Source organism: Drosophila busckii, chromosome 3R, assembly GCF_011750605.1.
Source record: "Drosophila busckii strain San Diego stock center, stock number 13000-0081.31 chromosome 3R, ASM1175060v1, whole genome shotgun sequence".
Taxonomy (NCBI): Eukaryota; Metazoa; Arthropoda; class Insecta; order Diptera; family Drosophilidae; genus Drosophila; species Drosophila busckii.
In genome coordinates, this window is record NC_046607.1 from 11,326,844 (window position 1) to 11,471,022 (window position 144,179).

Below are 144,179 nucleotides of genomic sequence, written 5' to 3' on the forward strand. Positions count from 1 at the left end.
GTTGACACAAAGCGCTGCAGCGACTGTTTATTGCCTGCTCGCTCTAACCCACACATGGGGGGCATACATTGAACTGAACGTTCAGCTTGTGTGTGTGTCGGCACAATTTAAGTTTCAATGAGCGACTATTTGTTGCAATTTAAACTGAACGCGTTTATAAATTGACGTCGGAAACTGACATTGCCCCAAACCCGCCCTGCACACTAAACCCATTTAGACATGCCGCATTGGCTATTGGAAAATAGGGGGGACACGCGAGCAAAGCCAGAATGCAGACAGAGAGGCAAAGCTTGAGAGCGAGCGAGAGAGCGCGCAATTGGCAGTGGGCAGCAACAGTGACAGCGACAGCAATAGACTTGTTGTTGTTGTTGTTTATTTGGCTGTGTCTATAGCTTAAATACACGCTGCTCGCTTTAAATAACATAAATTAATTTCGACTAGTTATAATGGTTATATATAGTACGAGTTGGTTGGCTTTTATGGTCAGCTAATTTGTGTGGTCGGCCTTTTAAATTTAAGTTTATTCACTGTTACAATGAACTTTAACATTAAATCTGCTGCCATAAACTGTTTAATAATTTGAACAGTCTATAGTTAAGCTATACATAAAGCTACAATACAACATCATCAGCATCAATCTCTGCGTATTAATTTAATATTTGTTACATGTGCACAAAGAGCATCAATCAAATGGAATATACTTTTTGAAATAGATTAGTTAATCCAAATGAACTTAATTACAAAAATAAGTTTTTTCTTTTCCTACAAATATTGAATGGTAATTTTTTAATCTTGGTAATTTTTAATGCACATCGAAATTTTGTATACAAATTGGAAAATGGTATCTAAAATATCATACAGCCACGATATATGTATGCCTGTCTATTCTTGCTGAGCAAACTGAGGCTGTTTGACTGTATGAGCGACAATATCTTACAGAATATAAGGGCAAGAAACACCAAATTTAATACAAGTTACTCTTAAACCTGAAGCAGATCGTATTTGTTTTGGAGTTTTGAAATACCTGCGCACTGTTCCGACATTTGAAATTAAAAACCGATCTTTGTCGACAATATTCAAAGTAACGATATTCAACGTACCGTGAGAGTGTATTTATACTCAAAGTGCATTATTTTATAATAATAAAACAAATGAATTAAAGCTAAACGAATAAAAGTCTAATGCATATAGATCTATCATTATTATGAAATAAAGTTTATCATTCCTTTTATTCACTTTGACGTTTGATAAAATTGAAAGAGTATTTTAAAGTTACTTATGGGCTGTTACTCAATCTCTCTATGTGTATCTGTCCGTTGTGTAAGTTGATTGGCTGCGTCCAACTTTAGCTGCATGCTTGTTTGTCAAACTGACTGCAGTTTCATTAAAATTGTTTTCGCTGTGTAGAATAATATAGACAGTGATACTCTTTGCGAGCGTCTCAAACTAATTTTGCGCTGTATTTATCTTGTTAGCAAATGTCTAGATGGTAGAGTATTTTTCAACTTACTCGTGGCTGCTTGGGCCTGAAGCACTTTGCCTGTTAGTGCTGCCCACTCGAAACAAAAAGACAACATACGTTATAACACTATTTGTATTTTGCCCACTGCAAAAATTCATGTCATTGGGCAGCGAGCATAATTTAGACAATTCCCAACATTTATTATGAAAAATGCACTCAATTTATATGACTTGATTATAAACGCCTTGACCAATGCGCAGCAGTATAGTATTTGCTCAAGCATTGACATTGCCGCCGCCAGACAGAGTCCACAATGTTGGATACAGCGATACGCTACGATTCCCAGTTACCCACTGTTGATGCCCATTGGCTGCAGGCGCACCCCACGCCAATTAAAGAGCCAAACACCCAGAGTTGCATGCAACGTGGCAAGGTTGCAAGGCTGATGTGCGATGCGCGATGCTATGAATAATGGCAGCAAGCTGCAGAGTCGCATATGCAAAATGCATAATTCATTTAACATTTTGTAAATCATTTGTTTGAATAGCACGATGATGACGATGATGTCTGCTTAGGCTAGGATTGCCTTTTTGCATACGTATATATATATACATATATATATATATGTATGCATATGTATTTGTGTGGAGCGAAGAGTCTAAAACAACCTGTGAACCTTTTGGCCAGTTAAACTATACGTCTGCACTGACAAATCGGTCTCCAGATACGTTTGGCCTAAGCATCGTCGCATTCGCAAATCCTTTTGCCTTCCGCTCGAGCCACTTTTCAACACAATGGTGCTGCATGACGCTGCGCAAATATAATTTTGCAACTGTCTGCACATGCAGCAAGAGCAAGAGCAAGAGCAAAAGCAAAGGCGAACAAGAGAACCAAAAACAGTACGAGACACACGAAGCTCAAGCTGCAGACACACTGGCTTAGACTGGCGGCTCCACAGTCTGCCCGAGCTGGAGTCCAGTCATAAGTCACACGGCGGCTGCAACGACTTTTGGGCTTGGCTAAAACCCTTTATTTTTTTTTGCTTCTTTTTCATATATATTTTTTTTATTATTTATTTTTGATTCCTGTGAAATTTGCATGCGCTCGCTGCTCGCAGCTAAGGCTAATTTAGTTCTACAGCCTTTTATTGAAAAATATTAAAATAAAAAAAACAACATGCTTGGTTTTAATTTTGTTTTGGTCCAGCTGTTGGTATGCACACAATAGGATCTTGGGAAACTCTGTAATTTTTAATGATCTTTGTAACTCAATGTATCGGCAATCTTCGCAGACTGCTTGGAAGCAGCCGATGATCGGCCACAACATCATTAATTTATCATTTTGTTTTTATTTTTTGTGTATTGTGCATTGCACTTTTGAAAAGTAATTAAGTTTTGATTGCGTGTGGCCAGCGAGAAAAGGTGTGTATGAGTCTATTGTAATTTAGTTTTGGCGTTAAATTTTTTATCAAATAACTATTAGCCAAGTGTAAAATTCATCATTAAGAGATTGTTGATGGTGTGCGGTGCCAATGCGTCTGCCTCGATCGTCGATCGCTGATCGGCGCAACGCACAAATTGTCTTGAGTTGTTGTTTATTGGGCGCGGTTTACGGTTATTGTTTTCAACATTTTTACAAATGAAAACTTAATTTGCGTAGCTTTTTAATTTACCTCAAGTCTTTTGTTTGGTTCTTCCAAGGATAACTTCACTGGCGGCCCTATAGATCATGTTTAGATCACAGCTATGTGGGATTAAGTCAATGCGTAGTTTCTTTTACATATTATTAGAAAGGAGTGGTAAAAACTATGGATTAAACAAAAAAATACAATTTAAAAATATCTGTTAAAAAGCATATTTTAAATTAATTTATTATAATTTAGTATTTATAAGACGAGATAGAAATTCATAGCTGAATTAAGTCTTTATCTTTAATTATAAAAAGAATAACTTATCTTTATGCCTCGAATAGTTAAATTAATTGAAAATGTTATACAAATGATATTGGCAACATATGTATCTAATAAGTATAATATATACAAAATATTCGTTTTCACCAAGAGCTAAAAGAAATCCTAGAAGCCACAGATATTTCAAGTGTATTTCAACTACTTCATGTGAAAATAGAAAATACACGCAGACTAAGTATATCGTAAATTATAAACATATCGAACGGCACATCATTATAAAATCTAGGGAATGAATACAAATGTGATTTTCACTCAATGTCCATGGTATATAGCAGAGCATATAGTATATGTTTGTATGTATGGGTGGCTGTCTGCTCATTAGGCTAGTTGAAATATGTTGATGTGCCTTAAAACAATATTTGCGTACTTTCTTTTGGGGTGTTTGGTAAGCAATTAAACGCGGGCAACGTGGGCAACGCGGTGCAACACGTTGCAACAAATTATTGAAGAAATGTATGTGCAGGCAACATAATGTCTATGCTGACTGTCGGCCTGATGTTGTAAACAAGATACGCTGCATATTTAGTATGTGTGAACTAAATGAATGTGCCACAGAGTGGAGTGGCGGGGGCAGTGGCAGTGCCAGAACTAACAGTAGCCTAACCATGCATCTAATTATGCTAGCACTCTCTTTCGCTCACGCTTGTGGCATGCTGCGCATAGGCACTTGAGAGCACAACGCTCACTAAGACAGCGCAGACTTCAGCAAGACACTTGGATCTCAACTGATTTATGCGCTGCGCTGGGCCAGACTTGAAGGCGGCGTTCCAGCATAGCCACAACGGCTGACTGCTGAAAGTTTCAAGTGTATGCATACACATACATTGGTGTGTGTGTGTGTGAGTGTGTGTGTTGCATTGTCTGTCCAGCGGAGCTTGTTAGCCACATAAAATTGCAACAATTGCTGAAGTTTTCATTTCATATTTCTTGCTGCTGCAGTTGTTGTTATTGTTGCCCATTGTTCTGTATTTCGTGCCTTAAAACAAATTATGCATTATTTACGTTTGATGTTTTATAAGTGTCATTCCATACAAAATATATATATAACATAGCCCCAAGTGTATTATTCACTGCAGTTTCGGGGCGATTAGCTTCAGCTCACGTTGCAGCATCTTATTGAATTGTTGCAAGAGCTCGTCATTTTGCTGCTGACGTTGGGACGTCTGAAAGCACATTTCGGCATCATAAAGCTGTTTTATTTTCTTATCAATTTGATCTTCTAACTTGGGAGGCAGTTTGTAGTTCAAGAGTGGCAAGTCCACATCCTCCTCGGCTTGGGTGCGCCGATAGAATCTCTCGCTGGGCTCATAGCTGCTTATGCTTAGGTTGCTGCGTGTGCTTTGATTTAAACTGGACATGGAGCTATTCAGGAGCTTGCAGTGACTCGAATTATCGCTTAGACTGTTCTCTAGGATCTCATTCTCATTGCTTCCGCACGTGGAGGACTCGTCTGCTCGTGGAGTTAGTTTTTGCTGAAATTCCTGCTCACTCGGGTACTGTATGCCAATGTCTTGATTCTCTTGGTAACTGTTGTGTGACTTGCTAGTTTGTGGCATTTCGCTCAGTCTAAAATCATCGCTATCCAAATCTTCAACATTCATTTCTTTGCTCAACATTTCTTGTGGTAGTTGCGGCAGCAGTGGCACATTAATAGGACTACATGCACGATCTTGATATGACTTTGGTGTTATACGCACTGTTGGTCTATTGGTTAGCTCAGCTGTCTGCATGCTTAAGTTAACATAAACTTGTTCCAACTCTTCCTCTTCACTCGGTTCAGAAAGCACTCCAGAGCTGCTACTCGATATATAACTGGGGTCATCCTCGGATTTATGCGTCTCATTGGAAACCTCTTGAATCTTAATACTTGGTTGCTTGAGCTCTCTGTCTTCTTTCGTGTGTGTATTGGTAAACTTGGCACTTGTATTTTCGAAAAAGTTCTTTCTAGAATTCCTAAAGTTGCGCGACTTTCGTCTTTTGATTTTTTTCACCAATTCCAAGTTAAATGTTGAATCAGTTGAGCAGCCATGAAAGATTCTAGAAGCAATTTCCACTTTTTTTTTGAGTTCAGCAGAATTCTCACTTTTAATCTCGGTGTGCGTACGTCCAGGCAGATAAACATCGCAGTGCTCCAGACGTAGTATATTGACTCTCTCATTTCTGCTCGTTAGCTCCATTTCACTTTCAACATTTAGTTGCTTAACCTCGCGGATGGTTCTTAAGGTCAGTTCATTTGAGCCTGTTCCACTATGCTGAGAAGTTCGTGGATTTCTTTCTGTTTTTCTGCCTCGCTCTAGTAAAATACCTTTAATATCGCTTATATATTCCTCAATACAGCCTTGTATATCAGCGAGCTGATCAATTTCATATTGTGCTATAACATTGAACTCGTCCTGTACTAACTCATCTAACTCACTTTCAGTCTCTTCATTGCGCTTGCTGTTTTGAGAAGAACCACACTCATCCTTTTGGATATCACCCAAAGTCTCAACCCAATATGCGGTTCGTTCAGCGGTCTTTGCTTGGAATTCGCGACAAATTTGCGCTGCTTTTTCCTGTCGCGCTCTCGACTCTTCATAGATCTCGCTGTAGACTTGACTATATGTTTTGGATACATCAGAGGAAAATTGTGATAGTTGACTTCTTGCTGTGACACTTTGTGGCTCTTCGTCCGAGGTGGTCTCATTATGCCGCAAGTAAGATAGATGGCTGCTAGTACTTGGGCTTAAGGCATCGTCCCTATCAACATCCGTATCCGTATATGCATCCGTTTCGCTTGTATTCAGATGCTGCGGTGACACTTTGACCAGTCGACGATTCATGAGACTTGCATATGGCGTTGGATCGTGTGAAGAGTACGAGCATTTGAATTGAAAAGTTGCCTAGCGTGCTTTACAACCAATTGGCAATTAGTTTGTTCAGTGAATTGAAATATTACATTATGTGTGTTGTGAGTATGACATAAATAACACTGAGAGTATGTTATCACACAGCTTTCTATACAAGCACATAAATATCATCACTGTAATGACCTTTGCTTTCAGCAGCGCCATCAATTCACGCGATGCCACACACAACAGCTAAAGCCAAAGTCGAGCCACACAACAATTTTGGCAGCCAAAAGGGAGCCAGGCCAAACCAAAATTGTTGGGCCATGTGCTAGACAACAACAACAACAACAATAACACAATTCAATTAGATGCGGTTAAAATAGGTGCCTTGAAAAGGAACGAATATTACATGCCCTCAAAATGTAGTCACAAATTCATTTTAATTGATCAACTACTATGTTAAAATGTAAACGCTTACCTATAATAAAGTTTGGATTTTTGTAGACCTAATTAAAATTAGAGCTGATAAGTTAAGCAGATATGATACACTATACAGAGCTAAAGAACATGTTAAGTGGCCTAAATGCATTGCCCACACAACGCGCCCAAAAGTGAAGCCACAAGAGAGGAAGGAGCGGGAGAGCGTGTTTGCCTCTTGAGTGGCTGCTACTGTAAACTGTTGGACGCACTGTAACCTCCCAGGGCCATTAGTGTCATTTAACAGCTAATTATGCTGCGCTTGTGAATTACTTTTTAATTTGTTGCTGCGCTCGTACTAAAAATAAATAAAAAGCAGCAGCCACAGAACCACTACAACAAATACTAACTCAAGTGGCAATGCTTACGAGACGAAAAGTTTTGGTGCATACCCAGCCAGCTTGGCTGCTCTTGCCTCTTGCCACTTGCCACTTTTGCTGGCTGGCTGCTACTGCCACTTGGACTTGGTGTGCGCCTTCTGTGCTTTTGGCGCGTGCTGCTGCTGCTGTTGCTGCGGCTAGTGGGCGTTGACTTTAATTTTTAGTTGCCTACCAAAATGACCTGAGGGCCTCACCAGCACGGAGCTTGTGCAAAGGTACAGCAACAACGGGCTTAGTAGTTTGGAGCACAGATCTCAACTTGGTGGCAAAATGGGCGTGGGTTTGTTGTCTGCTGGTAGCGCATTTTTGCAGAAATTATGTTGTTGCCAGCAAAGCGAATTCGCAAAGAGAATGGTATGAATGTTATTTTCAAATTAAAAAGCGCTCCGTTTTCTTTGTCGTTGGGCTTATAAAAATAATAAAATTAATGAAGGAATATTTGCTATTTATTTTTCTCGCTACTTTTTTCTTCTTCTTAGAAGCTCTTGCATCTTCGCACCTCCACTTGGCACGCTTCTTAACGCATTCTACAGTCGTATTCCAGCATCAAGTGTTAATTAGACAAAGCTAATTAAAAATTTTACGCACACACTTGCATGCTGGTTCAGCGCCAGCTCCAAACAAACTGTCCTCAAGTCCGGGCCGCCTCAACTCCACAACATCAACTTGTGAGTAAAAAGAGGACTGCTGCAACTGCAGCGCTGAAAAAAAAGTCCGAAAGCGGCAAGATACATTTATTAAAGTCGTTCAGTCGGCACGATTGGAGCCAGAGCATAGCATAAATCGTTGAATGACATGCGACAAAACCGTGCAGGTTACATTTGTGCGGTGCGATTGATACGATTGGACTTGGAAGACGACGACGACGACGACGACGATCGATGGCTGATGGGTAATTAAAAATTGATCACGTTTAACAAAATGCTACCGAAACAATATATCACAGTACTGCAAGCAGGACAGGTGAAGGCACAGGTAGAGGAAGAGCGCGACAGATGGACGGACAGACAGACATAATGTTGACAAAGTCACTAAAGACGATTGCTGATTGAAGATCGGACGTATCGATCGGTTCGCCTGCCACATTAAGTCAAAGCTTTCAGCTTGTGGTCTCTTTCTTACTGCTTCTATCTCTCTCTCCCTCTCGTTCTCTCTGTATATATACCCCTGTCAATCCATCAATAATTCATTGCAACTGAGTGATCTATTCAGGCAACAGGATCGCCTTATGTCTCAACGTTAAATCGCGAGAAAAAAGATATTCCGCTTGTCAGCCACGGCAAGGTAAGACAAAATTGTGCCATAAATATAATAATGATAAGTGTGTAAGCACAAAGAGGGGGCAAACAATGGGGCAATCGTTTGCTGTTCCGCTCATTATTAGCAACACGATGGCCACGATGCCCATGAAGTTGAAGAACCCTTCAGTACGGGTGTTGCTTTTTCACAATGCGTTGCCTGCAGCCTGCGCTGCTGTAGCTGACAAAAGGAATGCCAATGTTGGAGTATGTTTCTTTGATTGAAAATTGCCGCAGTAATTTTTGACAGCATAGCGAAGAGAAAAAACCACAACAACAACTTGTACAGCCAATAATACAAAGGCTATTAAGGATTGGCAATGCGGTAGGCCAAACAGCAGTTGGTCGTTCTGATTGCCACAAGTGAACGATGAACGAAATTGCAAGTGTTCGGAGCCACTAGGTTATATGCTAATTTGTAAACGATTTAAGAACAAAGTGAATCGCCTACATAACAAGGATCTAAATACTGCTCTTGAATTTTCAAATTTATTCCCAATGGAGTCGAGAGTACATAGAGGTCGTTAGGGTTTATATTTAAAAACAGTGTGGAGTGCATTTATGGGTTCTCTGGTCGCTGTGGCTAAGTACGATCGCGAGATTACCCAGTGGGTCCCAGAAAGTGCGCCAACTGCCAAATCCCAATTCACTATTCTGCTGGGTTTAGGTTTGTTAAAAATTCTTTTGAATTTATTTAACTACTGTAATGCACAATTACAGTTCTAGTTCTAATACGCAAACTTGAAACGTACGCGCGTCTTCTCTACTTGACTTATTCAGCAGCCGAAGGCCTTTTGAATTCTCGGGCAGACTTGGCACCAAGCGCCCAAAAACATTGCTAGGTGTTTACAAACATAAAGTTCGTGTGAATGCCAACACGTTGTGACAATTGTTTGACAACAGGCACAACTATGAAAAGGTCGTCGTTGGCCGACAACGCTGCTCCTCCTGCTGGCATGACTCCAGCAATATAAAATTGAGCCTGAGTGCCTCGCGCAATCAACGATAACAATTTTCTTACCGCTCTGGTTGTTTCTGTGGTTGTTGTTGTTGCTGCTGCTGCTGCTGCTGCTGCTGCTGTTGTAAAACGTGCAGCGCGCGCGCGCAAAGTCAAAATATGCAAATGCCACAAATGCGCTAAAAACTAAAGGTTTTGACTAAAGATATGCCGGAGCTGAGATACTCTAACATAGCTTAGAGCTGACATATAGCCTTTGCTCTGTATATCCTGCAAAAAGCCACCAATAGAGTCCAATCCCACAATCGTCGTCGTATTTTAAAATGCGACTTAAAAATTCTGCGAATTTCAGCTTTGCCATAAGCTTAAAATTTGCAAATCATATTGACAAGCGCGACAAATCTGAGCCAGCTGACAAACATTGTTTTAATTTTATTTATGTTTTTTGTAGCAGCTTGTTAAGCAATTAGTCATCATTTCAGTTGCATGGATTTTGGTGCTGTAGTTTCAAATAAGTTTAAATGGAATTTAGGCATTGAGCTCTTATTTAATCCTTTAAGTTTTTCTATGCTAACAAAATTTGTATATGTTTGCTTTGTCTTGGCCTCCCCCGCTTTGTGTTCTGCTTGCTTCGGCAGCAGGAGCAGCAGCAACACCAACAACAAGAGCCCCAACAGCATATTGATATCGTGCATATTGATCTTGTTTGGCGATAAGTCTCAAGCCAATGCTCGCATATACAAATATTTGCTGTCTTTTGGCTTAAGCCAGCACCTTCCATGGAAGTTGCTCGCATAAAACTGCAAAAAAAAAAAAAAAAAAAATGAAGAAAAACAAACAAAACAAAGCCAAAGGCTTGCGTTTAGCTCTCTGGCATTAGACTGCAGTAGTTTGAGCCAAAAAGCAAAACACAAAATATATATAAATAAAAGAAAATACTTTTTGGCGCGGGCATCGCAGTTGAACTCGGGGTTCAGCCAATGGCCAGCCGGCAGTCTGAGTTTTTGGCGCACATGTGGCCAACACTAGCCACAATATTGTTGCCTCTGCAGCTCACACGACCCAAAACATTGGTCAACACTACCCTACCCCACCTTGCTGCAGCGACTACGACTACGACTGCGGTCTAGGCTGCACCACAACCATAAATTTTTGAAATGGCAAAAGGGGTAAATCGTTCAGCTGCTTAACTTTGGCTACACTTGAATTCAGCTTGAAGCTTTCAGTTCTCAGCTCACAGCTCGCCTGAAGGTCTTTGCATTTCTGCGAATTAATATTCGTGTGATTTTTTATCGTTATTTGATTTCTGCTAAATATATTAGATCCACAATGTGCGCATATGAGCACCAGAGAAGTCAAAGTTGCAAATGTAATTGTTCTTATTGAGTGCACGTTGTAGTTCACGATTGTGAGGCATAAGCATGCTCAAAGTTCAACTTTGAGGTTCTCTCTGCGATTCTCAAGAGTTTAGTTACACTGCGGAAAGTAATAAACGGCAATAAATTAGCCTGGATAAGCCAACAAATTCGAACACACAGTGTGACACTCTGTACAGGACTTAATATAAGCAATCTCAATACAGTGAGTTTCGACTCTCATAAACACACACATGTAAATATTTTGGAAGTTTTTCATCCGAGTTAAGTCAAATAAAAATCATACTAATGAATTAGATTGGCTAAGATTGGAGCAGATATTCTTTTTGTGATTTGCATGGCAGGAATTCCAAGATATTATTTTGGTTCGTTTGACTGATTTGCGTATTTTAAACCCGTTGATAAGTAAACATTTTCAATACTAAAACTACAAGAACTCATGTGTTCATGGTATTAAAATAAGGAAACTCTACAACGTATACTCGCACAATAATTGTGAACTTAAAATTCCTTTCTATGTAAGTATCTGATTTTTAATCAGGAGATAATCTCTTAACATCAAGAGCATTTATCAACACTTAAACCATACAGCATGTGCATGCAATTAGTGTGCATGTAATTTCATAAAGCTGGTCCATAATGGCTGTCAGCTCAAGCATCTACGGTTCATAGGCCATTAAAACGCTCTCAACTTTAACCTTTTTAATGAGCAGCTTATTGTGGACCAGTGCGAAGCTCTCGCAAATATATACACACACACACACACATAAACAGGCAGTGCTGTTGAGTGTGTAGGGCACATAAAATCGGCTCATACGAAATTAGCAATGGCCATAAAAAGGCCAAAAGCATAAAATACCAAACAAGAGCGCCATGTAATTAATGCTAAGCAAACATTTCAATATTCAACGGATGGGCCCATAACAGCAAAACAGAATTAACTTATTAATTTTATCAGTATGAAATTTCAATTTGAAGCAAATGAATTTCACAATGCTCGAGATTTTTATGAGTGCTAAAGCGACAACCAGGTAAATGTTAATGTTATTAATTTCAAAATTGACAGCACACATGGCGTATGTGGAATGTCTCCAATATACTTAGAGTTATCGCAACAGCATGCAAAAAGGAGAGAAAGAGAGATAGCGAGTGAGAGAGAGAGAGAGTGATAACTCAGCGCACTGACCACAAAACAGCAGCGCGTAATTTAATATTTCGTGGCGCCAGCATAGCTATAAAAAAAAATACAAATAAAAAAAAGGAACTCAGCCCCAGTCGAGGTCCCAGTTTTATCCACAGCTCCCCAAATGAAATGACTTAAGCTGCACCATTCATTATGAAAACACGACGTTGGTTGGTTCGTTTAGGGGCCCAGACCTTCAGCGGGATTGGGGCTTGGGGCTAGGGGGCGACTATGAGCATATAAAGAATATTGGACGCATTGCTTGCAGAATTGCTGCTCCTTCATCTTCATCATCTTTTGGTAGCAACAGCAGCAGCAGCTCCAACCAACTTTAGCTGTGGACCGCAAGCGCAGTAAAAATGTCTGCGCCAAACACAAAATTTGTGTTGAGATTGCGATCATTTCACTGATATCGTCGCGTCGCATTCAGGCGTGTGCGCAGGCGCAAGCAATTCTCAGCAGCAGCAGCAGCAGCAGCAGCAACACAACAACAGCAACTCCAGCAACAAGTTGAACAACGCGTGACGCAAAAATACCAAACACAACATTTGACTGTCTTTTTTGTTGTAGTTGTTTCTGCTGCTGTTGTTACTGGCATGTGACCCTTTCATGTCACACATGTGCACTGTAAGAAATGATTCCTTAAAACCAAAATATTCCTTTGAAAGAGATTCTACAATTGTAGAACTTTACTTATCTTTAAATGCTTACTAAGCTAGCACTCCCTTTAGTTAAGAATACAATACAAATTTTTAAAAATACAAGACCCGCTTGCTCTACGGGCTTTTGTCAGTGACCAAAATTTGCACATTAAACTTCCAGAGTTCTTTGCATTATGTTCAATGAATGATATTTTATGCCTTAGTTGCAAATCTGTGGGTTTTGCTTTTAGTTGTTTTTTGTTTTGGATTTTTTCTGTTTTGTGTTTAACTTCGTTGCCCGTTTTCATAATGTGTACGAAAAATTGTGAACATGTGGGAACTTTTTTGATTTTGCGCTGGTTTATTTTCATTTTGCTGTTGATACCCATATGCTGGTCGCTGCACTGGACAGCATCGACTGCGGACCGCGGACTGGGCTGAGGAGTGGGACAGCAAGTTGGAACTCGGACTTGCCATTGGTGTTGTTATGTCGTACTCATTTCATTTTTGATTTATGCAGCGAACCCTTTCTAAATAATAAATAAAATATGAAATATGTCGACTTTTTGTTGTGTTTGTTGCTGTTGTTATATGCAGCAGCAGCAGCAGCAGCCACAGCCAGCTCGTTCTCAATCAGTATTTGGCCTCCAGTTCGGTTAGCATTGCTCACCTGAGCTCACCGAACAGAGGACCCAGACTTCAAATCTGGTGTCGTTTTGCTAAATGTCCATCAAAATCATTTTTGTGTCTCAACAATGCTTCAAATGTATACATCAAATGTTGTATGCTCATAAATTATATTTAGCAAACATGCAAGCCAGTGATCTTCTCGAGAAATTGAAAGTTCTCTGCTGCCAGACTGACAAGTGAGTTTTTGAGGCTCTGGCTCTGGATCTGCAACTTGTGTCTTTTACTTTTTTGTAGCCACACAGGCTGTGTGTGTGGTGCACCCATGGGTTCGTCCTTTAGCCTGTTTTTTTTTAGCTTGAAGCTGGCGCTAGTTGCCTGTCAAATTAGTGAGCATCTTCACGGTGCTCGCTTGGAACTTGTGTCATGCTGAGCAGGCATCTCAGATGGTATTTGTCGATAGCTATAGCTTACAATCGCCGGACTTGTCGTGATAACACAAGTTTTTGCCAAAACTGAATAAGGATTATCTATTGGGTGGGAATATTGGGTGTATACATTTACTTGTCTGCCTATAATAAGAACAGGAAAATTTCCAACATTTAGTTTAACTTAATATTGCTGTGGTTATAACTTTGGGGCCGTACTAGGTACCTATCGGTAAAAGGTTATCAAGGAGTTTTGATCACTTAAGGACGCAGTTGAAAAACTAAACAGAGCAAATACCGAAGGACTATCTACCCACCTTATGAGTAACAATATTTAATTTTCGCTGCTCATGCTTCGTTTCTTAATTGTGTGATTTACTATAGATTAAAATTCATTAAAAGTCCAAATTACAATACACAAATTGTTCATAAATAACATTTCCCCTTCATATATCCTTATGGTTATTTGAGTATTATTTTATTTAAGTAACTGCGTTTGCTTGCGAGTTATTTAGCACTACCGAGTCAAGCTACCCAAATCTCTTGCCGTAACATTTTTATAGCGCTGCAATTACCATAACATAAATCAAAAGTATTTCTAGGCGTAAAAAATGTGTGTAAAGTGAGTAAAGTAAATGTTAAAGCAACCGGATAAGCATAAAAATAGGCATTCAAATAAATAGACTAAACCGGATTTGCAGCGAACGCGCAACGCAACGCGCGCACACCCACAACCCAACGGTGCTTTCAACCCCAACACACACACACACACACACACACACACACACACCTCGATATCCGTTTTATATGACGCACTTCCTAGAAGGACCAGTACCAACTGCAAGTGAAGTCTGCGCAGCGCTGCGGCGTTTTGTTGAAGACCTCGCATTATCCTTTCACACGCAGCCTCCCCTTTGCTGTTGCCTTGTTTGTGTGTGTGTGTGTGTGTGTGTATGCCTGTATGTATGTGTGAGTGTGTTGTCGGCTGCTTGCTCGGAAAAAGTCAATTAAAAAAGTTAAATAAATCATAAACTTGGCAGATGATTTGATTGCGGCATGCGCAGCAATGCCTTGACTTAGCTACAATGTCTCTTCTACAGCTTTTGGCCACGTGGGTGGGAGTTTGGCTGGCAGCTTGGGTGGGTCGGTGGCTGGCTGGCTGAACGTACGGTCAGGCGTTTTGAGGTTTGTTTGTTTGCTTGAGGCTTTTAGAGTTGCGCCCGTTCGCACCCGTGCAAATCTTTCCGTATTTACTTTTGGCTTATTGCTGCTGCGGTTGTTGCTGCCAAGGCTTTGCTTCCTGTTTTAGAGGCTGCAAGCCTCTGCTAGGGGAGACGTGTCTGCCGGCTTGGGTGGGGGCGGATATCCGTCTCGTTGTTCGTTGCTTTTGGTTGCCGGTTTGTCGGTTTTGTCGTTGACTTTGGCAATCATAACTGTAACTGTTAGAAAGCTGCCGAAATTTATGAAGTGTGCCGTCGACGATGACTTTGCCACGTGTCCTTGTGCTGCGTCCTGCCCCAGACAGGCAGACAGTAAACATAGCTGCATTTGAAGTTTTTCTTGTTGCTTTTGGGGATTTTCATTATTAAACATTATTATACATTTGCGACTTGGCGCGACTGCAAGTGATTTGCTTTTGATTTTGATAACTCTCAAGGACATTTATTATAATGCGGCAGCAAACAAAAAATAATGAAAAACTACTTTGCATACATAATTTACGATGCCAGCAATATTTGTCGCAGGCGCCTTGACATTTGCGTTTGATTATAAAAAAATATTCATATGCATATATTTTTTTTTCTTGCTGGCACACAACTTAAAGTTGTACGCACCCACATCCGTTTCCGGCTAAAATAATGCGGCAAGGCCAAGGCAAAGCCGCACATCTGCCGTCTCTTTCTGCCCAGCGTCCATTGCGGCAAGAACTTCCTTACTGCGCCAATACGTTTCCGTTTTCCTGTCTGCACTGACAGTTGCAGCATGTTGCTTGTCATTATGTATGCTGCTGCTAAGTTCTTTCTTTTCTTTTCTTTTCTTTTCTTTCTGCCATCAAAATGATTTAATGACACTGAATGTGAAAATTTATTGTGCGTAAACTTTTCAAGGGTCGTTCGCTGCTAAAATTGGCAAATACATTTTCCCGTTTCATGATTAGCTTGCGAGCTCAATTTTGTATTGGCAGCCGTGTCAGCCCAACCCAAAAAGAAGAAGAAAAAACAAAAAAGGTTGACTGCTGTCAGTGTCACTGTCATAACTGTGTGGGCGTTGCTCTCGTCCTTTGTCCCATGTTGGCTGTCATTCGCTGCTTGGCTTGGCAGCCCATAATCATGTTGTCATTAGCACGTATCCTTCAATTTGCGAACCCAACAAGTTTGCCAGCTAATGCGGGTGCTTGCTTAATGCCTCTGCTCAATTTACACACACACACACACAGTTGCAAGTTACAAGTTGCATGTTGCATCGCTTTGTGCTTTTCATTTAATCAGTGTTCAAAGCAACCGAAGCTAAAAATATATGGAACGAGTTGGGCTATGACACAATTCAATGTCTCCAAAAGGGGTATCCTTAAAAGGGTGAACCTCATAATTTTGTTAAGGTAGGCAGGGAAGGTCGCATCTTGCTGATCCGCCTGATAACGCTGATTGAGTACGCTTTAAAATTTGGATTGGTGAAAAGATTTACGCCCACAATATTCAGAATATAGCAACGAACTGTTACTTAATAACTGCTAAGTGTGTTGTTTATGGTTAAAATGTTTTTTAATTTACGATCAATAGGCTTCAATTTGATGATGGGCGTATCAAATTCGAGTTCAAATAATTATTATGCGTCTGAGATCGTTGTAACTTAATTTTTACTATATTCATTTTGATAAATTTTTCTTTTATAAACACTGTATTAAAGGTTAGACAAAACTCTATTTTGTTTGGCAAAGCTAAAGCGTCAGCAAATAGTTTGTAAGCTTGGCCTTCAGCTTTAGCAATGTTCTTGAGCTTTATTCATGAAAACAGATTTAAATTTCAACGAATTATCCAAAATTAATGACCCCTCCGCTAGGCTATAAGGCACAATGCAGTTCTGAAAGCATGTGTCCACAGCAGCAGCGCCACCATTTCAAAAGAACTGTGCTCCACCCGCACTCCATTACCAATCGCCTCTTGCTTGTCTTGTCAATATTGAACAATTCATGCGCATTGCGTAAACATCCGTTAAAACTTTATTTTATGGCCGCCATTTTACGAACGCTTTTGGGTGTAAATACATTTCCGCCAAGCGTCGTCCAGCGGACACTCGACCCGGAGCCACAAGCGCCCGGACAATGTGGCATAAGACAGCCGGAGCGCGAGGCACAGGAAACGCAAAAAATGGCGACGCTGCCGCAGAGCGAGATGACAAAAGAGGCAACCATACGATATGAAAAAGAAGAAGAACAAGTAGAAGCAGTTCAAAAGGAATCCAGGCATAAATTATGAACTGCAAAAATAAACATCAAGGAACATAATAAAAATCGGCAAAAAATTGTGTACGCAATCAGAAGCATGAAATGGCAAAACTAAGATAAACCGAGAAGAGTGTAAAATTAACTCAAAAGCGACGCTTCAATGCTCTAAGCGCGACTTTTAGTACAGAGTGTACTACGATTTAGTGTATCCCACATTGTATGCTGATTTTTATAGAGTACAAACAGTAAGTGAAGTGAAATAAATGACAAAAGTTTTTGCTGCTGTTGTCGAGCAATAAGAAAGCAAAGAAAAAAAGCAATTTGAAGAAACGATGAATGGGAGAAAGACCAGTGCAGTGTGTGCTTATGTGTGTGTGTGTGTGTGTGAGCGAGACAGAGCAAGGGAAAACTGAAAAGCTGACAGTTTTAATGAAAAATCTGTGCTTTTTTTTCGCGCATGCAAAAATAAAAGAAAGAAAAGAAAACCATACCATAGCATACTGCATAAGAGAGTGCGTGATAGAGCTGAAACTGAAGCACATTTTGCTGACAAGCATGTGACCCAATTATGTGCAATCAGCAGTGAGAAGAACAGCAGTAACTGTATGTAGCTCATAAGAATCAAAGCACAAATAGTAACTTATGAATCTAATGCGAACGTCAGTTACACCAAGCTCAAGTCTCGAGGCAATTTAGGTAGCCATGGTGAGAGTGAGTGCGCGGCACAAAAACAATTTCCAATCTTAATGCGCCTGACAGCGCCAGTCCATCTCGACAAACTATCTGTAAGATACAAATCAACGCGATGAGAGTGAGAGAGCGAGAGAGAGATTGCGATTAGGACAACGGTGATGAGGACAATCAGCGCCCAAAACAAATGAGTTAATGTGCTGGCCCCGAAAATTTGCTGGCCCATTGTGCTCGTCCTGGCCAGGGGTCTTTGTCTCTAACAAGTGGCCACAATTGAATAAATGAATGCACAGCAAGTGGATAGCAGCAGCTGTGGGGTGATTTTGATGCTGATGCTCAGGTGGCCGGAATGGCGGCGGCGGCCCTCTGGCCCTGTTTGCGCCATCTTTTTGTTAGAGCATTCAAGGATGCTGTTTTGCAATTTGTGCTCTTTGTCTGCCACACCAGTATGCAAATAATTGCTTTATGGCTCTTGTTAGCCCCAAACCAAGAACGACACTTGACATGCTGCAATTGCCACTTAATGAGCTTGCCACAATATTTGCGCACATTGTTAGTCGCACATTGTTCATTTAGCCCAAAACATAATTGAACGCAAATTGAGATTTTGGCAAATTGCGAAAGCTTCTAATAATGAGCTCATGTTAGATAAAGTGGCGATTTCTGACTTATAACAAAATTGAAATTTATTGCTATACTATGTCACTCTTTATTATAATCCTCTACAATTCAATTAACTTGGCCCTTTACTGTCTCGACGGTCTCTGGCCGCCAAAAGTTGAAAGCCGATAATACCAAACCTCTAGACAGTTATCTCTTTTGAATTGAATTAAAGTTAAGGCTCCCACGTTCTACTAAATGTCGAAAGTCAAATCAACAATTACACGGCGAATTAAATTGTTTGCCCCTCGGGCCACTTGACATCTGGCAAAGGAAAAACACTTCGACTTCGGCTACGTTTCTTTACTCATTAAGCATTCAGGGCGCATAGACGAAACAAAAGCCCGTAGATAATGTTATACCAAACCCCTTACCCCCAAACTCCAACTTCAACTTTAAGCGTGGCAAGACAGTTTCTAAACAAAAACAATTTACGTATAAATTAATTTACTTTCATTAATTAGTTAGGGTATTAGGTTGCCACAGCCCCATCGGAGTGACAGTGTGGAAAATTGTAATGTAAAAGTTGGTTTTCGAAGAAATTTGCATAACATTTCAATGACTGAGAAATTGCAAGAGCATTTAAAACAAAGAAATTCGCGCTTTGATGGCAAACAAGTAAAAGTGAATTAGTAAGCCAATATTAAACATAATACTATCTTATTTTCTAATTGTCTAAAACAAATCTATACTTTAATACTTTAAGAATTGAATAATAGTTGGTTGTTGTTGCATATATAAAATTGTATATTTTATAATTGTCTAATTCTAAAACAAATATAAATACTTTAAGAATCAAATAATTCTAAGTACTGTCTATATAAAATATTAACTTTCTTCATATTCTGAAGAATGTTGAGCAATTAAATTAAAATTGAAAATCACAAATTGATTAGTTTTAAATAAATTATTCGATACTAAATACCCCTTAAAACATACGAACATTTAATTCACACAGAAATAAACTTCATCTTAAAAAAAGTTTTTTAAAATTATTAATTATTCGAAATTTAAGCATATTTAAAAGACATCGAAAAATATATTTAGTGTACATAAAAAATTCACATAACCATTTTGAAGAATTTGATGCACATGCAGCCATAAAAAGTTATTTGGCTCTTTCACAGTTTCGTTGCTTTATGGACAACCTATGAAATTTGATTGTCTTATTGTTGTATTGAGCACCAAGAAAATTTGTAGCGCATGCGCCACAGTAAGAAAACCATTTGAAATGCGCATAATTTAAACATAAACGTTAACTAAAGATGAAACCCATGAGAAACTGTAGGTGTTGGCAACATCAAAGTAAAATTGGAAAAGAACAGTTTTTGTATGAAATTCGTAAAAATATGGTTTACCTAATAAAAATCTCATTATAAAAATAGGAATATTAAGCAAAAATTGCACCTATTTGTTGTTAGTTGATAATAAATGGCAATTTTGAGTCATAAACTAAAGGAAATCACCAATTGTGTGCAAATTGAATTTTTATGACAACAAAATATTTAATGTCTGCTCCATAACTTGTCCGGCAATCAATTTAATAGAAGCCATCAAAATATTTTTATATGCCTAGTAATTTTTATGCTTAACAAAGTTTGCAATCTTTTAATACAATTAGTGTTATTATGTATAAATCGAAATGAAACCAACCTTGGGTGCAGCGCAAAACTCAGAACTCAACACTCATATCCTCCACACAGATATACACTTAAGTTTATCTTTCAGTTAATGCTACTATTTCATAATTTTAAATTGGAGTCCATGCCACAGAGACCATGCCACAGCTACAACAAAGAAAACAAAATTTATATGCCAACGACAACAAACAAGCAACAACAACAACTGAGACAACGACAGAGACACAGAAAAGCGTGTAAGAGAAATGAAAAGCTTAAAACCTATAAAATTTTAAATTGATTGTTCAATTAATCTTAAGAAACGTGACAACGCAACGTTTGGGACCCAAACGCAGTTCCATGCCGAATGAAGTTGCAGACCAAGAAGCTGCTCACATCGATATGGAAGTTGTCTTAGAACCTTTACATTTTGGTTGAACTTGCGGTCGAAAGCTTGAGTGCATGTGTTAATTGAGTATAATTTTCTTTTAGCTAATTAAATCTGTTAATTGATCAATGGCAAATAAAAATTTATCTGACCCTTAACCAATATACTTATGTATATTTTGAATATGCCAAGTTATCAATTCAAAACTTTATCACACGACTACAAAGCCCAAACTGCAGTTACATAAAACAAGTTACACAAAAGAACAACAACGCAGAGGAGAATACAGAAAAGAAAAAGAAACATAACAACGCAGCATACAACAACAGACAATGCAATAATATTTTTCAAAATTTTTTTCCATAATTTTTTTTAAATATTTTTCTTTTTGGGTTAAACTACAGCCAATTAATGTCTCATAATTTAAAGCGGCATAAATGCATTCAACGGTACTAGAACCAAGACAGTGAGACAGAGAGAGAGAAAGAGCAAGCGAGAGAGCGCAAAACTGTGCCTCAAGTTGTCATAAGCCTTTTAATTGCTAATGGGTATTTTGATAGTCGTTGCCGTCGCGAGACCTAATCAAGCGACCGAAATCGAAACGATATAAAAAAAGAAGTCAAGTTGCGCCGCTTGCCGCCGTCGCCTTGGCCTCCTGGTCGCATCAAGCGCGTCAAATGAAAACCGATACGTTGCCCCACCATTCCGAGTGAGGATGGGAGATCCTGCCTGGCCTGTGCACTGGCGTCACCATCACCCAAAAATTGCTGCTCATTTAACGAGCTCGGCAGCGCATCAACTAATTTCCATGTCTCTGATGCTCTTGCTCGCTCCCTCGCTCTATTTATCTCGCTCTCTCTCTCCTCTGCACTAACTTGGCTGGCCATTTGTCGTGCATGTGTCTGCCTTTTTTTCAGTTGGTTCTCAGTTGGCTTGTTGTTGTTGTTTTTACTGCTGCGTCGTCGGCATCATTAACATTTTCGAGATTTAATCATCAAACATGGCGCTTGGCTAAGCCCCTTGGTGGTAATGATGCCATGTTCTGTGCCTTGTTTAGTTGCTTGTCTTACATGCGCTTTTATCGGCATTAAAAAATATATACAGCTGTGTGTATGTATTCACTTCTATAAATTTATAGTAAAAAATAAAACAGTTGCTGCATAGTTTTCGTCAATTTGACGCGCATGGATTCAAACTGCAAGCGGCAAGAAAATTATGCCAATGCCTAAAAGGGTCAACAACAAGATGCATTAGTTGCCACACAGAAGTTGCAGTTTTCCCACAAAACGCACAATTAATAATAAATGCAATTTATAATTTTTTTCTTTGCTTTTCCCCAGCATGTTCAACAGTTCATAAAACAAATAATTGCGTTGTCTATGCAATAAAAAGAAGGTTAAACGGTGGGCAGGACAAGTGGTGGACAGGTGAATACAAAACAACTGGGCGGCCATTGAGAAAGCGACAACCCCCTTTACACCCCGCACTCCCCTGCACCAAGACAGAGATGGAAAGAACAACGTAGACTAATCATCGCTGGAGTGCGCTGACGACAACGTCGCGCCAATTGGAATTGCAAATACGCTTCGAGCAGCAGCAGCAGACCCCAGCTCAGATACGCAAACGTCTTAGACAAAATGGTGGAGCAGACCAACAGCAACAGCAACAGCAACAATAACAACAAAAGACAACAGCACAGGTTCATTCTCCCATAAATACGCACAGCGGGTGTTAAATATTTTGTACGACTTCTGCAGAGTCCTCCAAGCTACATAGGGCTCCTTGCAGCTCAGACATGCTCGTAACTCTCGCCAAAGCGAAACTTGTGCAGCAAAACGCCTTTGTTCATCAATTAAGCTGTCCTGTATGTCTGTTGAACTGTCGTTACTCCCTTGACCGCCCGCCACCCTTTGACAATGCCCAAGGTCCATACTGTCTGCTGCAGCATACGATACTACTACATGCTTGGCAGAGTAGTCCAATAGGCATCATTGGAGACACATGCTATGGCTTGTAAATTGTGCGACGTTCAGAAATTGAAATATGGCGTCCCAACGAAAGCAAATTGAAATCAATGAATGCGAGCAACTTGAGCTCCACCATGAAATTCGTAACTGAGGGCGGAGTCTTTGTGCTTAAAGTCAAAGTTAAAGTAACAATGTTTTTTTATTTTATAATGAATTTACTCATTCTTTCGCAGCACGCTAATAACAGGAAATTCAAATTTATCACTTGCTTAAACTTACGTAATTAACATAAAAACTAATAAAATGCTAAACAAGCCAACAATGCGAACTAAGAGCCCATTATTAATCAGTTAAATAAACATAATAAAAGGCTAAGCGTAAGTTTGCGACATTTTGATAAATATCAAATCAAAATAATGCGTCAAAACAATTAATCACGATTAAAGTGCAGAGTGTGAGGGGTTGATCGATAAGCGCTATGAACTAAGAACAGCGAGGGGGAGTGGGTCACAAAGGGGGGTAGCGCTAAATAAGAACAACTGTTTGCAATCACACGCCATTTTCAAATTAGTGCCAAGCAAAACACAGACCCAAATGTCATGATACAACAACAATCTTGGCAACACTTCTGGCCCGAAAATCAATGTCACGTAATCTAATGCAAAATGTAATAAATCCGTGTAAATGCGATTTGAATGGCAACACCCCCCCGAAAGTCTGAATAAAGTCAACGTTCTGTTTGCTTTTTGACTTTTGTGCATAATTTATAGGCTATTAAATGCGTTGCGGCTGATTCGTTGTTGCAAGTTCATTTAAATTCATGTGCGTGTGTGTGTGTGTGTGTGGGAACTTTGACATGTGGCTATTGGCCAACGCTAACCCCTTTTTGGGTTAGTGTCTGCCTGTTTTGCCACAAAAAGTCGCATTTTTTTTTTTTGGATTATTGTGTGTTGCATGCTTCAACGCGCTCCCCTTTTGTGGTTTTATCAATGATTGCGCAATTGCATTGTGTTAAGTTGACAACTTGTTGCGCATTTTACAGCAAATAAAGCATGCCAAACACTGTTCTCCTTAGGGCTTACTTTATAAAATTTAATCAAAATCAGTGCTAAATAACGATCATACTCATGCAGCTCCCAAGGGCAACATTTCATGTGTTTGTTGTTAGTGTTCGCACGTGCAACAGGCCACAAGCCACACAGAAGCGGTTCACGTGCACTCGCTGGCCTGGGTGGGTGGCAATGATTCTGACGCGCAGGCCACATCCCTTAATTGCGCGTGTAATCAACAAGCAAACAATGTGACAACTGTTTGCAACTGGGGGGAAGTAAATTTCTAATGCCTTGTAAATGCAACTAAACAGCTTGTGCGGCCAAATATGCAAGTGTAATGAGAATGCGGCGAGGGTAGTGTGTCAAGCGTGGTTGATGTGATGTGATTTGATTTGATTTGATTAGCAAGCATTAGAGCAAGATTGATGGAGCATATGCCAAATAGCATGCCAAAAAGTGTGTAGAATTAAGCTGTTTGTTATAACAAATTGACTCTTGGCGACACTCAATTTAAATTTAAAATTGTCCAAAGAGTTGCCGTGCTGACAGTACCAACTACAATGAGGAATCGTGTTTTTAATGCCGATTAAAATGTAATTAATTTAATATAACCGTTTCACCGATCCAAGTGGCCAACTGGCTCAATTGAGTCCGTTATTAATATAATGTTGGCTCGCTGTTACTATTAAGCCGGCATTTGATCCTGACTTTTTGATACAAGAAGAATTTTGACTTTTCTTGGAGATTGTCCCTTCGCCAGTTTGTAATAACTGATGGTCAACAGTTTGAATAGGCAGGGTTTGCCAAATCCTTGTGGAAGATCATGCCTCCGATATAAGCTACAGTCTCTTTTGGGTGTGGATGCTTTCAACATTCAACTGAGCATGGATAAGTAATTAAACTTCACTTTATTAGCATAATCTTATTTATATTTTGGATTTCTATACGGAGAGCGACAGCGGTAGTCTGATCTAAGACAGTTCACTCTTCCAGCGAGCTCAATAATATAGAGCATAGCATCTTAGCATCTGGAGCTTAGAAGTTTATAAATAAGCTGCAGCCATATTTTCGCAAAAAGCTATCGAATGGCTTAAGTGTTTTCTAAGTGTAAAATGAATTAGGTAACAAACTTAACAAGACCAGCAAGTTCGATGTCTAAGTCACACGGGCTGGGATGCAAATTTGAATTTTCCAAAAAAAAAAAACGTTTTTATTTGTTTTGGCTAGTGTGAAATCTGCCGTACAACTCCACTACTCGCAGAATTTTTAAAGAGTATTCAATAATATGTATAGGGCCACTTAACGTCTCTTTGCTTTTCATACTGTATCCTAAAAAAAAACGCCTGTGCAAAACCGTGGCGTTACTCGTTTTTTTAACTTCTGATATAGGTGTGCTAGCACATAGTATGGAGAAAATTCCTGGAAGAATTAGCAAATAAAATAAAGCATTTGCACTTAACGAAAAATTTCGAATGTAGCAAACACACACAAAAATTTTCAGAATGATATATTCGATAGCTTCGGCATATCCCAAACAAACCGCAAAATAGTATATTTTCAAGAATGCAGCACAATCTGAAATAATAATAATTAATATTAAGTGTTTGCTCAATTTAATTAATACATGCATTTGCAATTTTAATTTAAAAAAGGTAATGTAATGTTGTTATTTTCTTATTAATTTACATAAATGTTAATGTTATGTTAATGTTAAAGCAGCGGGAAAAAGTGACATTGACAACAGTGACAGCGAGCAAACATAACATAACATAAAAAACCTGTTAGTTGGCAACAATTTCACAGCTAACAGAAATTAACTCTGTTATAACATTTTACTTTGCCTCGAAAATAAAAAGCGCGAAATGCAGCGAGTAAGTTGAATTGATTTATAACAAAAGAAAAAGTTTGTAATTAAAGCACTGCATTTGCTTAACAGGGCATAGACTCGTTCTTCAAAAGACTGCCCAACAAGAAAAACAGCGACGAAGATGCGACGCCGTCACCGCCGGCGCGAAAAAAGCGCAAAGCGCTTGTCATTTCCAGCGACGAAGACGAAATTGCCGAAAGTCCGCAAGTAAGCAAGCATGGGAAGACGCTTAAGAAAACACGTACGGCCCTTGAAACTAAGTCGCCACGCAATGAGAATGGACAAGCTAAGAAGCCATCGCTGTCCAAGCTGAAAGACGTGGCGGCAGCTAAGAAGCCGCTGCCCAAGGTTAATCCCGTCGAATTGTTTGGTGGTGAAACCAAGCGCGTGGAAAAACCAAAACCCAAAGACCGCAGCATATTAGAACTAGAGGATGAGGATATCGATCGTAGCCTCATGGAAATTGATGAGGATTTGGATGAGAGCGTCAAGACAGTGAAGCAGGAAAAGATCAGTACATCAGAGTCAAGTCGCAAGCGTAGCAAGGCTGCCAGTCCTGCACCGACAACTAAACCCAAGACTGCGAAGACCACCAGCCCAGCACCAACAAATAAAGCCAAGATTGCGACAGCCACAACGCCCAAGGCAACAACACCACGAGTAAAGAAGGAGAAACAAGCGGATTTGGAGACTAGTGTACTGTCCGACGAGGAGCGTCATGAACGTAAGCGCATGGCAGCTGCGCTCTATCAGAAGTACAAGAATCGCAGCAGTTGCCTGAATCCGGGCAGCAAGGAGATACCCAAGGGCGCACCCGATTGCTTGAAAGGCTTGACTTTTCTGGTCACGGGCATACTCGAGTCCATGGAGCGTGACGAGGCGGCTTCAGTAATCAAAGGATTTGGTGGCCGTGTCATGACTGTGGTGGGCAAAAAGCTTAATTACTTAGTGGTGGGCGAAGAGGCGGGGCCCAAGAAACTAGTGCAAGCGGAGGAGCATGGCGTCAATATACTCAGCGAAGATGGTTTATTTGATTTGATACGCGAAAGATCAGGCGAGAAAACAACAGAGAAAAATAATACTGTTAAGGTAGAGCCCAAGGCAGAGGTTAAAGTTAAGGAGGAACGCAAGAGTGCCATCAAGCAGGAGGAGAAAATACACAGCTTAAAGGTCAAGCAAGAGCACAATGAAAAAGAGACAAAAGTGAGTCCAAAAGTAAAGAAGGAGCGCTTGGAGTCTAAGCCTGTGGTTAAAGTGGAAATGCCTGAGAAAACCAAGACAGATGCCAACAACAACAACAACGAGCAGCAAGCCTGGGTGGACAAGTATAAACCAAGCTCCATTAAAGAGATTGTTGGCCAATCCGGTGCTGCAAGCAATGTCACCAAGTAAGCAGAAAGTACTTTTACTAAAATCCTAACTAATATTCTAATTTTAGGCTGATGAACTGGTTGTCTAAGTGGTACATTAACCACGACGGCAAAAAGAAACCACAGCGGCCAAATCCCTGGGCGAAAAATGATGATGGCAGCTTTTACAAGGCAGCACTGTTGTCCGGCCCACCAGGCATTGGCAAAACTACAACTGCCACGTTGGTTGTCAAGGAGCTGGGATTTGATGCTGTGGAATTTAATGCATCAGACACGCGCAGCAAGAAGCTACTCAAGGAGGAGGTAGCAAGTCTGCTAGGGAACAAGTCCCTCTATGGCTTTGCCAATGGCCTATCGCAGGCGGTGTCCAAGAAGCACGTGCTTATTATGGACGAGGTGGATGGCATGGCAGGCAATGAGGATCGCGGTGGCATGCAGGAGCTCATTGCTCTGATCAAAGACAGCTCTGTGCCCATTATATGCATGTGTAACGATCGTAATCATCCCAAGATACGCTCACTGGTCAACTATTGCTATGATCTGCGCTTTCAGCGTCCGCGCCTGGAACAGATAAAGGGGCGCATAATGAGCATTTGTTTTAAAGAGAAGCTTAAGATTTCGCCTGTCCAAGTGGAGCAGCTAATTGCTGCCACCAATAATGACATAAGACAGAGCATCAATCATATAGCACTGCTTAGTGCGAATGAGCAACTGCCTGAGAGAGCAGACGCAGCACAGCATGTGGCCGCCAAGGATCTCAAACTTGGCCCCTGGGAGGTGGTACGCAAAGTCTTTACTGCCGAGGATCATAAACAGATGAGCATCTATGACAAGTGTGATCTGTTCTTTCATGACTACAGCATGGCGCCGCTTTTTGTGCAACAAAATTATCTACAGGTGACGCCCATAGGCAATAGGTAATGTTGGCTTTACTATGTGGAGCAGTACTTTGTCTAATCGCTTTGCCATTTCAGAAATGAAGTCATGTCTAAGGTGGCAGCCACTGCTGATGCGCTTAGCCTGGGCGATATGGTTGACAAGAAAATACGCAGCAACATGGCCTGGAGTCTGTTGCCAACACAAGCTGTCTTCAGCTCACTGCTGCCTGGTGAGCACATGGCTGGCCATTTCACCGGTCAAATAAATTTCCCTGGTTGGCTGGGAAAGAATTCACGTAGCAACAAACGAGCTCGCTTGGCACAGGAGCTGCATGATCATACTCGCGTTTGCACCTCTGGTTCTAGATTGTCTGTGCGTCTGGATTACGCGCCTTATTTGCTTGCCAACATTGTTCGTCCGCTGGCTGAAGTAGGCGCAGAAGGTGTGCCTGCTGCTTTGGAAGTTATGAAAGATTACCACTTGCTGCGCGAGGACTTAGAGTCTCTGCTTGAGCTCACCACCTGGCCGGGCAAAAAATCCCCAATGGATGCGGTTGATGGGCGCGTTAAGGCAGCTCTAACACGTGCCTACAACAAAGAGGTGATGGCCTACTCCTACTCAGCACAGGCTAATGTTAAGAAGAAGCGCGCCGAAGCTGCTGATGATGATATGGGCATTCTCGGCGAGGAGGATGAAGAGAATGTCAATGTGGCGGAGTCTGAAGATGAAGATAAGGATGAGTTGGAGCTAGATGGTCTTATTAAAGCCAAAAAGAAGTCTGCAACAAGTATCACTGCCAAGGCGAGCACTTCTAAGACAGCTACTGCTGCTAAGAAGGCCAGTTCCAGTTCAACTGCATCGAAAGCAAAACCTAAGAGTAAGAAGTAAATTGTAGTTCCTGAATCTAATTTTTTGTAATCAGCTTTAGCTGTAATCCGATATATTTATACTTACTCTAATTATGTGCTTGCATTATTGTTTACATTTTTTTTGCATCAAAATTTTACGTTACTAAAAAAGAGCAGAACTCTTAACATTTAAATATTGAAAAATAAAAATGTTTTATTAGAATTTTGAAGCATTTAAAAAATACGATATGTGTCTATCGAGCAATACTCGAACATGTGTGATAGCATCGAGCATCGAACCTGTTGGTCGCAAATTCTGTTGCTGTGCTGCTCGCAACTATTGCAGCCAAATGGTTTCCAGATGTTAGTATTAATTTATTCTCGGTTATTTGTTGCCTTAGTGCAATAGCTGCAGCTCGCTCGCACAATTTTATGTTATATTGTGGATAATATGTGCTGACATACGAAGCTTGAGTTCGACTCAAAAGCCAGATATACGATAACGATAGCAATTGCGATACAAATAACGATAATAATATAGGAAACCCACACCCACACATAAGGTTGTTTTGCGGCGCGTTTTATTGTTAACATGTAAAAATGGCGTTGTCTTGAAAGGTCGTGCAAGTGTCCGCTCCGCAAAAATATTGTTGGAAAAATGCAAATAGCACATGAAACGGTTTAATTTGATCAAAACTTCGACAACAAAATGTGCGCGCTGGTCTGACAAACGTGTATGTCGTGAATGTGCAATATTTTAGTGTTTATTTATTAGTTACTGTTTTATTGTGTTTCTCAACCATTTTTGCACCAGCACAACTGAGAAAAAATAAATCTGAGACTGTGTCGCCCTTGTGCCTGGTTGTGTGTACGTGTAAATGTAAATGTGTGTGTACGCGTTAAGGGCGCAGCAGCAGAAATATAAATTAAAAAACGAAAACCAACACCCAAGCGTAGTTATTGGCATGTCACACAAATAAAGAACAAATATTAGTACAAGCAAATTACATTAAATCGCGTACTTACTTGAAGTATCACAATTCCATTAATCTTTACTTTAATTTACTTACCTGCGCCACCACACTGAAATTTGCGCAACTCGTTCGTGACTTTTTCTATTGCCTATTCGCGTCAAGCGCGCGACAATCTGCATATAGAATGGGTATTGCACGGCATTTCCGACTATATGAAGCACGCAACGCAAAGATTCCAGAACACATACACACGCACACGCACATACAGCTACAGTTACCCTGGCGGACAGCAGCATCAGTGTAAGTGTAGACTTTGACAACAGTAAACTGGGTGGCGCTGGCCTACCAAACCACACCCCCGCCTAACCAACGGTACAAGGACGTTGCGTATACACACACAAAAATACGCACATATACAAATACATGCGCAGTTACATACACATGCATGTAGTGAGTATATAGAAAGGCTAACAGTGTTGGTGTTGGCAGTGGGTGTTTACTGTATATCGTAACATATTTACTTCATATAGTCGGAAATTCCGTGCAATACCCTTTCTATATGCAGAGTCGCGCGCTTGTCGCGAATAGGCAATAGAAAAAGGATTAACAATTTTGTATGTGTTGCTGTTTTTGTTTTAATTTGCGACGCGCGTTGCTTTGTCTGAAAAATGTTCTCATTTGATTTTTGTGTGTCATAATGTAAACACTTGTCGCCCTGATTTATTTTGATGTTTGCCAGCACCTCTCGATTTTCTGTAGTCTCTCGTGTACGTATTCCGATCCCTGTGGATTTCCTATAGAAAAATCCCCCTGGATTCATCGTGGAATTGTTGTGGATTTGTATAGAAAAATCCCCCAGGATGCATCGAGGAAACAGTGCGGATTCGTATTACCCCCAGGATGCATCGAGGAAACACTGCGGAAAATATCCCTGAGGAGGGCCCTAGGAAATGGCTGTGCAAAAATCCTCGGGGATACTGTTACACAGACATAGACGGTGCTTATCGCTCTTTACATTTCCTTGCACAAATGTTTTAAAATTCAGGTCATTGCATTTGCTCCCACGCTCCCTGTGTGCGCTCTCAGACTAAAGCTCTCGTAGCTCGCTCGCTCTCTTTTAATGCCATCCCCCTCACCCAGCCCACCCATCGAAGCTGATGAATGTTTATTTTTCTCAATATACAGTTTTCGCTTTCATTTTCGTTTGAAGCTTTTGTTGCGGAAATGAAATTAAACGCCCTCATAAATTGAACAGAAAGCGCAACTAAGCTGCTTGCAGCTTCGAAATACCTTTCAGCAGCTTTGCTAACATTGATTTTATTTGAGAGGATTAGGTCAGCGGTTTTGCATATGCAACAGCAGCAGCAGCAGCAGCAGCAGCAGCAGCAACAAACTTATTTAAGCTGTGCACAACTAAAAACTTGTCGATAAGCTTGATAACACCCTAACATACAGTTGCGTAGTGCTGTATACGTTTGATTGTGTTAATGTTTGTATAACGGCTTGTACTTTTTTTTTTTTTTTATCAATATGGGGTGCAGATAACAACAAAAACAACAATGTAGCATATTGAACTAGATAAATATTCGAACTCTTCTTTCTTTTATTTTTGCTGCTTTCATACTAGCTGTCTATTTATACACGTTATTACAGCACCCAAAGCGTATTTTTCTTATCAGTTTCAATATGTGTGAGTGTGTGAGTGTTGCTGTATTTGTAGCGGAGAGATAAGCAGGCGACAACAGCTCTCTCGACTCTCGACAGCAGTATTGAAAAATAACAGTTGTTTATATTGCCAAGGTATGCGTTTTGCCGTTTTTCACTTTTTTATTTTTTAGCTTTTGTATATATTTTAGCAATACACACACATTCTTCACCCTTTTTAAGCAAGTGCTGACATCATCATTATCTTCTTTCTTTTGAGTGCTTGAATTTAAAAACAAATCTATATATAACAGATAATTTTATTAGAGCTTCTTGCAAAGACGATTTAAAGTTCTGTAAACTTGTTGAACACTCATAATTATGCAGTTTAATCTGGACTCGCCGAGTAAAAATTGTTTTTTATTGCAATTGCAATTTAATATTAAAGCAAAGCCGTTAACACATACAAATGCATTTATGTGCATGTGTGCACTAACTTGGCTCGAGTCTAGTTGACTTGACTTGTGGGCCAACATAGAACAAGTTAATCGTTCAAATGAAATGGGTCAACAGTGGATGCTTTGTCTGACAATAGCAAATTGAATTGCTTGCCAAGTTGTCTACCACATATCACAAAACGTTGCCATGTTTATACATAAGTAGATATGGATGTGTATATGGATTTAATGGCAAACTCAATTTGCTGGGGGAGTCGACTTACATAAAGCACACGCGACACTGGAACAGGTTTTGTTTTAATGATTATTCATTCACAAAAATTATTATTTGTTTTGGTGTGTGTTCTGCTTGTCTGTTTGTTGTTGTGCCTGATCGATTAAAGTTTTCCATATCCGTTGCAAATAAACAACAATTCAATAACTACTTTGAGCCCTCGGCCTGCATACAAATTGGGCACAACTTAAGTGGCGTTGGCCACTGCCAGTGGCACTTGTCGTTGCAGCTTGCAACCCTTTGGCTAGCTTGTTGAAATGTCTGTCAAGTTGCATGCGGCAAGGTTGTCCACTCACTTAAGTGTTACACACACACACACACACACTCTCTCTCTCATTTGCTTTGTCTCTCTCTCTCTATTGTATTAAACTAAGTGCGATGTTTCATTAGGTTCAGCAACAAATTGTAGCAATTACTATGAAATTGCCAACCCAGACCTCAAAACTGATTACGCTGCTAATGTTTAATATCTAAGCAATTCAAAGCCCCTAACTCGTTGGCCATTGGACTCGTCTAGATTGTGTCTGTATATATGTGTGTGTGTGTGTATCTGCAACTGTTTGCTGTTCACATGTATCTATGACTTGCCTACTAAACTGCTTTGACATCACTAATTGATTTCCACAGTCTGTCCACAGAACACACACACACACACACACACATTCAAAAGTGCATGAGTATTTATATTTGTGTGTGTGTGTGTGTCAATTGTGGTTTGTTGACGGAACATTTCAAATGCGGCTTTTTCTTCGTTTGTTATGACTGATTCGCTGATTTTTTCCATATTTTTTCTTCTTGGTTTCGTGTTATGTTTGCATATTAGCAATCATTTGTATTTGTATTTATGTGTGTGTGCAACGTTCAATAACTTTGACGAACGTGAACGTTACGTCTGGAATTTATTGTGAGCGCTTAAATAATTTAGGTATGATTAAATAGTCAACGACGAAACGAAATTGCCACTGAGAAAAAATGTATATCAACTTATAGTTAATTTGATAATAATATGAAATATATAAATTTATGTTAAGACGTGCATTGAGCATAGAAATTTATACGGCAGATGACTTGCCATATAGTTTCTTCTCCCCTTCGATCTTGGATCAGCCTTTTGCAATTTGTTTATTATATTGCAAATTTCAGACAATGTTAGCAGTAAATTATGAAGCATTGATATGAGTCTAGCATTCAAATGTATCTCGGTTTCTCTCTCTATCTGTAGAGTTTGGCAGCTGCCAGATGATGAATCACTATGCTCTTTTTTTTTTTTTTGGTATGTGTACCTCTAAAAGTATCTCGAGATTCAAGTGAAGCGAAGACAACAACTCACTACAGCCATGGCTGATGGATGTTTGCGTAGGCAGAGGCCAAACACAACATGCAGCAAAGACAGGCAACGATATTATTATGTACTTGCAGTAGTCTTACACATACATATGTAATATATACATTGCCACATGGCAACGGTCGCTGCTCTTTGTTCGCAGCGCGTTTTTTACATAGGTTTAAAAATAAAATGCAAAGCAAAACAAATTATGTAGTTTGCCGTATATAAAAGGATGCACTCCGCCTGTCTGTCAGTTGGGTCGTTGATGTTTATATTGTTGCTGTTGTTGTTGTTGTTGTAGTTCTCTCCTTTATGCAGTTCATTAAAAATATGTATTCAAAATGCGGCCCCACAGACGCTGGGGCCAAATAATCCAAACAGTTGCTCTTTTATATATGAACTATACGCGCCTTTGTTTATCGTTTTATTTCATTGCATTACATGCGTCTGTATGTGTGAAACTCTTGTACTCTATGTACATTACAAGAGAAATCGTTGCTTGACACACAAGCACATGGGGCAAGAATATTCCTGACAAACGCCTTGTCTATGCGACCGACCGCCTGCCTTTCTGCTATTTTAATTGCAGTGGATTTTTACGCCTCTAGCGCTAACGGTATATATCGAAGGCGGCTTTAAGAGCTAATAAATTCTTCCTGAATTTTATGCACCGTAGCAATTGTTGTAAAGCTGGTCTGAAGATTCTCAAAAAGTTGATTTTAAATATGAAATTCAATTAAATAATTTAAATATTATATATGTACATACCTTATCAGGTATTAACCGCACAGCAGCTGTGAGCGCATCCGTTTGCAAATCCTGTGTGTCAGAAAAAATAAAATGCCACATTTTTTATATATATATATATTTTTCTTTTGGTTCAAACCGCACAATGTTAATGACGCTCCAGTTGACGTTTGCAGTTTATGGAACTTGTCACCGAGCGCATCACCAAAACTGAGCGAGAAAAACGGGTTAAAGTACCGCTACCGCTGGAACTGCCACTGCCAAGAGAAAAACTAACCAACTTTGGTCAGGCAACTGGCAAAGCCAACTGTGTCAACGCCAGCAGTTGCCATATATGTGAAGGAGAAGCTATGAAAGCTCACATACCTATTATGCGTGCCGACCCATTCTCAGGCTTAAATAGGCAACTATGATCTTCCCCAGGCTGCACTCAATCACACACACACACATATGCATGCCAAAAAGTCATGGCAACTTGCTTTGGAGTTGTCATTGCCGCTTTTTAGTTTTGAGCTTAAAAGTTTCCTTAGTTTTCTTTGTGTGCCCGTGCCCTCCCTTATTTCTTTTTTCTTTGCACTTCTTGTGTTTTGTGGGTGTAAAAGTTTACACTCGTTGGCCATCAAAGTTTTATTGCTGTGACAAGCTGGCAAGCAACGTTAATTTACGGTTACTTAGGCTAATTAAGTTTATGGCTGCTGATAAGAACAGGACTTGAAGAAGAAGTGGGCACTTAGGCTCAGGGGCTCAACATAAAATTCAACATTTTTTTAAGACCAAGCTTGCAATATTGTAAAAACGTTTTAATGCGCACACATAATAATTTTTTTGTATTGTTAGGAGTGGGTTTTACTATAAATTTTTATATAATTTTAGGTCTACACAATCCAAATAACATAAGTGGGCGATATTACAGATTGTTGTTTCCTCTGTTATTTTGGGCCACAAACTGACAGAAAATAATTAAAAGTACAAATGACCCAATAAAATGGCTTTTGTCACAAATAATTTTCAACAAACGAAAAAACAACACGCGAAGAAAATTGATTGAATAGCGTGCTGAAGAAACTGACGGAAAATTAGTAAAAGCACCTGTGAAAATAAATGAGCTTATCGCCGGCGACCCAGAAAATAAAAAACAAATATAAATTGTTTGAAAAACAGCGGCAAACGAAAGTAAATAAATGATAAATAGCTAGCGCTTAAAATAAAAAAATTACAATAATTGAAAAGCAGCGTTAAGCGCTAGCTGCGCTTAGAGCGAAGCTTAGTGAGGAACAGAGAGGCAGACGAAGTGGTTGGACAACCCACGTGGTGGTGCGCCCACGCAAAAACATATACTGAAATCGAAGTTGAGGTTGAGGTTGATGTTGGGCAAGACGCCAACCTACAAAGAAGTTTGGCGCCAATTATATGGTGGGCTGCACACAAGCTTATGGACGAGTGTATATGTATACATAAGAAAAATTATGATAAAGTTGAAGTGAGGCGATGCCCAAACTCAGAGAGAGAGAGAGAGAGAGAGAGACAGAGAGAGCGGGAGAGACCAATAAGCAAAGTTGCTTATTTATGACCGGCACATAAATTTGAATGCGGACGTGGCCGGCTGTCAATTTTGCAGATACTGAAAGCCAAAGGGGGTATCTTTTTTGAATGGGGCGTGAAATGTGTGAATTTATGATGCGATATGAGCATGCAGTAGTCGGTTTGATCAGCTCGTTGGTGATAGCACTTAAAACAAAAGTTGACAACGTTCATTGACCCAATGAAGTCAGTCCATCAGTGCGTCAGTCAGCGAGCTGCTCATCAATGTCTATTTAGTTTGCTGGCCGAGATAACGCAACGCAACATCAAGTTAAAGTCGCTCTCGTGCATGTCAGGCTTTCCATAATAAAATACAAAGCAAGTAATTTGGCGGCAACCAACTTTTATATACACTTTGACTAGGGCAAACCCGCACGACATCGATCCAGAACAAAAGAGCATTGAGTTAGTTCAGACTTACGATTTGATCGTAAATCATTTATGCATTTGAAGGGAAAGGGGAACAAGAAAATATTTTTTCAAAAATATAATATATAGAATTGCTTCGGAAAATGAAGAGCTTACATACCAAATTTAATTGCTCTAGCTTTTATGGTCTCTAAGTTCTGGCTGCTCATACAGACGGACGGACAGACAGATATGGTTATGTTGACTCAGTTTCATCCGGGTATATATATTTTGTGGGGTCTGCCACGCCTCCTTCTCTCTGTTACATACGTTTGCACAACTTTATAACACCTTATTCCATTTTTTATAAAAATGTCAAAGTGTATGAAAAGTAGAGACTCACAAATTACTTGGGCTTGACTGCTCGTGGTTGGAGTTGGAGTTGCCAAGCCACATAAGTCACGTTTTGGCATAAAGTACAACATTCATAGCAGAGCTTGCGAGAGAAAGAGGCAGCGAGATAAAGGGCGCTGTTGCAAATGAAAATTCTTTACTTTACTACTGCCTAGAGTCAACACAGTTGATGCCTTGTCTATGCGCTGTATGTGCTAATTGCTCGATGATTGATGCGCCCATGGCAGAAAGCCAGACAGTTTTTGTTTATGAGCCTCGTGCATAATTATGTTGATGCTGCTTTCACAAGACGCAGCAGCTATAATTTGTTGCTGTTGGTCAAGCTTCTGAAATGGGCTCTAATTAATTTATGCGTAAGAAAATTTCTTGCCAGAATTTGTAGAGTTTAGTTTTACAGCTTGAGACGCAACTAAATTTTAATAAAGTCGGGTGCAACCGTTAGTGCGAGACCCTGTACAGGGATATAATAGATACAAAAAATTAAATTACTCGAAATCCACTAACACTTATATAAACAAATTTTTTTAGACAATCGATATTTGACATGTTGAATGAATTTTATCAACCTCCACTATCACTTAACTTAAGTTCTTTTAAGCCTCTCTTAATCAACTTCATCTATGTTTATATCTTTATAGTAAAATGTTGCGAACCTTGGCTGAGCGATGAAGAAATCGAATCCACATGCGCGTTATAAATATTTATGAAGCAAACAACAAAATCGACGCAACATAAATTCAATTGAGCAACATCAGGCAAAAAATTATGCCAAGCAAGAAGAACAAACGCAACTGAGAATCCACTTAAAGCATTAGCTGAATTGAGTTAAATGTGAAGCAGATGTCTGCATGAGAAGTTAGAGCAGCCACGTCGTGTTCTCCTTTCGATGCTTCAATTTAGCTGCAAACTCAGCTAATTGAATTAACTGTGCCACAGCCGAGCAACAGAAACGAATTAAAAGCTTTACAACCAACCAAGTCGAACCAAAACGAATCGAATCGAATCGAAACGAAACTCTAACAAACCCAGTACCATTCCAAGTTGTAGCATTTAGACAACAAGCAACAAACAAACAAAATAAAAGACACAGATAAAAATACAACCACGAAAGAGAGCAAATTGCATTCTATGTATAAGAAATACGCAGACTTTGGAGTTTGGAGTAAGTGCAGCAGCCAAGAGACGCTGCAGGTGTAGCACACAAATATTCAGCGTCCCATCAATTGCGTTAGAACAAAATTCTCGTTAACAAAATGTCACTGGCCGACATGGGGACAGCGACGCGCTCCACTGGCGGCGGCGGCGGCGGCGGCGGTGGCTCACGTCACTACGATCTGAACAATGCGGGTGTGGGTGGCGCTAGTAGCGGCGGCGGTGGCTTACCTGGCGGTCGCATGACCCACTCATTGAGCACACCCAGCGGTGTGGATGGCACACCATCAACTCCGAGACATCGCGGTGGCAAAAAGCTGACAGTCCGCATTCAAATGCTGGACGATTCAGTAACCATGTTCCAAGTGCAGGTGAGTTGACTTTCCAGCGTGTGCTTTAGTCATGAACGAGTTTATTAAAATATTCTAAGCTAAACTTGAATTTTGCGGCAAGCTTTATGAACAAATTTATGCCTACAACTTGTTTGTTATCAGCAAACAGTCGCAGCAGCGACTAATAATACACCTTTGCTATAGGTATTATAAAGCAGACCTAATTGTCATTTATGTCCTTGTATAAATTCCAGTTGATACGCTTTTAAGCTCTGACTTGTTCTATTTTATGTAATCTCTGCATGTGCGCAACAACTTTTGCAATTTCTTGCTGCACTATCAGCAAAACATTATTGACTTTTGGCTGTTATACATCCGTGCCTAACACTCAACGCTCCCCCTTGAAAGATAAGCCCTTTATGAAATGTTTTTGCTAACTTATACACTAAAAATTCAACTACACAGAGATAAACAATGTGGAAGTAAGGAGAACAACAAATCGCAGAACGGAAACTAAACGAATACTAAAAGCGCTTAGAATAGTCGATAGTCAAGTTTGCCTCACTCTTTTGTTAAAACTCTTGTGGCTTTAAGCATTTAATGTGCGGTTGACATTGTGCTGACCAAGCATGTACATTTTAAAAGCATTTATTAATAATGTAGTCCAACCACAAAATAACATGGATCAGCACAGATTGTGGTTAGTTTCGGTCACAGCAGTTGAGGGGGATTGAGCAAGGGATTTGCTGTTTTGTAGTGCAGGTCATTGTCTATTTATGGGCTTGCAGTTTATGTCAATATATTGCACAAGAACTATATATTACGTATACGCAGTGTATAGCCAAGGCTAAAGAAACGTACAACAAATTTGTTACGTGATTCAATTTTTAATAATGCCGGACAACAGCAATGCAAATGGGCGGGCCAAAGCTGCATAAAGGGTTAGGTGGTGCGAGCACCACTGCAATGCAAACTACAACAAGCAGCAGATGCCATAAAATAGTTTTGATGGTGGGCACTTTAAAAAGCGCTCGATGTTTGCAGCAGCAGCGCCACAAGTGCAACTCGTTCAAAAGGGCTTTCTAGCGCACTTACAAGCCACCCACTCACACACACACACGCACACACACACACAAATAATGCCGCTGGCAACCACAACAATTGCTTTGGATTTTCTGTCAAGTCTAAGCATACGCTATAATGTAATAGAAACAAAGAAGCCAATTGAACAAAAAATAAAATAAATATGAGTGTTAAACAACTCAGATAAAATATATATAAATTTGTTTTTAAATATAACTGAATTGTATAATAGCTTTTATTTTAAATATAGTTTTGTTGCTTTAGCTATATAATCCAGTTTTGTAAAAAGTCAGGGTATAGCAACAGCAGCCATTTTGTGACGACAACAATTTAACTTTTACTCAGTTGCCGGCTGCAGCTGAAGCCTTGCAAAAAGTGTGTGGCAAAGGTTGGAGGTCTTAAAACAGGGCGTGGCCACTTTAACTAAAAACCTCGAGTAAGCCTTTGGCCCGACGGGGCTAATGGAGCCAGGAAGTGGCATACATACAACCACGAAAACAAAAACCCATTAACAAACTGCAACTGGCAGAAAGGAAAAAAGAGAAGGAAATAGACAGACATAGTAGATGAAATGAAAACAAGCAACTCAGGCTCAGGCTCAGGCTCAGGATGCGGGCCATTTGCAGACGGTTGCATTTGTGCTGACATTAATGCGATTTCTAGTCAATTTGCAGTTAAATAATAATAGTAAAAGATCCGTTAAAAGAAGAAGCAGAACGAGCAGTAGTTCGTAGACCTCGATTGAACCGCAAACTGCAGCCAACAAGCAAACAAACAGCACAGCAGAGCACACAAACTACAGAAGTTTGCATTTGGTATGAACTATGCCAAAGTTGTCGAGTATGCTTTATTTTCGGGGCCCGCTTCATCGACCAGCATCTGCCACAGCCAAACACCAGCAGAGAACATTTTTCGACTTGTCGGCCGACTGCTGTTGCTGTTGCTGTGCGCTTGTTAGCCCCGAACTTATTTTGGCTGTCTGCCAAAGTACTGTGAATGCCCTCTGCCAATAGCCACGCCCCAGTCCCAGTCCCAGTCCCAGTCGCAGCTCGACTCTCAGTCACTTCAGTACTCGTTACTTTGCATTTGGCAACACTTGCAGTTTATATATAAAAAACTGTTTTATATTTATGGAATTTGATTAAATGCCAGCCGCAGCCTTGCACTGGCTCTATATGCACATATAATATTTCAGAAGCAATAAAAGCAACCATCCAGTTGGCTTGCTCCCTTACTTCCCAAGCACATCAATATCAATTACAATACAGTTTGAGATATGCTCTAAAAAACTTTTCCATTAGCTGTAGCTACCCGCATGGCCCGAGATTTATAAAGTTTCAATAGGCGAACAAAAGCAGTGCACAAAATATATGAATAAACAAACTTTTGTTTGTAAACTAAGCTTTAAACAAAAGGCGAATGGCATGCAACACCTGCAGCATCTTTTTGCAAAGTTTGACGACAAATTGAACGAGTGCCAATTGTGTCATTTATTTATGTATATGTATGTGTGTGTTGTGCTTTAGCCATTTCCGTTTTCCGCTTTAGTTGCTTAGCTGCCGCACCCAAAGTTAATTGGCTGTGTGTGTGCTCAACTAGACACTAGAGCAGAGCATCCAAATTGGTTTGGCGAATTGGCCTCCGCATGCAATGATAAAAGCTTCCAACCAGTAGCACACAGCTCCATAAAAAAGTACACGTTAAATGTCAAAGTTCGCTCGTAGTTGCTGCTGTTGCTGCTGCTGCTGTCCCTATCGTCCTTTTGTTGCCGCGTTTGTGCTAGGCCAACAATGAGACTGCAGTTTCTGTAGATCCAACCAGCAGCAGCTCAGGCAAGCTACTTTTCCCTCAAGGGAAAAACCCACACATTCATCTTTCGACGAGAGCTTGTGTCTATGCTTGGTATTATTTAATTTTCTGTTTGCTTGTTTGCCAAAAATTAAATTAAATCTGCTCCAGCGGTTGTGTAAAAAGTACAAAACTTGTGTAAATCTTATTATAGTTTGCAATTATTTTGAATATTTTTTGGTCTTGTGGGAGCTCTGGCAAATTGCAAATTGCAGTTACACAACTTACTTAAATGACAATCAAATTATAGTAGAAGTGCTCAAAGTCACAAGCAGAGATTTGCAGTTGCAGTTAAACGCTCTTAAATGGCGAGGCGTTGATACGAAATATAATTATAATTTATATCATTTTATTGAGTCTGATTGCAGATAATAACAACTAGAAGTATCTATTCTTATTTTAGATTATCAGCTTTGCCTCCATTACATATATATATATTTTTAAATTTATTTTCTTTTCTGCTTTACTGCTACGGCTCATATTTTATTGTGGAAAATTGTGTCCGGTCTGTATAATAAATATATCAGTTATCAGAGTAACCTTTTCATTTCATTCGCTCATTTATTCCCAATGGTCCTAACTCAACACTGAACAAGTTGTGAAACTTTTTTTTTGTTTGTTTTCATTCTTTTTTTGGCTGAGCTGTTGGTTTATACAAAATGCAGCTGCCATTTTAATTACAAGCGGTTAAGCTAGGATACTGGATTGACACATACACATGTTAACACATAAATTATAGTTGCTACTTGGCATTCATATATTCGTACACATATGCATAAAGCATTCGGTAGTGTTGACCACACCCAGATTTATTTGCAAACACCGCAAATCCATTTATGTTGTGGTGGCCATTTGTGGGCTTTAATGGCCAAATGAAAAGCTGTGAAAGGAGTATTATGGCACTAAAATTATGGAAATGTGTTGCATGCTTTTGAGCGACATGGGACTGGCCAAAAGCAATTTGCATGATTGGCATACATACAAAGAGGTTAATACCATTTGGCCTTCATTTGGCTAATGGAGCAGCGCTGTTGAACTGATTTGAAGTTGATATTAGGATATTGAGCTTGTTAATTTGTTAACCGCTTAATGCTAAGAATCGTGCAAATAAATTAATTTTGCTCTAGCTGTGAGCTAAGAGCTGACCTTTTGCCTTTTGCCAAGGTCACATCAAATTGCAGTAAAAAGTTTTAACCTAAATAATTGATGAGCTAAATGTTGTTCAATGAATTTCATGCACAATTTGCGCATAGACCTTAACTTGCTCATGGTGGCGTGCTGTCTAACTCGTTAAGCTCGTTAAAATCTAATCTAACTTGCGTTGCCACACGCTACAGCATCAGCATCAGCATCAGTGCCTTGTGGGCGTTGCCTGCTCGTCTGATTACATTTAAATAAATTTCAATTGAGTTGTCGCCTCGCCCTGACTACTAACTGGGCCACTTGGCTGGCCAACGATTGGACCAGAACCAGAGACATCTCTTCAGCCTGCAATTAAGTTACATAAAATGTGGGTCGCTATACGCTGCTCGCATTTGATGCCAAATTGAGCGAGCATGCAACAATGGGGCAAGTGGTGGGCCGGGCACTGTGCAAGTTACAGCAGTTGCTGCATTTAATGGGATTTTTAATCAAATCTAATGGCGTATGATGCAAACACACATGTCTAAATAGGCTTCTTGACTTATAGGATTTTTCACATAACTATTTCGTTATACTTTTACTATGTGCTCATGCTCATTAATAATTCATTGTGTTTTATTTCAGGCCAAGGCTTTGGGTCGTGTGCTCTTTGAACAAGTTTGCCGTCAGTTAAATTTACTGGAAGCGGATTATTTTGGACTAGAATATGACGAAAATTCAACACATACCAAATACTGGTTGGATTTGGAGAAGCCCATGAATCGTCAAGTGGGCCTCTCGCTCATTGATCCAGTACTACGATTTTGCATTAAATTCTATACACCAGATCCAGCTCAGCTGGAGGAGGAGTACACACGGTAATGCATAGCTACAGCTATACATTTGGATGGATTAATTGAGAAATACAAGTATTAATACAAACAAATTGCTTCTTCTAGTTATCTATTCTGTTTGCAAATCAAACGAGATTTGGCCAAGGGCACGTTGCAGTGCAATGATAATACCGCGGCGCTAATGGCCAGCTACATTGTGCAGGCATCCTGCGGCGACTACGTGCCCGAGGATTATCCGGATCACACGTATCTGTCATCGTATCGCTTTGTGCCGACCCAGGACGCTCCCATGCAGCGCAAGATAATGGAGAATCACAAAAAGCACTTGTATGTGGCAATTAAAACACTCAATCAAATCTTTGTGCTAATCCCCATCTCCCTTCTATCTGTGCTCTCTTTTGTTTGCAGCGGTCAATCGCCCGCGGAGGCTGACCTCAATCTACTCGAGACAGCGCGTCGTTGTGAGCTTTACGGCATGAAAATGCATCCAGCCAAGGATGTTGAAGGTGTGCCACTGAATTTGGCCGTAGCGCACATGGGCATTACGGTATTCCAAACCATAACACGCATCAATACATTCTCCTGGGCAAAAATACGTAAAATTTCATTCAAGCGCAAGCGCTTTCTGGTCAAACTGCATCCCGAGGGCTATGTAAGTACAACTGCTGTACGGTTGATGGCTATAAATAAAATTTGTTTTGTTTTTCTTGCCGCAGGGCTACTACAAGGATACCGTTGAGTTCTTCTTTGACAACCGCAATGAATGCAAAAACTTTTGGAAGAAATGTGTAGAGAACCATGGATTTTTCCGCTGCACCACTGTGCAGAGCACCCCGAGGCGTAAAACTCGTGTGCTCTCCCGTGGCAGCTCTTTTCGGTATGTCCAACATTCATAAAATATTGTTGTAAATATTTTGCTAATTTGGTTTCTCTTTAAACTTGCAGCTACAGCGGCAAAACACAGAAACAGATTATTGAATTTGTGCGTGAGAATTATGTAAAGCGTCAGAATTTCCAAAGGTAAATACAAAGTCAATTCAAAGAATCCACACCAAGATACAGCTGCGCAGCACTGAAGATCCAAACAAGCTGAAAAAGTTTTGTGAATTATAATTTACGTTTTGTTTTTGCTACTCTCACTTTCATGTGAGTATGTTTTTTGGGTTTTACTTTGAGTTTCTAGCTTCGACAATAATACGAATATAAAATACGTATAGCAATTGAGTTTATATTTTTCTAAGCTTTGCTTACTTATTGCTTTTCAAAAAACTTTAAGCTTATACTTATGCAGCGAAATCTCTGAAAACTAAACTATATATGTACAACTTATACTTATATACATATAATTAAAACTTTTATGCAAAACTTTTTATCAGAACTTAATCAGCTCACATTTACAATCATCAGCGTGCTCATCTAAACTTAACGTTTTTTTTTTATTTCTTACTGTTACTATATTATAATTGCGTATCGACATACAACTGTTTAGTTTCAAAATCAATATTTCAACTTATTTTTCAAAATCCAAAGTCCTTTCCAACTCCCTTCAATCACCCAAAAAAAAATGTTTAATGATAACCCACATGACTTGCCATATCAAGTAAATGCGCCCTAGAAAAGAGAAGAGGATTTAAATACCAATTGGTCTAAAGTACATAATATGCAAAAAAGCACAAATCAAAACTAATTCTTAAAAAAAAAAACTAGTGTACTGAGAATGTACTTAAAAGCAATTTAAAAAAATGTACAGCAAAAAAATTATAAATTATACAAAATTTCTTTAGTTTCTCAAACTTTTCTGATTTTTTTTTATAAACATCTAATGTAGCTTTGAAAAATTTATAATTTGTATTCTAAAATTGGCAATTGGCAGTTATTTATGTATGATTAACTTTCAGCATACTAATTTATTTTTGTTTTTGTATAAAAAAAAAGCTTTGAATCTTGTACTAACCATTCAAATTCATTTTATCTTTAGCTAAGCACAATTTTAATTTATCATATTTGACCCTTCCATCTATATAAACAAGCTTCATACTCATTGTTCGTATTTTGTGTTGTATTTAGATGTGGGCAATTGACATAACGGTTTTCACTATTACAATGATAAACAATATTTTAATTTCAATTGCTGTCATATCATTGTGGGTATTTTGTACACAATCACAGCTTATCTCGTTTAAACCTTTGGCCTTTCTTCCCATTAATGTGTAGTAGTTGGTTGTGTGTGTGTCTGTATGTAAATTAAATCTACTAATCTAAATTATCTACTTATATGTATGTGTAAGTAGTTTGGTCTTAATCAATATAACTATAGTAAGTGTTAGTTTTATATGTTTTCAATGAGGCTGACGCGTTTCAGATACTTTTACTTTTTTAATTCTCAACCCTTAATAAACTTGCCCCAAGTATGTTCTTTATATATGTGAAGTGAAGTAGTATCTTTAGAGCAAATTCTGTTGATAAAGTTTGTTATTTGTTTTATTTTTTATTAAATCCCATCTGTACATACATTTATTAAATTGATGCTACTGCCTCCAAGCCAATAAGCTAACTCTTCTGAGCTTTCAAAGCTTAACCAAAAAACCAAACTCAATCAAAACGTGCTTAAAATACTTTAAATGCATAGACATTAAAATAACCCTAAAGCAAACAAAACCTAAATCATAAATGACAAAAACAAAATTTAAATAAAAATAAAAAACTAAATGCGAAATTAAACTGAATGCAAATCTGAGCATGTAAAAATAAAATCGTGGTATCCTCTTGTCTTTTCTTTTGCTGCAGGTCTCAGTCATTCCGGCAAGGGCCACTGAATGCTAGTAGCCGAAGTCAGTCGCATACGTATGTGAATTCCAGCATTTCAGCCAATCCCCTTCTCCCAATTGACACTGGTTTGTATTTATTTTTTGTTAAATTGTTGAATTGTATTTGTTAATTTATCAAATTACATGTATATTTTTTAATTTATCGCTTGGTTCGATGAGATTATTTAAAAAATATTTGCGTTCTGCTAGCGGAATGTGTAGTCATGGCAGCAATTTGTTATTTGTAATCATGTCATGCGTAATTTGATTCATTTGTGAACATTTTTATTTTTGCACGTAACAGCGGCTTGGGATTATCGCAATCAATGCAGCGACTCGATGACCCCTTCTCTGACGAAGAAGGCAGCGGTTACATTGGATCGCCGACGCGACAATCCTACCGACCCCATGCGTTCTCAAGTAAGTGCAAAATAGTTGGTATCGTTTATGCAATACTAAAATCCTATTTGAAATCCTATCCTTAGGTCACAGCAGCCCAGGTGGAGATCTATCAGACGAAGAATTATGCAACGGAATCGCCAACCTCGGCGGAGGAAGCGGCATGCTCGGTGGAACGTCAACACCACTCGGCAGCGGCTATGGACCAAATGAATTTGAACCGCTCGCTTTCACCACAGGGTCCGCAATCGTGGACTTCGCCCAGTCACAGCAGCCAACAGCAGCGCGCTCACGATCCGGCTCGTGCGCATCCAGGCGATCACAGTTTAGGCAAGTTAATCCAATGCATACGTTTTTATTTGTTATCTAAGATTAATTACACACTTTACCTTAGCAGCATATAATCAATATAATTTAAGTCCATTTATGTTTAACTGAATAATTTAAGTTTAAACAGCTTAGTCCCTAAATAATTAATTTGTTATTAGTGACAAGCCATTTCATTTATTTCTAGTTACAGATATTATTTACAGCTTTTTTTAAACCCAAGTGAATTCAGTTATAAGATTCGTCTTATGAATCCAAAATACTCTTTTTATATTATTGTTTTCAGTGCTTGCTTTGACATGATGTTCATAATTTGATTTAGATACCTTTATTGGTTTCTTTTGGTTCAAATCGCTCTTGGCCATCTCTTGTGCTAATATAATATACTCATTTATTTATGCGCGCATTGTACAGGTCGGAGCCACTTGTCCCACTTGTACAGCAGCAGCACGCCTCGTCGAGTCTCAGTGGGCTCCCAGGCGTATGTCCCTGTGTCGCCGCAGCTCATCAGCATCAACACCCACAGCAACAGTCACACGCACAACAACACTATCAACAGCAGCTCAGTGGGTCTTTCGGTGGATCTCAACAGCTCCATGGAATTGGAGGAGGAGCTTCTGGAGCCTGCGGATTTGGAGGAGCCTATGGGGGAGGAGGAGGAGGAGGAGGAATTAGTAGAGGAGGAAGCGGATTCGGACTTGACAGCATCTACCATCAATCGGGAGACTATGGCGGAAGCCTTACCGGCCTCAGCCATGGCCATGGTCAATGCCCATCGTCAGCCGCTTCGCTCACAGGAGTCCCAATCTCAAACTGTCACCCCAGTCCATTATAGCAGTACGAATTATTCGATGTCTAAACAGTGCATGCTTAACAACGCAAATGCCAACTCAACCGAAACTGAAACCGACAACATCATCTACACTGACATCAATGATATGGGACACTATAAATATCCTGATTTTCATAGCGCTCACATGGAGCACAAAATATCAAATAGTGAACATCTCAATTTGAATGATCGCAATGATATCTACGCCACTGTCAATCGCAAGGCGAAATCAAAAACACGCGAAAAGCATTTCAGTGATGAATTTATTGATCAGTCTATACTTCAATACACCCGTGCCAAACAGTTGGGAATGCAGCCAATAGCTATACCGCCGTTGCTAGAACAGCCCAGTACTTCGGCATATGCTGCTGCGCAGGAACGAAATTATAATAGCTTAAATTACCAATATCACAATGATCTCAATCACCCCTCAGAGTCGTCTTCATCTTCATATTTCGGTACAGGCTTTGGGACAAAGCGCTATGCTCAGCAAGAGCGTGTAAAGCTTGCGCTGTCTGAGAATTATCTAACGCCTTCGATGGACTCGCAAAGCTCCAGGCAGACGCATTCATTGCCGCGAAATTCTGAACTCTCTGGAGTAGACTCGGTCGACTCCTATGATAGTCATTATACAACGCATCATCCACGACGCAGCTCGTCGGAAAAGCTCGAGTATCAAATGTCGTCTGGCAACCTTTACTCCACAGCGCAGTTTGTGAAGCCTGAACAGGCAGCTGTACATTATATGGCCGATGAGGAAGAACCTGATGAGGACGATGCAGAGGGCGAAAACATATACGATCAGGTTGAGCGTGAGTCTTGGCTTAAAAGCAGCTCGTGCAAAGATCTCTTTGAAAGATACAGCAGTAGTTATTACTCTCGTGACCATCCTAAGCCTATGACATCATTCGACAAGGAGTTTTTATCATCAAATCGGATTGATTCACCAGTGACACGCTATGATGACTCAAGGCATTCGTTATACTTTGCCAAAAATCACTCAATTGATGCGCATCAAGAATTCTCGCCACTGCCAAATAGTAAGGTTTATTCCTCCAGTTATCCAGGCAGCACATATAATACACAGGAGCATAAGCGCAACCATGCCCAGCACTTGGACTTCACTGGCTCGCAGGACGATATATCGCAGGACAGCTATGAGTTGCTAGAAAAGTATGATATTGATTTCTTTAGTGGTCGTCGTCGTTCTGAGGATCATATGCGATCCTGTTCGCTAGATTCTGGCAACTACATACCCAGTGACGATGAATCTGTGTCCGAGCAGCCCAAGTATCGGTCCGCCATTGATGTAAAATCCAAGTCAGCAGCTGATATTATGAATGAAATATGGGATGCTGAAGATCCGCGCTACTTGCCGCGCGAAAAATTGTCAGTAAAATCGGATGGTAATTTCTACAAGAAAATTCAAGAAGCTCTAACACGCACTTCCAGTCAGGAGAGTCAAAGTGAAATGTTTGAAACAAAAATTTCTCGCAGTCCAGACTCGAGTAAAAAGTCTAGAGATAGCTTATACCACACCGACAGCAAAAAGTCTAGGGAAACAACTAAAAGCAAAACATCAGTAGCTTCAAGCCAGGACTCTAAGGAATCACTGGTTGGTGACTGCTTTGGACGCAACTATGAAATGCCCACAACCACTTGTAAGAAAGTCAAACAGTTCAACAAAAAGGAGTTATATGAAAAGTTTGCGCAGTCAAGTCAGGAGTCAAAGAGTGACTATTACGATGCTGTCGAGCCTGTGGTAGACAACGAAGGGTTTTATGTACGACCTAAGGTCAAAAGCCACGACTGCTTGCTATCCGACACTCACAGCTCAACAGCTAATAGCTCTTTTTATGACAGTCGCGACACATATTCAACTTTCCCTAGTAATAAAAATCATAAGACCTCCAAGGTACACTCCATAAGTCTACAAAATGTCGAAATTGAGCGCAATGCAAAATCATTCGGCAATAAGTCACCGGAGTCTGTTTCTACACCCGCTTCAGGTGTGCGCTGTAAAGAGATAGATATACAAACTACTGACTCTATTGATAAAACTGCGCCCTTCAAGAAGAGTAATTCGCAGTCGTGTAAAATTTCTGCTTTCCGTCGGCGTTCGGATAGCGAAAATATTTTCAGCTTCGATCAGGACAGAATTGAGTGCATACAAAAGTATTCCAAGCAATGGGAGGGTCAACCAAAAGATGACAAGTCCAAACAGCCTGGAGAATATCCCCTGACTCCAGAGCTTATATCAGAATTTGAGAAGCAACAGGCACGTGCAGCTCACCAGAAAATTACCCGCAAAGAAGAATTAATGGCCAAGACACACTTTGAGGAATATAACCCCATACTGGTACCGCTTAATTATACACATGCTACAGTCGAGCGGACCAAAAGCGATCCCAACTCCTTAGCAAATCGCGCTCGCCTGGGCAGCAACTCAAGACGCCATGTGCTAATGCATCAGAAATCAATAGATCTGACGCCGGCCGATTCAAGTGATGAGGACTACATTTATAAACAAATACCCAGTGCGCCACCTTTGTGCAAAGCTCATGGCAACTTTGAGCTACCCAAATGCTATGATGGGCAACCAGTGCCACAAGTAGATCTTCCCAAGGCGGGTTTTGAGTTGCCAAAGAGCTTTTTCCGTGACTACGAACGTCGTTTTACTAAAGTTTTAAAAGAAGATATCCCCTATGTGCTGCATAAGCGACACATTATGAATGGCACTGCACCATCGCCAGGGGACAAAAAGAAACCGAAATCACCCAAGTCACCAAAGTCCCCTAAGTCACCCAAAGCAAGTCAACAAAGCCAGCAAACCGTGCCAGGCCCTGCTGACTTTCTGCCTGATATACTGGATAGTTTGCTTCCAGCTGAAACCAAAGAGTTTCTCTTTACGCAAAATATAGATTTATCTAAAGTTGATCCAATTACTCTTGAAATTGACAAGAGCATACCGATAATACAGCTATCATCACCGAAACGGGATATAACAATGCAAATGGATGCATCTACACTGGAAAAGCTTAATAAAAAGCTAAGTCAAATTGAGAGTGATTCAGCCACTAGTTCGAGAACAGAGAGCATGCATCAACAGAAACTGGAGCAGAAGCAAATGGAGCTTATACAAAGTCTGCGCAAGGAACTCCAGGCGAATGCGCGCAAGGCAAACAAGCCGAGGGTTATTCCCAAGACAAAGCCATCGGGCAAGTCCAAGAAGGGCAAAACACGCATCACTTCATTTTCATCAGATGACGAAAGCCTGGACTCGGACGATGTCTTTGGTTCGGCAGAAGCCATACCGGATCGCTTGGAGTTCTCACCGCCGCAGTCACGCAAAGAAATCGAGCCCATTTTGCGCATTGAGCAAAGCCGTCTCATCTCAGCTGCTTGGGGCAGAGGACAGACTATGAGCTCTACTGAGATTGAAGGCTCGCCGCCACAGTGTCGTCGGCTGGCTGATTTAGAGAATCGGTATCACACACAAAAGTTAGACCCACAATATGCCAATGCGACAGAGCTGCGACGTATTTCAGAACGCTCAATATCCATACCATCTTCGGAAGATGAGCCGCATTTACCCTTGCGACGCATGGATGAATGCACAAATGACTATCAGCGCAATGAAAATATTCCCTCACCCATATTTGAGCATGCAGAATTCTTTCGCAGCAACGATGATATTTATGAAACGTGTCATGAGGAAAAGATAAGCACTTCAGATATTGATTATACCTTAAAGAAGCAAACAGCCAAGTCAAAGGTGAAACTGATTGAAGAAATAATTGATTCGTCGATTGTCATGCGGTCCAAGGGGCATGCACCCATACTTTTTGCGCATGCACGACTAAATTTATCAGAGGGCTCTTCAGTGTCGCTGCAACGCCAGCAGGCCACACAGCAATCGCCCACGACAGAGCGACGCACCAAGAGTTTGGATACGCCAGTTATATCGCTGCATCGCTTACCGCCCATGAATGCATTTTCATCAAAAGATGATACAGTTGGGTTTGAAGAAGAAGGCGAGATCTTGGAGGAGAAAACACTTGAGCGAGCCAATCAACCAACTCAACAGGAAGATGACGCAGCGGATAGCGTGCATAGCTGTGCAGGCTCTATACCCACACAAAGTAGTTATAACGCCAATGGCAGGGACTCACTACTTAGTGCTGTTACCATTGATGTCGAAGAGATGGATTTGCTTAATCAACTAAAGTACATCGAGAGAATTGCTTTGCAGGGCGTTAAAATTAAAAATAAACGAAAATCAAAAATGAAGCTTAAGAGTGGTGATCACTTAATACTGAATATACCAAGATACAGATTTACCGACTGGTCACCTTATAGTTCAGCCAACAGTTCACGCAAAACTTCTCCTGGAGTTTCAAGGGCCAGCAGTATTGACAGCACTGGCAAAGGCAAGCTCAAGACTTCAGAGCCATATAAAGGTAAAGCTGTATCGCGCAGCCGTCCAGAGTCACGACGCACCAGCGCTGATGACCTTAAAGGCAGAGATGGCAAAGGTAGCAAGAAATCGAGTCCAAAAGACCGTCCACGTTCAATTGAAATGCGTCGTTTAAGCAAGGATAAAAGCAAGTCGCAAGAGGAAACAGAGGCAGACATTGCCAAACGTAAGGAAAGGCAACAAAAACTATACGAATCGGCAATGAAACAGACTATTACCATGTTGAGTCCAGTTAAGGATACGCTGCCTGCGTTCCCCGCGCCGGAAGATAAAATACTTGTTAAAACCGATGGCGATAAGATCATTATTGAAACTGAATTCAAATCCAAAGCAGAGGATCATGTGCTAATAGCCAAGGCTCCACGCAAGCTTGACACCTCTCTAGTTAAGTTTAGTCGCAGTTTTGATGAGCGAAGCAGCCCTGATAAGCTAGATAAAGCCAATCGCAGCTTTGAAGATCGCAATAAATCATTTGAGGACTCTGAGAAATCTGATGTGCCCGAAGATATTTTAATAAAATCACCGAAGAAAATAGCTAAAGCGCAGGAAATTAAACAGAAAATCGAAGGAAACGTCGTACACAAGAAAATTGACGGCAAGTCCAATAGCTTGGAGAAACCAGCTGAGCATCATTATCTGGGTACAGATGTAAAAGCGCGTAGCTTGGATGACAAGAAACAGGCAACCACAGAATCTAAGAAGGCAGAAGAGAAGCCTGCTGCAGTTACACGTAGTGCTATTGGAGATCGTCGCATGTTTGCGCATCAATATAATGTCGTTGAAGATATAGACATGCAAGCGGTCATATCGGAGCGCCGTTCGTTGGAAATATTGAAACGGTCACTACCCTCAGAGGACACGCGCGATAGTGAATGCACACACAGTCGCAAAGCATCGACGGCAGACAGTCTGGATTCGTTTGTCTCCGTCGACGATAGTCACTCTCCGGCAAGCAAGTCGCCTATACCAGCACCGGAAGGTTATCCGCACCGTGTGCCAACCATAGAGTGTGAGGAGCCCTCAATTGAAGAGGATGACAACTCATCGGAACGTAGGCATTTAAAAGTAGGCCGCCAGGATGTGAATCGCCTAAGCTTGGATCGCAGTCGTAGCGATGAAACCGGCTCTTGGATAACCGTTGAATGCGATGAGTTTATTGGCTCTGATACTTCAGACAATGAACCGCGCACATTGGAGCCCGATCGCAATGTGTTAGAAACACAAGCCACCTTAGAGGATGCCATACCGCTGGAGTACTCCAACTGTGCCACGCCCACATCAGATTTGAACATACTGGTAACACCACCAAATGCTAGTCCCATGATAGAAAAGTCAGTGCTGGAAACTTTTGAAAAATATACAAGTGACAAGAAGAAGTATAGTCTGGAGAAGCAAAGCGACAGGTCAAAAAGTTCTGACTCTTGGACCAGTGGCGAAAAGGATAGCAGTCCACAACGACAACACGATTGGAGTTTGTCAGTTGGCAAAGAAAAAAGCTCAGTGGAAGAAGAGTCTAGCCACAGCTGCTCTATAGCGCGTCCATTGGGCATATCACAAGATTTTGGCAATGATGAGGCCAAGAAATGCTTGGAGCTGAAACAGCGTATGCTCCAACTGGATGTTGCAACGAAAGATGCCGACGTCACGCCCACAGACTCCAACGAGCAAACGCCCACAAACGAGACCAAAATAATAGTGAAAAAGCCCACAACACCCACGTTGGAAAAGCAAAGCCCCATTGATTTGGGTAACAGCACAGAGTCTTATCTAGATCCCATAGAAGAGCGCATAGCCAAAATCCTGCAAAGAACTGAAGACAGCGAGTCCAGCTCAGGTGGCTCGCGTAAGCCACCACGCATAGAAAAACCCGCCCGTGTTAATGGTGGCAAGAAGTTGGCGGTCAAGGAGCCGGGTAAGTCTGGCAGCAGCTCACAGGAATCCAAATCTAGCTTTGATTCGAAAGGTTCGCTAAGCGTGGAGTCACGCGGCTCCTTCGAAACCGAAAGCAGTTCGGGTTCATTGGGCGCTGCGCAGCGACGTGGCGATCTTGCGCAGAAAGAGCAACAAAATACGTGGAAAGCTTTTCCGATTGAGAGCAGCAATAGCTCGAGCACAGATGATCCCTGGCATCATGTGGAAACTGATGGCGGCTATGAACGCTATGATGCACAGCATCCTTTGCGCGATTCCTCGGACAGTGACGTGAAGGAAGCTTCTCCGGATGAGCAGGGCAAGGAGAGCGACACCAGCTATCAAGATGACTTAAATGACTTTCCCACCACCTTTGGCTATCCAGCCATGACTAGCACTTTAGGTGGCATTGGTGTTAACCCCACGGATATTATAGGGTATACTACGGGGTTCACGCTAGGGCGCACGCTATCACGCATCTCGGAGCGCAGCACAGCCTCTGAGAAATCCAGCATGGAGGATGATGTAAGCAAAGCCTCCACACACTCAGTCAGCATGCGAGATGAGTCCGTGGGCTCCACTGATCACCAGCCCAGTCTTAGCTCCGATTCGCGCAGCAATACAAATCTAGCCTATATATCGGATGCTGATCGCCGCACCTCAGCTGAGATGCCCGAAATACCCTGCGACTCGGCCACAGCCGATCGTTTGTCTAGCATTGGCAGCATATATGAACCCAAATCACCCACTTTGGTCACGGGACGCTTCTCGGTCACACATGTGGACGAGTTGCAGGCAGACGATCAGGAACGTCATACGCTCATGTGCCTATCGAATGCGGGCAGTCAGGACTCAGAGGATTGGCCGCTGCCCGAAATACCTTTTGACCATGTGCCCGTGAAGCAGCCAGACATAGGCTATGGCATGCCCGACTTAGACAAGCCTGTGCCCAAGTCCTTTTGCTGGAAGGCCAGTATGTCCTTCCAGCAATCGCAGGACTCTGTGGACTGGCCCTCACCGCCCTCAAGCACCATCGATGCGCCAATTATAGTCGAAAGCATTGAAACCTATTACACCAGAGAGGTTCAAAGCCCAGATAAAGTTGTGCTGGAAGATGACGGTCACATGGCGTCTGCCGCAGCTGCGATAGATGTGGCCAAGGTGTTGCCTTATGAGGACACGGCGTATCTCATGTCCGCAGCATTTGAGGACAAGGACTTTGGCAGCGAGCAAATACCTTCGGATACAGTGAGCTGTCTAAGCTCCACTTTAAGTGCTGCCTCCTGTCTTTCCTCCTCCTTGAACGTCAGCTGCAGCACTTCGTCAACTCAGCCCACTGCGCGCTCCTTGCGTAAGACTTCCAGCCCGGAGGTAATTGTAGCGCAGCCCACACGCTCGCCGGCGCCACGCAGTCCACTCTCCGAGGACGAACTGTTCTCCAATGACGATGTTTTCATGCCTGGCACTATTAAGGTGCAGCTTTCACCCGATGGACAGTTGCGTAAAATGTCGCGTGGCTCCAACAACTCGGACACCTCCATCGATGATATCTTATCGGGTAGCACTTACATGGACGATCAAACGACAGTGCGTCGCAACTATGAGGCACGCCTGAGCAGCGGTGGCGGCAGCTGCAAGAAGTGCAGCCATTCCAGTCACTCCGAGGAGGAAACTAGCTCCATAGGCACTGATCTGGATGGCACGGTGCGCATGGGATTGCAGCAAAAGAAATGCACACACAGCTCACACTCCGAGGACACATCCATTGGCTTAAGCATCTCTGAGTGGTCCACAGGCACCAATACGGTGCGTCAATATGCCAATCTCTCCGGATCCGACAGTTTGTCTGCCGTCTCTACGCAGTCATGCGCCAAAAGCGAGAAATCCAATCAAACCAAGTCGAGCATAAGCTCCATTAACAAATCCGCCGAGAGCCTAAACGAGCAAAGCGGCAGCTACAAGTTCAGTGGCGACAATGGCTCCTCCGATGGTCTGCGCTATGACATGCTGTCCAATTCGGAGACGGACAAGCTCAGCGAGCCCACCTCGGCCACGCGCAGCGACGACACGACGCTCACACTCACTGAAATGGCCCACACCATCAGCGAGTGGTCCACCTCCAGCAGTCGCACCTTAGTGGGCGTGGCACCTGGCGATTACTTGCCACTGAAGCAGCAGGCCCGCGTCCCCAAGCAGGTTGTCTCGCCCAGCGAGGAGAAACGCTGCTCGTTGCCACAGATCCACAGACGCAGCGGCAGCAATGGCAATCAGGCTCGTACTGGTCAAGAGCACTTGGAAAGTGTGCAGCCAGAGACAAGTGCAGCTGCTCGCAAGCGCCGCTCGCTCGAAATGATGTCCAAGCTGTATCAGAGCCAGGAGATCTGCTCGGAGTCAGAGTCGCCGTTTGTGGAGCGCTTGTATGCACACACAGAAAAGTTGACGGAACGCTATCAAAGCCAAGAGTTTGTGCCCCTACATTCCACGGGCGGCGGTGGCAGCAGCACCTCTAGCACCACCACCACCCCCACCACCAATCAAATACAAACACAACAATCGCAGCAGACGCGACAAAAGCCGCGTGCACCACAACCGCCCACGAAGCCTAAGCCGGCGGTAACCAGACCCATTATGCAGGCGCTGCTCAACAAAATGAAGCAACCTGGTCTGGCCGAACAGGCAGCCGCTGCAGCTGAAGCGCAAGAAGCAGCTCAAGTAAAAGCCGTTAAGCAAGCGCCACCACCCGTGCCCAGCACACCGCCCATTCTGACGCCAAGCGACTTGCCCGGCAATGTGTGCCCCCCACCCGCCAAGCCGCTGGCAAAGCATCACAGCTACGACGATAAGACGCTGTCCAGAACCCAAATACGCGACTACAAAACCAGCAGCAAGCAGCTGCGTCAGTCAAGCTCCTTCCATGAGCATTTGCTAAGCAAGTCACAGCAATCCTCGCAGGAGTTGCCTATGCGTATTGACGAGGAGCGTGACCTACACTCCACATCTTCAGCCACTAACACCACCACGACAACCAATACGCTCAACAGTGAAAGCACGGACAACAATTCGCCGCAATTGCCACAGCGTGCGGACAAACTTGTGCGTTGTTCGCCGTACTATTCCAGCAGCCTCAGCTCGGAGTCGCCGCCCAATCAGTTGGTGCAAAAGCCGCCACGCAAGAGCAACAATAGTCAGCTGGCGGCAGCTGCTGTGGCTACCGCCTTGAAGAGTCCACCTAGTGGCAATGATACGGACAGTTCGTTGGATGTGCGCTCCCAGGACGCCAAACAGTTGCGCAGTCGTGGCTACCGCAAGAAGCGACAGCTGCCGGTCAAGCGCATGCGAGCTAATCTCAATGCTGCAGCGCTGATGGAGCAGGCAGAGAGCTCAGAGTGTTCAGAGGGTTATATGCCCGAAATGGACTCGGGCAGTTCCGAGTACTCTTATCAGCGAGATGAGCATTTTCTGGAGTTCGACGAGGAGTTGGAGCGTGAGCAAACTGATGAGTATGAGGATTACCCGCAGTACAGCGGTGCTGCCAGCAAGTTTGAGAGCCTTGACATGAGCGACAACGTAGATGAAATGGGTTTCCCACGCTACGACCGTTTGGGCCACATTACCAAGCCAATGTATCAGCCTGGACCGAGCAATCATCCCATGCCGCCTTCAACTGGGCAGCCCGTAAAGCCTGCGCGCACCAAGAAGCGGCAGTTAAAGCGCGAGGACTCCCAGGCAGCCAGCACTTCCACTGGCGCTGCACCACAGCAGCAGCAGCCCTATCATGGACGCAGCTATTGCAATCCCGAGGAGAGCGAGTATGAGACACGGGGCGGTGCGCTCTCTGACGATTTGGCCAATTCTAGTGAGGACAGTGGTGCTGGCACCAGTGGCATGGCCACCATTCGACGTGGCACCAGTGTCCGCACTGCTTTCAACAATGAGCCAGTTCAACGTCAGCAACTGCCGTATCCGGACTTTTTGTCGGACTGCGATACTGAGCCCATTGAGTATGAGCGTTATGCCTGCGGCTTGGATATTCGTGTGGATCCGCCGCCTAAATTCCACGACTCGGATGAGCTGAGCGATCAGTAAACAATGGGAACAGCGTTAGCAACAGCAACAGCAGCAGCAGCAGCAGCATTTTCCAAATTTTCAGTTGCCTTGTGACAAATGTTTGAGACTCTACGACTTTTTTACACACTCACACTCACACTCTCTCACACACACTCCAACCAACCAAGTATAACCAACTTATTTATAATTGAGACTGATTTTACGACAAACCGAAAACAATCCAAGCAAACCAAGCTCTAAAATGAAAACACCAGGCGTAAAAAGCGAACGCAATTCTAAATGCTGCTTAAAGAGATTCCTTTAAATACACAAAAGTATTAAAATACGTTAAAAACAAAATCAAATTAAAAAACATTTTAATCAAATTATATACATGGATAATTATTAACAACAAATCAAATACAAATTACAAACCTTATACTATTTAAAATGATGTCAGTGAAATGGTTAACGTAGATGGAAACACCTTGGTGTATATCTCAGTAGAGAATATATATGGCGTATATAAAATGTTGAAGCAAAAGCAAAAAAACCAAATAAACAACAAAACGCAATCGTTAGGCGAGTTGAGCAAATTTTAATGCACTGTTTAATCATCGAATAATTAAATATAACAAATATATAATTGTTATTTAGCTAATACATAAACAATCAACACACACACACACACACATACTTATATGCAGACAGGCACACACATACACATACACACAATTGAACTAATGTTTTAAGCCAACAGTTAAATGAATAACAATTAAACCAATTGTTCAGTATTATATATGGTTAAACTATGAGAAGACGACATACGGTATATGCGCATTAGGTTTCAGTTGTAGTGTCAAATTAAAACTAAACTAAATGCCAACCAAGATATCTTTTTGTCCAGTATTAAGCACATTGCATATATGCATATACATATATATTTTAGTCGATTTGACGATTACGCATGCATTTATTTCAGAACTAATCTTTTTAAAAAGGTAATAGCTTAATATGTTTGCAAGTTTTAAAGAGTGAATCAATTCAAGTTGTATTAGCTTTAGTTTTAGTACTTAAATGTGCCAAACGGAGATTAACTAAAACTTAAACATCTTAAATATATATAAACAAATTGCCAAATCACTACACCCTGTTAAGTTTTAAGCCCAAGCCACTAAAAGTATATTACGTTAAGAGTTGAAACCGAAAAAAAAAAATGACAGAATCAAATGATATTTTATTGTTAAGATTGAGGCTTAGATTGAGTGTTAATGATGAACCTACCCAACGTACAATAATTTCGAATATTGTCCTTATCAAAATTATTGAAATCAAAATGAATATTTCAAAATATTATATAATAGTTATGTTTAGCTCTAGCATTGGAAATCTACAAACTAAAATATATGAAAACTATTTGTTGTCTGTGCTAGTTTGAAATATTTAAGCGTTTTTATATGGTTTTTACCTGTATTAAGTCATGTTTTTAGTTAGGCGAATGTGTTTTAAGGCGGTTTTTAAAAATCTATTTGTGTTAAAATGGAAATGAGCAATTTCCGCGTAAACTTCCCAAAAAAGACTAGTCAAAAAAATAAATATTAAAAAATAATTCCTTCGAGTGCAAATGAATGTTTATTTAGCGTTAAACTATATTAAAACAAAAAAAAAAAAACAAAACCAACTCTTATTGTTAGCTGAATTTTAGCAATTAAGCAAGTACACAATGAACTCGGTTCAAAAAAAAAACTCCAACACAAACACCCATACGCACATATTTATTTGAACAAAGAAGATTTAATTTCAAACACTTAAAGGAAATGGAAATTTACTTAACAAAAAATATACACAAACACGAGCAAACGATTAAACAAGCATAAATTATATAGAATGAAAAACGAACAAATAAAACTTCATTAATCAAAAACAAAATTGTCTCTAGTGTATTACTATTAATATAAGTTATGTTTTGTTAGCTTAAGTTCAATTATAATTTTAGTTTTTAAATTCATTTTTATTTGATTACATTTTTAATTTGTTTTTCATTTGGCTTACAGATGTGTATCATGGCATCAATGGCAACATGTCGCTGGACAGACGCGGCGAGATTGTCACTCCGCCCGGTCGCTACGATCTGACGCTGGGTTCGGATAAATCGTCATCACTGTCGCGCTCCGAGGCGGGCACCTACGACATTATACAGGCGGAAATACAGCACGCCAAGCGACAAGAGTTGGCTACGGGTGTGGCCAGCGCCGCCCATAATGGCCACAATGGCAATAGTAGTAATGGTAACGGTGTGTCCATGCCCAGCACTCACGATATGGAGGCGGAGGTGAAGAAACGCAAATGGCCCACCGAGCCGAGCTATTTCCTGGCCAAAGAGCTGCTGATGACAGAGCGCACCTACAAAAAGGATCTGGATGTGTTGAACACCGCGTTCAGGCAGGTGCTCGCTCCTCAGGATGTGGAACAGCTGCAGCCACTGTTCGAGTTGCTCGATTCGTTGGTGCAGCATCATAATCTGTTCCTGCGCGACATTGAGCATCGCATGCTCTTGTGGGAGGGTCGTGGCAATCACGAGACTCATCGCATTGGCGATGTTATGATGAAGCATATGGCAGCGCTGCCCATCTATGATGAGTATGTGCAAACTCACCTGGACATTCTGCACTGTCTGAACGACATGTACGAGACGGACAATCGTTTCCAGCAGCTTTACAAGGAGTTTGAGCAGCAAAAGGTCTGCTATCTGCCCATTGGTGAGCTGCTGCTGAAGCCCTTGAATCGCCTGCTGCACTATCAGCTGCTGCTGGAGCGGCTCTGCGATTACTATGGCGAGGAGCATATCGACTACGCCGACTGCCAGGCTGTCTATCATTTGCTGATACGCAGCACCAAGCAAATACGCAACCAATTGCCCGATTCGGCCAACTTTGTGGAGCTTTGTGAGCTACAGCGCGACATTAGCTTCGAGAAGCTGGTGCAACCGCATCGTCGGCTCATAAGACAGGGCTGCCTGCTGAAGCACTCCAAGCGTGGCCTGCAACAGCGCATGTTCTTCCTCTTCTCCGATATACTCCTCTATGGCTGCAAGTCGCCGCTGGATCAAAGCTTTCGCATACTTGGACACGTTCCCGTCCGTTCGCTGCTCACCGAAAATGCCGAACACAACACTTTCTCCATATTTGGAGGGCAGTGTGCCATTACGGTGAGTGCTGGCACCACCGCCGAGAAGACCCTCTGGCTGGCCGAGCTATCCAAGGCGGCAGTCGATATTAAGAAAGCGCCGCCAAATATGCAACTGCAGTTGACCACACTCAAGAATTGCAGTGAGTACAAATCATTTATTTATTTTTAGATAATATCAATTTTATTTTGTCTATATGCTGAATGAATTGGAATTGGAGTGAACTCTCAAGTTTAATTAATCTTTATGTTTATATTTATATTTATATGATTTTCTGTATGAATTACTAACATAACTTAAACGCTTATATTACTTATTATGAATGGCAAGAAAAGCACACTGCAAAGCCTCGTAAGAACGCATTTAAATTACTCTTAAGCGCAAAGTGTAGCATTCGTCTTAAACTTTGATTTTTTGCTCACCACAGGCTCCTCGGAGGAGGGACTGGACATGCTGGGCCTGACCAACGGCACGAACAGCCTGAACAGCAGCGCGGGTGGTGGCGGTCCCCTGACAGCCCAGCAGTTGCAACTGCAGCAACAGAACAGGACGCAACCCTCACGCAGCAACACCGCGCTTCACGTTTGCTGGCATCGTGGCGCCACCGTTGGGCTGGGCGATCATCTCATCGCAGCCGAGCATCAGCTCTCCGGCTACCTGTTGCGCAAGTTTAAGAACAGCTCTGGCTGGCAAAAGCTCTGGGTGGTGTTCACCTCGTTCTGCTTGTATTTCTACAAAAGCTATCAGGATGAATTTGCGTTAGCCAGCCTGCCACTGCTGGGCTATACGGTTGGTCCACCTGGTCATCAGGATGCTGTCCAAAAAGAGTTTGTCTTCAAGCTGTCCTTTAAAAATCATGTCTACTTCTTCAGAGCAGAAAGTGCGCATACGTATAACAGGTGGGCAGCATTATTATATTATATTAAACCATTTGAAGTCATCAAGTTAATCTTATTCTTACCTTGCTTGCAGATGGCTGGAGGTATTGCGTAGCACCACCCAAACCCAGGACTTTAAGAATGTGCATAGCCATGGGGCCAACAACAACTAACGCGGTTTTTCTTTAGCAATTTGAGTATGGCTCAATATATATTTTGTGCAATTTTCAAGTAGTAGCAGCATCAGTCACTGGGCTGCACTAGCCTGCAGATATGCCCTCTAGTATTCTTTATTTTTATACAACGTATACACCACAAAAATCAAAATATTCCCATTTTATATACATGATATACAATATTCTATCTTATCCCTTATAAGACGCAGTTTTACGTCTCTTAATTTTACTCGCATTTTATATTCAAGTTTAGTTGCTAAGTTTCAATATGTTTGATTGTAAATAACGTTTCGTATTTTATGTCTATTGTTTTGTTTTTAATGTTTGTTTCCTATTTTATTTTTTCAATTATTTTTCATATGTCTTGGTTTCACGTGCGCGCCTTTTTTTGTTCTCAAGTATTTTTTGTAAACTAATATGTGGGAGTACAAAAATTATATTCATTTAAATTTGGCATATGCTAAGAAGCGTATAACTAAAATTATGCTGTTAGACGTCGCCTTTTGTACTTCATACAAAATTAAAAAAAAAAAACAACTTTTCTTGAAAATTTATAAATAAATATTAAGCTTAAGTCATTAATTTTAATAGAACTTAACAAATTAATAAATATTTTGAAAATATAACAAAATAATGCTTAACCAATGCGTATTATTTATATTTGAAATACTAGTAAATTGCGGAATAGTCTAATGACATCACATTTTTCAATCGTTCCCGTAAAAAAATTCATTGCTGAAAATTCAAAACTTATAAAATTCCAAAATAAATATAATAATTGGTTATATTTAAGCGTCAGCATATTGAAATCATCAAATTTAAAGTAACCTTGTAAAAGTTTACAGCAATCGAATTCAGACTTCCACGCTTAATGGTTGTTGTTTGAGCTAGTCTTATAATTTATTTAAAACATACATTAATAGAAGGTGGTTGGAAAAAATAAATTAAAAACAAGAGCTATTAAGCTTAAGTGCAGCCAACAGAATATTATTATTTTTTGCGAGAGAGGGTGAATTTAAATTTCAGAATAAGTCGATTATATATACACAAACATACCAAATTTGAACGGATAGACGGATTTGGCTCAATCTATTATTAAAAGGCGGTATCATACTTTCGCGATATATTGAGAGTGGGGCTGAGCTAACTTAATTGAGGGCGTTTCTGGATGTTATCTTCAATTTTAAAAATACTTACTCAGTGTATTCGCCATTCATACCTTATCCGCGTCAGTTAGTTGAGTTGAGTTGATTTGAGTTGTACGTAATTTAAATAAAATTTGTACATTCAAAACGCTGCTGAAAAGAATTTGTAGTACTTTAGATTACAATCAATATAATTAAGACAAATGTTTTGTTTTTAATATTTTCATTTATTGATATTTGAATTCTATAAGGTAAATTTTTTGCTGTTGTAATTGGTAAATTTAAATTTTATCTTGTTGCTCTCTTTAATAGAGTTCTAAAAGTATTGCAAAATTTTGAATATATTATAATTAATAAAATTAGAAAAGAATTATAACATGCTGCTCTAAAAGATTATCCATATAGATACAATGATGCTCAGAGCATCACATTCATATCGTTATTACTCATCATCAACATCCCAACGAGGTCAGCTCGTTGTGCAACACAAAGTGCCAAAGTGGAGGGTCATAGCAAAAGGAACAGCAATTTAATTATGAACCAAATACACTTATATAATTTGATTGTAATATGTATGTAATACATAATCTTAAGTCTAACTAAATAAAATGCCCTGGCCAAGACGCAGTAATCTAATTGCTAATCATTAGTCAGTAGCGTGGTAATGGCAGTAATGAGGTGTTAAGGCCTATGCTTAATTATGGGCTTGGACAGTGCGGTTAGGAGACTGGATTAAGGATTGAGTCCATTATGACATTCTATTAAATCATTTACACGAAAATAATATAACAATTTGAGTCAAATTGGAAGTATTAGTGTGTTAGTATGCGTGTGTATAAAACGAAGGTTTGTTTGGTCACTGGACAGAGGCTTTGCTTATGGCTTAAAAGGCTGTATGCGGTTATCCCGACTATACAAGCACAAACTACATTTAATAGCTTCACATTTTGTTATTAGATACATACGCATTATGCACATCATAGATCCAATCTTTATGAGTTTTATTTAATTGCTTGCTAACAAGTAACATTTAATTTTAGTTTTGAGTTCTTGTTTTACTTTAGTAAGTTTCACAACTTGTAGCCAATTAACTTATTAACCAATTTAGGTAGCTTGTGCGAAGAATCATATTACATAGGTAAGTACTTATTAGAGTTGCGACTCTCTCATTAGGAGAATTTCTTTGGGCAGCTTGTAAAAAAGTTTCGCAATTCATGTTCCATTAATTTTTGCTATCTTGCTGTTGGTATTGCTATATCATAAAGTGGCAACATGAAAACAATTGTGTATTACTAAATTTAATCATAATTTTAGTGTATGCATATCAATAGTTTTTCACATTTAGTTTTAAATAAAACTATTTGTTTAGCAATTGCTCGACTTGGTATAAATTTTTATAGATTTTTTTTATTATTATTTATAACTTTTCTGCTGCTATTTGAATTATAACATTAAATTGCTGATGCTACTGTTATAGATAGCGTATGAGAGGCTTGTGGAAATATCTCTATTGTTGTCGCTCAAGGTGGCTGCTGCTGCTGCTGCTGCTTCTGTTTTCTGCTCCAATAGGTTGATGTTATTATTGTTATTAAAACCATTTGCCGAAAATATAAACTGCCCTGCTTGCGGGTATATGTGTATATGTGAGTGTGTGTGCGTGTGCGCGCGGGTAAGAGTTCATGTATGTTTGCTTGTTTTAGGCGCTGTTACAATTTCATAGCATTATAACTATTATAAATATATCTGATATTATTTAATTTAAACTTTTTTATATTATTGCATGTGGTTGTTGGTGTTGTTGTTTTTGAAGTTGAAGTTTGTTGCCGCTGCCGCTTCTGAAAACTGCTGCTGCTGATCTGGTTGGTGTTGATGTTGGCGCATGGCTAATCGATAAAACTCTGCTCCACACAGGCCTTCACACGCTTTTCATACTCGCGACGATTCTCTTTGTACAGCTGGGCGGCGGTCGAATTTGCCGGTGAGTTGGGATTAGGATCGCTCAGCAGTGACTGCATCAAAAGAAAGAGTAAATTATGCGTTAAAGATAAAATCATTCATTTGTCCGTTGGGATTACTCACCTGTATTGATGTTAAAATAGCTGACACGTCATATGTGGGGCTCCAGCGATTTTGTAGTATATCCAAGCATATGCCACCATCTGCATAAACGTTTGGATGAAATACTTTCGATACAAATCGAACTGTTGGCGGTTTATTTGGATATTCTTCCGTAAATTCTATGGTTAACTTAAAGGTACCATCCTCGAATGGGGTATCGTGTGGACCAAAAATCACAGCATTCCATATCATAATATTATTATCTGTTGGCGCACCCGAAACACCCGTTGGTGGATCCTCCTGAAGTCTGTCAAAGAAAAAATTAATTTAAGTTTTTTGAGTTTTATAAGTTTTAATGCTGACTATATACGATTCCAAACGACGAAGACGTATATACATACACATATGTATGTCCGACTAATAAAGGTACAAAAAAGTATGCACAGTGAACGCTTATTAGACCATTCAGTAATTACTTTTTTAGAAAAATTAAAATGCAAGCGTCTACTGCAGATACAAAACAATGTACATATGTACTTGAATATATGTACATATATATATCGGACACTACTGTTTTCTTGTTTTCGTTGTATTTCCGCTTTTTTCTGTTGATATGTACAATCATTAGTTAGTCTTGTGTGGGTTGCACAGAGTAATTTGGAAAGTTCGCAGAGCAAGAAATCAACCTAAGACTGGAATCGTCACACTTATTTCACAGTTCATGTGATACATAAACAGAAACAAATATAGCAAGATGAGGAAATTGTTATATTTGTCATTAAGCACCGCAACGGCCAATTGTCACGATTTTAGCCTTAGTTGTTGGCAAGTCGGAACCGAGGCTTCCAGCTAACCCAACGCCCTCTACCCAATTTTGCTTCGGACCAATGTTGTTATTTAGGTCAAGCATAACATATGTATATGCAACAGCTATGAGAATCAGTGACAGAGTCCAAGACCAACGATATGTCGATGGCGAACGCTTAAATCAGCCAACCGCGCCCTTCAATCGGCTATATCAATACAAATGACAGAGCCCAAAATGAAATCATCGATTAAACAATAATAGCAAAGCACACACTACAAAAGACGAAATAAATTAGCTGACAAACATTCATTTGCGGTTGCTGTACTATGAGTGCATCGGGTGGGGAATTGTGGGTTGCGATCTCTTAACTTCTGTTGTCGAGAGCCAACCTTGACATTAAACTCCAAATAACTTTCTCCCACCCACTGTAAACAAGGTATTAAGTCAGTGCAGCAAGCTTTTACATGAATTTTTACTGTTTTTGTTTTTTTCTTGTTTTTTGGTTGCGCAAACTAAGGAAATTGAATGAAATCACAATAAGAGCAGCGGGAGAGACGACAGTGACGATAGCTGCTGCTGCTGCTGTTGTTCTGCTGCAGAGTATGAGTCAACAAGGTTAAGTGTGCGTGTGTTTGTGTATGTTGTGTTGCGCGCTGTTGAGTGACGAAAAATGGCGAAAATGAGTTAAATGGGAGAGAGTTGGGAAGCGAACGAGTAGTGGGAAACGGGATGATGATGATTTTCGCAGCTGTTTTGTGGCCAACAGAGAACACATTCGCATATTCTTATTGAAACGTTTGGCATTTGCCATTGTTATTGTTGTTGGTGCTGCTGTTTCTGTGCTGTGCTGTGTCTGCGACGCAATAGCAATAGAAACAAGAGCACACATGAAAAAAGAATTTTGTATATTACATTTTTAATTTTGCATGCTCGTTTTGCCTCTAGCTGCGCTGCCTTGCTCTGCACTATTATGCTCTCTGGTAGTCAAAGTCAAGTATGAAAGACGCACAATATTTTCCTTTCTGTTTCAGTTGTATCAACTGAAAACCATTGAAAAAAACTTGCAATCGCTCACACATGGAGAATTGTATTTTGGCTGCGCAAACTTTTCCACGGGCAAACGTATGTATGTATGTATGTATATACGATGGTATGCTTACACTTACATACATAATATGTATGTATGTATGCATATGTTCAGCCCAGGTTTCTCCATTTCATGCCAAGAGTCTTAAAGTGTGTTTGCGTGTATGAGTAAATGTGTACTTACCTTTTAAAATCTCTCATAAGACGTCTGCGTGCGGGTGTTGACATGTTCTACAACGCTGCTAGCACTTTTGTGTTTTAATGTGAAACTTGAACGTTTTAGCAATGCGATTTTTATAAACAGAACAGTGAAATTTTGTAAATTTATTTTTAATTGAGGACAGCAAGTATCGATACTCCGATACTCGATATATAATGGTGCTGCCAGCCCGTTGCTGACTAATAGGGCTGACAGCATGTCAGAAGCTGGCAGAGCTGACAACTCATGGCCTGCTTTTAGCGCTGCCAACTCATGATAAATGCAAATGGACTTTAAAATCATTAATGATATTTACAATATGCGCGCATTTTCAAATGCTAAGCAGACTAACAAAAAATTATTAATGTAAACGCTTTTAATAATTTATATGTATATTGTTAATTCTATGTCACTTGTTCCTCACTGCAAAAAACGTTTTGTAGCCATTAAGTTGGTTGATCAACGTAAATAAATGTATATATGTACATATGTCAAACTAAAATATTGTTAATTAATTTTATTAAGAAAATATTTTAATACTAATTCAGAAAAATTAAAGGTATCACATGAAATATTATTCAACTTCAATTTAAATTAAACTGGAAACAGCTCATTATAGGTAAAGTTCTCTAGAATCTTGGTAGCAACAGCCAGGAACTTAACCTCTAAAGCTCGAGCAATAGGCGCAATCACCTCATTGGTAAACAACTCAAAGTTCTCATTAATGGTCTGATTAATGACGTCGCCGAGCACCTTGTCTCCGTTAAAGAGATTCTCCAAACGTAGACGACCTTTACCGGTGCGTATCTTCATTGTAAACTCCTTAACATCGAAGTATTCAACGTCATTGACAGTTTTCACATCGTAGGTCACGCGCACATAGGCTACAAAATTGGTAAAGTTGCCCACAAATGGACCATTGCCCTTAATAGGCAGCGCCAAAATATTGCCATTGATATCGTACTGCCCTTCGCCCTGAAGATGTGGCAAGATCAGCTCAAAATCAAAGCGTTTGTTGGGAATGGATGCACGCATTTTGGTAATTTCAAAGTTGGAGGCACCAAAGATGTTCAACTTTTTGGCCTTGACTGTTAAGCCACCACCTGCACCGGCTTCTAGTATGTTGAGATCTCCGATGTACAGTGGCTCCATAGCTGGAACATTGATTTCGTCGATGCCATTGACCAAATAAGGACGCAATTTGTGAATACTCGCCTTCAGGCACTTGGATAGCTCAGGATCGTTGCGATGGCAGATCTGAATATAGTCGGCTGTTGAAGGGAAATAGTTACAGTTAGTAAAACTGATTCAAGTTAACTCACAAGAATCGGGTTACTTACGCATTTTGGTTGCCGAGCTAAGGGCCAAGAAACTGGCAAGTAAAAGAGCTGCGAATAATCTGGACACCATGTTTTCGGTAATTCTGCGAAATGTAATAATTTAGGAATTATATACATGCTATAATTAAATATTTTACAATATCATTAGCAATTGACGTCACAGCGAAGTGACACAAACGCCTAGACTCAAATTGCAGCTCGCAACAATTTATATAATTAAGCCAAATGGCTGATTATATAGACTTATTCCAAATCACATTGTTGCAACTTAATAGTTATTAGATGGGGCGGAGACACTTATTTGAAGTCGCAGTTTTTAAACGACTGCTGTCAACGCTCATAATCATAGAGCCTGATAATAACATGTAGTCAAGTTTGATTGGATTATATAGACTAGTTTCATGAAAAGTTGTTTAATGTTTATGACTTCCTTATGTCGATCAGACAACACCAATAAATTCAAAAAACTCCTGTGAAAATATATTATTTTTTCTTTACGTGTAATTTGGAAATAATTGTTTTAATAGCAATTCTTAAAAGGAATTCGATGATTAACCGTTTCACTTTATGGATTTAAATCACTTTTATACTAACGTTTTATGGATATATGTATGTATGATTTTCCTGACTGAAGGCCACTTCAATGTTTAAGCCGAGAAGGTTTTTGTATTATTTTAGAATTTATTTTCGGCGCTGTTAAGTTAACCGTTCGCAAAGCGTACTGAATGCAAAATTGTAAAGCTGTTCGCGTTTTATAGCAAAAATTGCGCTTCGATTTACATGAGCGCATTGCTGGTGCGAGCTTCTAAGCCGAGCTAGAAGTCAAAATAGCCACAGCACAGAACGTAGAATCCCAAAACATGTTGACAAAGCCCGAGCCAAGAGAGCAAGCACGAGCGAGAGCAAGAGAGACAGACGCCTCGAGCTTAAATGGCGAGAACGAGATGAGAAACAGCTGGCTTCTGGGTTAATAATAATAATAAATCTAATGATTGCATATTCACACACACACACACCCATGTGCACAGTTCACTTGCGTCTGTATTTGTGTGATTGGCAATACCCCATACTGGGGGGATATTTAAATCGTGGGCGCTATGATATTGCCAACTGAAGAAACGTTTTTTGTTATTAATAAGTAAGTAAGTATGTAAATCTATTTGTTGGGTATTTGTCAACGGTTTTTGGAAGTCAGCTGGCGTGCTCTGATGCAATTAGCTATACTGTTCCCTGAGAGGCAGCCTCAAGCTTGTGCTGACAATCTATGGAGCTTTTGTTTTCAAAATTTGCATCGCCTGTCAGAGTTTTGATTTAAATTAACTGCTGCTCGCCTTCATTCCCCGCCTCCACCGCATCCTATTGAGTAATCTTTGCTGTAAGTTAAGGCTATGGCGTTGACATGGTTCACTGCCGCAACTGATGAGCAGCCCCCTGGGAGCTGGGCCTTCTGTAACTAAACAAAAATTGTTCAATAGCACGCAATTGGCCGAGTTATGATTATGATTACACTTACATGCTTAGTTTGTGCAGCAGCCTAAGGTAAACACCTCCGACTAAACAGCCACACAGCCGGAAGAGACACAACAAATCATGAAATACTCCTGTGGTGTAAACAAAGGCTTGTTCGCTTTTAATTGGCAGCTCAAACTATAATTTTCTATAACATTTTTACTCATTCATTCACTTTGGCTGAGACCTTCACTTTGCATGCATAGAACCTTCACGTGCATTTAATAATAATGATGAACCCAAGCACTAACCCTGTAATCCCTCTTGCAAACAAATTTGATAATAAACAGCAACCTAGCCCAACGAACTTTAATGGAGAAAGCTGTAACGCAAATCTCTAATGTGCACATAGATTGTATAAGGCGCTTCCATTATTATTATTTTATATAATTATTTTATTAGCTTGAAATGCTTAGAGTGTGTATGCAATAAATTAATTCTCTGTGGCTGGTGGGTGTGTGTTTCTACTCTACGTCGATCCATTCCTCTAGCGGTATCTTTGCGAATATGCGATCCATAAAGTTGCGTATGACCAAAGTGAGTTTGGTGCGCAGCGCTGGCTTCATTTCCTTCAGCAGCTCTTGGGAGTTAGAGTTGATGAACAGATTCAAAGCGGCCTCTGTAAATGGCATGGAGATTAGATATGCATCGGGTTGAGAGCGCGACTGACTTACGTATGACTGAATTGCCATTGGCAATGTTGTCCACGCCCATTTGAATGTCCTTAACATTAAAGTCCATTTTGACGGCATCGGTGGTCAGATAGGTGCGTCCATCGGCGCCTGTGTTGGCATTGGCCTTAAAGTAAATCTTTGCCTTGACGCCCTCTGTAATAAGAGTTCAAAGTTAATCGTCTACTTCTGCTGTTGCGTAATCTCTCAAAGACTCACCATACTCCCCCCAATAGTCACCGGCACCGGAGGCCTTCACCAAGATAAGCACACCTGTGGAGCGATACTGAGCCTTGACGCGTATCCTTGGAATCTCACACGTCAGCTGGAACTGCAGCGAGTCCAAGTCGGAGCTGCAATCATAATTGTATATACTATGAGTCTAAGTCGTCAACATCGTCAACAAAAACTGCCATTTCATGTGGATGTTCTAGCAATTTACATTTTTCAATGTCGCACTTCGTATGCTCGTGCCTAACAAACTCCACCTCGACCTTGGTGCGACACTTGTGACAGCAAAATCTGGTGCAACAATTCATTGCCTAGACACAGACACACAGCCCAAATAAAATGGAAATAAAACAAAGCACAGCAAATCATAAAACAAAAACTTGTAGACCTCCCCAAGTGGCGAGCGCGATTGAAACCGAAGCCGAAATCGAAACCGGCTACTAGCTGCAGGCCAATTGGTAAAGGCCAAAACCAAGTGTTTGACACACATATGTATCTCAGAGAGAAGCATGTCATCTCGGCTTTAAATTAAGTTCTAATGGAGAATACCGGAAAGTTGTTGGCAAGTGGCAAGTGGCTAGTGGCTAGTGGCAGGTCTGCCTCTTGCCGGCGGCTTTGGTCAGGGACAGTTTGTTGCATAATCTCATTGACAGCGGTTGCGACATCATAAAAGTAAATGTTTGTTTGCGTTTGCTTTTGTTGCACATTTAGTATGGTCAAGTGTAATTGCCCCAGAACCGCATCAATTCATAAATTTCCTACTGTAGTGTTTTTTCTAAGAACAAAAATAAAACCCAGCCAATGCAAATAAAGCGCTGGGGTTAGGCAAGGCATGAGGTTAACGGGCTAAGATTATTGTGCTAAGTGCTAAGCGTTCTGTACATAGACTTGGTCGCAACTATTATTAAAACTAAACTAGCATTAATTAACTGAATGCGGCAAGCGTGTTAATAGCATTTTCAACATGCTCGACTGACAAGTTGAATTAAGCCACAGACTGCCGACCAAGTTGCAATACCCTGACTCAGTTAGAGTATAACAAACAAGTTATTTGAGTTCAAAGCTATGCTCAGCTGTTGAGCATTGCGGAACAGATACTACACTCTTGCAGTCAAAGTTTAGTCCGAGTCTAGAACTTTGAGCACTTACCGCACATTGGTGACTGTTATGTTGCTCACTCCATAGGCCTGTATGTTGCGGAAGAGCGCACGATAGCCATCGGGCCCACTGCCCAACACAATGCCAATTTCATCAATGACCACAGGCTCAATCTGTCAATGAATGTTGAACATTAGTTTAGCACGTACATAATGTCTTTTGTACTTACCTCAAAGATATCCAGTTCGGGCACGCCCTTTTGCAGATAGTGCACCAGCTTGTTGCCACTTTCGCGCAGACAATCGTTCAGTTGTGCCTCGTCGCGGGGACACTTTTGCAAGTAGTACGCTGCAAGAGAGTGTGAGGAATAGGTTTTAGCTTTTCCCATTGTGTGTTTCTGTTTTGTTTGCCTCATTCATTAATCAGCGACGAAAACAAACAACTACATATGAACGTTAATTGCAGTTGAGTGCAGTTCAAGTGCGCAAATTACAAACAGTGATTTTCAGTAGCGGATAAGCGTGGCTTGGCTTAGATTGGCTACGGGCTGGAGGATTGGTGGGGGAAGGGTGTGGGCGTTTTGCGTGAGAAGACAGCTTTAGTGCCGCCGTTGGCAAGGCAAATGAACTCAAGTGGCAAGCAAAGTAACTCTAAATCGGATATAGCTAATCTACTTGTCTAGCTTGGATAATAAATAGTTTTAATAGCCACAGCTAGAACTTTGGTTGTACACAACAAAAATTATATTCTATACTTTAAGCCATTTCAGCATGGATTCTCGGAATTAACAGTTTAATCTCTGGCGTTAACTTTCAACGTTGGCAACACGTCTGGGCCAGGTAATTAAAGCCGAATTCAGCGCGACTTTAGTCTGGCCAAGTGCTACGTGAGCTTTGTCTATTAATTATTGATGTAACCGATAGATAGAAAGCGTTTGGAGTCGGCGCTCTGTCAAGCGCTTACTGGTGGCTTCCTTATAGCTATAGCGTTCTCTCTATATGGTGATGTACTTACGTTGCTGCTGAGCCCAAATGGCGCCCACAGTGGATAGCAGCACAATAATTGCGAATTTGTGGCACATGGTTTGGGTTTTTGGTTTTTGGTTCGTCTGCATGAAAGTACAAGTTAGAAATGTGAAAATAGTAAATGTTGTTTCACTTTTAGTTATGCTGTCATAATTAATTAGCACGTCTTTTGCTTCAGTCTTTCGAAATGACGCACAATGTATTTATTTATGTACAGCGAAAGCGAAAACGGTACGGGAGCAGTTAGGAACAGTTTGAGAAGCAAACATACAGCCGTGATCTGGACTTTGGTTGAAGTTTCACTCTGCCCTCGAAATTCTTTTGGGCTATTGACGAATCGTATGTGGGTCACGCCAAACCGAACCGGATCAGTTGTTGCTTTGTTGTTCTCTGGCACCGCTAAAGAATATTTAACCGATGCGACAGTAGAAATGCTTTCTTGTTATAAGCGCTTGCTTGCTTTCTTTGACGTCAAACTTTCACGCGACTCGAGCGAGGAATGAGCCAACACTGCATTGGACCCGGCCATTTAACCAAAATGCCTCACGCTGAAGAAGAAAGAGCGCCCCGAGTTGCAGTACAACGAAAATCCACAATGTAACGTCTGGCACAACCGACAATGTGAGACCACGTGTTAAGCAAAAAATATTTGTTACTTTAACTGTAGCAAGAAGTGACCACAATTCAAAGTGCCAGAAGTTGAACCAAAGGAGGAACACATGTAACCACAAGTGTGGGACTCGTTCATAAGATATTGCCTTATTAATAACTTCTGTCTTCTTATCGGATCAGACAAAAGTATTAGACCCTTTGGTACAATTGTTATGTACAGAGTCTAAAAAGCAGCGGCGTTGAAAGCAAAGTGCAATGATGAACAAAAGCCAATCTACATATAAATGGGGACACACCCACATCAACACGGCACATGCAACCGCCACAGACTGGCAGTCGTCAACTTGAGGCTTGGATCTTGTGCCTGTGCCTGGGTGTACCGCTACTTGAAGGTTAAGTTCATACAATGAGCTTGACGGTCTTTGACTGAGGTGACGATGTGAATAAAAATTACATTAAAAAGTACTCGACTATTTTGCAAATATTGTAATATTTATTTAAAAGCATTATGAATTTATTTATGAATAATGGAGCTCTTATTTTAATAATATATTAACAAGTAACTATCAAATGTTTCGTGCCCCTAAATTCTATTCTGACTACGCCCATGTCTCTCGCCATGAATAGGCTGGGGCTAATGAGCCCTGAATGAACAGTGAATCATTTGCTTGATTTGCAGGTTTGCCTCTAACTGAGGATTGAGCGCAGCTCCGGCTTGCATTCTAAGCCATGGGAACTATATATAGACTCTATTCTGAATAGCCTGCACATGAATATGCCTAATTAGTGCCTAAATGAAAAGGTCAAGCTGTGTTGTGGCCAATTGCTTTTGAGTACTTTGTTCTGGGCTCATTTTGCATGCGTTTGCACTTATGCTATAATGATAACTCACAGTTATTTATGATACGCCCCCACCATAATATTGCGATGTGCAAGAATTTTATAACACAATGTCAATAGGCAACGTGTGTCGTGCATTTCAATTATTTAAATTCAATTGTTTACGCCATACCATTAAAAACTGCAGTAGACGAGAAGGGAGAACAATCAAAACAAACAAGCGTGCTCATCTAAAAGAATTTAAATCGAATTTCCGTTGCCCGCGAGCACTCACAACTGTTATAAGTGTTTTTTAACGCAGCTAGATTATAGATTGCAGCATGCTTACAGGATGAAACTTTTAAAAAATACAAAAAACATGTGGAATTTTTATAAACACCCAAAAGTCTGCACTCTTTTTTAACATACCAATGGCACAAAGAAATCTTTTACTGCATAACTGCGAGAGACGCTTCCATTCTAACAATATTTTTATTATTATTTTTTCTAGACAATAAGAAAAATTATGTCTCTGTTTGGAAGAAAGTAGCTCAGTTGTTGTTGTCTTAATCTAACTTGTATATTTCTATATTGAAAAGAAAATCTATTTGAAAAGGTATGCTTATTAACTACAAATGACCTTTAAAGCTGAAACGACAACCAATTGGCGCAAAAGCTGCTCAGATTCACCCAACAGATCGGTCAAGGAGACTAACTTAAAAAAAGAGAACTACAACAATGACATAATTTAAGTATACACATAACACGATTAAAATTATAATAAATATATTTATAATATAACAGTAATAAAATTTATAATGTTAAAATACTTAAGTCATGCTCATGTCAAAAATAATAAAATTAGCTATACATTGAAAAAAACAGCCTAACTAGAAACCATGTCAAATGCAAATAATGAGCCTGATTAAAGTAACTTTACAATATAATTTTCTTTTAGTACGTTTTGGACATATGAACCTGCTAATTTTTTTTTTTTTTTTTTTAGAGGTAAACTAGTTTCAAATGTTATCTGCGATATTAAGCAATGTAATCAAGTAAAACTTATAAGCACCGATTTGTTCAAGCCTCACGTTTCATAACCCGTTCTAATGGGCTAATGACTGCAACTTATATTTATTCAAATATATGTTCTCTAATGCATTGAAATGAAAATTATTTATAGTTTTGTTTTGGTAATTTCCCGTGGCAATGAATTTGTGTATAAATTTCTATTCACACGAGTGTAATTTACAAGCATTTAAATATTCTTATATATAATTGGGACGTAATTTGATTTAAACGTCTTTAAAACATTAAGCAAGATCTTATCTTAAGAATAAGCTTTGACAAGATTCAGGATGCGTCAATGAGCTCAGAACAACACAATTTAATTATTTTGAAAGCAAATTGACCTGTGTTTATTAATTGGATTTAAAAATGAAAGAAAAACAAGATTTGTTTTTGACTTGCGCTGTCTTTAATTGAATTAATTGAGCTGAAATATATGCATATGAGTTATGTTCCAAGTAGTAAAGTTTATGGGTCACGCCATATCATTACAACCAGTTCTAATTAGCAAGACCTCACTGTACAAGTATAAAACAAGATCTTCTGCCAGAAGGTAACATATCTAAGTCTAAGTACATAACAAAGCCGTCTAATTATTTAAATAACAATGCAAATGCCAGAAACAATGGATTGAAAGCGAACGAACTAAAAACGTTTTCCTATGTCAATTATTCACATTGCTTTGACTTCTCCTACAACTCATTAATATTGTCGCTTCGCTGTTGGAATGCGTTCTTCCAACCTGAGCTCTTATTTGTGTACTGAGATATACACAAATATAAAGTCAATAGCTTTAGAACTACCAACTACTCTGGCACTTCCCTATTATTCATCTAAATCTGTCACGGCCATTGTAAACAGCTTTAAGGTTTTATTTTTTATTTTTCTCGCGAACAGTGCAAAGTTGAGGATACAAGTAGTCACACTCACACTTAAAATATTCATGAGCATTTGCCCTTGAAACAGAGCCAGACAGTTCAACCTGGAGACAATTTTTGGATTTACAAATAATATGTATATGTACGCTCTTTAGCGCTTACAATCGACGTAATTGCTAATGTCATTTCTAATTTTTACAATTTAATTGCATAAACGGGCAGCAAAGTGTTTTCAAGTGTAATCAATTTGAAAGATAATCGCATTAGCACAAGTCATGTTGAATAAACTTTGCACGCTGAAGATCACGCTGAGTAGAACAACAGGTTATATTAAAACTATACTTTCATTTTCATGATCAATGCACAGAGAGTGGCAGCAAATTGTGTACACCCTTCTGAATTCACTTAATGGGATTACAACAAGGTCGTGAGCATGGACAGGGTATTGAACCAGCGATTATGCAAGCAAGAATTCTAAGCATCAGCTAAAAATGTATTCTAAAATATCAACAAACAGCCGAAGACCCAACGACAATTTACAAGCCATTGCGAAAACTGAAGTGCTTAATTACCTTTTATGGCACTCTGCAAATGGATAAACAAATGTGGAGGAAGACGCCACTGCCACCGTAAGCAGAGAGACTGAACAGATCTCAAAGCAGCAGCGGCTGAGAAGCTGTGCAGAGACCTGAACGCAGCCCAAAGAGCGCAGAGACCTTTAGACAGTGACTAGACAACAGTTGACGTTAACTGTGCGCAGTTTTAGTTTTCAGTTAACAGATTTCATGGCTTGGCTTTCGGCTTTAAAATCAGCGTCGAGCGCTTGAAGCGCTCACAGTCAGCGTTCTCAGCTTCGGGTTGTCGGACGTCTTCACACATTCAAGCGGAAATCATACAAAACAAAGCAAAGCAAAACAAATAAATTTTTAATATTACTATTAGTGTATCGGCTGTTAATTGTTATTAAATAATATTTGTGGTGCCGCAATCCGTAATCATGTTGAAATCATTGTGCCTAATTGTTGCCATACAGTTGATCTATGTGACGCAGGCCGAAACGCGTAAGTTGCAAAAACAAAAGTATATAATTGATTAATTTGCAAATTGCTAAAAAAAACAATGATTCGCTTTGACTTTTGAGACTTTATACTGTTAAGGGCTAATGCGCATGAGATCGGCTTAGCTGGAAAAAATGTTTCCGTAATTTACAGTAACAACTTTTGACACCTTTTGCTCTTCGCATGTTTTCATCATTCATTGTTTATTTTGTGTGTCAAATGTCAACTGCATTGCTAATTTTTTGTATTTTTTTAACAAATATTATGCATATATATTATGCATTGTTAAGTTGACTCTGGCACACATTTAAAGCTCTTCCGCATCCATAAAAAATGTATCGATGCTTGCTCAAAATGCAGACTATGAACTAAATCCATATTTAATGAGCTCAACATAGCTTCAAGTCTTGGCCCGTTGAACAGCCTTCAACTTGAAATTGTTTTTGTTTTTCTTTTTGTATCTGCGAGATGCAGTCGCCGCTAATGATCGGCATTGTGACGGCCGTGCTATAGAATTGTAATGACTGGTTCTGATTAGCGGCTTGCATCAGCAAGGTCAGAGCCTGACCTTGCCGCGGGGCCGGCTCCACTGAACTTGAAACGGTGGCCAATAAGCCCAGTTAACAGCCAAGTCGTTGAACTTTCGAGGAACTGACTTGCTTGATGAATCTTTTATTTGTTTTTGTTGTTGTTGTTTGTTTGTTGTTTATGTTGTTTTTATTTACGTTTCATTGCAACTTTAATTGGCAGCTGCCTACATTAAGCCATGTTCGCGCAACGATCCCAAACTGGTTGAGTGTTTCATTGGGGCTATGGAGCATCTGAGGCCCTATCTCTCTGCGGGCATACCCGAAATAGAGGTGAGTAAACCTTCACTTCACTACGGCACGTTGCAAGTTGCATAAGCAAGCGGCAACACCGATCGGTGGTTGCATAATGCCGCGGAAGTTGCCAGCAACTTGGCTGAGTTGCAATTGCAATTGCAGCTTGTCTAAACTGTCTTTCTGTATTGGCAGCTGCCCGCGGTGGAGCCCTTCAAGATGGACTCGCTTTCGCTGCAGCTGACCGACGGGCCGCAGGGCTACAAGATTACGCTGAAGAACATGGATGTGTTTGGAGTCAGCAACTATCACATCAAGTCGATGAAGCTGGGCGTCAATGGCGGTGAGCCCTTCAAGGCGCAAATCGAGATGCCCAAGCTCAAGATCGAGGCCAAGTACACCAGTTCCGGCGTACTGCTGATTATACCTGCCTCTGGCGGTGGTGACTTCCACGCCATCTTCGAGGGTGTTACTGCCGATCTCACGGGCAAGACTTCCGCTCGTGGCGAATATCTCCACGTGGACTCGCTCAGCGTAGTGCTGAGTGTGAAGAAGGCCAACATGAGCATCTCGCGTGCCTTTAACAACAACCGAGTACTGCGTAAGTGTCTGAAAAGCTGCACAACTAAGCAGTACCATTAACTTGAACTTAACGCTTTTGTATTTGCAGTGGAGGCCACAAATCTGTTTCTACGTGATAATTCCGCAATTGTGCTGGAGGCCATGCAGTCGCAGCTGCAGAAGAAACTGGCAGCCCAATTTGGCAAACTGGCCAATCAGCTGCTCAAAAACGTTCCTGTCAGTCAGTTCTACACTGACTAATTGCACAAAATATATGCTAAGCACACTCTACACTTAAGTTGTTTATTTAATTATAAAATGCGCGTTGCACAAAGTATTAAATCATAAGCGTACCTGCAAAATGTTCTCCGTCTATCTTAGTCTCTGACACATAGGTAGGGGTAGGACGTTGAAAATTTGACTGCAATTTCTATAAATACTGCCCAAAGTATAAATTGTAATAAAACAAACCAATTTACGTTATTGCTGAAATATATCAATTATTAATGGTCAGACTTTGCTGAGCTCTGACTAAACGAAATTAATTCGGCCTTGACTATTTTACGATTCTTTTTTACTTTGGTACTTGGTATTATAAATACTGTTCAGGGTATAAAAACTACTCTACTCTACCCTTTAAATACTTTCTAATTAAGCCGAGCTCTCACATACAGAAAAACTCACGGTTGTGAACTTGTTTTATTTTTCATTTTTAATAAATATGCATGTAGAAGTATTTAGTTTTACAATTAATCGTCTTAGTTACGAGTGGTTTGTTTTGTTTTTATAAGTTTTGTATGTTTAGCATTTCATTCGTAATTGAATTCGATCGAGTGTGTTGTTGTTGCTGTTGTTATTATTATATTATTCTGGCATTAATGGGGCATTTTCAGAGCTAACCAATCATAAGGTTATACAGTTTTAGTTAGCATTGGTCGTTGGTGCTCCTCAACTGCATTTGGAATAAGTACACTAACGGGAAAATTAATTTATAGCAAAGTATTACATAAACTAGGCCTACATACCTATTCACTTTTGCAAAGGAATCAACCTATAAGCTCAACTCAACTCAAACTCAATCATGGCTCGAGTGTATTGTTAATCTAACAAAATTACAGATAAATTGTCTGACTATGCCCAGTTCAAGTCGAATGCCTTTTACTTCTTATATACACAGATTATTAATTCGTTTGACATTATATCAGAGCACGGCTCAAGTAAAAATCTATATATATATATATATATATTTATATATGTTTTTATAGTTATGCACACATATTTTGGGTTTTTTTGGATTCTACAATTGAGAAATTCTACTAGTGAAATTATCTTTAAGAGGCTATGCTTACTTTTTGTTATGCGGTTTCCATGTGGATTTATTTTAGTATAAGTAATCTTGTTAAAATGTTTGGCCTGGAAAAGTTTTGCTTGCCAAGGCTTATAAAAAATATGTCCGTCCATTTAATCTGGCTCATATAAAAGTTGATCATTCTTGGGTTACATGTTTATATTTGTAATGTATTATTTTTATTATAATTATTATTATAGACAGCTATCCTGTTAATATAAAAAATGCGCCGTATAAAATGCCATAAACTTTCGCGCTGTCTTTCCCTTAATTGTTATAAATTTATGTTTCATTTGTGAACTGGTTATAGTTTATCTGATATACTTATATACGTATGTGTCTAATGTATGCTGTACTATGTGATTAATGTTTATGCCATATAGTTGTTAATTTTGATTTCAGTTTTGTTCTTGTAGTTGTTGTCATCGCAGCCTTCTATTGAAGCCAATTGGTTGGTAACTGAAACAGAAAACTGAAAATGAAATCGAATTGAATTGAATGGAATGGAATGGAAATAAAAGGTTTTTTTGTTCATATTTTAGCTACATAATAAACTTGTGGTTTCTTGTTTTTATTTTCTCACAATGAAATTAGCTTTAATTATAATTTTATAATAATAAACATAAGAGATTTGTTTCTTGTTGTTGTTTTTGTTTTTGTTAATGCATAGTTAAATAAAATGCTCGAATGCTTTTCACAAACAAAATTTGCAGCTTTTAATTTTGTGTCATACCTAACATATAGTATATGGTACTATATATACTCGTACGTATGTAACTTGTGCCGATTGCGCGCTGTTTACAAAACTAAAGGTGTGTGAGTGTGAGTGTATGTGTGGGAGTGTGTTTGTGTGTGTGAAACTACAAAATATAATTAATTATTCTTTATACGTAATGTATGTACTCGTATGTTTAATAATAATAATATAATATTTATATATGTATAATTTATAGTTTTTACTCGACGTTCGCTTTATAATAACGCTTGCCTTTCTTTTTACTCCATTATACGGTTCCCTGCTCCCTGCACTCAAGACTTTTTACAACAATTACAAATGGTTTATAGTAGTTTAGTGTATGCTTTAGCTATGTCCTTAGCTTAGTTTACATTTTTGCTTTCGAAAAAATTTCACAAATTTTTGCTGCTGCTATATGTATGTATATATAGTATATATAAATATGTATGCATGTGTGTGTGGTGTGTGTGTGTGTTGCTTCATTTATTTAATTATTTAAATATTGGTTAAACTTATGTCATTCTCTTGGTATTTTATTACTCTCGCAATTCTCTTTTTTTTATTTATATGTATATGTATTAGCAAATTAAAACATACAATTTGTAAATTTCTGTTCATGCATTGCCTTTAGCTACGTGCTTGCTCACAGCTTTCTATGTATAAAACGCTAGAAGAGTTTTCATCAATCTCCATATGCTTTGCTTACATCGAAGTAGTTATGTACTCGTACATCATTAAGTTACATTGTTTACATTGTGTGTGTGTGTATTTAAATCTCGATCTCTAAGCCATATGCGAGATGTGCCAATTGTGATCTCTTTTAAAAACTAGATACATATGCATATCTATGCATGTATAATCTGCGTATTTGAGTGGTTAACGCACTTGGCGCTCTTACAAATTTTATTGTATACATAAGTATATACAATTACATATACATGTGACAAACATACATACTTATATTCATTTTAAAAATCTTTGCTTTAATCGCAGTTCAAAATTCTTTTACATGCTTGTATTTATATTTAATGTGTGCTAAGAGTTAGAAGTATAAGAGCTTATCTTATGCTAACACCTACAGCTATGCAGCATATGCAGGTTATGTGTTTAATTTGCATCAAGTGTATACGTGTGGCTTGTGTCTGTCTGTGTGTGTGTGTGTGTGTGTTTGTATGTATGTGTAATTTACACCTCAAATATACACAGCGTGTGTTTCAATAAAATGTAGAAAGCGTCTCTACTTCCGTGTTTCACTATGCAGAACGTTGAGAATCTAAATACAGCGTTTATGCTATGTATGTATGTATGCATGTGTGTGTGTGTGTGTTATTAAATATGTAAATTATAATTATCAGTGCATTGCGCTCTGTAGACAGGCAGTTCGAACGGTTAATACATTAACTAAAAATACCAAACAATATTTCATAAGAGACAAACTATTGCTGCGCCTCTAGCTTGAAATGCGCTCATTATTTATACATACATATGGTAGGTAGGATTAGGAGAGTTGGTATTGTATGTATGGGAATCGTGAAATTTACAGAAAATTACAAATGTTCAATGCTTACATATATACATATATATATCAAATACATATAGTATATATACATTTACAAGTATATACAACGAAGATTAAAATGTCGAGACGACAACTAAATTCTGTTTGGCGTACAAAAATATGTGTCCACGTACGTGTCCGTCTCTACGTGCGTGCGTGTGTGTGTGATTCAAATTTACAGTTTATAATTTTATTAGGCCAATAATCGTACATGTTTTTGGTAATATTCGTACTTTAATTAGTATAGCGAAACCGATAAAAAAGAATTAAATATAATAAAATTATACATATTTATATTGTATTTAAATTCGTTATACTCATAGCATATAATTTTCGTTCGTTTCGTTTAGTTTTTTTTTAGTTTTCTACCTGTTCGTATAAGGCGTCGCGAAATAGTCTAAATGTTATTGTTATTGTTATCAAAAAATGTACAAAAATGTATTCGCTTTTTACATTAGAGTTGTGTATACATACAAACAATGCGATGCTTGTACACATGTTGACAATTTACAATTGTGTGTCTCTCTCTGTGTGTGTGTGTGTGTGTGTGTCTGACAATTACACAGCTTACATTTGGATATAGGATAGCACAACGGCTGCATTTCAAGCTGCACAGTCAATAGAAATTATAAAAAATACAATGAAATTAAATGTAAATAGCAAGAGCATCAAACACATGCCTGCTGCCAATGACTTTCAAACTGCAGCAGTCGAGATGACCAACGAGAGTATGTTTATGTGTGTGTGTGTGTGTTTACAGTTAAAATTATTCATAGGTGGGCTAGCAAATGACTGCAAATTATTAAATAAGAGACAAATATAATATTCGTAGATATGCGCATATATAAAAACAAATAGAGTAAAAGGAACTATTGCCAAGATGCCAAAGTATTTGGCAATTAACATTTGTATAAATTTGGTTTATTTTGTGGTTGTTTTTATTGTGGTTTCGCATACATTTTTCAGTTTGGTGAGGTGATAGTGTGTGATACTGTGTGATTTGTTTTGTAAAATGAATTGCCTCATTAAAAGCAAAACTTAACTAAATGTTTGAAATCATTTAAATGGTAATCAGTTAAATCTTACGTGCTAAACAAAAAGGGTTCGATTCGAAGGCTCACACATAGCGAGCGATTCTACATACATACATATATATAAATACCATGCGCGAGCGCGTGTGTTTGTGTGTGTGTGTGGGGGTGTGTATATGTGTATGATGAGTTAATTGAGACTTAAAACAAGCAATTTATACAAAATACAATTATGAATGTAAATATTTATAGATATATGTGTGTGTGTGTGTGTGTTGTTTGCTTATAGAGCTGGTAGTTATACCTCGCATGAGTGTATGTGTGTGTGTGTGTGTGTGTTGGTTTTGTCTTCTTCGTATGTTTCTCCTATACACAGCGAGCAATTTACAAATAAACGTTTGATTTATTAAAATTAATGAGAATTTTACAAAAAACAGTTTAATTTTACATGATGAACAAATTGGACAACAACAAAATTATAATAATTATTACATACATTGTTTTACATGGTTTCATTTCGAATTTCAACTTGCTATGTTGTTGCTGTTCTTGTTCTTCTCCTTCTTATTGTTGTTGTTGTTGTTCTTGTTGTTGTTAATCTTTATTCTTTTTGTACAAAATTTTACATAGCGCAAAAGCGACGTTAAATCTGTTGCGAAGGCAACTTCTGAAGAGTAGTTTAATTATGAGCGTGCGTCTGTATGTGTCTGAGCGCGTGTATGTGTGCGTGAGTGTGTCTGTGTGTGTGTAGGTGTAGGTGTAAGAGCGTAAAGTTGTTCCTCACACGTAAATTATATTTGCATTCTTTAGAGTCTACATGCTACTTTTACTTTAAGTGTTCATTTATCAATTTGTTTACGAATTACATATATTGTAGTCGTATATATATATATATATAGATTCTTTAAAATGAATTTTGTGTGTGTGTGTGTTTTTGAAATAATCATGTTGCTTTCGCGTATTCAAGTTTACAATTGAAAATTGAAATTATCGACTGGCTTCGATCCGAAGCCTCCTTCATCATTTAAGTTTCTATTGAAGCTTTGCCCAACCATTTTACAGCACACCATTGCTGGTGGTGGTGGTGGTGATGCTGGTGGCGGCGGCGGCAGCGGTTGCGGGTGGACCGATGGGTCCGAGGCCGCTGTTAACAGAGTTTACCAACGACACGGACGACTCCGAGCTGGCTGGCGATGTGGGCTCGGTCATTAGAGCGTTGCCATTCTCCTGCACGGCACAGATGGTGGGCGAAGCGATGCTGTTTGTGGTTGTGGTGGCTGCGCTGGCCACCACCGACGACGGCGAGCAGGCAGAGGCGGAGGTGGGGCTGTTGGATGATACAGCTGCTGCTGCGGCTGCTGCTGTGGGGGCAGCACTGCTGGCCGTTACAGTTGTTGAGGTCGATGTGCTGGCGCTGGTGGCGGCCGAGCCAATGGGGTTGGTTATCTTCATGTAGTACTTCTCCAGCTTGGCATTGATGTGCTTGCCATAGGTGTATTTGCGCAACGCGGCCATGTGGGGGCGTATCTTGGTCATGAGCTTCTTCAGCTGCGTGGGCTCCGAGACGTCAATCATCTTTTGGACCACATAGTTGGCATACTGATCCTTCATCATGACATGCAAGGCACTGCGGAGGGAAAAGGTGAACGAGTGGGTGCATGAGTGGGGAAGCTCATCTCAGGGCGTTTAGCGTAATCAGAGCCACTTACTTGTCATTGAAGGTGCAGACCTCATCGATGAGGCCTGTGCGCTCGCTGCGCGTGGCGTGTGTGACGCACTTTTCCACCACATTGGAGGCGAACTTGTGCTGCGAGAGCACCAGCACCTTGCCGCGCACGCTGGTGATCAATATGGACTTGTCCTCCTGCTTGCCATGCTCTGATGGGAATAAACAAACAAACAAACAGTTAGCAGCTAGAGCGAACAGTTTGACAGGCACTGCACTTACCCAGCACATGTTGTATGACATAGTTGCCGTATTGGTCCTGTATGAGGTTCTCGGTGTGCTCATGCAGCTCATCCAGAATGGGCGTGGTCTGCTCGGCCGTGCAGTGCTCCAGGATGCGCTGGATGACGCGACAGCCATAGGGATGGGTGCTCAGCGAGTAGACCTGGCCCTTGAATGCATTGATGATGAACTGCAAGGCCACTGGGTCGACGCACTCGATGCACTTCTGCACCACATGGTTGCCGTTCTGGTCCTTGACGCACTTCAGCACATGCCCGTCCAGCTCGTGCACGATCTCGCGCTGCTGGTCCGGGTTGATGCTCTCCAGCGCCTTCTGTATGACCCGACAGCCGTACATCTGCAGCGCCAGCTGCAGCACATGACCCTTGACCTGCATGCCCAGCGTGTTCTTCTGCTCCGGCGTGCCGAACTCAAAGAACTTCTGGATCACATAGTTGCCAAACACATCCGTCATCAGACTGTAGGCAGCGCCCAGAATCTCGCTGAACACCATTTGCTTCTCCGCGGCCGTGGCACGCTCCAGCTTCTGCTGGATGAAGCGCGAGCCATGCTGATCCTGCGAGAACTCCACAATGTGATTGCTCAGATCGCGCAGCTGCAAGTTCGGATAGCGCTGATTCCTGAAGTCCTCCAGCAGCCGCGATCTGCCCGGCTGTGGTGCGCCGCCTGCAGCGGCAGCGGCCTGGAAGTGAATGGCCACCGCGGCAGCCACAGCGCGGGCGTGGTGCCCGCCCGGCAAGGCCAAAGTGGTTCGAGAAGAGCGAACTGGTTCGAGCCGACATGGTGGCGGCCGCGGCGGCGGCTGCTTGTGCGGCGGCTGCTGTCGCGGGCAAGCCCACGGCCATCTGTTGGCGCTGACGCGACTCGGCGCCGGGCGCCCGATTGCCGCCCATCAGGCAGGACTGTGTGGGTGGCGGCGTCAGGGGCGCACCCAGCGGACTGACCGAGGCGTTGACACCGGCGGCTCCCAGAGTGCCATAGGCGCTGGCATTCGACATGGCGCCCGTCCACTTGACGCGTGCGGCGGCTGCGGCGGCTGCGGCGGCCTGGGCGACGCTGCTGTTCACTGCATTGGCGGCGGCCACGCTGCTGCTGCTGTAGTCCATGGCCGAGGGGCTGAAGGCGGAGCTGGTGCGATCGAACGAGTCGCGACGCCCTGTCAGCGAGTTGGTGTTCAAGGCGAGGCCTGCAAAAAGCGAGATCGAGAGCAAGTGGTCGTCAATAATAATAAACAAAAGCAAACAAACTTAATGCTTAATGTATTAATATTGTTATTATTCATTTGATTACAATCTAAAGAGCAGCGAAGCTCGCTGGGCTGGCAAGTTAATAATGCTGGCAGTCAAATTTTACAAGCGCTGCGACAGTTAAGCGCGTCTCTGGGACATAAAATAAAGCAAGCACATTGAGTGCTTTAACTAAAGTACGCAATTAATCGAGTTTACGCTCAAGGAAAGTAGAGCCTGCTGTCCTGGCACTGGCACTGGCACAGGCACTGGGAGCGCTGTCGTAAACTTAATTGTCCGCTTTAAGACGCAGCTGTGGCGTTAGTTTTAGTTGCTGCAGCAGCCTCACCACCCACCCACTGCTGCTGTTGCTGCTGCTAGGGGGCATGAGCAATGGGCGCAGTTGCAAAGCTCTGGGGGATATGTAAAAATATAACTCACGCAGACAAACATAGACAGACGACACATATGTGTGTGTGTGTGTCGTATATACAAAAGCTTACAATAAGCGCAAATAACAACAACAATAAGAAGAAGCTGACAGCTTGATGGATGCCGTAATATGTCACTGGCATTTGATTTTAGCCTATAGACTGGGAGTGGGAGTGGGAGTGGGTGGGCGCGGATTGTTGTTTGTTAGTCCAAGAATTCGCACAACATGTTCGAGAGTCCAACAGGCAAACAGTGAAAGTGAAAGAAACTTATTTCGCTTTACATTGGCATAACTTTGCTCTCTAAACACACGCTCAGCCGCTTTGCATGCCAAAAGCACCTAACTCTGAGATAAATATGGCAAACCATTATCAGCCTGTGGAACACCAACAAAATAACCTGAGCAACTGTTTCTCGTATCTCTGCACAAAGCAATAATGGAGTCATGTCCTTCATTGCGAACACTATGCAAGATCTTAATTGCGTAATCAGATCTCTTGATACATAATGTTAGTATCACACCAGTCCAAAATAATCAATGGATCCTCTACGTATATCCGTGGAATGCTTATGGCGTTTTCACAGCATAAACTTGAGTTATCTCAATTCCTTGGGTCGACAAACACATTGACGTCATGTTACTGTCAGAAACACACACTAGACCAACAAATATAACTTCAATTAAAGAGGCTACACATTCTAATCAACAAACTATCCCGATGCAAGGCACATGGCGGGACTGGTATCCTGATCAGAACCGTATCAAGCATCACCGTTACAAGGAGCTCGCAGAAAATATTTACACCACAACAATAAAGATAAAACTGGATAGTGGTAAACAATCTTACTCTAGGCGCGCAGTTATTGCCTCCTCGCTTCAAACCATAAAGTGAATGAGAGTTCAATGCAGTTCTTCGACTCATCTAGGAGAGCCATTTGCATAGCAGGCAGGAGACTACAATGCCAAGCACAACACACGGATCTCGCCGGTGACTCAAAAGGAAAGCAGCTTCTATAAGCAATTATAAAACCAGCAACAAACTTCGACAGCGTTTCCTCCCGGTAACCAACATACTGGCCAAACAGACCCTAAATAATACTGCCTGACTTAATAGACTGCGCAAATTACCAAAATATACTCGAAACTTGATCAGTGCGAAAGTCTCTTCAGATCTCTCATCTGACGCACTCACCCGTTCTAATTAATTTACTCAGTCATCCAGTACTGATAATCAACCGCTAGATGTGACTACACACAAAACCAATGATTGCTATATGGAAATAAAACTCACACATTACGCAAACCTGTACTAACGTTAAAGATAATCGACAGGCCTATGCAAACACTAGAGTCAAATTTTGTCACCGCAGCCCGCATTGCACCTCCTCAAAACGCACAAGTGCCTTATACTCAAAAGGAGACAAATCAGCAAATCGAGCAACTCGTTCTAGAAAAGCGACGCCTTAGACGAGAAGGGCAGTCTCACAGGTCGCCATATTGCACGTCAAAAGGCTTAAAGATCCCACCCGCAAGCTTACCAAAGCGTTAAAACAACAAGAAGCAAATAGTCAACATCGCTATCCAGCAACCTAGCATCCTCTCTACGAAAACTCCCCTGTGAAAGCTCATACCAACTCAGCCCGCCAACAGAACTGTGAATGCCTATAAGATACCCAACTAGGCGCTGGCCGCAGTGACGAAGACAGAGCCTAAAAACCATTGCAGGACACCTTCGGGAAAATGTGTTTCAGCAAATCCTGTCTACAAATCATTCAGCAATAACAACATTAAACAAGTGACTTCAGCTCACAAGAGCCCAATGGAATTTTCGCCTCAAACGAATTGCACACCATCACAAAAATCAGTTGAACCCGAAAAAATCACCAGGCCTCGACCAAATAACGCCAAAAAGATTATTGAGCTCCCATATTGTGCAGTTTGCACCCTGGCGCAACTCTTCAATGCCATCACCAAGCTTGGTTACTTCCCACAAAAAAAAGAAAAAAGTAATAATAATAATGATACCAAAGCAAGGCAAGGATCACACAAATCCATCGTCATACAGACCCATAAGCCTACTACATACCTTTCAAAACTCTTTGAAAAATGCTTCCTGACTCGGATAAAGCCATATCTAAGAATCCATAACAAAATGCCAGTCACATCAATTGGGTTCGTGAAAAAACACGGCACTATCGAGCAGTTTAATCGCATAACATCTGAAATAAGAAGCGCATTCGAAACCGAGGATATTGCACTGCAATATTCTTAGATGTATCCACAAGCATCGATCAGAGTCTGGCTAGAGAGGATAACATAATATATGGGCTCAAAGTTCTATTTTATAAATACACACAAATTTATAGAGTCGTATCTATATGACAGGAAATTTGCAGCTGAGAAATCAATTCTGCATGTCTTGACGACTAGTGATCAGAGGCTGGGTCCACAAGGCACGTAACTTGGACGCAACACTATATGTCCTTACCACAGCAGATATTCCAACAATAGAATCGACTAACAACATCCACCTTTGCTGACGATACAGCTATTCTAAGCCGTTCGAGGTGCCCTATGCAAGCAACAGCGCAACTGGCTCTTCATATGGTCGAAGTGGAGAAATGGCTCTCTGACTGGCGAATAAAAGTAAACGAACAAAAAAGCAAACATGTTACTTTTACCCTAAACAGGCATATTGTCCATCCGCCACACTAAACAATTCCGCACTCCCGCAAGCAAACGAAGTGACGTATCTTGGAGTACACCTCGACAGAAGACTCACATGCCAAGAGAACGCAACTAAAACTAAAAGCCAATAGCCTCCACTGGCTTATCAACGCTCGGTCCTCTCTCAGCTTGAATATAAGGTCCTGCTTTACAATTCCGTACTAAAACCCATCTGGACGCGCCCAACTATGGGGGAACGCTAGCAATAGCAACATTGATATTGCCCAGAGAGTCCAGTCAAAAATCCTTAGAACTTTCATCGGGGCACCGTAGTGCGTTCGAAACGAAAACATACAGAAAGATCTAAATATTCAACCCGTCAGAGATGTAATAGCTGAACACAAGGTAAAATACTAACAGCAAGCTTCTCGTCATGCTAACCCCTCGCGCGAGGGCTAACAAGGCGGTGCAGCCGCTCGTCTGCGTCGGAACGACCTACCAACCAGCGATAGAATCTAGGAACGTGCAATCCTAAAACAGTTTATAGAAACCTGTTAGATAATGTTAGTTAATAAGATCTTGTATACTTATTGTTAGCTCAATTTAAGAGAATATTCAATAAAAACAGCAAACGTTTAAAAAACAAAAAAAAAAAAAAAACATGCAACAGCCTCATAAGCACCTTGACTGCATAAATTAATTGCTTCAAAATTCTACAAGTTTTTCTGCTGTGCGGCATGCCACAAGCAAACAAGAGGCGTGCCAGCTGCGTCATTTTTAAGTGAACAAATGGCGTGAAAATGAAAGCAATTGAAGCTTGGATTACTATCGATAGTCACAAGTGCTGACATTGGCTAGAGGACAAAGAATATTAAAGTGTCTCGAACTGTCTAATTGAATTGTTTGGGATGCAAAAATGCAATGCAATTTAAAAGAATCAGCTTAAGTAAACAAACAACAACAATAAATAAAAGCAATCTCTGCAGCAAAGTTTTTAATTTTCGTTTATACTTTTTATTTTATTTTGCGAGGCATTAAATGGCAACTGAATTTTACGCGCTCTTCAGCGACTTTGCGACGCTAACTAAATCATTTTCAAAATGCAGACACAGCTGAAGCTGAGTTGAGTGCGGTGGGGGCGGTGGCCTATGGCTTATGTAGTACAAACAAGTTTGCGTCAATACAAGTGTCGAGGTGGATTGAAGCTGAAGGTTGGGGTTGGGATTCGGGCTTGGTATGGCACTCGCTGTTTATTTTATTTGCACAACGTGTATAAATGTGTGTGTGGGGGTGTGTGCGTGTGTAGTGGTAGCGATGCATACAATTTAAAAGAGAATTATTCATGCAATTTGTGTGTGGCGTGGCGTGGCGTGTTGCTGCAAAAGTGTGAGTGGTATTGGTAGCCCAAAACAGTCGTAATAATTGAGGCTACACTGCTCTCTACCTTGCGCCGGTGCCGGAGCTGGAGCCGGAGCCGGAGCCGGTAAAACAGTTACAGTCAGTCTAATGCTGCAGGCCATGTCTGACTGTTTTACTTTCTCTCTCTCTCTCTCTCTCTCTCTCTCTTTCGCTGTCTCTGGGTCTGTTTGTCTCCCCAGTGTGTCTTTCGTTGGGGTAACAGCAAGCACACTTTACCAAATGAAACTGCAGCCCGTTCACATATATATATATATATCTCACTGTGTGTGTGTGTGTGTGGGCGGCATTAAAAAGGCAGCCATTTTATTGCAGGCGACATTTTGTGGTTTATGCACACGCTCCATATGCGCAGCACAAGAAACAGCTGCCTCTTAGCTAACACACACACTGACACACACACACACACACACGCATAGCTTAATGTAATGATTTTATGAATTATAAATGCATAAACGTGCAGTCTCGCAGGCTGAGCAGGCTTAAGCTTGAGCACACAACAACAAGCGGCAGCGTGAAAGCGCATTAAAAAATTTCCGACTCATTTAAATGCCCGGAAACTATTTAAAAGCAGCGGGCGGCCAGCAGTGCTTGGGGCCTGGGGCCTGGTTTGTGTGCGCCGTTAAGTAGGCTATGAAAAAGTGCGCTCAACAATGTAAGCGCCTAACACAAAAATGTAATTAGAGGATGCATGTACATAACTGTTAATGCTTGCATTCTATATAGAACAAGCAGTCAAACGCTTGCGCTAAGCTAAGCTAAGCGCATTCAATCAATCATCCTGCATAACAATGTTACGCATACGCCACATGCGACACGACACTAGCAATTTCATTAAGCCCGAAAGTGCAGCTCCTACTCTATCGCTCTCGCTCTCTCTCTCTCTCGCTCTTCAGCTTTGTGCGCACACTAAGTGTCCGTCTTTGCCACAAGTGTCAAACAAGTTGCTGCTGCTGCTGCATGTGCCACAAAATCATTGACAAGGCAGCCAGTCAAGCTCACACACACACACACACACACTTACAGCACTTGTGGCACGACAATACATGCAACAGAGCTGCTACTGCTGCTACTGCTGCTGGCTGCGTCTGTGGCCCAACAGCAATTGACATTTTACAAAATAAACGAATTCATTTGCACAAAAGCCAGCAGCGGGCGTTTCTTAGTATGCGTAGCAGGAGATGGGGGTGGGGGGTACTGACTGACTCTGTTGCCTGCTTTTTATGCAGCATAAGCTGCCTGCTGGCTTTCACTTTCCAACCCCGTTTGCCACAAATGCAATCACTTGTGTGCAAGTGTGCGTGTGTGTGTGTGTGAGTGTGTGAGTGTGTGGCAACAACATGTGAAAGGTGTGCATAATAATTCTGGGCAAAGGCAAAGGCTGCCTTGGGGAGCAGCATGAACATTCTTCTGTGTATATCCCCAACATTGTTTCAAGGCACGAGCGACCAAAGGGTTTGGCGGTTACAAAGTCAAGCTCTGCCATCTGCCATGTGCCAGTGCCTGAGCCTGTGCCTGTGCCTGTTCCTCTCTCTCTCTTGTGTGCTCTGTGCGCATTAACGTTTGTAATTGCAGCTTGTCTGACGCAGGCTGCCTGCCTGACAGCGAGGCACTTAAAACAATATAATCTCCATTAAAAAGCTTTTTGACATTGCACACACACACACACACACAGACACACCCATACAGAGACGCACACTTATGCACAAACGCAGGGGCTTCGGCTTGTTCGATTGCACTTTGTAATGAGGTTTTGGGCTGGGCTGGGCGTGCTGCGCCCCACCCACACTTTTGGCAAATGTGGGGCAAGTGTCTATTGCAACTGATGCTGCATCGATGCTGCTGCTGCTGCTGCTGCTGCTGCCAACCGAGTGTACCAATGCTTGAGTGCTAATTACAATTGAGTTGTGCAGTCAACTTGTCTGTGTAAGCGGCTGTGTCTCTGTCCCTGAACACTACTGTGTGTGCTTATGCATTTCACAATCAGCAGCAGCAGCAGCCGCAGCTCTTTCCCACTTGCCACCTGCCACCTGCCACCACCTGCCTCAATCACCTGCACACACTAATTGTGCTAATGCTCGCTCTTTCTCAAGCTATTGGGCATGACACTTAATTAATTTGTGTGATTGAAAATCATAAAATTTGTTCAACTTGAAGTGCCTTAAAGCGGTCATAATTGAAAATGTTGCTGGCAACAAATGTCATGTGGCATTCATCAAGTGAGAGAAACTCGTTTAACAACCGCATGAAGTAAAATTAATTAATGAATATAATGCACAAGTTGCCATTAACGTGTAAGTCCGTCCTGCCGTCCGTCCGCCGTCCTGGCCTGCACTGCAGCAATGTTGCCATTGCTCATTTTCGTCCATTAAGGCATCATTTGTTGTGGTCCAGGCCTCCGATGCACGCAGTGTATGAAATTTAATTCTTTTTTTTATATATAATGAAGCTGTTGCAATCAATTTAGTAAAACGAACTTCAGTTTTAAACTTCAATTGTGTTTTCAGTTTGAAGTTTAAATTACAAATGTGCACAATGCTCGCCTCGCTTCAAACTTTTTCCGCCAACAGAGAACTTCACAACTTTAAGGCAGTCACAACAAACTAAACTCACATAAAGCGCAAACTTTCATTGCCTCACTGCTGTTATTAATTATAATTTGAAATTCTATAAATTTACAACAACTGTGGGTGGAGTTGTTGCCAGTCGTCAACAATTTTCGGCTTGACGCAAGCTTTGCCATAAGCAGTCCCCACCCAAACTCCCAAATGCAGTTTAGCTTATATTTCAAATGTTATTTTTGAAATACACACACACACACACATACACAAGTGCTTAGTGAACAAGTTTATGCGGCAGCGGAGTTTGTGGAAAGTGTTTGGACATGTATTTGAATTAACTTCAGGAAATTCTCTCTCTCAGTTGTTTACAGATCAATGTATAGCCGAATCTTAGAATAGAGTTGGCACTATTGGAAGTCTGGATCAGTAGGACTTTCAATTGAGTCTTTCGAAAGTCAAAAAAGTTGAAAATGAATTCTTGAAATATGCTAGGAAATCAAATTAAATCGTGGGAGCCAAAAGCGAAAACTGTTACTACTAAAACTCAAAGCTAATTTGATGTGTTTTGAGGTTAATTTGAAATTCTGTGGTACCCCATTTGGTGTTTTTTGTCGCTTGAATCGTTTCTGCATAACTAGAATAGGAAAATACCAGGAAGCTTCTAATAGCTCATTATTTGTTCTTCTGAATTCATGTTATGTGCACGCATAAGCTTCCATTTAATTTGTCTTACAAATAGCAGCGCAGCGTTTACCCACATAAAACACCCACCCACCCAAAAAAACACACACACACACACATGCAAAGTAAATTGCATGAGTCAGTCAAACGCTGACTCTTGTCAGCTGCATGGCATAGTGAGGATAAAATTGTTTTTGTAGTTTTAGCTACTTCTTGTTGTTGTTGCTGTTGTTGTTGTTGTTGCTGTTGCTGTTGCTGTTGTTGTTGGCGGAGGGGCAATAATAACATTTTGCGTGCTTGCATGCAATTGCTGTTAGTTTTTGTTGCATTAGATATTTATGAAAAGCAAGCAGAACTCTGCTGACAACAACAACAATAACAGTTGTGGCGCTTTTGAATACACGAGCCAGTGTACAGTAAGCCTTCTATATAAGCAACTTGCAGCAAAATGATACAAACAGCTCTATTGCTTTTCATTGAATTACAAGCAAAGAGATCTGAGATGACTTTTCTTTAGTCTATAAACCGATGTATCCTTTAATGTTTTAAAGGCAGTTGCTTGCAATGCTTACTGCACTAACTACAAAAGAGTAGCGCCGCACTAGTTTGTTGGGCATACAAATATGCTCTACTCTTGGGTGTGTAGCGCAGAGTGGGGAGGAGCGCAGACACGCAAAGTAATTGCAATGGTATTTCGAAATTATAAATTGCATTATATTTTATTGTTATTATGACTGCATAATGCTGACAACTTGAGCGCAACGTGGCGGAAAAGGCAACAGCAGCAATGCGACGTCAAGTGAAAGTGTGGCCAGCAATTATAAATGCTATATATATCTATATACATGATGAATATATATATATATGCGTGATTCAGCCGGAGAGACACACACTCAGATTAAGATAATGCTTGGTGCTTAACAAACTTATGAGCTATATACAATAATTACAATGGTTCTGGTTGGGTCTGTGGTTGGGTTCAATTCGGATTTGGGGTTAGGATTGGGGGATTAGTTATGATTTTGATTGGTTGCGCTTACCTCCAACACTGGAGCCGTTCTGCTGTGAGTAGAGATTCTGTTGGGCCGTCTGCGGCTGTGGTGGATACAGTTGTGGGCCTTGGGGTGGCGGCGGACCGGCACGTGCGGCGCCGGGTGGCACCGCCAAGACGGGCGCGGGACTAACCAGACGCATGGGCGTGCCGGTGCGTGGTCCCATTACAAGCGAGCCGCTCTGATCGAAGAAGGCCGGAATGACCTGATATTCGGTATTTATACACAATTATTTTCATTTTGTACAAGGTTAGCATTGTTGATGGTTATGAAGCATTTGAGTTGAGTTTGTGTTTTGTTTTTGTTTTGTTTTTGATGTAGAAAAGAAAAGAAGAGAGAAAAATACAACGTTTTAGGTCATAAAGTCGTAGGTGTTAAACTATACAACAAATTTACAAATAAATTTGTCAGCAAGAGGTTAAACGAAATGCGCAATCTGTACAACAATTTACACAAGAGTTTTTACATGTGGCAGCCAAGAGCGAGTGCTGTACCCACAGGGGCGTGGCATGTGATGCAAGCGATGCTTACCTGATACGGCTGATTCTCGGCTCCCTGCTGCGAGGGCGTGAGCGGGCGACGGGGCTGGGTGCCTTGTTGTGGTATCAGATTGCCCGGATACATGCCCCATGGGGCAACGCCGTAGTATTGCGGCATTTGGGTGGCGGCTATCATGCTCAGATACGGTGTCGCCTCTTGTCCCGGATTGATGACATACGGTGCTGCCTGTTGTGCGGCATATGCCGCATTCTGTTGCGCCTGCTGAGCTGCCAGAAACTGTTGCGATGCTGCGGCCATTTGCATCTGTTGCTGCTGTGCCGATGCCTGCATCGTGCCCATTGGGGCACTCTGGTGGGTGGTTGTGGGTGTGTGTGTGTGTGGGTTGAATTGTTGTTGCCGGCCAGCTGCCGCAGCCGCGAGGCTTGGGTTCTGTGAGCGAAAAAGTTGCTGCAAAGCGAAAGAAAATATTCGATTTTCATTAGTTAGGGCATTCCACAGTGAGGAAAAGTTTTACAGACTAGATATGGAGTATATAATGTTGCAAGTACTGTTGGGTGGTTCGCAATATCTTCAAGCTTGTTTAACCTTCCCTTGGATTTCTCTCAGGTGCTCTCAGGTGTGTAAGCTTTTGCCACAGATTTGTAACTTGCCTCAAGTCATTGCCAATTTGTTCTACTGAAATCTGATGCTTGGCCACACACAGAGAAGAAGCGCACATGGGTAAGACTACAGTGCTGTGCATTCAAATAGGGACAAGCAAATAAACTTGAGGCACACATTTCGAGGATTTACAATTATTATTAGAACTTAAATATATATATCCTTGTATAAAGTCTCGAATGCGCTTTCAAACTGAATTTATTAAGGTATTTCCTAAAATAATGGCTTAATCTAATATTAAATATTTAAAATTTATCTGATTGTATTAACCAAGCCTAAGTTTTTTCCCCATTCAATTCCCGCTTATTTTGTTTTGTTGAATTCGCGGCGAAATCAATTGAAAATTTCATTATGCCTGTTCCCTAATCAAGTGCATCGGAGTGTACATGCTCAGAAGATGAGCTCATGTAACTGTATACACACACACACACACATACACATACTTATATGAAGAGCGACATAGGCGCATGTATGATACATGATAAAGTGTTTTCAATTGGAAAATTAAATCAAATCCAATCAAATCAGCATGCGATACGTATTCAAAATAAAAAAAGCTCACACACACACACATGCACGTTTAGCAGGAGCTTGTTATGCATGTATGGATATCACAGAGAACAAACATGACAAGCAACACATGAGTGAATGCCTTGTGTCCTTTTGTCTATTTTGCAATGTCTGCTGCAGTGTTTTTTATTTCGATATGAATGCGCGATAAAAAGCTGAAAGGTTCAGCGTACTTTGAATATGATATGCCATTAGCCCTTGCACTTGGTTAGGCTAACAGCCAATTAGCTCGGCTTGGTGCATAACTAATTGGCAAGCAAATGAAACTATGCTGGCGTTAGCAACAGTAACAGTTGTTGTTGCCTTTAATGCGCTTCGCTTTGTTAAAGCCGGCAAGGCAAAAGGAACTGCGTGAAAAATCAGCTGGCTAATTATTCATAAGCTCAATTTTCGAGAGGCGCCATACAAATTTCAACTGCGGTTATGGAGGCTCTGGCATTTCCCGCCGGAATTTTGTCAATTGTTTACATGCGTATTGGCAAGGCAGGCGGCATAAACAAAATGCGCAGAAGAAAGGCATTGCTGAATTATTGATGAATGGCGCAGGCAGCAGAAGCAGCAGTGGAAATGAAAGCATAAAAATGAAACGTGGCAAAAGATTGCAAAGTGAAATAATAATAAAACACACGCACGCAACACACACACACACACACGAACAGAACAGAACAGAAATTGAGAACTTGGCAAAGTTGGTTGGGCACGCAGAGCAAGCAACAGCGATAAAAGCAAACATCATGCTGCATACTTTGAGGCGCGTGACGCGTGAAACTCTCCAAGCACACACCCCACCACTCTCCACTAACCACTCGCCACTCTCCCAGCCATCTCCAGCCATCTCCACCCAACGCAGTCAGTCGCAGGCGCATAAAATAATAATCAGAAACCAAAGAAGCGCTGAAATCTGAACCCAGCAGCGCCTTGGCCGTTGCGCATTATTAAAAACGAAATTGAAAACAAAAAACAAGCAGCAACAAACGTTGCGAGTAGCGAGCGAAAAAGTAAAAGAATACAAAATATAAGGTTATTTCACGCCCTGCAAAGTAGGCAATGGCTTTGATGTACTAGTTGCTAAGTGACGCGCGTTCCCGCTTCTAGCCAATGCGGCTGCATTGCTGATTATGCGGCTCGCACTATAATTTACGCTCGCAAGTGATTTATGCAAATGGCTGTCCAGTGCGTGCCACACACATATGCTGAGTGCTTGGCTGCTAAAAATTTATGTTTATATCTGTTGGAGCTTGACAAAAACCTTTCAGTTAAAAAGTGAAGAACATGCAACAAGTCTCGTCAGCGTCAGCCTTTGCTATTGCTGCTTGGCAACACGTGTTTGCACATTTCCAAGTTTTCTTTTTTCATATTTTATTTCATTTCGTTTGCACATTACACATTACATGACGCCCAGTTGCCAGCGCGACCAACAAGCTCTGGCTTAATAAGCTCCCTGGTGTACAATTTTAGCTTGACTCGTAATGGAAATTATAGCTGATGTCATACACAGGGGAGTTGCTGCTGCTTCTGCTTACTGACGGGAAAGTGAAATTAAGTATGTAAGTGTGTGTGAGTGTAGTGGCAGTTGGAGACTCGACACAACCCTTAATGTTAGCGGGCAGTGGCGCATTTACTTGTTGCAAGTGGGTCACAACAACAACAACGACAATGGCAATGGCAGTTTCGTCTTTTAATGTTGTTTTGTGTGCCTGCTGAGTGGATTAGTTGCTTATTTGCTTTTGCTTACTCATTTGTTGCTGGGGCCGGAACAGGTGGAGCAGCAGCTAGTTGATTTATAATTATAGTGTGGCTCTGACTACAACTTCAACGTGTGTACAAGTTTCGAGTGGCGCGCAACAACAAAAAGAACAAGAAAAGTTTTTATGGCTGCATTTGATTGTTTTCTGCTTTTCGCCTAATTAAAGCAATTTTCCATATGTTCTTCAAGCAGCTGCAGCTGCTTGGCATTAAAGTGAAATTAGCTCGCAATTTAATGTGATTTGCTTTAAGTGCACACCTTGAAATCAGTGCAACAACCAAACGAAAACTATGCGAAAGTGAGAAATGCGTATTTTTGCCACTTTTTGCTGACTGCATTAAATTTATGTGTGAGACTTTGTCAGCAGAGCGCGCAAGGTTGTAAAGAAAAGTTGCCGACGCATTTGGCTGCAACTTACACTGGGCGCCAGCTTATGAAATATGTGGCAAAGTTCAGGCGTAAATAGAAAACTACAAATATAAGTTAAGTTCATGCTACAAAACTTTGGCGCACACACACACACATGAGTCACATTTGTGCCACACGTGCCACAGCTACGAGACAGGGAAAGGGATAGAGTGAAAAAATTAAAAAGCAATATACAAACAGCAATCACGCAGGCCAAACACTTGAGCACTAAACTCGAATTAAACCAAGCGCTGAGCTTAAGCCCAAATGTGCATGTGTGTGTGTGTGTGTGTGACAGCGCCCAAAGCATACGCGTGCGCCCATTAAGTAATTCGCCTTAATGGTCAGCGCGTTGGCTTAGCCTGTGGAATTTCTTTTGTTGTTGTTGTTGTTGCCTAATGAGCCCACGCAATGCGGCTCGAAACGAAAAGTGCGCTAATGCTTGTTGTTGGCCTTAGGCATTTATTTTGTTTACCCAATTGAACGCAGCGCTGCTGTCGCCATGTGTCCATGTCCGTTCATTAACTGTATATCGCTTAAACATATATGCATACTATATAGATATAGAGACTGACTATTTGCGTTTGCAATAAATATTTGCATTGCACTCTTTACTGTCCAATCGGTTGGACTGATAAGTGGGGCGTGTCTTTGTTTTGAGCTAAGCACGCTTAATTGATTGCTTTTAAGCAGCAGCGACTGCATAAAAGAGTGAGAAAGAGAAAGAGAGAGCGAGAGCGAGAGCGAGCGTAAGCTGACTGCGTAATTGATATTTAATTAAAGCGCTGCTCAAGTACTTGCCAAGTCAGTAGCCAAATGGCCACTTCAGAAACTGCACAAGTGCCTGCCTGCCAGGACGCAGGACGATGGGACGATGGGACAAGACATGGACAGTTTATAGATGGAACGTGCTAGATATATAATGACAGCTAAGCTGGCGCACACTATTTGCTGATTGAATGAGTTGCTAATGCATACAACGAACTGACAGCTGTTTTACCTTAAAAGCACATCAAGTATACGCCTAGTGGCTTCTTCATACACTGCCACTTTAAATTGCTCGCATTTTATTACAGTAATTACGCAATTTCCCTTTGCATTACGCATTTGTTGACGCTACCGCAAGAAATTGAGAAATAAAATGCTGACCTTAATTTAACGCTTGCGGCGGCGGCAGCGGCGCGCGCTTAAGTATATGCCTGATATATGGACTATGGTGCGCAAAGGTTTTGTAATCGGCAGACAGCTAAAGGAAATAAAGAGTAAAACCACAGCGCAATGCGCCTGCGACGGCGACAGCGACAGGCAGGGGAGCGTGCCCATCATTTACATGAACAGGACATTTAAATAAAATATGGCCAACGTTGTGAAAGCTCCGTGTGCGATAAGCGCACACAAGTTCAAAGTACGCTGCAAATTACCCTCCCACGAAAAGGAAAGAAGCGGGCCAGGACTTGCTTGCAGCAACCTGCCCCCAAAATGTTACAAAATTTGCCCAGAGCAGCAGCAGCCAGAACAAAGGGCAAGGGCAAGGGATCTCCGCTCTCCGCTCCTCGGCACATAAAAATGCTTAAAATGAAGCCATAAATGCGCAATCACGAAATTACAAAGTAGCAGGCAAAGTATGCTGCGGGGAGCGGGGACCGTTGTAAGAGCAAACAATTGGCAGTCGCTGGTTCTAAGAGCGTTTATTTATGCACTTCTTGCAAACATTGCGCAGCAAGCTGTCAAATATAATTGCCTTGCAAATTACGTTGGCGTTGTAGTTGAAGAACTTGGCTGTGTATACAAATTCATAACAAATTGCTGTAAATTGATGCTGCACATTGTCTTTGCTTGTCGGGCAAAGTTGGTGCGACGACCATTAGCAACTATTTCTGGCGTCACAAACAAAATCGTGCCAAAGATTGTTGTTGTTGTTGTTGTTGTTGCTGTTGCTGTTGTGTTTAGAAAGCTCTGACTAAACTTTCAGCAAGTAAATTAGTGTTTGGAATTTGAACGTTTAAAGCTTGAACGGCAGACACACCGACACACCGACACACACACATGGCAAAGTCTGCCGCCTGCGCTATTGATTGAATTAACTTTTGCACTCACGCAACAAGAAATTCAATTAAAGTCATTGCCACGCCCACTATACCTGCCCAACAGGCGCATACAACAAAATCACGTAACTTGTAACGGACAGCGCACACTTTTTGTTTTTTTTTTTGGTATATACATATATATTTTTTGCTTTTTGACTGTCGTGCGTTTGTCAATCTGCTGCGGCTCCCGACGTGGTTTTTGCGGCTTCAGCGTGTGTGTGTGTGAACATATTGCGTTGACAATAAGGACACATTATGACGTATTTCTATATTGCTTTTTCAAAAACAAAATGACAGCATGTGCCGGTGTAATTTAATAATTAATTTTGGATTAACTTAATATCAAACATTTTCAGGGCGCGCACGTATTGTATGCACTGCTTTAAGCGAAAATACTGCTTGCAAGCAGTACACACAAGCAGTACCGCATGAGTTACATAGCATTTAGCTTTAATTCATTGAAAGGCAGCGTGTTTTTTTTATTGAAATTTCATTAGCACAATTATGCTGAAGTGTCTTTAGTTAGATTCCATTGAATTACATGAAATTAAAATTCACCTTTAATGCAAAAATGTGTACATGCGGACCAGGGACATAGAAAGAGACCTACAGGTTCCAATGGTTGGAGACATGCTGCAACTACAGGCCAAAAATTATTATTGTAGATTGGCCCTGCACCCCAATGCACCCAATGGGTCGTAGACGATTTAAGAGACAACACCCCCCAGAGCTGTCATCTAGGTTTATAACCTAGTCCATTCTCATATCCTATAATAGTATTATATTATTATTAGTATTATAGTATAGTTTAGTATAATTTAGCAAATATAATTAGGTAAGAACAAATTACACATCTAAATAAATTGGAAAACCTTTAATGCAAATTATGCAGTAGCTAAAATTAATGCAGTTTTCGCTACAATTTTAGTTTTGCTTTTCGCTTAAAGAATTTGCTGCTCTCTGGCAATTTTTCGCTAGCTTGTTTCTACATACTTAAGAGGCTAAAGCGCCCCATTGTGCATTGCAAATTGTCTGCGTCTTTTCGTTTGGGTAAAGCAAGAAACTGTTGCCTACATTCGTGGGCGTACGCAGGCAGGCCAATGTTGACAGCAAACGGAAGCGGTATGTCGACTGCGCCTGTCGTCTGTTGCTTATGCCTGCATGTGCCTTTGCCTTTGCCTTTGCCGTTGCCTTTTGTTTGCTATATAAATCAGGCTATCGATTTTTGTCGCTTTTGCTAACATAGCTGCTGCTCTGCTGCTGCTGCTTTTGTTTAGACACATGTGGAACGAAAAAACGACAACAAAAAAAAAGAATTAAATCAGTTGCCATGTCCTTGGACTAGCTTTAAGCTGATGTCTATCAGCTTGACTGGCGCAAATTGAAAAAAAAATGAAGGCAAACAACAATGTGTGGCATGGTTATGCAAATTCGCTGTTGCAATGGACACGTGTGCCTGTCAGTCAAGCTAAGTTGGGGACAGTTTTAGCATTTATCTAGCAACTCTCGCTGTGTTGTGTGTGTGTGTGTGTGTGCGTAATTTAAACTAATTTGTTGACAAAGTGCTGTGCAGTTCAAAAAAAAGAGAAAAGTAAAATTTAAGTTGTCAAGCGCACAAAACAAACTGCGTGAATTTTTAAATTTGCTGACTTGCTTGACAGGCGAACAAACAAATTAAAATAAATCAGCCAAAATAATTACAAAAGTTACATAATATGGCAGATTTGTATATAACAACAGCTCATTAGTCACATTATGTGCGCGCGTACATAAGCGAAAATCTAAAGTTACAAGTTGACTGGTCTGCCAATTGGCAAGCTCATTAAGCGTACGAAAATCTTGCACATTAATTGAAGAATTTAATACTTTATGCGCTCATTAATTTGTGAGTTTGGTGTGAGGGAAAGGAGCAAGCTTAAAGTCAAAATTGCTCAATTTCAAAAGTAATTTCTCAAATAGACTTCAATTGCCTGCCTGGCTGGCTGTCTGCCCATATTTGAGTAGCTACTTAGGTTGTCCTTTTTGTATTTTGTCTATTTGCCCAACAATCATAGCTACGGCTCACAGCAATCAAATGTAACAAATTGTTGACTAAATTCCTGAGAAAATAAATAAATAAAAAGGCGCAGGCTATTAAATCAAAAGCACACGCACATTTTGATTGCTGTCAAAACACGCCGAGCGAATGAGCGAGCCCGCCCCACACGTTTATAGAAATTACAATAACTAAATGCATGTTGGCAAAGGTGGCAGCAAGCCACTCATAAAAAATTAATGCTAAATATAAAACAGTCGCCTTGGTGCTAAATAAATAAAATTGTTAAAATATGCGCAACAGCAACCACCACAACAGTTAGTGGAAATTTAGTATAAATCACATTTGAGTTGGCTAAAAGTTTCGCGTGACAAAAATCAACTAATGTGGTTAATAAAAATAGGAGAACAAAAAACGAACGTAAAGTAGCTACGAAAAATACCTTGCCAAGTGCCGATGGGCGTAGCGGGCGTGGCGTAAGTTTATGAAAAGTTAAACTTGAACAACAACAAAATAGCTATAAGCTATAGCAGCTTGTGTGTGTGTGTGTGTGTGTGTGTGTGTGTGGGTGGCAGAGCTGCGGTGTTGATGTAAATCACTTTCAGCGCTTACTGCGCAACTTTTGCCACCAAACGTGCTTGCCTCAAAATTTATGCAAATGTGTTGGTTGTTCTCGCTGTTAGTTGCTCCGCTTGACTCCTCTTGTTCTCGTGGGCTAAACTTGCGCGCGATTGTTGTTGAAATTTTCACCTGCTCTCACACACACATCAAAACTTGCGCGTTGCTGTTGAATTGTTTTTAATATTTGCTCACAGCGAAGCCAAAGTTTTTCTCAATTGAATTTGGCCAAAAGCTGGCCTGGCCTCTACCGTCATTTGATTGACACTATGCCGCAAACTAACGTTAACGTTGATTTATGTTTGCGTTTGCTTCATAAGTTGCTGACATTAATGACAAGCGGCTGGACGTCGCGTCGGCGGCTTCTGACAGCTAATCGATGCATATTTCTATAACTGACCAACAAATTCTAAAACTAATTGCTGTGCTCTTTACTATTGCAAAGCGGTTCAGACGCAAACGCAGAGCTCTCATCGATTTATATATCCAATGACTTACAAACTATATAGTTTAACTTTGATTTGCAGGGCAGGCAGCGTTAAGCCGCGTGTTATAGCAGCAGAGCACGCACATTTGATTTTTAACAGCTACACATAAAAAACAATCGCACTAACAAATCCAAGTTTTATAGGCATTTAAATCGGATATTTTAAATGCACCTACAATGGTATTGAACTTTTTTAAATCTGCAAATCCAATACTAAGGCAAACTGCATCATATGCATGGCAATCGTTATTCAATAGATTTTTCATGAATTTCATATTTTGCTGTTGTTGATTTTCATATTTTTTTTCTTGCAGCTTGTGGTGAGAAATTTTATGCGGTTTTTACAGCACAAAAGCTGCAAAGCTTGTTAAATTTTTAATTTATCAGCAATATGCAAACGATGGCAGAATTCCAGGCTTCGGCTTCGGCTATGCAAATTTCCAATACCCAACAGTACTTACAACAATTTTTAGTTCGTATGCGAAAACTTACCTGGAAAGAGAGCATAAAAATAGAAAATTTGTCTTTAGTAAAGCGACGCATGTGAGCCAAGCGTTTAAATTATATTTATTTTGTTTCTATGCATCGTGTGCAAGTCTCTGACACATTTACTAACAATATTTCTAAGCGCAACAACAAATTGCCGCAAACGCAAACAGATGCATGTGTATATGGCTTATGGCTCAACAAATTGTGGCACAGAGTCAAACAAATTGTGTTGCCAGAGAGAGAGAGAGAGAGTCACTGGGGAGGCGAAGGCAACTAAGCTGCTGAGCTGCTGAGCCAAGAAGCCAGACGAAAAGTTGCTGTGCCACAAAAGTTGCAGTTGCAGCAACAAAACATGACACAAACTGGAGCTCAGCAAACACAGCGTAACTCATGACGCTGACGTTGAGTTGATGTTTATGAAGCGATATATGTCCGACACCTTTGAAGCACACACACATATACACATGCGTATGTATGTATGCGTGCGCATTGGCGCAACAGCTTTGCATTTATTTCTGTTTTATAATTTTTTTTAAAGCGGTGTTAACTTATGTTTAATTAACAGCGCTTGTTGCTTGCTTGTTGTTTGGTAATTTGCCATGTTTACTTCTTCTGATATGGTTTTAATAATTTTATTGCGTTAAGAGTCAACGAACCATTGCAAGCTATTAAATTGTTAAGTAACTTTCAAATGAAAGTGGGAAATCAACAGCAAGGTAATTATTTATATTGCACACACACACACACTTACAAACCTACATACATACGATCGTACGTATATAACTTTAAGTAGGCAATTATTTATTTGATTTGCTGCAAGCGCTCGACAGACAATAATAATTTGTAGTCTACGGATTACTAGTAGCCACCCATATGCAATCAGCACTAATACATGTAACAATTACACACACACACATGCATGCATGGCCTAAGCCTGTAGGCTTAATGTTGCATAGGCTGCAGCCTAATCAAAACTTATGTTCTGCTGTTTGTCCAGTGCTCGTTTTAAGTTTCTAGCACACAGCGTCCAATTCTAATTCCATTTCCAGTTCTACTGAACTCTGTGTGTTGATAATAGTGTTAATTATGCGCCTGTCAATATGCCAAACGTGCCGACCCGAGCCGAGCTGCTCAGGCCACCAACCAGCATGAGGAGCTCGCAACAATGCTGTGATAGGCCAAGGGCCACTGCACAGCTGCACTAATTGAAGTTTGCATATGTCTGTCTATATCCATGTGTGTGTGTGTGTGTGTGAGTCACAACATTTGCACAAATCAAAAGAGCTGGCAAAGCTGTTGAATACAAGTTTATGCAGCTGTTTGGCTGCAGGTTACAAAATTTTGAATGGCTTCAGCTATACTATACTATATATATATATAAATTTTTAATTAAGCTTTATGCTGTTACCAATTGCACAGTTGAGCTGCTGTGTATTATTTGTAGGGACATTAATTTCAAGCGGCTTGAGGGCGTCGAAAACTCGTTGAACGTTAAATAAATGGCTTACAATTTATAACAAAAATTGCCAAATTCAAATAAAATAAAATAGAATACGAGTCGAGCTCATTTACATAGAAATTCCGCACAAAATAGTCAAACATATTTGACGCTGTGGCTATGCCATTGTTATTTCAAAATGCAATTTATGCAAAATATTCGCAAATACCAACAAAATTCTATTGAACTTTTTTTGGTATTTGGCAGCTGACATGGCCGTCAACTAGATGGATTTACACACACACACACACAAGCGTATCACAATTTTGTAAAGTTCATTAACAATATAAATGCATTTTGTGCTTGCAACTTGTAATGTAATCAATAACATTGGCTGCTAATTAAATATTAAATAGTGCATTTTATATAAAATTGCATGAAGCCAATTTAATTGCATTTGATAGCCAAAGGCATAATGTAATTTGGCTAGAGATAAACGATAGTTGTTCGAGTCTTTGTTGAGCGTTAAGCCAAACAAACTTTAACTAAATCTGTTTTTAAATGCTTAACATGTATTTAACCCTAGACTCTTTAACTAAGCCACTTGTTCAACGTGTCGTCAAAATGCTTAGCTAAAAATACAAATCTCATGGCATGATAAATCTCTGCTGCATATGTATGTCCTGCATGCAGGATGTGGCAGAGCGTAGAACGCTTTTATATTTTGCCTAATTTACATGCACGAGCGATGGCAGTGGCAAAATATTTATGCACAATTAAATCAAGTTAAAAAGGAAGGAATAAATCGCTTGCATGGCGACACACACACACACACACGAACACGAACACGAACACAGAGGCACACTTATATATGTACGTCTGACTCGCTCTAACATAAAACAGCAGTTGCCCATTTAACTGTGCTATAAAAACAAAGAAAGAAAAAAAATCAAACGCAACGAAAAAATTTATGCAAATGACATGAAACCAAAATGCAAAGCGTGCATATGTGCATTGCTCTCTCGCTCTCGCTCTCACTCTCACTCTCTCTCTCTCTCTCTGCCTCTCTTGACTGCTTGTGCAATTGCACTGCTTGTGTGTGTGTGTGTGTGTGTGTTTATGTGCATAATGAACAATGAGCCACGCAGTTGACCCATATTTGCCATCTCTTTCACTTTCGTACTTTGCACACACTTTGGGCATTGCTTTTTTTTTCTTTTTTTGTATTCTTGGTTTGCGCTTTTCTTGAATTGCGGCGAATTTTGTTTCGTTGCGATTTCGTGCTCTCGACTCTTGGGCATTAAGTATGTGCAACTTGTACGCTGGTTGCTGCTGCTGCTGCTGTGGCAGCTGCGCTAATTGAGAGCAGCATTAAAGGATATGCAACAAGCAGACACTTTAAAATTAAACAACTTTCGGTTTGAGCGCATTAATGCCGCAGCAACTAATGTATGTTGTTCTAACTGCTAAAAGTACATTTTAGGTTTTGCAATTAATTGAACTTTGGCTTTGCACTGACAAATTGCACAAATTAGTTGAAACACACACACACACACACACACACACATACTTAGAGCAAATTGTTAGTTGCTAAAACTGCAACAAATTGCATGCAAATGTATTTTAATTGCAATTTTTTGGAATGCAGCAGCAGCAGCGCCCGTCGCCGTTTTGCATGCCAATTGCCAACGAATTAAAATGGCCAAAAGGCTTTAAATGAAAATCGCATTTAATGACAGCGAACGCACACACACACGCATTGAGAGCATAAAAGCGTGGCCGTGGCATGCAATTTATTGCTCGCTGGGAAAGTGGGCAGCATCAGTTTCTAATGCAGTAACAACAAAAGCTTCAATACGCCAACAATGGCGGCTGCCTGCCTCATGCCCATGGTCAACGACTTTAGCCGCTTTTGTTTGCGTTTCAAATGAGCCAAAGTGCGTAAATTTTCAACGCGTCGCAAAACTAACGAGCGACATTGTTTGATGATGACAATGATTAGATGCGATAATGCAAATGAACACAACTGAAATGGCAACCAAGCCAGCACACACACACACACACACACACACACACACACACACACACAGTTGTAGTGCAAGGGACAAACAGAGGTTGCTGTTGCTGCCTGTTTTTGTGTTGCGGCGGCAAAGGAATAGCCAAAAAATTTGCATGCCAATGATACATGAGCACAGCAGCAGCAGCAGCAACTACAACAACAAGAAAGGACTGTGGGCTGGCCACATTTTTCAAATAGCATCGGCACAGTGGTCAACACATTGTTACGGCCAGTAAATTTACATTTCGCTTGAATGTTTTCATTATATTGTTGCCCCACTGTGCAGTGCCTGCATCTATTGCTAAAGCCATATGCCTGTTTATAATGCATGCGTCTAGCTGCAGCATGGGCGTGTCAAATGTGGGCGTTGACAGCGACAGCAACAGCAACAACAACAGCAATGTTGATGACGTGTGGTTGTCATTAGAGCTGCTGGAGCGTCCGACTGTTGATGACGTTCTTGTGGTGCGCTCACTACCCACCCAGCCACACTCAGTTTGTTGCCCCAGCCGCTGAACTTGCTGGGGTGTCGATGTCAGTGTCGTCATCATCATCATCATCATCATCATGATGATCATCGTTGGACTGAACTGCTGCACTCTGGTTTCGGCAAAATGGCTACCGCACCAACCAAAAATGCATACAACATGAACAAAGGCTAAAACAGCAAAGGCTGCGGTGTGCGTAGCCGTTTGTCCTGCCTGCCTGCGTGTGTGTGTGTGTGTGTGTACGCCCAACTATAACACTTTGATTTCATATGTATATAAGGGGTGATGTCGGCGCCAGGCCTTAATTGAAGACTGCTACATTGAAATTATGCACAGACTGTTGCACACAGTAAACAAAAATTCTTTTTTATTGCGGCGCAGTCAAGGGGTTGGCAGTTTACAGGGTATGCGTATATGTAATTACACTCTGACATTAGCATATATATTAGCTGCGGGCTATATGGAAATTGCAAGTTTCTTTTCTGCCAGCAATTTGTTGTTTCGTTTGGCCTCTGGGGGGACTTGAAATTCAAGTGCAGGCAGCAATTGGGTAGGCAGTATTTGAAAATATATTTCAAATTAGAAAAGCTGTTATTTTCGAATTGAATATTGCAGACAAACGTTTAGAAATTCAATTGATTTTATAAAAATATTTGCTTCTCAGAACTCTAAACATTTCGCATATCATAATAGAATTTACAAAGTATTCTTTATGTCACACAACTTTAATGTGTCTAGGCATGAATTTCACAAATTCCTAGTTCTCTCTCCCTCTCTCTTTCGCTCATGTAATGACATTTTGATGAGAATTTTATCACGCCTGCCTCAAAAAAATAAAAACACCAACACACACAAAATTTGCTGCATGCAATTGCAACATGCTGCTGACAAAGTTGCACAGACAACATTCCAATTCCAATTCCATTCCTTTGGCTATGGGAGCTGATCTGCTCAATTATTTTGTCAATTAGACTGAGCTTGTAGCTTGGGCAGTGGCTGATCGAATGTGAGCGCAGCCAAAGGGTTTAGTCGCCCCTTTTTAATGAGTGATTTGCCAAGCTATTTAATGTACTTATGGCAAAGGTATGTGCAACTGAAAAGTGAATTATTAGGCAAGCACTTTTCTAATTACAATTTTCTGTGAGTGCGACGAGCGAGCGAATGCTATGTGGGCGGCAGTGGGAGTGGCAAGTGGGGAAGCGTAAAACAAACAGGCTGACAGCCAGTCAGGATAACATTAGCCGACTACAGATTTCCCTTAGGCTAATATGCCATGTATTGCTGTTGATGTTGCTGCTGCTGCTGCTGTTACTGTTGCTGCTGCTGCTGTTATGTTTGCAACTTTAAATTGCTTTGCCAGTGAGTTTTTCGTTTTTCGTTTTTCTAGCAGTTTTAGCCTGCCACAGGAGACACAGAGCAGCAGTCGACGTTGGGCGGCGACTGACAATGCAGATTGCTGGCAGTTTCTAAGCGAGTTGCATGCTCTGTCCCCAATGCTCGACGGTTCGGTTCCTGTGGGGTCTGGCGTCAGTGCTGTGATTGCGCATAGCTACGAAAATTTCACAGAGCCCCCCCCCTCCCACACCCCAGCAAAATGCCTGAGTGCGTAATGCGTTTTCAGTGCCTTCCCCCCCGGTGGAGTTGTTTGTTTGTAGACGCAGAGCGACGGCAGGGCCAGACACAACTGACGGACGGACGGACGGACAGACGGATAGACTGACGATATGGTGATAAAGTGCAGACATTTGACAAATTAACTGCTTTGCGCCGGAAATGTTTGCAAATGCTGGTAGCTCGGCAATTTGAGGCTGCTCCACTCCACCTCCACCCCTCCTCAGTGCGTTGTCAGCGTTGCGCCACTGATTGATTTATGTGCAGAGCTGCTGACCAATGTCACATAGGTGTTAAATGTGTTAGATAAGCATGTGACTTTAACTTAAGCTTAAGAACAAAAGAAGGCGAAAATAAAAACGCAGCTTACATGATTCTGGCTCAAAGCAAGCGAGAGCACGTCTTCACTTACCTACAACGAAAGAAGAAACAGAAAAGAGAAGCAAATTTAGCAAAATTATTTCAAATTATATAAATAAAGTATATATGAAGTATATATACGCCAGTTGCAAGTATAAACAGTAACCACATTGTATGTGCAGTCGATTGCCCGAGAGTCGCATAATGAAATTCAAGTCGCGCAAATTGTAATTATAGCCGAGCGAGCGCAGCAGGCAGCTCAACATGTATTTAGTCGTTAAATGCACGCCACGAAAAGCTGTGCGAGTGTGTGTGTGTTTTAAGGACGCACATAAAACTATTGAAATTGCTTTGTAACCGAAAGCAGTCGCCATATAAAAGCTGTAATTTCTAGTCTAATGCCAAGCCACAAAAGCAGTTACCAAAATGTTGTGGACGGTCAGACGTCAGTGACCTTGGGGCACACACACACACACACACACATGAGCGTATGAGCGAGCTAGCTCAGGTTTGACATGTGCCGCAAAGCATGATGAAGCTCAGGACACACCTGTGCAGGCAGCAACTCGCATAAGGCTTGGCGCCCCAGGCAATTGTTGTGTGTGTGTGTTTGTGTGTGACCTAAGCAAGATCCTGTCGGCTACTGTCGCGGCACGAACCTACATAAAAATCAACAGTTTATGGCCCAACGCATGTCCTTGAGTGGCAGCTGCAAACTCCCGCTAAAGTACATGGCAAACTTTATGTCTCTATCTCTGTCCCATGTCCTGCGTCCTGCGTCCTGTAGCTGTCTCTGTATACAGGTTGTGCTGTAAATGTATTGCCGGCTATTTGCATTTTGTATTTATTTCTTTATCCCTTTGGCAGTCGAATTGGCGGCGGCACTTGAGTTTGGCCTCGCCATTAGTGGCACGTCCTTATCCCCAGTTGTCGTTTGTCCTGTTTGCCTGTTTGACTGCTTGTCTGTTTGTCTGCTTGTCTATGCGTCCCTTGTATCTCCCTCAGCTTCACTATGGCGCACTCATATTTTATTAAGTAGCAAAGTTGACAAGGGATTTGAGGGCCCCAAGTAGCAAGTGGTGCTGTCATTTTGTAAAGTAAATATTGGTAATTTTTATTGAGGACTTTGCCTGATTCCTTTTTTTTGCTGCTGCTGCTGCTGCTGCTGCCCGCTGTGGGCGGGCCCGAGAGCTAAGCCGCCACAAACTTTGCCAAAATTAAGAACATTTAAGTGGGCAACACAAGCTGAGGCTGGAACCCAAATCAAAGGCAGCATTAAGTGAAAGTGATTGCAACACGAAAATTAGAAACACATTTTACACACACACACACACATGCATGAGCAAAAGCAAAAGTTTTGCTTCTGGGGTAGAAATTGTATTTTTTTTGGTTTTGTGTTGAACGAGCAGCAAAAATGCAGCAGACCGTAAGAGACAACATAAGCGATAACAACATTTGAGAGGATGCTGCTTTGCTTGTTTGTTATGTGTGTGTGTGTGTGTGCGAAGCGGTTGCCAACAGGATTTGGGAGCAGCCTGCAGTAACCATGGCAAAGGTCGTGGACAGGTGTCGGTGCATGGCGCATACGCAAATTGCCAATAGCTAAGTGAGTTTTCAGTGCAAGAGTGTGTGTGTAAAAGTTGCTGCATACTTTGGGGTGTAACCCTTAAGCGCACAGATTGAACTGAATTGAGGTGTGAATTTTGACTTGCGTCTGCAGTAAAGCTTTTATAAATATATATATATATATATATATAGTATATGTAGCATAGCATTCGCTGATTCTACACTTATCATGCTTGCCATTAAGCTTGCATTCATAAAATGTTTAAGAGCACACATCATTTAACTTGCCTGTTGCTCCTGCTGCTCTGTCTAAACAGCTTCCCTTTCAACTTCAATCAGCACACAATTCAACGTTAATAGCTTTTCAGCCAGAGCCAGAGCCAAAGCTCTTGCTCTGCTTGGCTACACGCGTTACCTATTTACTTTTCGCACAAATTGTTATAAAATATTTAAAAATCATGCCTACGGCCGTAAAATGTGTGCAGCCGTACGCAACAAAGCTGCTGAAAACGAGTGAATTTTATATTTATTTTCCTCTTTTTGCAAGCAAACAATATGTAAGCATTTTTCAAGCACGCAAATGCTCAACGGCTACCGCTGCCTGCTCAAATATGCACAACGTTTCATTTAAGTGTATGTGCCTCTCTCTGTGTGTGTGTGTGTGTGTGTGTGCGTCGTAATGTTATGCCTTTTGAGAATTGAGAAACATAACTATGCTTGCCGAAAATATGTAAAGTCGCTTGGCCAACATGAATATTTAACGTGCAATGTAACAAATTACAATTGTTGTTGCTTTGCTTTAATGTTTATCCTCTTTTGTTGCTTAAAATGCAATATTAAGAGACGATATTTGCAAAAGTGTAGCTCTAGTTGAATATTTTATAAGCAAGCAAGAATGGATTTTAAATTCAAAATGTATGTTGGAATAATCTTTTGACATTCTCTTAGGCCGAAACAATTTGTTTAGTAACATTTACTTATTTAGATGCGGAGTAAGCGATTCGCTTCCCATTCGCTGCTTCTGTCTCAATCGAATTATATTTAAAACATATGCTACAATTTGTGGCGTTTATTTGCGCTTTTGCTGCAAGCATCAATCAATCGAAGATCTTGGAGCTTATTATGCATAACTTATTCATGATATGTGCCTCGTGTACTCCCATTTACATTTTCATTGTTGTCATGTCTCGCATTATTTTGACGCATTGAAGCAAAGCTGTTTGACATCGCGGCTGAGGCAGATTGGGGCACGTCGCAATCGTTTTCAAGGCGATTAATAAGCGCACAAAATTGGCATTAAATTGTAATAAATGGCCTGGGCTTGGGCTTACAAACCTCAAGCCTTAAATTAATGCTCGTCAAAATGCCAATGCTTGCAGATGATGTTGAAGTTGAGCCAAAAGTAACGGAAAGCACAGCAAAGCAGCAGCAGCCACTTTTCTATTTCCATGGAGTTCTTTTCATTTTTCTTCCTCTTTTTTTTTGTATTTTTGCTGTGCTTGATAAGTGAAAAATTTGCTTCCGGCAGTGCCGGGCTATATAGAAGTTTTGGGCGGGAGCGCAGCAACCTGAGCGATGTCTGCATTTGAAATGAATTTAATTTTCTACTTTTTGGCGGCTGCCAGACAAACAGAAACAAGCCGCAAAAGCCACCAAACGACGCCTGCGGCTGACAAGAGCGCACAGAGCACAGCCGGCTGTTATTTCCCTTCTATTTGCAATATATATATATATATATTTCTTTTTTTTTTGTGAGCTGGCACTTGGCAAATAGTTGAAACTTTTTGATAATTACATTTGGCTGTTGCTTTGGCAGCTTAGCAAAATAAGCCCCAAATACTTTAAATTGTCAATGCACAACAATTCCTTGACGTGCTATGAAAATATATAAGTACTATATATACTGAAGCAGCGCGAGCAGTGCGCTGGGTATGCAAATGGGTATGGCTCGGATCCTTTGGCCTTTTGATGTGCTGCTGGCTGGCGCTCTTTTCATGCCTTCTTAAGCAGACGCCGCAAAGTAGGCAGCAATTATGTACGTGGCTGGGTGCACAATCAATCGAGCGGCCATTTTGTAATATCCGGCTTAAAATGTAATATACGAAATGAGCAAAGAAAGCAAAAGCTATGCCCAACATGTGTATGCATGCATAGTTTAATTGCTTTTTGATCAGACACACACACATGCACATGCACATACATATGCGAAGGCTTTCAATTGTCCTGTCGTACTCCTCGTAGCCAGATAGGCTCAGCAACATGCGCAGCAGACAAGAGTTATTTAAGACAAGGCTCGCTTTTTATTGAATAGAATTTTAATAGTGCTGTCAGTGACAGTCAAGGCAGCCAGCCAGCCAGGCAGCCAGGCAGCCAAGAGTGATAGCTAAAGCCAAGATAAGCTGCTCAACCAAATCGCTAAGAAACAAAGCGAGAGCGAACAATTAAACTTTTAAGCAGGCAACGAACTCAAGATATACACAAATCCAACCCACACACACACACAGCAGCAGTCGACAAATGATGAAAGCGCATGTAAATGAATAAATGAGAAATTTAACTGTGTGTGTGGGTGGCACAACAGTAGCTGACACATGCCACAAAACGCATACAATAGTGACAACAAAAGGAAAACATTATGTGCTAAACGCTAGAGCGAGTGAGATAGAGATAGAGATAGAGAGAGAGAGAGAGAGAGAGAGTGCGTTGCCATTGTTGGCAGTTGCCACAGTTCACATGGCTCATTTTCTACGGTCAAAAGGAAGCAGGAATACACCGGATATAAGCAGTACTTTTTTATATGCTGTCTTCAGGGAAACTGCGTTTGTCGCACACACACACACACACACAAGGCTATATAAATCTTGCTATATAACTGCATGAATGAAATATGGCAAATGTCATTTAACATGACAACTTGATGATAATAATAACAATAACAACAATGCTATGACTCGAACCAAAAATCTTTGGCACAAAAGCAAAAGCTCCTTTTGTTAGACCCACACATACACACACACACACACTCTCATATAAGCTAGTTGATAGCAAAAGGTATATCGACAGCAGTTATGCAAAAGAAAAGCAAATTTAAAACATTTTTTTCTACTCAAGAGAATCTCTTTGTAAATCATCAATTTTTATAACTTTTTAATTCATAGACATTTAGCTTCTGTTTATTCTAACGACGTATCATATTTACTCTATTGACATATGAATTTACAAACTTCTTATTTTACATTTATGAAAACTGTTTGAATAATCAAACTGTTCAATGTTTAATTTGAATGCAATTATGGTAGAAATAATCTTAGGAAAAACACACTGATTTAAAAATTTATATTCTCGTTTCAGAGATTAATATATAAAAGAATATTGCAGAGATCTTTTAAGTTGTTGCCTGGTGTTGTGGGCTCCAGCGATTAGCACAAGTTTTGTAGTAGCAAAGCTATCCCCATTGAGTTGCCTCAGCTTGCAGTTGGAGTTGAATTTAAATGCTGCACAGCACGCAAATATCAATGTCAGTTACAGCTTTGCAGCATGGAGTGCAAAACAGACTGTGAGTGGGTAGACTGTTTTGTTTAATACAGTGCACATTCTAATCTGAACTTTTATTGAAACTTGTTCATATTGCAATATGGAGTCAATAGAATTCAATTGCTAACGTAGTGGTTGCTTATATAGAATAGTTACTGTAGTCTTTTCTATATCTTTTTATTGTTGCATATTTAAGCCGGGCATACGCTCAAGCGTTAAAAATATTGACAGACTCGAATGGAAATTGGGCAACGACTTTTATGAATATTTATCAAAAGCGCGAAGCGAAATGCGAAATGCGAAATGCAAATAAGCAGCGACTACAAAATAAAATATAGTTCAATATATAGCGTAGAGTTAAAGCTGCAGCAACAGCAACAGTCGTGTGCACCACACTCACACATGTACAATTTAACTTGCGCTGCAAAACCGCAATGAAATTTCCGGAAGTTGTGCATAAAATGGGCTATGCATACGGAAATCATCAACTCAATGGCTGAACAATCATGCAAGCGGCAGCATGTATGGGGGGTATGGGGCAGTGCCGTGTAGCAGGATGTAGCCACAGCATTGCCATAGTTTGGGGGTAGCTGCTGCTTTTGTAGCTGCTGACCAGCAACAACGACGGCAACAATGGGGCAGGACGCCAAATGAAATGCCAGAAACAATGCAAACGGCTGCCAACTTCCGGTGAGTGCACAGCCAACTGAGAATGCACAGACCAATGATGATGTTGCTGCTCCTGCTGCTGCTGCTGCTGATCATCATAATAGAGATTATAACCTTCGGTTTGTATGGCTGTGTCTGTGGTCTATATAGTGGGTATGAATGCTCAGTTAGCCAGAAAGCAGCAACAGTCAAGTTGTTTGCCTGGTCAGGGTCGTTGCGCTTAGCCTATTGCCAATTGGGCGAGTCTCGCATTTATTTATTGTTGAACACAACTGACAACGCGTGGGTGAACTCAGAGCTTCATTTCATTTGAATGGCCAAAACTATGTGAGTGCGCGCCATTTGGCACGACGGGAGTGAGTGCCACAACTGCTGCTGCTGCTGCTGCTGCTAAGCTTGGCTAATAATAATGCTTATAAATATGTGCTTAGTTGAGTTGAGGGTCAATCCCCATGTTGGACATGGCCACATGGCCGGCACACACAATGATAGGAGCTTTCAGTTTTAAGCGCTTTAGCGCTCGAGTTCGCAGTGTGCTCTGTGTAATGCGCTTTTGGCAGAAGAGCTGCGACGAGCAGCAGCCAACAGCAGAGGAAGTTGCTAAACAATACCGGTAGATTCTGCAATTGGATATACACCACAGCAGCAGCGACGTTGCCAAGGATTAGGCTTGCATACACATAGCCAACAACTGACAGGACACAGAAACAAAGAAAAAAGAGAGTGAAAGAGGGAGATTGTCTAACTGGGGAAAACCGCACATAAATGTTTAATAACTCAAGCAGAAAATTAATTTTTATGCACAACATTCGCAACGCCACCACCACCAACACATACGCAGAGCATATTTTACATAATTTTCGTGAAAGTTCAAGTTGATAAACAATTTCATTTGAAGCAGACGCTTAACAAAAACAAGAACGCCCAGCAAGTGTAATAAATGGAATTTCGCTTTTAAGTTGCTCGCTGGGGGGAAGTTAGCTTGGCTTTCTTGGCTGTTGTTGTTCGCGCCTCATCTTTGAAAACTTTTGCTGCCACACACACACACACACACGTATGTGTGCGTATACATGTGTAGACTGTGTTCTGGTATGCAAAAAGCAGGTGCAAGGGGCTTGTGGAAAAACCTTTAAGCGCTGCAAAGTATGCTATGATTTTTACTTAAACACAAGGCACATTAGCCTTATATCTATATATGTTGTGTAATCTTTTGCGCTATAGTTCAGCTCAAAGCGTATGCTGGCTGGCTGCTGTTTTCTCTCACATTTTAAGCCTGCAATGCTTTTTGTTTAAATTTGTAAAAGCTGCTTACGAGTTACGAAAACGAAAAGCGTTGCAGGTGCGCCTAAGGCTGCAACTTTGAAGCATATGGGCCCGAGACGACTACAGACTGCAACAAGTTAACGGTATAAACTTTTGCACACAGACACAAAATGCACAACATGCAACATTTTGCCGTTGGTGAGTCAACAGAGAAAGTCGCACACAGAGAAAGAAGAAAAATGGAGTGAGAGCAAGAGCAAGAGCAGCAGTCTTATGTTTAACTAGAATTTGCCGCTGGGCAGCCACAGCCACACACACAAGCTCACACACACACACACACACACAAACTCACACATACACACACACTTGAAGAGTGCAACATGGCAAAGTTTTTACATAATTAGAAATATGAAACGTGCACTAAAACCAAGTCAGTGCACACACACACACACGCACATATACAGGGTGTGCTTAATAATAATTTGCTTTGCCGGGTTCATTTGCCCTGGCGTTAGGGCGAAGTCTTTGCTGGAGCAGCAGCATGTTTGAAGTGCAGTGTAAATGTCTTGACTCTTTGTGTTTGCTGAGTCGCCCTTAAGCGCTTTTTGTCCATACGCCAAGGCAAGGGCAATAAGCCAACTGTAGTGAAGCTAAACAGCAGCAACATTTTTGTGGCAAGTTGCTCCACACACACACAGCCTGCTAAAGGGCTGTGAATTTTAATTAATTAATAGTGTTGTCAATGCAAGTGCTGATCAATGCCAACTGTACCGAAACCGAAAACAACTCCCACCTACGTTCGGATCTGCTTTACATCCCACAAGTTGTTGTTGTTGTCCCCACACTCACACTCACACAGCACGAAATAAATTAGCTATAAAATTCAACGCATTTAAAAGCCTACCTAAGCGCTTAGGGGGGTTTTGCGCCTTGCGACCGCCCGCCCGCCCGCAGAAAAACTTTTGCTAATTGCGTAATAATCTCATTACATTTAAAAATACATTTACAACAGCATTTATACCTGGCCCAAGGCCAAATTCAAACAACAACCCATAGCCCGCCCCCCAACTCTTTGCGGCAGCCAATTGAAAAAGCAAAAGACGAGCACAGCAAAGCAGACAGCAGTCAGTCAAGCTGCAGAAGGAGAAGAAGCTACCGCGCTTCCGGTTGCGTTGATAAATGATGTGTACCCCGAAAAGTTGCTGCCAAGTTGAGTGAGGAAATAAATCTAAACATTAGCCGTAAAGCTGAAAGACAACAACAGGCACTAAAAACTGTCAAAATTGCGCCAGCTTATGAATATGAAATGGCACTGGAGTTGGGAGAGTTGGCGCAGGGCAAATTAAAGCATGACAAAAGTTTGCTTGCGATCTTGGTTTGTCCTTAAGCGTGCCACACACAACTCGCTACGATACTTTCTGGCTGGCAACATAATGAGTAAAATGTCACAACTTGACGCAAGTAAATATTTAAATGTCAGATTGCTCCAAACATGGCCAACCCCACAACCCCCAACAAAATATGTCTCATAATTTGGCTGCCGGTGCCGGCAAAAATTCATTCCAAACTGTTGACATGTCCGCCCCACGTTTCCGCTTTTTACTGTGTGTGTCCATCCAGGTTTCTGCGCTCAAAATATGCGGGCCCATAACTTGAAAGAATACTTGGAGCTTGGAGCTCGAATGCTTGCCTGCCTGGCTGGCTGTGAGGTAACGTTCTAGCAAGCTGGGGAAATGTTTCTCATTCATGTGAATGCAAAATATGCTCGACCGCCGTTTGACATTTACAAATGACAAACATTTGACAAACAAAAATGTCCTTTTGTCTGCGAATGTGAGCGTAGAGCATTGTCAAAGCATTTAATATGGGTGCCGTTATACAGAGCTGTATGTAACACACACACACACACACATACATATATTAATGGGGTGGAAGTGCTTTGTTGTATCGCATAGTTCATTGTGCAACGGAAGTCTGAACACAATAAGAAATTTTCAGCTCTTTAAAGACTCATAATTAAACAAAAGAAAGTTGAACTTATTTCATGCAAATGATAAGAAACGACTGAGAGAGAGAGAGAGGGAGACTGGGAACTCATTCCTCTAAGTATGACAACTCTTTCGTTAGCAGGCGGCTTCGGCTTATGACTTGCAGTAAACATTCATTTAGCACGAAAATTTGCTAACACACACACACACACACGCACTAAACAATACTCAATTGCCAGGTGCTAACAAGCCGGCAAGCGCACGTCATTACTTTTAATAAAGTCTAGGCTGTTGCTTTGTCCTGCGCCTGCTGAGGTGTGGTCAAGCACACGCGCCTACGCACGGCCCGTCAGGTCCTTGGACTAAATTGTCTGTTGGTTTTATCATTTTTACTTTTTTTTTGTTCGTTCGTTGTTGCTGCTGCTGCTTTTGTTTTCCTTTACGTTGTTGTTTACTTTATGGCTGTGTAAATATTTGGCTTTAATAGAATTAAATGATGTAAAAGCCTTGGCAACCACACACACCGTCGTCTGTGCGCCAGCGAGCGTAACAAGGCCTGGAAACACTTAAATTAATAAAGTAAATAATAAGCCCTACGTGAGTGAGAACGCTTGCTGTGCTGTCCTGTCCTGTCCAGCAGGTTAGCTACTGGGCATGGCGCGTTGAAAGTGAATTAAATGCCATTTAGTTGGCTTAAAAAATGCTTTTGGCTTTTTTCTTTATTGCCGCGCGCAACGTTTTGTTGATTAATTTATGGCGCTGCTGGACTAAGGCATTAAGCGTGTCCTAGTAGACAGCGGTAAATATTTTCAGTGTGTGTGTCTCTCTCAGCGTAATCACATTGCGGCAGTTAGCGCCTAATCCAGCTCAATATGGCTCAGCTGCCAGGGCTACAGCTACAAGGCCATAAGCAGCAGCGATAGTACTTCAACTAAGCGCCTTTGCGGCTTAGAGTGGCGCAGGCGAAAGCCCTTGATTGAATTGGAAAATGAAAATAATTATGCGGCCGCCGTAAAGTGGAGCGCGCCTAATGATGAGGCGAACTTTAAGTTGAGTTTGGCTGGCATTTAAATTTGCATTAATTTCAGGACAAATCAAGCCAACAAAAGGACATGCCTAGACTGTTGCTAAATTTAAAGGCCTACTTAAAAGTCCATTAAAAATTTGCATGTATCCCTTGGATACAAAAGAAAAGACTAAAGCATAACAAAGAGTTGAGAACGAAGCTCAGATATGCTGACAAAACAAAATACAAACAAAATATAATGAACATTTTTGCATTTGAAGTGTATCAATAGCTTCGACTTGAGTTGCCTGCGCTTTGCTAACAAAATTGACAAGAAGCTGTCATTAATTTGCATCAAATCAATTTCTACGACAGCTGCCGCTTGACAGCATCAATGTTGTTTTTCCCTACGCCTAGGCCAGACCAAGACCAAGACCAAGCTAAAAATTCAAATACGCTTTGGGCGCTTTAAAGAAAAAAAGGCACAAGGGCAGGCCAGGCATGTCGCTTGATGTGGAGAGACTTTGGCATATGTGACATGGCAACAACAATTTCTAAAATATTATTACAAGTAATAGGCAACATTTTGTGGCAACACACACACGCACACCCACACACGGAAACTGCAAAAGGGCTGTTTTCGGCCACGCAGGCAACTGACAGAGCGACAACATATAATGTTGCTGCTGCTGCTGCTGTTGATGATGATGATAACGTAGCGCTGCGCTGCTCGATATCAATAGGCATATCAATGCTGTCAATGCACACACACATATACGCACACACCCAGACACTCTTCTTATGCGGTTAGACGTGCTTAAAATACATTAAAAGTTATGCAGCAAGCAGAAATGCTGAGAAGTGTGGCTGGCTGTTTTCTATACAAACAAATTGCTGCGTACGCGACTTGAAAGCCAAAAATTGATTGATGTTACTTTATTTGTAGTCGGCTTTTAGGCTGTCGCATAAGTTTATGCCCGACATGTTCTCATGGCTGAAAAGTTGCGACTAATGCGATTTTGAGTGCTGCTTGTACATTAAAAAAAAATACAAGCTGCTTTTTTTTTTTTCATTTGCAAGTTTTGCGGCCTGACGCCTTGAGAAATTGAATCAAATTGAGTGTGGAGTAGACGCCGCCGCCGCCGACGACGACAACCCACTGCTGTTTAGGATAATTGTATGACTGTCAACAGTTTTATTAGAGCGTAAATAATGCATTGCATTGCTCTGAGCGGCGGCGAACAAAAAGTGATAAATGTCATAATTGTGAATGTGACAGAAATTAGCAAAGCACAGCTGCAAATTGTTGGCAGCGGGCATTTATCTCGACCTTATTTCTTAAGCATTTCGCATGTGCTTAAAGCCCATTGGCTGCATCTGTGCTTGGCTGTCCAATTAAAGCGATTCGAATTGTCTAACCTTAGCCCCGCCAATTGCGAATCTGCTGCCAAAAAATGCAAATTCAATTAAACAAACAAATGCTAAATGCTCTAACAACTGTTTGGAAGCAGCGCGCACACAGCTTTGCTGCTTAGAAAATAGTTTGCCACATACACACACAAATCCATTTGTGCTCCAATTTCACGCTCTCAACACTTTCAGCTGTTTGTCAATTTAATTTCATTAATTAACAATACACATTTCTCTACGTTTAATTAGCAGCGTGAGCGCGCGCCACTAATTGCATTGCGCATTCAATTAACATAAAATTTATTTAATATTATTTTGCAACAAGTTTCAGCTACAAGCATCAGTTTCAAGCTTTAACTAACTGGCGTATCGAAAAACACGCTCAGCAAAGTCGTAAGCGCTGTGGAAAATTCTGAGAAACAAATTTCTATAGAAACCAAAGTATTAAAATGAACTCTTAACTTAAAAACAATATCCTAAGCCTTTAGTCTTTCAAGTGTGCGCATTGACAAGTAAAAAGTTGTGTTGAATATTTAGTTGGAATGCTTAAAGGCTTTGAATATGAGTTTATATATAGAAATTCGTCAATTCTATTGCTAGAATTCTCAATTTTGTTCACCCTATACAAATTGACCCGCCCTAATGTGCGCAAGTATTTGTGTTTAGGCCATATCTAAGCTGCAATCAGGCAAAGCGAGGTGCCGCCCATTATGGCTCATAAAAGCGACTTGAAAAATAAAAGCATAAAACATGTGGTATGTATATTTTTTGCAGCTACTGTTGCTGTTCGAGTTGAGTACTGGAAAATGCAGGAAATGTGCTTTTCTGCATTTTATGTGCAGAAATAAATTTTAACGCGTTTAGAATATCAATTTGGTTGATGCGATTTTGCCATAAAAGCTACACGAAACATACACATGTGTGTGTGTGTGTGTGTGTGTGTTTCAATTTTTAATGCAAGTTTACAACGTTTGTTATAGTATTTAAAATTTCATTTCGTTGTTTGTTTATGCTATTTTGTGTGTAGTTTGTGACATGTTTGCGCCTGCGGTTTGTGCGCGATTTTTTACGCGTTTTTGTCATTTGTTCTTTTTGTTTTTGCCGTACGCCGTACGTGCGGACATGCTGCGGTTTTTGTTTGCGAAATTAAATTATGCGGTTTTTGAACACGCTTGACACACACACACACATATGCACAAGCTCACGCTTACATGCGTGCAGAGCTAATGCATATTGAATTGCTGTTGGTTTTTGGGCAACATTTAATTACCAATAGCAAACAAGAGTTACTGCTAAAATTGCTGGTTTCCGTTGTATTGTTGTTGATTAATTAAAATGCAAACAAACAGTGAAGCGCTGATAACACGGCTAACACCAAAGCACTAGCGCCAGTGCTGAAGCGCTCTTCATTTGGCTCGCTCACGCCACTCGCTTATTGCATAAAAGGCGTTGGCGCAAAAGTTTTTGCATGGCACTTAAAAAATTTACAAAGTGCTTTGAGCAGACTGCCCCTTGGCAGTCCTGTTGGTGGCAATGAAGTGCAAATTGCAGCGCAAAGTGTTGCCGGCAACGCGTTCCAACTAACACCCGCTCACAGCAGCAGCTCACAGCCCACAGCAGCAGCTTCCGTTAGTCGACTTCTGCTTATTTGTCACACGAGTAGAAGCAAAAAAAAAAAAAACACAGAGAAAAAAGAATCTGCAAGTCACTTGCAGTTGGTGTAGCCTAACTAGAAGCCAAGCATTCACTATCGCTCCCACTCGCTCTATTGTTTTTTGCGTGTTTGGCAAAACTTTTTCGCATGCACGCCTCGCCACTTGGCAAAAGTTGCGGCAACGCCTTTCGCTGTACTTTTAATTGTTTCGAGTTTTTGCTTTAACGTTTTGCGCGCTTTTCCTGTTGTTGCCATTAGCGCCTTGAAGTATGCTTTGCTGTTTTTTTTTTTGTACATACATTTGTTATAAATATTGCAATTAGTGCAGTCGTTTAATAAATAAATTGCAATAGGTTATAAAGCAAATATTTGCGAATGTAAAAACAGTTGGTAAATATTTTTATCTGGTCAACGCCTTGGGGCTATAATTATAAAATAAAGCAAACTACATACACACACACACACACACACACATATGTAATATTTGTTATATCGTAGTATGGCATATGTTTGTGTTTTGTTTGCATTTTTTGTGCTCGCTTACTGTTGATATAAGGCAGCAAAGCAATTAATTGTGATATGCTGTCGGCATCATATAAATCTATAAATTTTTATATGCAAATATTCAATATTGTCTGGCCCGTTGCCTGGCTGCTGTGCTTTATCAGTGCCACACATGCCACAGGCAACACAGACTTTAAAATTACATGGCACACGAGATTAAATGAAACAAATGAAAACCGTGCCAAGCATTTCGTAAGCGGAAATGCGTTTAAAAATAAAAGTTTAAGCTGTAATATTTCGTCACCTTTGGCACAGACAACGCATAAGACACAAGCTGAGGCTAAAAGGCAAAAAGCTGTGCATAATTTAACGCATGCAGTTGGCAGACAGACACGTAATGTAAGCTAGGGCAACGAAAAAAAACATATAAGCAAGAAAAACTGCGCTATTACCATGACATGACACACACACATATAGAGAGAAGGATATAAGCAGAGACGTGTGGGTGTGAGCTGCGGAAGTCACTTTAACGATGCGCGAATAAGTAATAACAAGAGCAAAAGGCAAGAAGAAACAGGAAGAGCGCACGAGCAGCCAACAAAATGGCGCACATTTGTTAAACGCACACACATGTGTGTCTGTGTGTGTGTTTGTGTGTGTGCTTGGGTTGTTAATGCGCGCAATGAGACAAGCTAGACACAGTTGCTTCACCCACTGTAGAGGGCCACAGGTCACGGTTCAAGGGGCTTGTCTCTCTCTCTACCTGGCAACGCCCCACAGGCAACAACTGGCAACTGAGATTGCTAACCCAAAAGGAACAATAGCGGCCTCTCTAACTGTACTACGTATCTATGTGTGTATGCCTTGTCTGTGTGTGTGTGTGTGTAGCAGTAAACTGCTGTAAGCCGCTTGCAGCTAACCACCTGCTTAGTTTGCTCTTGTACTGTAGCCGTTGTGAATTGGTATCTTTTGAGATATGTACATATATCCACCATATCTGCGCTATTGTCTACAATCAATGCAAACAACAGTGAAAGCCATAATTCGTATACACTGGAAACACCAAAAGGCCTAAGCGCATGTCTAATGCTTTAAAGGCTTAAATCAAAATCAAGCATTAAAATTTTCAACTTAAGCGAATGCGCCCGAGCTGCTGCTGATAGCTAAGCAAAGCGCCACTGAGCGACCAGACAAACAATCAAAAAGGTAAAACGCTGTAAAAAATGCAATTTGATTGGTGTCCACTGTATCTTGTTTGTTCAGGCATTTTTTGGTCTTTAGGCAAATGTTTGTTGCTTGTTGCTGCGCTCAAGTGAAATTATGAGTTGTGTGCACGGGAGCCAACAATGCTGACGATGAGAGTTGACTTTAGGCTGGGACTGGCAATTGCCAGCGGTAAACGTGCAAGAAATGAGAAAATATGACAGGCGGACGTATGAGCGCCAAAGCGCAAAAGAAACTGTTACAAAAGCACAGAGAGAGAGAGAGAGAGAGAGAGAGCGGCAGATAAATTGCACACATGGCCAAAGGAATTGCATGAGCAGCAGCAACTGCAGATGAAGAGAAATGTGCAGCTTATGAAATGAAACGAATGAAATACTTGCAACAACAGCAGCAGCAGAAAAAATAAAACACCAGTGGCTCTGCCTGCCGCGCCTGCAACAAATGTTTGTGTGTGTGTGTGAGCCTTGAAAGCAAACCACTGATGTGTGTGCCATATCATTGGCGCAGCTACGCTCTTGTCTTTCAGTCTTGTCAGTCTCGTCGTCTCCCCTAACTGTCTGCCTATGCCTGGGAGTTATGATGAAGCGGAAATTGCTGTTTTTCTTTTTATTTCAACATGCTTTTCTTCATTTGCTTTTGCAGCAGCAGCAGACAGTTATTGAAAGCAACGCAACGGAAATGAAATCAAAATGCAAAATGGCGCATTTTGTATCAAACACAACATGTGCGCCAAGCAGAGCTCGAGACACACACACATACATATGCTGGCTAAGCATTCATTGTTAATATTAGTTGTGCAACAATAGCTAACAGTACGTTCTTGTATATTTTCTGTTGATTGGCAACCTTTTTGTATTACATCATGCAATTATGTTGCTATTCCCAAAAAAAAGAAAGAAAAAAATCTAAGCAGCTTTCCTTTCACCCACTGGACAATCGCAATGAAATGTTGTTCACAAAGGCACCACCGCCTGCCAAGTTAAAGTTGCGACTGAGTTTTTAAAAATATGTTTTGCGGTTTTCTGAAGTTGGCAGCAGCTAAAACGTTTGTGGCTCTTTAGGCTCTAGCTCTGCTCTATGCATTTCTTTTTTCTGTTCCTGTGGCTGCCGTGCGGGCCCATCTAAAGTCTAGACATTGTCATTTCCGTTCACAACGTGACTGCTGTCCGCAAAATATAAAAACAAAAACATGTCGCCGCAACCAGCCAGGGCTCATTATCATTGTCATCAACCAGTTGTTGGCCATTTTGCGCCTTGCCCGCCATTTGCATATTGACTACCACACAATCGTGGCGGCGGCGGCGGCGGCGGCAAAGCTACAAAGTAATTTAGCAATTTTTGAGCAGAAACTAGCTAAAAGCAGACGGGCGAAAACAAATTTAAGCCAAGCCCATAAAAATGTGCTACGATTTTCGAACTTATGCAAGTCCCAGAGTTGAAGCGACTCTCACAGGCTTTGCCACAAATATTTTCATATATTGCTTGCTATGCAAACGAATCTATGCTTGGTAATATTGCCAATTGTGCATTGTTTACAAATTTGCAACGGCTGTCAAAGCCCAAGTCCTGCCAAACGCGTGTGTCGTGTAACGAGAATTTGTAGTGAAAACAAATTCAATTGCAAATTGAATTTTTATTGAACATTCGTCTGACAGCAGCAAGCAAAACGCAAGTATTTTCTCGTTGTTTCTTTCTTTTTTCGAGTGTGCGTTGCGTTGACATTTTGTGCTCGACTCATGCCTACGCATAGTTTACAATTTGTTCTTTTGTTTGTTTTTTTTTTTTATCGCAAACGGAAATGTATAGCGCTTATCGCAACAACAGCAACAGCGGTCTGACCGACTTTTGCGACAGTTTAATGTATTGTTTTTAATGTTGATAAATTTATGTGTACAATAGTTCGGGGCAACTTAGCTGTGTGGCATGCAAACTGCGTCTGGGATGGAAACTTACCTGCAAGTAGAAAAAAGGAAATGAGTAAATTATTAAATATTTAGTTAAATTTAGAGCAAGAGAGCTTGTGGCTAAGGCTAAGCTTGTAATTGCATTTGGCTAAAGACGACAGCGCAGCGAGATGAAAAATAATTAAAAGCAATGACAACTTTGTTTTACTTTTAGCACTGCGCTCTCCAAACGCAAATCCCCAAACACGTCGCTCACATTTCAATTTACGCATGAAAATGTCATTTCCAACAGGCAACGAATGAGGCACAAGCCAGAGACAGCAGCAGCGGCAGGCTGCTGAAATTTGCATGCAGGAATGTTATGAAGCAACACACACACACACACACACACACACAACAGAAAAAAGAAATATATATTAAAGGAGCTGGCATGACTATGACTTAGCGGCATGCTGACGCTTGGGCTTGTCTATTTGTCTCTTGCCGCAGTTACGCACGCCAAAAGTGTAATAAAATTAAAAATTCCGAGCTGCCGTGACAAATTTTTTCGTTTGCTCTCACTCTCACTCTCACTCTAAGGCGCATTCTATTTTTTTGTAAAGTAGAAGCATCGTCTTGGACTTGAGAGGCAGCAGCTCGCAGCTCGTGTTGTATATGGCGAATGAGTGAGGCATTGCTGACAGCTCACGACAGCGACAGCGACGACGACGTTGAGTGCCAATTTTGTGCTGGAGCAACTCATAGTTGTGGGCTTGTTGTTCAGCGGGGGCGGACGGACAGTCGAGCAAGCGGCAATGCTAGTGTATTAAGCCATAAAATTAGTGCGGCCGCGTGCGGAGCTGAGCAGCGAAACGTGTGTGTGTGAGGTTGATTCCTTGTCTATGTGTACGTGAGCGGCATTAGCTGAACGAGGCAGAGCTCAGAGCTCAAGTTGGAAATTTGTTTATTTGTGATGTATCGCATAATTAGAGGGCCAAAGAGGCCAAGCAGCATCCAGCAGCAGCAGCCGCCGACGCCGCTGGCAATATATATATATACTATACTTATAATTTGAGTGCGCATCAAAAGATTAGGCAAGTTGGGCTGGCGAGTTGAATGAGAAACTAATGATATGCTTGTCTTGTTATGAATTGAGTGTGGGTAATTAGAAATTCCTCTAGCCTTAAGTGCAAAATTTGTATCTAGCAATTGTACAGTGAAGCAAAACACAGAGCGCAGTTTGTTGAAAATCAAGCAAATTAGTATGCAAAGGGCAAAGGCAGCAGCAGCAGCTGACAGATGCTGTTAAAAAGTTATGAAACTTATGCTGATTGACTGACTGACAAACTGACATACTGACTGTTTGTCTGTCTGTCTGGCTGTGGCAAACAAATAAATGAGTTTGTTATCATAATCACAAAATTATTAGCAGTGCTTATGAATAAATTGTGTCTGGTTTGGATTTCGGGCACATCTGTGACCAGGCGACGTACACAAATGTTAATCAGGTCATCAAACTGATTTTTGATTATGCGGGTGGGCGGGCGTCTCCACGCTTCATCTTTATGAGGAGGTTATGCAATTGCTTTGACGTAGCCAGCGCATTGATGTTGTTGCTCTTGATGCTGCAGCCCACACAACATTTGTCAATTTAAATGAGCCATAAGCACATTTCGCCAATTTTTATGATTAATTAAGTGTCTACATTAATTGCAGTCGAACATGAAGCAAGCAACGCACACACAAACTAGACTTGCCCCGCTCTGTTATGGCCAATGCGATCCCCAGCAATTTGCTGCCACGCCGCAGTGCGCAGTGAGCAGAACAAATTGCAAAGCAATCGCCACAAACTCAAAAGGCCTAACTATAGTACACACACACACACACACACACACATAGCTGCTGTAAATTCGCTGTGCACTCAAAGCAGAACCAAATATTCAGTGGACTGTTGAAATCGTTAGACAGACAGATATCAGTTGGCAGTAGTTGCAGCTAAAGTCAGAGCCAGATTCGAGTTCAAATGCAGTTTGTAGACTCTGCAAGTTAAAACTACAGACAGCAGTAATACAGAGTCTGACACTTTCGGTTGTAGACAAACTTTCTCAAAGAGCAAAAAATTGTTGCTACACTTTATCGTGAACTGAAGTTTGCACCTTCATATTTTTTCTAGTCTGTTCAGTTGAGTGGAGTTTTAGTTGCTAACAAACTTTAATTGTTACTCCAAAGTAACTTGGCTTAATTAATAGCTCAAGCAATACAAGCGGCGACGCTCAGAGCATATTAATAGCAATAAAGAGAACAAAAAAAACACTTAATGAGCGCAGCTACGCACAATATTTAGAGCAATAAATAATAACTGACAGATGAATATGCGGCGGCGCGCACAGTGGGCTCAAATATGCATAATAATTGCAAGTATTTGTACAAAATGTAATTAAAAGACGCAAACTAATTGCAATACTTGTAATTATCATAAATGAACAAGTGAGTGGCATACATAGTCGTAAATAAAACTAATAATTTATAAATCAATGACGGTGCCTGCGCATAAATAAGAACTGACAGCTGCAGCTCTATGCAAAAAATTAGCCAAAGGAATGCACTGAGAGTGGGAGGAGAGAGAGAGAGAGAGTTGGGCGTACATAAGGGTGAAGGCGCACTCATGTGTATGTGTGTGCAAAGCTCTTATAATTTATGACAATTATGATGGCTGCTGAGCGGGCGTCAAGAGAGTGAGAGAGAGCGCGCGAATGTGAATGTTTGCTGGTCATACGGGGCGGCTGCTTATTATAATTAGCTACAAAATTGCACATGACTGCAATAAATGGTTCAATTATTTATAATCATACATATGTTTACGTGTGTGTGTGTGTGCGGCTATTGCGCATTAATTATATTCAATTAAGAATTACACTATGAAAGTTGCTTGAAAATAAAACTTTACATTAGACCAAAGGCGGCAATTTGTTAAGTGAGACGCGACGCGACGCGACGCGTAAGCAAATTAAATTGTGTAAAACTTTTAATGAGCGTCTATTTATTAAGAGCTTTGTTGAGTACACTAAATTAGCCTAGCCTTGTATCGATCCATTTGGGCTTCAACATAAATAAATTGTGCATAATTTATCTTTCAACGGCGTTTGTTTAGCAAACGCGGCTCACAACAAACAATAGCAAAATAATAATCAACAAAAAAAATATAGAACGCAAAGTATAATAAAAGCCAAAATTAAACAACTATTTCAAATAGCAAACGCATTAATTTTGTGTGCGTGGCTCTAATGATGAGTAAAGCGCTAAACAGATATAGCTATAGATATATATGTGTGTGTGTGTGTGTGAGGCAGTTAATGAGCTGTATGTTGATTTGTAATAATCAAAACGCACAACATACAACAAATATTAGTTTTAAGTGAATTTCAAATGGATTTTTATTTGTCAGTTGTTGGCAGCATAATTAAAAAGCAATTAGCTAGAAATTAAATCGGTAATTATGCATATGAAATTCATAAACAAATAAGCAACCCCGCATAACAATTGTGTAAATATAAAACTTTGTTTGATAATTTCAACGACTCAACCAACTCTGCTCAGCTTATGAGCAGCTGAAAGTTAAAAATAAATCATTTGAATCATAATTCTGTAAGCTTAACACTTGCCACAGCTGTTTATTAAAAACAACAATTAATTCCCAGCTGTTTTAATATTTTAGCGCACTTTTACTTAAAATTAACAAACGCTGTCAGTCATAAAAATAAATATCAAGCACAAAACAAAACATTGTCGTTGCATGTAGACAAAACTAGAAGTGAAAAGTTTTTTGGCAATTGTCGCGCTTGTGGCAACAACAACAGCAACAATGACAACGCCGCGTGCAGGCAGCGGCAACTGAGCCGCAACGAAAATGCTAATTAATGTGATTATGTTGCCATTTTAATGTTAAACAATTGTTTAGCGATTAGTCAGGCGTCAATATGAGCAAACACAAGAGTTTTGGGGTGCGCGGCTGATAAATTGCTGTAGCAAGCAAAGGGGACGCCGCCAATTTAATGCCAAAAGTTTTGCCATCAAGCGCGGCAAGTACAAAAAAAGAAAAATTGCATATTACACATACGCCGCATCAAACCAACAGGCAACAGTCAAAGTTTAAAGCTTTTGAGAAGCGCTGAGCGCAGAGGTGTTGAAAGCGTAGCAAGTTACGCACATTTACACAGCCTAAGCTGCAACATGGCTTTACACACACAAACACACACACCTGGGCAGGCAACCCGTTAAACGGCCGCAGCAGCGTTGGCAAAATGTTTTTGCTGATAAGCGCCGCACCGCTGCGCACCACCCCAAAGCAGCAGCAGTCGCTAGCGAGTAGAGTAGCTGGCTGGCTGGCTGGCTAAACTGACAGCTATAGAGACATTAATGTGACGAGGGTTTTAGGGTTTGGGGTTTGCGCTCTCAACACGAAAAAGTTGCAGAAAATTACATCACGGCTAGCGCAAAAGGGCAACAAAAACGACAAGCAGCAGCTAAAATCAGTTCATGTCTGTGGCACAAAAAATAAAATAAAATGTAATAAAAAAAAACTTTGAAAAAAAAAGGTGCTGAAATCTGTGCAGGCAAAGAACTCACGCCCCAGCTGCTTGCCTGGCTGTCTGATATGCTGCTGCTGCTGCTGCTGTCTTATGCTTGCCACTTAAAGTTGCACGTCATATGCTAAAGATTTATACACGGCGAGAGAGTCAAGGCGGCGTAGCTAGTCTAAATCGCACAGCTTCCGCAAATAGGCAAAGTTTTGATAAGCAGTGCCCGCATTGTTTGCAAAGCAATTAGTTTACCAAGTTGTATAATGTGATTAAATAACTTATAACTAAGATTGTCATGATTGTTTAAGTTGCATTGCAATTCAAGTTTGCGCTTAAAAAAAAAAAGTAAAGAGTTTGTAGTTAATATTAACTATTATATGAAAATATTTACTGGCTAATAGTCTGTAATTGAAATTGGCAATTACTCTTTGGAGTGAAATTTTAATCAGCTACATTTATTGTTTTCACTATTTAAACCACAACAACATTGCGTTGCAAGTAGAAAGTTAAGCCTTGAATTGAAAATTGTCATCACTGCTTGAACAAACATTCAACTTGAATAGCAAGCGTATAGAAATGCCGCATGTTAGTTTTCGAAAAGAAAATCTGAAGAGCTCAAGTGGCTGATAACAATGTTTGTCTACACTTCACTGAAAAGCGACACTCTAGAGCCAACAACAGACAATGCAATGAAATTAACTTTTGCTGTACTTGTTGGCTTTTTTTTTTCGTTGTTTGTTACTCAAGCAGCAAGCTACAATATTTAAGTTGGAGTGCTGATTTATTGATTACAATTTCTTGTCAACGAGAGTGCGAGAGCGAGAGCGAGAGCGTCGCGCATCGGGGCAAACCTCAAATTGAACAACGCGTCTATAATTGATTTGTAGCCGGTAGACTCTGAATAAATACAAACTACAACTACAAACTGACAATGGCAATCAATTTTCATTATTGTAGCATGGCTAATTGAAAGTTGTTGAGATGTAATCTAGCCCATAGCTCAGATAGCAGTTACATATTGTTCGCTCTGTTTTACTTCCTGCAGCACCTGCAAATGCAACGAATATATTTTTATTTTAAATTTCTTTTAAATGTACAACTTTTTGGGGCAGCCGCTCTATCATAAATAATTCAATTTTGCAATTTAACAGCATACAGCATTTTGTTCGAAAAAAAAGGCAAACAAGCCAGAAATACACACACACACACACATACATTTTGTACGTAATGCTAAAGTTCACACAGTTGCGCTTCACTACACAAATATATTAAATTTCGATTTGGGAACTTGAACCCGAGAATACGAGCCAACAACAGACAGTAAGACAAAGAGAGGGGGCGAGAGAGCTGGAAAAAATAAAACCATGAGCACATGCGCTAACCTTTGACATATGAGGCAGGCCGGCAGTAGCAGCGAATGCTGAAACCATCAAACATATTTTATGTATTAAGGATATGCGAGACACACACACACACACACAGGCACAAGCAGACAGGACAGTGCAGAGCCAGACGGCGCAGTCTAGAGACTGTGGATGCGCCATAAAACCACCCACAACAGCAAAAAATGGAGTAGGGAGAGCAAAGGAAACATAAAAAATAACACGTTTGCCAAAAATACGTATACAAGAAATCACGTTACAGCACTGACAAGCCACAACAACAACACTGCCACTTGCAAGGACACACACACACACACACACATATCAAAAGTTTGCCGCCTAGAGAGCGATAGATAGAGCGAGAGCTCGCGACACTCTCTGGGGAAATCAAAACAGATCAAAATGTCATCTTTAAGAGCTTAAATTTGTATAAAATTGCCGCTCGTAAAACCCCAAAGCAGCGCAACAAAAGCTACACACACACACACATACACAGGTGTCATTTATGTCTTGGTAGTCTGGCAAGGTGTATGGATACCATATCAATATAAACATATGGGTTAGTTTTTCAGTAGCTTAGGTTTGGTTAAGTCAAAGTGGATTGCATTATGATGACATAAAAAAAAAAACTCAATGAGCTTGCGTCTTTTCAGTTGCTTTTGTTGCTGCATGTGAAAGTGTCAAAGCGTTTTATGCTTAGATTTGAGCCACAAGTGAAAGGCTGAAAGAAAGTGAAACATAAATAAATAATGGTAATTGCCAAGTAAACTTATTACATGTGTGTGTGTGAGAGTTGTAAATTTAAAAGGCATAAGAAATTAAGAACTTGGTAGAGCTGGGAAACTATCGATAGTGGCCCCATTCGATATTTTCGATGTTTTGCGAGCAAAGATTCGATACTATCAATAGTATCGTTTTTTTGTAAAAAAATATTAAAAATATAAGCAATTTTGAATGTTATAAGAAATATTTTATATATTTTATGATATAAAAGTATAACTTAACATATTAGATATCAAACTTATCACTTCAGTGGGATGTACAAAGAATTTTTAACTGACATAACATAGGAAACTTAATGGAAGATCAACTCTGTAACAAAAAAAAAGAAAATAAGTTACAAATATAAAAAAATCAAATAAGAAACTCTTGGAGATCACCCTACGTAACAAAAAAACGAAAATTCATGGGTACAAAATATAAAATAACATAAGAAACTTAGAAGGAGCACAACTCTGTAACAAAAGAATAAAGTTCAAATTATTTGTCTTGATAAAGAAATTAACATAGCGACAATAAAAACTATCGATGGTGCCTCAGAAAGGTTAAAATTCGATACCTCGATAGTACCATCGATAGTTTCCCAGCTCTATTTTAGCACTCATTAAAAGCAGTTCAACGTTTCTACATACAATTGAACAACAAGCAGTCCAGGTCCCGTCTAGCAATAAAAGCCAAAGACAACTTCTTTCATGCGCGACTGGAGAAATTCAAAACCAGCTCAATAAACAGCATATAAATGGACTATTGAATGAGTGCAGACATTGTCGAGACTCTATATGTGTGACATGTCTGGGTCTGGGTCTGGGGGCTGCAGCTTCATTTAGCACAAGCGCAAGACTTGATAAAGTTGATGCAAACTGCATTGATTTATATAAAAAGGCGTCTCAATTTCAATTTCAATGCAGACTGAGCTGACCGGACGCAGAACTTAGCTCGCTTGGGTCTCGGAGGGTGACAAAACCTAATAAAATTTAATTAAACTCAATCAAAATCCATTTAAGGCGCACAATACAAACACACACACAACACAGTGCTGGGCACTATGGATATAAACATATAAAGCGACATTTGTATGTTGAGCATGGGGCAGTGGCAGGGGCATGAGGCACATTTGCTTGTTGGGGCTACTTGTGGTGGGTGCATGCGCTTTTAATTGAATTGCAAGAGGAACGAGTGCAAAAGCAAGAAACAAAAACGGAAATGAAAATGATGTCATTTATTTGCCTTTGCCCGTTTATATGGATGTGGGTGAAATTAATTGAAATATGCAGCAGCTACACCTGTGTCGTCTGACAAAAGCTGCTTAGCTTTTGATAGCTGTTATTCTATTTCTAAGTGAGCGACTGCGCGACACGCAATTTCTCTCAGTGCATAAATGTATGATTTTCATTGTCATGTTTTACAATGAGACACACTGCCCTCTGTGTTTGCTTAATTGAATTTAGCTGAGAGCATCCCTCTGAATGAGATAACCATTGGCCAGACCAACCAAGCGACCGAGAGTTATGAGGGTTGTCAAAGTTCAATTTACTTGTTAGCGCACAAATCAAAACGCTGCCAATTACGTTCGTATACAGCCCATACTTTCTATATTATGACAGCTAAGTTAGCTACTTCAGTTGAGCAGCGTCGCTTGTCGCTCGACTTGCCTCCTCAGCCAGTGTTGCAAGTATTTCAATTTGTGTGCATGCCTATGAAAATATTTTGTAAAATAACAACCGGGGGCGGCACACACTTTATAGTTTTGCTTTTCGGCATATTTTAGACAACGTCTAGTCATTTTCAACAATGTGTAAATTGCTTTCCATGCAGCAGCACCAGCGAACGCTAAGCAAACTAATATGTAGTAGATTATGACGAGTTCTATATATACACGAGAACGTGAAATTTTCTAAATCATATGAGCTAGCGCTAGCAGCAGCAAAGAGAAAAATCATTTTTCCAAATTAAAAATACATTTTTACCTCAACGCAGAGAGGCGACGCAGAAGCTGCTGCCGACTGCGCTGCCAACGTGCAGGTGTGCGCCAATATATTTTTAGTAATGGGCCGCACCAGCGCATTTCGGCTTGAATTTTGCTTTTCAATATACAAATATAATTTTTTTTCTTTCCGTTTTTATAGTGAGTAATTAACAAGCAAAATAAAAACGCACTGGACGACGAGTCTCGCTCGCAGCCCTGTGTGTGCTTATAAAAATAGCTGTAAATATATATATATATATATACAGATGTAAGTGCATATGAAAAGCAAGGGGGCCAGAACGTAACGCCATTTCATTTAACTAGACATTAATTATGTGCCATGGTACTCTCACTCTGCTCTGCTCTATATGGAAACACATACATTCAAAACATTTGGCAGCAATAATATTTAATAATAATTATTATTTATAATACGAGTGTGTGCATATGTATTGCAGATTGCGGCATATTGTGCACTAAATTTAGCTCAAGGTATTTTGTTTGCGCTACCTGAGATAATTTATTGCTTAAACATTGTTTAAGTTTAAGTAAATAATGCAATGGTGTGTGCAATTTTTAATTGTAACTCATAAAAGTTGCATTAACTTATTTCAGGGTTATTGAGCTTAAGTGCGCACCAAGGAATTTATTAATAATAAATAATAAAAACTTAATTAAAGTATACTAAGCCTGAGACACACTCATGCAACCAGCACAAGTTGCAGCCGCACTTACCTGCAACGAGAGAGAAATAAAAAGCAAACATTTAATATTAAAAATATTTCAACAACAACTAGAAGAAGAAGATTGTGTAAATTCATAAATGCAATAAAAACAAGCAATTTATGAAGAATTTACTAAGCAACAACAACAACCACAAGTAAATAGACAAGTGCTACAAGAATTTATGGCTATGAAAATGTTTATTGCCACAGTTTGAGTTTGCTCTATAGTATACTCGACAACATGGGGGCATCTATACGTATGTGTGTCTCTCTCTCTCTCTTTCTCTTTCTCTTGCGTGCCTCTCAAGTGGCAACGTGTAAGTTCTTGAGCAACATTTGACAGGTAGTCCGAAGGGGAGCTGTCACTATGAATAATGTGGTCGCTCATAAATTGGACTGCGTGTGAAATGCTTCTAGTTACTTCTCATTTGCCGTTTCTTTTTATATTTTTTAATTTTTCATTTCTAATTAACTATAGCCACAGCGCTGTGCGGTCTTTCAACGCTTAGCAACAATTTTACAGCTGCTGAAAGTATTATTAAGCATAAGACGTTCGCTATATGTTTAATTGATTGGGTTCTAGCACAATAACTGATTCGATGCTCATTTGGTCTTTCGTATAGAAAATTAATAATAAAACAGCTTCAAATATACAACAGAATAGCTGAGAGTCCAAAGCAGATTTAGAATACTCCATTGACTAGAATAGCAAACGGCGTAAGCTGCAACACATAAATTTAGCATAATTAACGGCTCTTAAATTAAAATTCATTGTTTAGTTTCTCAAAATATTGTTCTATTGTAAACGGTTTATCTTTATATAACGATCAGAGTGAATATCATAAGTACGTATTGAATATTGATTTTAAAATTTAATCTTCTGTATTAAGCAAATGCTGAACAATCAAAAATTGTTGTGATTGAGAGCTTATGAATGAAAGTGCAGCTTATGCAGATGCTTAATCTTTTCAACTTAAATTAATGCCTTAACAAGAATCGATAAGCCGATTATAAATGGCATTAATTTGCCTTGCAAATTTACACATTTATGTAGCTGTGTGTTCTAAATTAAACTCGGTTGTTTAATACACCATCGATACCTTTATATTTATAATCTGGCAAAAATTTCTATTTCGTTGAAAGTGTTAAGCTTTCGCTAAGGCTTGGGAAAAACAAACAAAAGCGCTCTTATCCACAAAAAAAAAAAAAAAGGGTACAAAATAAATAAACAAATGCTAGCACACGCTGCTTGCAGCACAGAACGAACGCATTGCATATATTTTTTAATCAAAATTCTCTTAAATAATTAAAATGCAAATTGTGCGAGCATAAAAATAACAACAAACAAATGTCAGGACACACGCAAGGACAAAGCAGTCGAAGTGCCGTCAACAACAACAACAACAACAATCCACTGCAGGATGATGCTGATGATTATGAGGATATTGTAGTGACTACGACAACTTTGACAGTTCTTTGTGGTATTTGCAACGCTAAGAGAGCCAAGTGAGAGGCAGAGAGAGCAGCAGCAGCTGAGTTGAGTACTCAAAGTGTTAAACATTGATAATGGTGATGATGATGATATGCAGCAGCAGCAGCAGCAGCTGAGACACAAGCTGCTTTCCAAGTAAGCAAAAAAAGAGGAGCCACCAAATACGCATATCACATGGCAAAGCAAAAACAAGAACAACACACACACACACACAGATATACATACGTGTTAAATTCATGGCACGAGCTTTGCATGCGCAAAAGGGTTGTCTGTACCACACACACACACGCACAACCAAAGCTAAAGGGTGAATTGCTTGTAAAGTGCGAAGAGCGGCACGTGCAAAGGATTCTCTGCATATGTGTGTGTGTGCGTGTGTTTGTGTTTGACGAGCAGTCCTGTTCATTAAGCTGCTTATTATGTTTGCACTTATAAATTCATATGCGAATGTGTGCGTGTGCGTTTGCGTGTGTGTGTGCAGCTGGCTGCTTTAAAGTCCCAAAAATTATTAGCATACTTAAGAGCGCACATTACTTGAAGGATTTGAAAATGTAATTAGTAGCACAGCACATGCACATTTTGTTTATAGTTATGTTATGCTGTAATTAATGTTAAATGCGGGTTTTTGTCACACAACATAAAATGCAATTAAGCATACGACATGTGGTGCTGTCCCCCCCCCACAGTCTTTTATTTTTTGCCAACATATAAATATTAAATGAAGCACACTAAATTTACAGGCACACACAACACACAAACAGTCCAGAGAGTTGGCAGGGAGTTGTTACTACACAAATGAAATGCTTGCGGTTTGCTGCTTTGCTCAAAGTTGCAGCTGCCTAACAAAGTGAAAACTGTCAGGCTGGGGTTAACCGCAAACGTTTCATTAGTCTTATCAAGTGGTTAAGGCAGCAGCTTCTTCACATGTCACATTGTAATGCAGACAGACAGAGCACAGAGCACAGTGGACTGTAGAAATAGGCCAGAGCCAGGCCCAACCAGGCAGCAGCAGCAATAGCAGAGCTGCTAAAGTAGTATAATTTCATTTAATTTAAGGCTGCTCTGCCAAATTTTCCACTATTTGATTCAGTGAACTGCTTTGAACAAAAAAAAAAGGCAACACACAATAGCAAATAAAAACACAACAAGCTGCAGCAAAACAGAAATGGCGTCAGCAAGTGGCAAAAAGCAAGAGAAGAGATGCGCCAGCCAGTAAACAATGAAGCCGAGTTATGAACGCAATAATGTTAATGTACATAACTGAAGACTGAAGACTGCAGGCGGGCAGCAGCAGCACAAAAAGAACGAAGTGAGTGAAAAGTATATTTAATGTCTAGCCGTAGCAACTGCAAAAACAATAAGAGCACGCTAGGAGTGGCAAGCTAGACACGGCAAGGACAACGTAGCAGACACGTACAAAAACAAGGAGAGCAGCAGCAGCAGCAGGTATAAGTGGGAGAGCAACAATAATTGTGTAAAGGGGTTTAACTAAAGTGCCCAGGCGTGGCAGGCAACTCCAACATCATTGCCCACAAGTTTATTTAAGCGTAAATGTAATTTTATGCTTTTTAATTGAGCGAGCATATGCTGTGCAACGTATGGGGGCATGCCACACAATGCCAAAAGCGAAAGGATAATGAAGTGACTGCAGCATGTTTTGGTTTTGGTTTTGGGCATGGGCACGGGCACGGACTAATGGTTTATTTGTGTGGGCGTCTCATGTTGTTGATGAGCTTGTGACGCATTCAAGCGTTTTTAATGCATACAAAGTAAACGTCAGGACGACAGCGGACTTCTAACTTGATTGGCCACGCCCAATTGGCGGCTAGATGCTGCTGCTGCTGCAGCGAACTGTATTTAAACAACTAAAAGCAGCAACTACTGTAAGTGTAAGGTGCAGCTGTTCGCTTCTGCTTCTTCTTTGCTTTGGGAGGTGTGGCTGTGTCTTGGGCTGCGCTGCTGATGAAAAGCAATAAAAATGCAACATTATTAATCATCATCAATCAATGTCATTCATCAAAAATGCGGCGGCGGCGCTGCCAGCAACGTGTCGTACATAAAGCTGTTTGCTTTTGTTCTGCTTTTGTGCCCTGTCCCATTATCATCAACAGTGGCGCCCCCTCTCCCTCTACCTCTCCCTACACCTCTATCGCTTTTCTTTTTGCATTTGATGGCTTGCCAGACAGCCTGGTGACAATGCAAGTGCTTAAAGCAATGTTAACAGCTTTAAAGTTTGTTTACAGCACAAGTTAACAGCATGCTGTTATGTTAATTAACAGCAAATATCAATAGCTTTATTGATGTTGTAGAAGCAATCAAATGTTGTTGTATTATAAAATTTCTTTATTCCAACATTTTCAGACCGATCGCCTTGTCTATCGAGCTCTTTCATAATCGATTCGTTCATAGAGTTGCTTTAAGTTATCGAATTAGTGTAACTGCTAAGACTAATGTAAAATGTAAAGCAGCTAAGAACCTGTTTAACAGTCTCCAAAATTAAGAGCAACTGTCACGTCATGTATCATTGATTTAAATATAGTCATTTATTTTCAATGATTTAACAATTGGCATAAATCATTCTGTTCGCTAAAGAGACAACAACAAGCCCCAAACACAAATTGATGACAATTCCAATTGAATAATTCGATCAGTCGATGTTGAACTTGAACCTAATCTATTAAGATCATCGGACTGAAGAGCAAGCGAGATTTTCCGAAAACTATTGTTCAGTATTCGAGTTTGTTTACTTCCGAGTCAACTCATGCATATGTATGACATATGTCATTAATTTTTGTTAGTTATTGATAATGAAGCAGACAATGTTGTAGCTTTTAGCAATTGCGTTGCAGCTAGAAATCGATAGAGAAAAACTTTTAAGAGTCAAATAGTTGGGCACGCGCTGTGCTTAAAAGTTTAATAAAGTTTTGTAACCGAGACGCAAAGAACTGCAGTAACTGTAAATTTTTCGTCAACGAAACAAAGGTGCCATGAAAAAAAAAAGAAACAAGACACAAATCGTGCAACGGGGAGTTGCTCAAGGTGTGTTTGTGTTTGTGTGTGTGTGGTATAAAGGTAAAGTTGTAGCAGCTGACTGTCATGATACTCAAAGTATTTTGTATGTCAATTGCTTTTCAAGCAGTCACGACAAAGAAGCAACAACAGCAACTACAGCGAAGCGCGAAGAGTGGCAAGAATTTGAATTATAAGTAGTAATGGGGGTTGGGGGTTGGGGGCTGTGTGGCTTTGAATGGAAGCAAGTGGCTGGCAAAGTGCCGCAAACTTTTTGAGCCAAGAAGTTTGACAGCCAAACGCAGCAGCTGAGGCATAAAAAAGGTAACGCAGTTTGTTAATTAAATTCACGTTAAAGAAACAAAAAAAAAAAAAACCGCAAGCCAGTTTAATAAATTTAAGAAAAACAATGCGCTGAAGACACACACACACAAGCGACAAAAAGGTGTCATGATGTAATCTACCGAGAGCGTATGCCAAGTGGAATAGTTTGTCGGCAGTGAGCGCAGAAGAACCCAAAATATATAATTTAAATAAGTTTTTTTTTTGCTTTCATTGTTTATATTTGCTTACACAACATTTTCATATGATACTCATTAGCATTTTAACTGCTGTGCCGCTTACTTTCGGTCCGTCTGTCTTTTTGTTGCTTTCTTTGACTCAAGTTCATTGACACGGCGTTTGTTGTGGTTTGGCAGTCAAGTTCTTTCTATTGTTGCATTCAGTTCACTTCATTGACCGAGCTGCCCTCAAAGGCTTTCCAAAGGGGCAGCCCCTGCTTTCCTGCTTTCTAAAGTAACAGCCGAAGCTAACTATGTTGACCCTAAACTGCAAAAACTAAGTAAAGCTTGCTCTGATACTTAAAATGATGTTAGAGTGACTTTCTACGCTTTCGGTTCACTATGTCAGCGAACTTATGAATAACTTTTCAAAACATTCTAATGAAATTCATAATCCGGCCGGCCGACTTTATCTAAGCTAATCGCTTGTCTTGGTCATAAATACTCTAAATTTTGCATATGTTTTTGTTTGAAAGTTCTCATTAGCTGCACACGTTTGTGCTGGCCAAAACACACGAACCTAACCTGGCTCACATTACGTGCAGAACAATGCTGCACATTTGGGAAAACAAACAAACAAAAAAGAAAGGCAAGCTTCAGAGCTTTAACTGTATTAATTAACCCACTTTCAGCTGTCACGCTTGTAAATTTGTTTGCCTAGCTGTTGAAATTTAATTATGCATAATCAGCAATAAAATATTTTGCTTTGCAGTTGACAGACAGCTGATTAATATATTTATACTTTTTATAATTTCTCAAACGAAATGTCAAATCAAAGCAGACAGACAGACAGTCAGGCCCCCACGCCACGTTTTTTATTTTTTGTTTTTTGTTTTTAGTGTGTACTCAATACAAACAATGTTGTTTTAATACGCCCACCAGATGACCGCATCTGCTGAAGTGCGCAAGAAACAGGTAAATAAATGGCAAGACATACAAAAGTCACCTGGTAAAAATTCCAAAAGACTTGGCGACTAAATAATATAAATAAATTGAGAGAAAATTGTTTGCTCATACAACGTTTGTATCTGTGTGTGTGTGTGAAGATTTTCACACCAAACTGTTGACAGTTTTGTTGATAAATTTGCGTGTCTGAAAAAAAAAATGGAACTATGACAAATAAATGATGACTAATGAATAGGGGTTTACTCTATAAGACTCGTCAGGCAACTTAAGCTAGTCCCTATAATAAACTTTGGTAATCAGAAAGGGCAACTGTCAACTGAACTGCAGTGCAGCGATCTACTTTTTGACTGGCAGTTTCAATTTGCACTAACTTCAACGTCAGACTGCCCAGCTGCCCAACTGGCCAGGCCAAAGCGCCTGCAGTAAACAACAGCAAAGCACAAAAACAATTTATATAAAGCGCTGCTGCGCCAAAAACAACAAGAACACAAAATGCCCAGACAAAAACCCCAAGTGACGCCTTTCTTTAGGTATTAAGGTCAAAAGCGTTAAACCAAAAATACAAACAACAACAGTAACTGGCAGTAACAGGTAATACAAACGGACAGCAGCGCAGATTTGCAGCCGCAGCAGCAACCGCAAAAAAAAGGCATACAAACAAAAAATTGTATATGTGCCCCCTTTGCGTGCCTTAGAACGTCGTAGCCAAGTTCAAGAATTAGGTCAAGCCAACACACAAACAGCGGAGAAATGTGCAACGCAAATAATTGGCAAAACAGTCAAAGCCGCAACAGGCCGCAGCCAGCCAGCAAGGCCCCATGGAGCTGGAGCTGGGGCTTGGATTGAATTGAATTGAAAAGAAAGTTAAGAACACCAAGGTATCCAAGCGCAAGAACCTCGCACAGAGTTGGCGATTGAGTTGAGAGAATCCGCAAATAAGCGGAACTTGCCACAGTTTGCTTACCGTTATGTTGACCGCATTGGCTAACGGTAGAAGCGGGAATCGCTGTAAACCGGTTACATATGCGCCCCACCGCCGCCTCAGCTGTCGCTTCTTCAATTTTCAGCATTGACACCCATTTGGCAAAGAGTCTTTGACACACACACACACACTGACACACAGATAGACAACATTGATTTCCATCAGGTTCTTTATTACTCGCCAAACGGGTTTAGAAGTTCTGCAACTTTCTACAGCAGTCAACATTGATATGCTATGGGATTCAGATCGATCAAGATCG

At 40.6% G+C, this 144,179-nt stretch overlaps 7 protein-coding genes across 9 annotated transcripts; 3 read left to right on the forward strand and 4 right to left on the reverse strand.

Moving 5' to 3' along the window:
* The first annotated feature begins 25,234 nt into the window (after window positions 1–25,234).
* Window positions 25,235–28,580, forward strand: LOC108604625 (replication factor C subunit 1). Its single transcript, XM_017994173.1, has 4 exons — window positions 25,235–25,322; window positions 25,388–26,706; window positions 26,757–27,605; window positions 27,663–28,580. Exons 1-4 carry the CDS (start codon window positions 25,314–25,316, stop codon window positions 28,453–28,455), a joined length of 2,970 nt encoding a protein of 989 aa, XP_017849662.1. The 5' UTR covers window positions 25,235–25,313; the 3' UTR covers window positions 28,456–28,580.
* Window positions 28,581–29,604: 1,024 nt separating this feature from the next.
* Window positions 29,605–62,142, forward strand: LOC108603262 (FERM, ARHGEF and pleckstrin domain-containing protein 2). 2 transcript variants are annotated; one of them, XM_017991914.2, is made up of 13 exons: window positions 29,605–29,689; window positions 36,821–37,705; window positions 42,365–42,597; window positions 42,679–42,900; window positions 42,982–43,225; window positions 43,290–43,450; window positions 43,519–43,593; window positions 45,361–45,467; window positions 45,685–45,800; window positions 45,866–46,109; window positions 59,428–60,702; window positions 60,988–61,459; window positions 61,533–62,142. In XM_017991914.2, exons 2-13 carry the CDS (start codon window positions 37,436–37,438, stop codon window positions 61,609–61,611), a joined length of 3,498 nt encoding a protein of 1,165 aa, XP_017847403.1. In that variant the 5' UTR covers window positions 29,605–29,689; window positions 36,821–37,435; the 3' UTR covers window positions 61,612–62,142. The 2 variants fall into 2 exon arrangements, with proteins under 2 accessions (XP_017847403.1, XP_017847404.1); XM_017991915.2 differs by lacking the exons at window positions 59,428–60,702; window positions 60,988–61,459; window positions 61,533–62,142 and adding an exon at window positions 46,521–57,969.
* Window positions 62,143–64,167: 2,025 nt separating this feature from the next.
* Window positions 64,168–67,066, reverse strand: LOC108604680 (ubiquitin-conjugating enzyme E2-17 kDa). The gene is made up of 3 exons (XM_017994236.2): window positions 66,896–67,066; window positions 64,839–65,124; window positions 64,168–64,768 (listed from the first exon to the last, which is right to left on the reverse strand). Exons 1-3 carry the CDS (start codon window positions 66,937–66,939, stop codon window positions 64,643–64,645), a joined length of 456 nt encoding a protein of 151 aa, XP_017849725.1. The 5' UTR covers window positions 66,940–67,066; the 3' UTR covers window positions 64,168–64,642.
* Window positions 67,067–67,458: 392 nt separating this feature from the next.
* Window positions 67,459–68,976, reverse strand: LOC108602098 (protein takeout). Its single transcript, XM_017990121.2, has 3 exons — window positions 68,845–68,976; window positions 68,251–68,333; window positions 67,459–68,181 (listed from the first exon to the last, which is right to left on the reverse strand). The coding sequence occupies exons 2-3, from the start codon at window positions 68,318–68,320 to the stop codon at window positions 67,505–67,507; spliced, it is 747 nt and encodes a 248-aa protein (XP_017845610.1). The 5' UTR covers window positions 68,321–68,333; window positions 68,845–68,976; the 3' UTR covers window positions 67,459–67,504.
* Window positions 68,977–70,166: 1,190 nt separating this feature from the next.
* LOC108602119 (protein takeout) lies at window positions 70,167–73,281 on the reverse strand. Of its 2 annotated transcripts, none has more exons than XM_017990144.2 (7): window positions 73,056–73,281; window positions 72,774–72,867; window positions 71,989–72,107; window positions 71,811–71,932; window positions 70,650–70,783; window positions 70,434–70,586; window positions 70,167–70,378 (listed from the first exon to the last, which is right to left on the reverse strand). In XM_017990144.2, exons 2-7 carry the CDS (start codon window positions 72,838–72,840, stop codon window positions 70,224–70,226), a joined length of 750 nt encoding a protein of 249 aa, XP_017845633.1. In that variant the 5' UTR covers window positions 72,841–72,867; window positions 73,056–73,281; the 3' UTR covers window positions 70,167–70,223. The 2 variants fall into 2 exon arrangements, with proteins under 2 accessions (XP_017845633.1, XP_017845634.1); XM_017990145.1 differs by lacking the exon at window positions 73,056–73,281 and adding an exon at window positions 72,981–73,038.
* A 3,728-nt stretch (window positions 73,282–77,009) lies between these two features.
* LOC108601960 lies at window positions 77,010–79,259 on the forward strand. The gene is made up of 4 exons (XM_017989947.2): window positions 77,010–77,222; window positions 77,970–78,079; window positions 78,236–78,641; window positions 78,711–79,259. The coding sequence occupies exons 1-4, from the start codon at window positions 77,159–77,161 to the stop codon at window positions 78,860–78,862; spliced, it is 732 nt and encodes a 243-aa protein (XP_017845436.1). The 5' UTR covers window positions 77,010–77,158; the 3' UTR covers window positions 78,863–79,259.
* A 3,277-nt stretch (window positions 79,260–82,536) lies between these two features.
* LOC108601248 (maternal protein pumilio-like) lies at window positions 82,537–96,134 on the reverse strand. The gene is given in 6 exon segments (XM_033294064.1): window positions 82,537–84,901; window positions 84,984–85,152; window positions 85,223–85,991; window positions 85,993–86,429; window positions 95,268–95,484; window positions 95,811–96,134. Coding segments are annotated over 6 exon segments (2,472 nt in total). The 5' UTR covers window positions 96,120–96,134; the 3' UTR covers window positions 82,537–84,330.
* Window positions 96,135–144,179: the final 48,045 nt, after the last annotated feature.

What these genes read in the sequence shown, in the direction of transcription:
- LOC108602119 (XM_017990144.2), bottom strand. Translation starts at nt 72,840, where the DNA reads ATGTGCCACAAATTCGCAATTATTGTGCTGCTATCCACTGTGGGCGCC. An exon ending in ATAACAGTCACCAATGTGCG is followed by an intron (nt 70,784 to 71,810) that starts GTAAGTGCTCAA and finishes TTATGATTGCAG; the next exon opens with CTCCGACTTGGACTCGCTGC. An exon ending in TGACTATTGGGGGGAGTATG is followed by an intron (nt 70,587 to 70,649) that starts GTGAGTCTTTGA and finishes CTCTTATTACAG; the next exon opens with AGGGCGTCAAGGCAAAGATT.
- LOC108604680 (XM_017994236.2), bottom strand. Translation starts at nt 66,939, where the DNA reads ATGTCAACACCCGCACGCAGACGTCTTATGAGAGATTTTAAAAG. An exon ending in CTTATGAGAGATTTTAAAAG is followed by an intron (nt 65,125 to 66,895) that starts GTAAGTACACAT and finishes TTTCTTTGACAG; the next exon opens with ACTTCAGGAGGATCCACCAA. An exon ending in CTATTTTAACATCAATACAG is followed by an intron (nt 64,769 to 64,838) that starts GTGAGTAATCCC and finishes CTTTTGATGCAG; the next exon opens with TCACTGCTGAGCGATCCTAA.
- LOC108601960 (XM_017989947.2), top strand. Translation starts at nt 77,159, where the DNA reads ATGTTGAAATCATTGTGCCTAATTGTTGCCATACAGTTGATCTATGTG. An exon ending in CGGGCATACCCGAAATAGAG is followed by an intron (nt 78,080 to 78,235) that starts GTGAGTAAACCT and finishes CTGTATTGGCAG; the next exon opens with CTGCCCGCGGTGGAGCCCTT. An exon ending in TAACAACAACCGAGTACTGC is followed by an intron (nt 78,642 to 78,710) that starts GTAAGTGTCTGA and finishes TTGTATTTGCAG; the next exon opens with TGGAGGCCACAAATCTGTTT.
- LOC108604625 (XM_017994173.1), top strand. An exon ending in GCTGCAAGCAATGTCACCAA is followed by an intron (nt 26,707 to 26,756) that starts GTAAGCAGAAAG and finishes TTCTAATTTTAG; the next exon opens with GCTGATGAACTGGTTGTCTA. An exon ending in GTGACGCCCATAGGCAATAG is followed by an intron (nt 27,606 to 27,662) that starts GTAATGTTGGCT and finishes TTGCCATTTCAG; the next exon opens with AAATGAAGTCATGTCTAAGG.
- LOC108602098 (XM_017990121.2), bottom strand. Translation starts at nt 68,320, where the DNA reads ATGGTGTCCAGATTATTCGCAGCTCTTTTACTTGCCAGTTTCTTGGCC. An exon ending in TAGCTCGGCAACCAAAATGC is followed by an intron (nt 68,182 to 68,250) that starts GTAAGTAACCCG and finishes TCCCTTCAACAG; the next exon opens with CCGACTATATTCAGATCTGC.
- LOC108603262 (XM_017991915.2), top strand. Translation starts at nt 37,436, where the DNA reads ATGTCACTGGCCGACATGGGGACAGCGACGCGCTCCACTGGCGGCGGC. An exon ending in TCCCGTGGCAGCTCTTTTCG is followed by an intron (nt 43,451 to 43,518) that starts GTATGTCCAACA and finishes TTAAACTTGCAG; the next exon opens with CTACAGCGGCAAAACACAGA. An exon ending in CCGACCCCATGCGTTCTCAA is followed by an intron (nt 45,801 to 45,865) that starts GTAAGTGCAAAA and finishes TCCTATCCTTAG; the next exon opens with GTCACAGCAGCCCAGGTGGA.